At 31.9% G+C, this 143886-nt stretch overlaps 12 protein-coding genes across 23 annotated transcripts; 9 read left to right on the top strand and 3 right to left on the bottom strand.

Moving 5' to 3' along the window:
* The first annotated feature begins 982 nt into the window (after positions 1–982).
* LOC133693810 (uncharacterized) lies at positions 983–3263 on the top strand. 2 transcript variants are annotated; one of them, XM_062115139.1, is made up of 6 exons: positions 983–1138; positions 1228–1336; positions 1419–1567; positions 1668–1716; positions 1869–2011; positions 2957–3263. In XM_062115139.1, the coding sequence occupies exons 2-6, from the start codon at positions 1288–1290 to the stop codon at positions 3041–3043; spliced, it is 477 nt and encodes a 158-aa protein (XP_061971123.1). In that variant the 5' UTR covers positions 983–1138; positions 1228–1287; the 3' UTR covers positions 3044–3263. The 2 variants fall into 2 exon arrangements, with proteins under 2 accessions (XP_061971123.1, XP_061971130.1); XM_062115146.1 differs by having other exon boundaries at positions 985–1138; positions 1209–1336.
* Positions 3264–11348: 8085 nt separating this feature from the next.
* On the bottom strand, positions 11349–12215 carry LOC133689337 (agamous-like MADS-box protein AGL29). Its single transcript, XM_062109165.1, has one exon. It carries the CDS (start codon positions 12144–12146, stop codon positions 11538–11540), a length of 609 nt encoding a protein of 202 aa, XP_061965149.1. The 5' UTR covers positions 12147–12215; the 3' UTR covers positions 11349–11537.
* Positions 12216–23119: 10904 nt separating this feature from the next.
* LOC133697313 (inositol 3-kinase-like) lies at positions 23120–25967 on the top strand. Of its 2 annotated transcripts, XM_062119794.1 has the most exons (3): positions 23120–24418; positions 25195–25245; positions 25556–25692. In XM_062119794.1, exons 1-2 carry the CDS (start codon positions 23549–23551, stop codon positions 25240–25242), a joined length of 918 nt encoding a protein of 305 aa, XP_061975778.1. In that variant the 5' UTR covers positions 23120–23548; the 3' UTR covers positions 25243–25245; positions 25556–25692. The 2 variants fall into 2 exon arrangements, with proteins under 2 accessions (XP_061975778.1, XP_061975774.1); XM_062119790.1 differs by lacking the exon at positions 25195–25245 and having other exon boundaries at positions 23127–24418; positions 25556–25967.
* A 4356-nt stretch (positions 25968–30323) lies between these two features.
* On the top strand, positions 30324–33371 carry LOC133692110 (protein ELF4-LIKE 1-like). 6 transcript variants are annotated; one of them, XR_009841825.1, is made up of 3 exons: positions 30902–31041; positions 31391–31451; positions 32833–33371. XR_009841825.1 is itself a non-coding variant. In XM_062112818.1 (2 exons), exons 1-2 carry the CDS (start codon positions 30766–30768, stop codon positions 31445–31447), a joined length of 333 nt encoding a protein of 110 aa, XP_061968802.1. In that variant the 5' UTR covers positions 30324–30765; the 3' UTR covers positions 31448–32143. The 6 variants fall into 6 exon arrangements, 1 of the variants encoding a protein (XP_061968802.1); XR_009841823.1 differs by having other exon boundaries at positions 32781–33371; XR_009841806.1 differs by having other exon boundaries at positions 31766–33371.
* A 1631-nt stretch (positions 33372–35002) lies between these two features.
* LOC133698719 (peptidyl-prolyl cis-trans isomerase CYP20-1-like) lies at positions 35003–37484 on the bottom strand. The gene is made up of 7 exons (XM_062122126.1): positions 37291–37484; positions 36994–37072; positions 36336–36383; positions 36220–36243; positions 35646–35828; positions 35493–35568; positions 35003–35390 (listed from the first exon to the last, which is right to left on the bottom strand). Exons 1-7 carry the CDS (start codon positions 37363–37365, stop codon positions 35252–35254), a joined length of 624 nt encoding a protein of 207 aa, XP_061978110.1. The 5' UTR covers positions 37366–37484; the 3' UTR covers positions 35003–35251.
* Positions 37485–61731: 24247 nt separating this feature from the next.
* Positions 61732–65574, top strand: LOC133678604 (E3 ubiquitin-protein ligase APD2-like). Its single transcript, XM_062100983.1, has 10 exons — positions 61732–62290; positions 62465–62571; positions 62652–62777; positions 62900–62996; positions 63540–63614; positions 63705–63787; positions 64094–64240; positions 64600–64672; positions 64757–65093; positions 65307–65574. The coding sequence occupies exons 1-10, from the start codon at positions 61969–61971 to the stop codon at positions 65380–65382; spliced, it is 1443 nt and encodes a 480-aa protein (XP_061956967.1). The 5' UTR covers positions 61732–61968; the 3' UTR covers positions 65383–65574.
* Positions 65575–72923: 7349 nt separating this feature from the next.
* LOC133688787 (uncharacterized) lies at positions 72924–76081 on the top strand. Its single transcript, XM_062108402.1, has 6 exons — positions 72924–73302; positions 73401–73978; positions 74167–74356; positions 74459–74523; positions 74957–75167; positions 75621–76081. Exons 1-6 carry the CDS (start codon positions 73198–73200, stop codon positions 75948–75950), a joined length of 1479 nt encoding a protein of 492 aa, XP_061964386.1. The 5' UTR covers positions 72924–73197; the 3' UTR covers positions 75951–76081.
* A 6852-nt stretch (positions 76082–82933) lies between these two features.
* LOC133681176 (phosphoinositide phospholipase C 4-like) lies at positions 82934–87202 on the top strand. Of its 2 annotated transcripts, none has more exons than XM_062104338.1 (9): positions 82934–83490; positions 83812–84008; positions 84525–84660; positions 84760–85002; positions 85111–85319; positions 85459–85576; positions 86323–86475; positions 86549–86635; positions 86749–86911. In XM_062104338.1, the coding sequence occupies exons 1-9, from the start codon at positions 83173–83175 to the stop codon at positions 86770–86772; spliced, it is 1485 nt and encodes a 494-aa protein (XP_061960322.1). In that variant the 5' UTR covers positions 82934–83172; the 3' UTR covers positions 86773–86911. The 2 variants fall into 2 exon arrangements, with proteins under 2 accessions (XP_061960322.1, XP_061960321.1); XM_062104337.1 differs by having other exon boundaries at positions 82936–83490; positions 86736–87202.
* A 134-nt stretch (positions 87203–87336) lies between these two features.
* On the top strand, positions 87337–91315 carry LOC133681178 (phosphoinositide phospholipase C 3-like). 2 transcript variants are annotated; one of them, XM_062104340.1, is made up of 3 exons: positions 87337–89624; positions 90433–90543; positions 90647–91315. In XM_062104340.1, exons 1-3 carry the CDS (start codon positions 89553–89555, stop codon positions 90740–90742), a joined length of 279 nt encoding a protein of 92 aa, XP_061960324.1. In that variant the 5' UTR covers positions 87337–89552; the 3' UTR covers positions 90743–91315. The 2 variants fall into 2 exon arrangements, with proteins under 2 accessions (XP_061960324.1, XP_061960323.1); XM_062104339.1 differs by having other exon boundaries at positions 90403–90543.
* Positions 91316–94203: 2888 nt separating this feature from the next.
* Positions 94204–98334, top strand: LOC133691884 (phosphoinositide phospholipase C 2-like). 3 transcript variants are annotated; one of them, XM_062112519.1, is made up of 9 exons: positions 94204–94733; positions 94927–95123; positions 95769–95904; positions 95990–96223; positions 96319–96527; positions 96871–96988; positions 97202–97342; positions 97437–97523; positions 97627–98010. In XM_062112519.1, exons 1-9 carry the CDS (start codon positions 94425–94427, stop codon positions 97633–97635), a joined length of 1440 nt encoding a protein of 479 aa, XP_061968503.1. In that variant the 5' UTR covers positions 94204–94424; the 3' UTR covers positions 97636–98010. The 3 variants fall into 3 exon arrangements, with proteins under 3 accessions (XP_061968503.1, XP_061968496.1, XP_061968488.1); XM_062112512.1 differs by having other exon boundaries at positions 94205–94730; positions 97868–98334; XM_062112504.1 differs by having other exon boundaries at positions 94206–94733; positions 97868–98334.
* Positions 98335–101751: 3417 nt separating this feature from the next.
* LOC133678629 (putative serine/threonine-protein kinase-like protein CCR3) lies at positions 101752–104163 on the bottom strand. The gene has a single exon (XM_062101058.1). The coding sequence runs from the start codon at positions 104161–104163 to the stop codon at positions 101752–101754; it is 2412 nt and encodes an 803-aa protein (XP_061957042.1).
* A 21309-nt stretch (positions 104164–125472) lies between these two features.
* On the top strand, positions 125473–130458 carry LOC133705296 (protein SMAX1-LIKE 6-like). The gene is made up of 3 exons (XM_062130434.1): positions 125473–127257; positions 127970–128216; positions 128392–130458. Exons 1-3 carry the CDS (start codon positions 126041–126043, stop codon positions 130282–130284), a joined length of 3357 nt encoding a protein of 1118 aa, XP_061986418.1. The 5' UTR covers positions 125473–126040; the 3' UTR covers positions 130285–130458.
* Positions 130459–143886: the final 13428 nt, after the last annotated feature.

Below are 143886 nucleotides of genomic sequence, written 5' to 3'. Positions count from 1 at the left end.
ATAGAAAGTAAACTTAAAAAAATTATGAAACTCAACTCTCAATCAACCTAATATTGAAAAATAAAATTGAAAGAAGAATCAACTAAAAAAAACAAAAGTCTTCCCAGGTTTACCTGTCAAACTCGCAACTTGGATCATGTCACTAGAATAACTTAATAGAAATCAAATCAAAATAAATTATGAAATATAATTTCTAATTAACTCAATGCTAAATAATAAAATTAAAACACAAATTAATTAAAAAAAAAACATAAAAAATAACTCAAGTCAATTTGAGTTAACTTGTAGCTCAAGTAATGAGACATGGATAAACTTATAGAAAGTAAACCGAAAAACAATTATGAAGCTTAATCCAAAATCAATTAAATATTGAATGATAAAATCAAAAATAAAAATTCAACTAAAAAATAAAAAAATCAAGTTAACATATCAAACTCATAACTCATGATGAGGGAACAATGAATACATCTCCTCGTTTGGTTTTTGTTAAAAATATGATAAGACTAAAGTGTAAGATCAAAACTTAAAGTTTGATCATACAAATGTATTAGTTGAAACTTGATGGATGGATTTGAAGTTTTCCAAGTTTTTTTTTGAAAAAATAGCTTATTTTTTTTTTTCAATTTAGATCTTTATTAATTTAACAATAACCTAAAATTATATTTTGTAAAATTAAAGTTTAATTTAATGTTAAAATGTTTTATAACACATTGATTATACATGAACATGCGAATAAAAACAAATTCCAACACATGAAATCATGTAAATATAACTTATAAGGATAATATTAAAAAAAATTAAATAATGAAATTGAAAAAAATTCAAAGAATGTAAAAGGAAGTAAGTTGATATGAAAAGATTGAACCGTCTAATTATCTAATTCGATGTATAATATTACTTAGGGGAGACGAGGAGGAAAAAACATAAAATAGAAAAGGCCCAATCCGCTACTTTTATAAAAATTTAAAATAGAATCAATCCCCTGAGCATTTGAGGAAACCCGCAAAAGTCCACAAAGCCCATTATCACACACACACACACAAAAAAAATATTAAAAAATAAATAAAACTCAAGTCTGGACGCGTAACTGTCCCCGTTGCCGGAGCCAGAGATCAAGTCGTCTGCTCAAATTCTTGAGGTTAGTCTCTTTCTTTGATCTCTCTCTCTTTGTTTATCTCTGCTTGGCTATGGTTTTAACAACTATACAGCTCTCTCTCCCCTTTTCAGGATAGAAATTAAATAAAATCTGCGAAAACGTGAAAAAAATAACACAAAACCTAGAGAGAAATGGCTGAGAAATTGGCTCCAGAGAAGCGTCACAGCTTTGTCCACGACGGTCTCTAACCCTAATTCTCTCTCTCTCTCTCTAATTCAATTTGTTTTTATTGATATTTTTTCTGATATTTGTTTTTGTTTAGGTAAAACTATATTTGAGTGGGATCAAACCCTTGAAGAAGTAAATATTTACATAAATTTACCACCAAATGTTCACTCCAAGCAGTTTTACTGCAAGATTCAGTCCAAGCATGTTGAAGTTGGCATCAAAGGCAACCCTCCTTATCTCAACGTTAGTTTTCTCTCTTTTTTTTTGTTTCTTTTTTTAAAATTTTTATTCGAGAATATATAGTGTTTGTTTGATGTGCATAATAATTTCTTTGATTTTCCAGCATGACCTTACTTGCCCTGTCAAGACCGATTCTTCCTTCTGGACTCTAGGTACTTATTTTATCTCTTATTTCGTAGTTTGGTGTTGTTATTCGTAGATTTGTCGTAAAATTTGTTGGGAAATATAAATTTACAGTTGGTTCAACTTCTTATGCTCTGTGTTGCGTGTAAAATTGGTGTTTTTTTGTTTGGGGTTATGGAAGAGGATGATATAATGCACATAACACTACAAAAAAGGGACAAAGGCCAGACATGGGCTTCACCGATATTGGGTGAGGGTCAACTTGATGCTTATTCCTCTGATCTTGAGCAGAAGCGACTTATGCTTCAGAGATTTCAGGAAGAGGTGAATGACTACAACTCATCTAAGTATAATGGACATTTCAGTTTGAGTTAATTCAGTTAATTTGGTTGCTTTATCATTATTGTATTTGACTTTTTTATTGAGTATATCGTAACGGATTGCTAACTTTGTTTTCTGTCTTAAAAGTTTGTGCTATTTTTCTGTTTGATGTTAAGCTTTATCCTGTATTTGTGAACTGTGCCCAAGAGTCTTAATAGCAAAAACTCTTCATTAATCATTATTTAATTGTGTGTACTGTCAATGCCAGTCTTCCAAGCAGCAGCAGAATTTTATATGCGAAACTAATTTTTAGATTGTGGTGTGGTTTTGGCAAAGTAGTGTTTTAGGTGGTGTTTTCTATCATGCTGAAAGATAGATAGCGTTGCGCAGGGACTTGTAATTTACCACATGCATGCTAGGTAGATATGGATATGATTGTATCTGATCATGTGCATTGTTCAAAAGATGATTGATCACCTTTGGTTTTGTTGTATTCCAGTTATTTCAATGATGTTTATTTGATGGACCACCCATGTGTTAGGATAGCTATGATTTTCATCACTTTGGTAATCATGTCATGTATTTTTGTGTCTCCCTGTGTGAACATGATAAGATTGCAAATTTTTCTTTTGCTGTACGAGCTCCAACTATAAACTTGCTGTGCCCGTATTAAAAATGTGATTGACATCATTCTATTTGTTAATAACATTTTTCCTTTGGACCAATTTTGTTCTGTGAAATTCACCATATTTCCAGCAATGAATTTGCATTTTTGCAAATGCGACTGGAATATGCATGGAGCTATGTTATTTCCATGAACTTCAAAAAATAACAGCCTTATATAGAGATCTTTATCCATATATAAGATTTTTACTCTTTAAGAATCTGCCACAAGAATTTTTATTTTTTTTCCAACGTATTCTAATTGCTGAACATTTCTCCATGCAGAACCCTGGCTTTGACTTCTCACAGGCTCAATTCACAGGGAACTGCCCTGATCCAAGAACTTTTATGGGTGGTATCCGCAATGGTTGACAATACTGCTGTGCCTTTATTATCATACCATGAAATCCTGATAATCTTATGGTAAATGGTACTATGTATTGTGTTTCTTCCTTAAGTCCTGAGACTTAATTAGCTCACCAGTCTTGTAGCAATATTTGTAATAAGCATGTGAAGATGTGGTATCACTTTGTTTCTTCTTCTTCACGTTTCTTGATTGTGCAACTGTAAATCAAAGTCTTTTTTTTATTTATTTTTTGTCTCGATCTCTCTCCCAATGTGCTTTGTCGATCTAGTTGAAAACCCCTTCTCACTTATTTGGGCTAGAGAACCAAGTATACCTCTACCCAAATCAGTGTTTTGAAGTTATTAAGCAAAACTCAAGTCTGCCTTTCAGAGTTGAAGCAGCAGGAGTTGAAGCAGTAGGACTTGACAGCGGCTATGTTGCATAACATGTGGTGGGAAAGCATTAACTTTATCAAGAATGAAGATATACTAATATGCAAGTAAATCGGAAATTAGGTTGGCTTCTCTCTGAGCATGAAACAGAAGGAATTGGGCATTAAATTTGAGCTTTGATTAAAATCAGCGTTGTCAGGGCACTGGGAAAACACGTTTGAATCAGCTTAACCACAAACAAGGATGTCTTCATATTCACTGAGGTAAATTCTCTTATAAGAATTTTATGGAGCCAGTCTGATCGATCATGCAGAACACATTTCAATATATTTGGATAGCTTTGGATAAACAACGGAGATAAAGATGATGACATGTCTCATTTTATTCTCTTTTTATTTTACAAGTACAAAAATCTATTCAAAAATTGTTTTTTAAAAAATCTATTTTATATCTGTCTTTTCAATTAAATATTTTTTTATTTTTTTATTTGTCTCTTTTATCCTTAACACTAATTAAATGTAAATCTTACTGATGATGGATTGAAACTGTTGATGACCCATTTAAACACGCAGTGGATTGATACTGTTAGATTGCAAAATGGATTAGAAAACAGACAAATATGACACCGCGCATGAATTCGTTCCTCCAGTATGGTTTTGGCGCTGAAATCTTTGGCTCTCTACCATTTCCCACTAACTAAAAAGGCTACATTATACTATACTTCAGAAAACGTGAAAAAAACACTGAATATATTATAAAAATAAACTCATTATACTGTGTACTACATTATAGATATAAAATGTTTGTATTGTGAACAATACTGTGGTGTCATGAAAGTGTTGTCTCTACTGTTTTTTAGTTAAAAATGTTAACTGGATAGTCAGATCTAAATCGTTTTTAAAAGATGTTGGGTCTGGCTTAGCAGCTAGACTCAACGCTATTGGATCTAACTTTTAGCTAGATTCATCGATCTTGAATTTGGCTGGGCAGCCGAATCTAATAGCACTAATTCTGGCTGCCAATATCATTGGGACTGGAGTCAAACCTAATAGCATTTGGGTATGGTTTCGTGACCAAACCCAATAGCAAAAAATACTAATTTGAAGTAAAGAAAAAAATAAAATAAAAATTTAATTTTTTTTAAAAGCATTTTTGAAATATAAAAACAAACATATTTTAATAAGAAAATTCAATCCAAGTTGAAATGAAAAACATTATCATCACCTAACTTTTATACAAATTAAAAAAAATTGCATCAATTTTTTTTTTACAGTATCAAAAGAAATTCAAATGAAAAAAATTATTATCATCTAATTTTTATAAAAATTAAAAAAAAATTTCTTTTTACAGTATGAAAAGAAATTCAATAAGATTGAAAAAAATATATTGGATTTCTTGCCTGCCAATCTCAATGTTACTAGGTTTTATTTTTGCAGCTAGACTTGAGATTATTTTGGATTTGACTTGATCATTAGATTTAAGAACACTTAATATATTTTTTATATTTATTTTACATATAAAAAAAATTATTATTATTTTTTTTTATTATTATCGTGGGGTGTCCGGGCCAGTTTGCGCGCACCACGACTATTTCTCACGGCCCACTAAGCATCCTGCAAGCCCAGTGAGCAGGTAAGGCACCGCGGGGGTGACAGGCGTGCACATAGAGGATCGAACTCGGGACGGGGGCGGAAAAAATCACACGGTTGACCACTGAGCCAAACCCTCAAGTGCTAAAAAAAATTATTATTAATCCATTAGGAAGCGCCAGCCATTATGTTATTACCATTTAAAGAAAGAAGGTTAGACCAAAGGAATCCGATTCAAACGCATTTAGCGGTGACAAAGTTATGGTTCCGTACTTACAAAACTAGAACCATATTCCCGAGCTTATTATAGCCATCGTTAGTGGAGATGTATGTCTATGTAATCACGGTGAGTAATGGATGGTTTGCTTTAAGCATGTGATCCTGCTCGAGTGGAGGTTATTTCTGGTCCAAAATTTATCAAAAAGGCTGTGGGATTTTCTTCTCCTCGATTGCGGCCCCAAACCGTTGAGACTAGGCATACTGGAATAACGTAGTTGAAATGTAAATGTTTTGTACGTGGGATCTCTCTCTCTCTCTCGCTCTCTCTCTTGAATACTTGAAGAATGGTTGTGGGAGAATATTATCATCGGTGTAAATTACACAACCTTTCCTTGAGGTTTCGACTCGGGAGGTTTTGTCAACTTAAGAATATAATTATTTAGTGGTTTATGAGGTAATCAAGTGTTATTATAATTACTTATATTATTTATAGTAAAGGAAGGTGATCACTTGATGTAATGCTCTTGATACCTACATAAAAGTTCTTTATTGGTGGATCTAGAGACTTTTGAATGCTTAAGTTAGTATATTTATATAAAAAAAGTGTAATAATATTGTAAAAGAGCATTAAAATCAAAGAACAAGGTTATTTGTCTTGGTTTTGATGTGAACATATAAACCTTTTACCTGAATAATTTAAGGGATATTTATAGCCTATGAAGCTTGTTTTTTTGCTTGAGTAGATGGAATTAAGAGTTGTTTAGCCCTAGTAGCATTAATAAGGATAAATATCTCTTATACATATATTAATATGAGATAAATTTACTTGATATAAACATTAATGAATGACAAATACCCCTTACTATGTATTAATGGGGGCAAATGTTCGTGACATGAATATTAATGAGAGACAAATATTCATTACATATGTATTAATGAAAGGGAAAAGTGGTTGGGCTCAGGTCACAAAGTTAGGCCCAAAACGAGCTAGGACGCATGGTTAGCTCAAAAGCGTTTAACTATGTTCTTAGGCTTAAACACAAGACTAAAAGCCCACGGTATGCTGGGAGTATGCCTAGCGCTTGGGCTCAAACATGGCACCTAAGCCTACGAGGGCACTAAGCGTGGGCCTAACGCTACTGCTTCGGTGTAGTGCTGAAGCCTATAGGGTGCTGGGTGCAGGCTCCATATCAAAGCCCAAGGGGTGTTGGGTGTGGGCCTAGCACCTAGGCTCAGGATGCCTTAGCCCAAAAGGTAATGGTTGTTAGCCCAACGTCTAGGCTCGAACGTGTTGTCCAAGCCCACAAGGGTATTGGCTATATGCCTAATAATTGGGCCCACGACTATGGTTTGGGTCTAAACCATGTTTTCAAAGTCTATTATAGGCTTTGGCCAATTAAAAGCATTTTTTTTCTAAAAATACTAATAAATTTTTGGTCCAACAGTAGCCCCCTAGTCTTTGCGATATTTTTACCGAAAAGACTTAAAAATATATTTGTTTTCTTTAACGAGATCCTCATTTCTCTCTCTCTCTCTCTCTCTCTATATATATATATATATATATATATATATATATATATATATATATATATATATAAACAAGGGTATCTTAAGACCTTTCGCTAAAGTATTTACACATGAAGTAGCATCATAGGTGAAAAAATGCTCATCTTAGCTCGAAAAATACCTGGGGGGCATTTTATATGGTATTAATTGCATCATTGGGAATCTGTGAGGGTGATGACATGTGTTGTCAATCCGACGAAGGTTGGGGGAAACCTACCACTATATAAGAACTTTCTTTCATTCCATTTCATTTCTAATTCTAATTTTCATTATTTCTAAATTGTTTTGCTAAGGTATTCAGATAGGTGAAAAGTGTTCTTAGAGGAGAGTAATTGTGTGGAGCATGGTAGCTTGTCGCTAAGCTGAGTTTAAAGGGGCTTACCTTGAGGTAACATACTTATACTTAGCTTTTTCCTTAGAAATAGATTAGAGAAGAGGAAAACAAATAGCCTCCGGTAGTGATTTTACATTTAGACTAGGACCACCAGACACTAGTGGTTCTAGTAGAAGGTCAAGATCAATTAGGATCGGACCAAAGACTAAGGGGGCTAGTGCCTGTCCACTAGGAAATCTTAGATTACCTAGGGCTTCTGAGGACACCGATGAAAGTCCTTTAGCCACCGAACAAATAGCTAGGGCTAATCGCCAACAGGGAGAGGAGTATTTATCCATAATTCCTTATAGATCGGAGAGGACTAACAAGTAGTCTAGGGGTTCTTGCCATGGACTACATGAGATCATAATGCCTTGTACCATGTTTGAGCTAGGATATACCTTTTCTCTATAAGGATTTATAAGCGATGTGTTTTTTTCATTACAACATTTGTATTAACTAGTTATACCTAAATGGATAGGTCTTGCTTAAGGCTTTTGAGGAGAATTTTGTAATCATAAAGGTAGAGCCAACCGTGGGATTATTTAGGTATTGTTATACCTTAAATGATTACCCCTAAGGCAGCCATGATGTCCAATAGTTTTTTACTTGCATTGGCCGACCTAAAAGCCTTATGAAAAACATATTAGAAAGTAAGACCACCCACACAAAAGGGTGGCGTAGAAGATGGTTAATAATAAGGTGAAATAAAAAGGTTATTATAGGCCAAATAGATGAGCTATGATGCTGCTCCTATTTCTAGCAAACTTTTCAGCAGAAGTTAATGAAAGACCATGTCTTAGTAATTTTAAGAAAAAGGTATGTGTGAACATGGCCAGGTCTTCCATTCATTATAATATGAATTGAATGTTAAAAGGTAGAACACTAAGCAGGGTATGCATGACTTTATACTTTACAAAATTCAATATATTTATTATGTTTTAACTCTATTTCACTTTAGATCCATCATTAGAAGAGGAGTCTAAAGAGAAGGCTAGTGAAGGAAATGTTGAGACCGAGGGGGAAAAGCGTTGCAACTGGGAAAACATCTAGTTATTGATTTATATAGATGGAAAAGAGTCATTAAAATATAGACAACGTATTTGTCGATAAGCTCGTGTTTGAGCCTATTACTACGGGGGGAAATCGATCCTTGGTCTCTAAAGGAAGGAAAGAAAACCTCTCCCTAATATTTTAATTGAAGTTGCTAAAAAAGTTAATGCTAAAAAGAGAAAAGTATCCTCTGAACATGGGTCTTATGCTGCTGGTAGGGAAGCAACACCCACTCTTATGACCATGTCTATATCTACTACACCCTCACCAGTGGCCACAACCACCTGGTCTTCTACTGATTGGCCACATTTAGCTTTGTAGTTATTTCTCCATTACCCTTGCTTGAGGAGGAGAGGAACGCCTTGTGGTTTTTTTTATTGGGAAGAATGATATCTTCTTAAGATCTAACAGCCTGATAATTGTGGACATCATAAAGAGGTTACTAGATCTCCTTTCAAATGTCAACCAACAATCTAATCGAAGCTTTACTCTTCATCTTGGTTTTACTAGGTAGCTTCTAATCTATATAAGAATTTTTCCTAGTAGATATACATAGACTTTTTCTTTTTTAAAGACTAATATATTTGTTTTGTTTAGGGTTTCCTAATGAATGTTTGTTCTTGAAGGCGCTGAAATGCTAAAAGGAATCAAATGAGGACGACTTTGACTTGGCTAATAAGAGACCAGGAAGAGGTTCAAAGCCTTAGGGAGGCAAAGATATAATGAGAAGCTTAGTTAAAGGAGATTAGTGAGGCTTATGACCGTGTCTGTGATACCCAAGAAGCCTATAGGAAGTTAGTAGAGGATAAGGATCAACAAGCTTCTAAGATGGGCATTGCCTTAGAGAAATTTTGCTTGATAGAGGATGTTTCATCCTCCCTGATGTAATATTATGAGACTTTAAAGGCTAAAATGATAGTAACTTTGAAGGTTGAACCAACGGCAACCAAGGCTGAGGCAAGGGCCTTTCGAGAGAAGTATGCTCGTTTAAAGGTACTAGGGGACTCACCTGATGATTTCTTCACAGTGTTTGGATATATCTATTATAGATAAGGTATTTAAGGCTATATTTAACATTCATTTTTATCATCTGTCTATGGGGATAACAGTAGACTTATTAGTTGTATTTGACCCTTAGCGATAGCATAAGGCTTAAAAGCCCCACCAGAGAAATGTGTTGACCTTAGATTACACTAGCGAGTAGGAGGCATGAGGCCTTCATAGTGATAGCGTAAGGCTTGAAAGCCCAACAGAGAGTTATGTAGATTTGAGATTTCACTAATGATAGATAAGGAGAATGTATAATAAAGATACAATATACTTTATTTTTGGAAGGACTATATTCCAATCTACTATGATATATTTTGATATGATCTAAATGTCAAACATGAGAGAGATTCTTTCCTTTCATATTGTTTTGACTTCCTTGATCACTCAAAAAGGACCATCCTAGTTTGGGGTTAGTTTACCCTTGTTTTCTCTATTGTCTGCTACTTTTAACTTTATGAGTAAGTCTTCAAACTTAAAACTCATGTTTTATACTTTGGCATTATGCTATTGAATAGTTAGATGTTGATAGTTTATCTCCTCTCTAACACAGTTAATCGAGATTCTTCTAGTAGATCATGATTGGTTCTCAATCCTTTTTCATTGTGTATTGGGGAATAATAGGTGACCCTTGGGCTTAAACACCCAATTTCAACTAATATCATGGCCTGAATGCCATATTTGAGGAGAAACAAGGTTCCATGGTATAATTTTTTTGAGTTGTTCAATAAGCTTAAAAAATTTAATTAAGTGGTTCTGCCCACTATGACTTGGATTATTTCCTCTCTCTTTTTTCTATCGAGTATGACTATATTGGTGAGCTTGGCTTGACCATTGGTTTAGGGATACAACATTGAAGAAAGTCTATGATAAATATGGAGTCTATGACATTGCTTTTTTATTTTATAATTTGTTAAACTATGTCTCATTATCTATTATCATTACTTTGGAAAGACCAAATCAATATATGATGTTCTTTCAAATGGAAAAGATTACTTTATTAGCAGTTATATCTATTAAGAGCTCATCCTCCACCTATTTAGTGAAGTAATCAACCGTTATTAGGACAAACTATATGTTACCCATGGAAACATCCTCGGGTGGCTTGGGAGGCAAGAGCTCTAAAGCCTATATGGATGCCAGATATCACCTTATAGATTTCTTTTAGAACATATATGCTTAATTAAGGAGATAATCTTTTTAGGAAAGGATCTGGGCGGACCTTTGATATAGGATATCATTAACTAAACAATACTCATCTCCTCACCTAGTCAACTAAATAGACTCATTTATGTCAGAAGGTATCTCTCTAGTTACTAGGTTATTGGTGATATGTGTTCTCTAATCCTCACCAAAACTGATTGGAGCGGTCACCACTCTCTCTTCCCCCGAACATGGCTTCTTAAAAGTTTCAATCAACACATCTAGAGAGAGTTTTGTTGAGTTAGAGCTTACAAATTTAGATATAAGGTCTGCCCGATTGTTATCTCTATTAGTACACAGGTAATGGTGATTTCTTTGCCTTTATTTTTTTACAGAAATGAACTTGGACTTTCTAAAGATACTTAACATGATGAGTTCCCTAATCTCATATAGCCCTTAACATTCGCTAGCAACCAACTAGTAGTAGATATGAATATGGAGAGGATAAGAATTTAAAATCTTTGTAAGACTCAATCTTCCTAAAAGAGTTTCATATTCTTATACATTATTGGTGGTTGGAAACTCAAAACAAGCACCATATTCAAAATCTTGATGAATTTTGAAAAAAAAATATGAAAAGGATAATAAATTGAAAATGTTTAGTTTAATTTTGGAAGATTTTATATTTGAAGGATATTTTAATAAATTATGAGCAGTACTTTCATAACAATCTAACACTAAAATGAGCATTATCATCTTTTTATTGTCTAAAAATAGAGTGCAGTAAATCTTATAAAAAAATTTATACAATTTTGTTCCTTAACTTTTCAAATTTGAACATTATATATCAGATTTCATGGTTTTCTGTGAGAATTAAAAAAAAAAAGAATAGAACTATTAATAAAAGGTATCATACAATCCACCTATAATTAAAACGAACATATATAAGTTAATCGCAATTGAATCCCATGCATTAGGTAAACAAGGTAACAGTTGAAAGTGAATAAACAAAAGACATAGCAGATTCTAAATCTTTTGCAGACACAAACCCTATACAGGCCATGAACTGTCTTATTATCTATCGCTAATACATTTAGATTTCGTCTTGATGACGTTATTAATGAGAACTTACCCTACCTTAGTGATTCATATCAGGAAAACCAGGAGCATTTTGATCATTTACAATAGTAGATGCAAATGAATGGCCTATTTCTGGAGCCTGTGAAGAAGAAGCAACAGTACTGGTGTTCTCAGTGATTTTATTGCATAAGGTCATTTGTAACTCTTTGAACTTTTTTTCCAACTCAATCAGCTCCTGGATGTTAAGCTCGTCAACAGCAGTATCCCACCATCCTTTGCTATCCATTTCTGTGATCTTACTCTTTAATTTGAGACCCTTTTCCTTCTCCTCATCCAGTTGATGTTGCATATCGTTATGTTTTTGGGTTAGTTCTTCGATCCTCATCCTCCTGTGAGCCTCCACGAGATGATAAGTGCTATCCATGTCCAATGGATCTTCAAGGAAACGATTAATAACTGATTCAACCGAAGGATGGCCAAAAGAGAAGGGCTTACCTGCCGGTGAAAACACTGCGATTGCAATTTCTGCCCCAGTTAAAGTAGCCAGTTCGCTAGCCTTTTTGTAGATCCCAGATCTACGTTTTGAGAAGGTGATTAATCTATCATCTTGATTTTCTATTCTCTTCATTTCCACCTTTTGCCTTCCTTTTGTTTTCTTGGAAGCCATAACTAATTAAAACTAAGACACAATAATTTATAGATGAGTAATAGAACATCTATGATGGCACTCCTTGGTTTGAGATGTACATATAGGAAGATAAACTTCAATGAATTAAATGCTACAGGTAATTAAATTATCATTTTTAAGTTGTACATTTCCATTTTAAACTTGCATATGTGTATTTGTGATGCATTAGGTTCTGATGAAGTGAATACAGATAATAATCTAGTTATACCATATAATTAATTTAATAAAAAATCATAATTTCTTATCTAATATTTAAATTATGTTCTAATTTTACTTAGAAAAATCCTTCAAAATAGATCTACAAGATTTTGTTTTATTAATTTTTTATTTAATTTTGAGTTTTTAATGCTAATTTCAATTTTATGTGAGTAGATTTAAAAGATTTTATTGAAAGACTTTTCAATTTTTTATTTAAATTGAAAAGTCCTTCAATTTATTTTTGTTTTATAGTTTGAGAAAACTTTTTTAACCTTCATTCTACAAACATATATCTCTCCATATTAGAGGATAATATGGAGGGAGTGAACAGATAAAAAAAGAATATGGAAGATAGAACATCTATGATGGCACTCCTTGGTTTGAGATGTACATATATGAAGATAAACTTCAATGAATTAAATGCTACAGGTAATTAAATTATCATTTTTAAGTTGTACATTTCCATTTTAAACTTGCACTTGTGTATTTGTGATGCATTAGGTTCTGATGAAGTGAATACAGATAACAATCTAGTCATACTGTATAATTAATTTAATGAAAAGAATCATAATTTCTTATCTAATATTTAAATTATGTTCTAATTTTATTTTGAAAAATCCTGCAAAATAGATCTACAAGATTTTATTTTATTAATTTTTTATTTAATTTTGAGTTTTTAATGCTAATTGCAATTTTATATGAGTAGATTTAAAAGATTTTATTGAAAGATTTTTTAATTTTTTATTTAAATTGAAAAGTCCTTCAATTTAATTTTGTTTTATAGATTGAGAAACTTTTTTAACCTTTATTCTACAAACATATCTCTCTCCGCGGATAATATGAAAGGAGTGAATAGATAAAAAAGAATATGGAGTAGAATATATATATATATATATATATATATATATATATATATATATTCATTAGTTACATACAAAATTCTGTCCGAAAAACATAAATGTAACTTGCTAAGAAAATCTTGCATTCCTAATCTTTAACCACACAAAGATAGATTTTTAACTTTCATTCATATAGTTACGAATTCAAAGAGGGAGAGAGTATACTTTCTTCCTTTCCTTTCCCTTTTCATAATTCCTTCCCTTGCCCTTTCCTTAAAAAAATTCTCAAATACACCTTATAGTTTTTACTAATTAACATATACTAGAGGGGTTCATTGAAAAACCAAGCCTTTTTTTTTACTTTGGTATTTGAGGTTTTTTTATTTTTTTTCATTCTTTAATATTAGGTTTGTTGAGTATAAAGCTTCAGAATTTATTTTGATTTGTTTTATATGGAGTTATCTTGATCTCATAATCCAAATCTTGAATTTTACAAATTAGTCCTCTTAAATCAGGTTATTTTTTTAATTTTTTCAATTTCATATTTCAACATTGGTTTAATTATAAATCAAACTCTATAATTTTCTTTTAAATCACTTTCTATGAAGTTATCCTAATCTTCTAATTTAGGTTTGACAGGTTGACTAGGGTTATTTTTTTATCATTTTATTTTCAATTTAATCCTACAAAATTAGGTTGATTGAGAATTGAGATTTATAAAAAAAAAATTATTTGGTTTCTATATAGATATCACAACTTTATGACCTGGGTTGTGGGTTAGGTTGGTTGACTCAAGTTTTTTTTGTTATTTTTTTAGTTGAGTTTTTTTGAATTATATCATTTCACATTGAGTTGATTGGGAATTAGGTTTCATAATTTATTTTTATTTGTATTTTATAAGGCTATTTCGGTTATATGACTCGGGTCATGGGTTTGGTCGGTTGACTTGGTGGTTTTTATATCCTTTTTGTAATTAATTTTTTTTATTTCACCCTTCATCATTGGGTTGATTAGGAATTGAGTTTCATAATTTGTTTCTATTTGCTTTCTCTTAAGTTATCTTGGTATTTTAATCCATGTTTAGTAGGTTAACCCAAGTTTACTCGATTCTTTTTTTTAGATGAATTTTGTTTTAAATTTCATTTTATAATATTGGGTTAATTAAGTTGACTCGACTGAAGCTGATATAATATGTTTTCATTTCAATATTAAAAAAAATATCCTGATTTTTTTAAGTCAAATTGTTTTCATTTTCTTCTTATTTACTTGAGTCTTGTGATGTGTGGCATGCCAAGTTAGGTCATGTGAATTATAATTCTATGCGAAGGTTAATAAACCATTAATTATTAACAAATATGATTTTTAAGAACAATCATAAATATGAAATTTGTGTAGAATCAGAATTCAAAAAAACTTCTTTTCAAACAATTAAAAGAAGTAGTGAACCTCCAAACTTAATTCACTTAGATATTGATGATTTAAAGTTTGTGCAAACTAGAGGTAAAAATAAGTATTATAATTCTTTTATAGATTATTTCACAAGGTATTGTTATAGTTATTTTCTTGAAAGTAAAGATGAAGCTCTTAAAATGTTTAAACATTACAAGAATGAAGTTTAAAATTAAGTTAACAAAAGGATAGATGTAATAAAAATGATAGAAGTGAAAAATACAAAGCATCATTTGATGAGTTTTATTCCTAAAATGACATTATCCATCTAACTACTCCTCTTTTTTCACCATAAATGCTACAAATAATGAAATTATCATTTTTAAGTTGTACATTTCCATTTTAAACTTGCACTTGTGTATTTGTGATGCTTTAGGTTCTGATAAAGTGAATACAGATAACAGTCTAGTCATACCATATAATTAATTTAATGAAAAGGATCATAATTTCTTATCTAATATTTAAATCATATGTTCTAATTTTACTTTGAAATCTTCAAAATAGATCTACAAGATTTTTTTATTAATTTTTTATTTAATTTTGATGCTAATTAATACAGATTTTGTTTTTAATGCAAATTTCAATTTTATGTGAGTAGATTTAAAAGATTTTATTGGAGGACTTTTCAATTTATTCCTTTAATTTAATTTTGTTTTATGGATTGGGAAAACTATTTTAACCTCCGTTCTACAAAAATATATCTCTCCATATTAGGGGATAATATGGAGGGAGTGAATACATAAAAAGAATATGGAGTAGAATTTATGATTATATATATACTAATTAATTAGTTACTTACAAAAATCTATTCGAAGGACATAAATGTAACTTGCTAAGAAAATCTTGCATTCCCATTCTTTAACCAAATAAAGATAGATTTTTAACTTTCATTCATCTAGTTACGAATCCAAAGAGTAGGTTTAATTGTGAATCAAACTCTATAATTTTCTTTTAAATCACTTTCTATGAAGTTATCCTAATTTTCTAACTCAAGTTTGACAGGTTAACTCGGGTTGAGTAGGGTTATTTTTTTATCATTTTTTTTCAATTTAATCCTTAAAAATTAGGTTTATTGAGAATTGAGATTTATAATTTTTTTCTTATTTGCTTTCTATATGGTTATCACAGTTTTATAACCTGGGTTGTGGGTTAGGTTGGTTGACTCAGGTTTTTTTTGTCATTTTTTTAGTTGAGTTTTTTTTAATTATATCATTTCATATTGAGTTGATTGGGAATTAGGCTTCATAATTTATTTTGATTTGTATTCTATGAGGTTATTTCGGTCATATGACTCGGGGCATGGGTTTGGTCGGTTGACTTTGTGGTTTTTATATCCTTTTTGTAATTAATTTTTTTTATTTCACCCTTCATCATTGGGTTGATTGGGAATTGAGTTTCATAATTTGTTTCTATTTTCTTTCTCCTAGGTTATCTTGGTCTTTTAATCCATGTTTGGTAGGTTAACCCAAGTTTACTCGACTTTTTTTTTAGATGAATTTTGTTTTAAATTTCATCCTATAATATTGGGTTAATTAAGTTGACTCGAATTAAGCTGATATAATATATTTTCATTTCAATATTAAAAAAAATATCCTGATTTTTTTAAATCAAATTGTTTTCATTTTCTTCTTATTTGCTTGAGTCTTGTGATGTGTGGCATGCCAAGTTAAGTCATGTGAATTATAATTCTATGCGAAGGTTAATAAACCATTAATTATTAACAAATATGATTTTTAAAAACAATCATAAATGTGAAATTTGTGTAGAATCAAAATTCAAAAAACCTTCTTTTCAAACAATTGAAAGAAGTATTGAACCTCCAAACTGAATTCACTTTGATATTGATGATTTCAAGTTTGTGCAAACTAGAGGTAAAAATAAGTATTCTAGTTCTTTTATAGATGATTTCACAAGGTATTGTTATAGTTATTTGCTTGGAAGTAAAGATGAAGCTCTTAAAATGTTTAAATATTACAAGAATGAAGTTGAAAATTAAGTTAACAAAAGGATAAATGTAATAAAAATGATAGAGATGGAGAATATAAAGCACCATTTTGTGGGTTCTGTTCCTAAAATGGTATTATCCATCAAATTACTACTCTTTTTTCACCATAATAAAATAACATTGTGTAACGTAAGAACTGAACATTAAAAAAAATGATGAATGTTATATTGATAAGTTTAGGAGTATCTCAGAACTTGTGAGGAAAGACAATTCTAGCTGCTAATTATATACATAACAAAGTACCCGTAAAAAGTTAGAAAAAACACCATATGAATTATGAAAAGGTGGAAGAACATCCTACAAATACCTCAAAGTATGAAGGTGTATTGTAAAGATAGCAATAACTATTTCTAAAAAGATCAAGATAAGATCTAAAATTATGGATTGTGTATTTATTGGATATGTATATAATAATAGTGCATATTGATTTCTTATACACAAGTCAATTATTGAGGATATTCATCCTAATACTATTATGGAATCAAGAAATGTTATATTTTTTGAGGAGGTGTTTTCATGAAAAGAAGTATGAGAAAATCATTCACTAAGAAATAATTGAGGCTAGCTCAAGTAATCATAATTAATTAAAAGAAGATGAAGTTGATCTTAGAAGTAGTAAAAGGGAAAAAATGACCAAAATATTTGGTTCTAATTTTTTTAACATACATATTAGAAAATAAATCTTGAATCTACTCTAAGACAATATCTTGTCCAGAAGCTTTCTATTGAAATGAGGCAATCAATAATAAAATTGAATCCATTATGAATAATCATACATAATAACTAATGAATCTTCCTCCTAGAAGTAAACCAATAAGCCATAAGTGGATCTTCAAAAGAAAGATGAAAGCTAATAAGACTATTGATAAATATATAGCTATATTTGTTAAATGGTTTAGACAGCAAGAAGGTGTGGACTATTTTGATATATATATTCACCTATGTCAAGAATAACTTTCATATGGATGTTAGTAGTCATTGCAACTATTAATAAGCTTGAAATATATCAAATGGATGTGAAAATAGCTTTCTTAAATGGTGACCTTGATAATGAGGTTTATATGGAGCAACCCGATGGGTTTGTTTTTAATGGATATGAAAATAAAGTTTATATGCTTGTCAAATCATTATATGGTTTGAAATAAGCACCTAAACAATTACATAAGAAATTTGATAAGTTTATGTTGTCAAATGAGTTAAAAATCAAAAAAGCTAATTAACGTGTTTATATGAAAAAACACATATAAATGTTATATTATTGTATATCTTTATATGGATGATATGTTGATTTTAGACAGTAGTGATCACATGATCAAGTTTACTAAAAAAACATTAACTAACAAGTTTGACGTGACAGACTTGGGTGTTGCGAATGTCATACTAAAAATACAAATTTATAAGACATGTGATGGATTGGTAATGTCTTATTCTCATTATATTGAGAAAATTATCGACAAAGTTTCAAAAGGTGATAATAGTACTATCAAAAGACTAATTGATATAAGTGTGCATCTTTTCAAGAATGGAGGTAAATGAATAAACCAATATTCTTGAATAATTAGAAGCTTAATGTATGTTATAAACTGTACAAGGCCTGATATTGTTTACTTAGTTAATAGACTTAGTATATTTACAAGAAAAAAGATAATCAAATATTTAAGGTACACCGTGAACTATGTGATGCACTATAATGGTTACCTAGTGATACTAAAAGGGTATAATGATGCTAATTGGATATCCGACACTTAGGATTCAAAATCTACAAACAAACACTTAATAGAGCAGTTATGTCATGGAACTCCTCCAAACAAACATGTATCGTTAGATCTATGATGGAATCAGAGTTTATTGCTTTTGATAAAGTTAGAGAGAAAACCGAATGGATTTAGAATTTCTTAGAGGATATTCCATGTTGACCAAAAAAACCAGTGTTAGGTATTTAGGTCCATTTTGATAGTCAATTAGTGATTGGAAAGGCACAAAGTAGTATGTATAATGGTAAATTTAAATATATACATCATAGATATAATATCGTTAAACACTTACTCTTTAATGAAATTATTTCTATTAACTATGTAAAGTCAAAGGAAAATATTGTGGATCTGCTAACCAAAGGTTTGTTAAGATAACTTATGTATAATTCATTGAGGAGAATGAGTTTAAAGCCTTTAAAATGTGGTGTAATGATGGCAACCATACCTAGTTGATTAGAGATCCCAAAATCTAGGTTCAAATGGTAAATTAAGTAATATAACATTCTCAATAGGATTAGAAAATTATTTTTTTCTATTTATTCCTATGATGAAATAAGTGTTAACTGCAACATGATAAAATATGAGTTGAGCTCTTAATGATTTTCATATCTTGGTATATGAAATAGAGTATAGCATAATACTCTTAATAAAATATCACTTATATGAGTGAGAAATATGACATTTTCTTTGAGAATTTCAATAAAGATTGAATTCTATAAAGCACTCATGAATTCAAGAGTTATTTAAGGCCAAATAAACATAACAATGAAAACCAAAGGAGATCTCTAGGTAAAGAACATGTTAGTATTATTATCTTGGTTTCCATAAAAAGCTGAATTGTTCAAGACTTCATGTTCACTATTTAGCTGATTAAATCCGATAGTATTTCACTAAGAAAGGTTCAGAGCCAAATACTACATATCATAATGTGATAATCTACCAAATCAATATCTCTTAATAAATCTTCGAGTTGTTTTCAAACTAATGAGATAATTTCCATTCATACGAGGGATTGTTGGAAATTTATTTTAATAAAATAAATTATAGGTAAATGAGAAATTAAACTCATGAAACCTGTCGCACCCTCGCGAGCGGAGCGCGGCATCGCGGCGACCATCGATTGATTTCGGGATCTTTGTTTGTTTATTGTGGATAAAGGGAGTCGCCACCTAGTATTATGGTCACTAGGAAACCTAACTGGTCTTTCAGAGATTCTAAGGCAAGGGACTGGTTGCGTAAAGGGAAGGTATTAGCACCCCTAGTACGCCCTACCTAAGGTAAGCTGCTTGGTGTTAATTTGGTTTGTCTTATAATTGCTATGGTGTTGGTGTTTTCTAATCCCATCAATTTTCCTAGGTTTGATTCAAACTAAATTTATTAAGATAGAAATCCAAGGAGATTCCATGTGCTTTAAAAGCTCATTTTTCCCTTAGTATTTCATACTCTTACGGCTCGTAAACCGCGGAGTAAAAAAAAATTGAAATGTCCTCGATTACAATCAAGGCTTCTTTCAAGGATGTGTAATGACTTATTATTCCTAGAAAAATATTTTGGATATTAACCACTTTGGGTTTCTTTATCCAAACATTAACAGCGAATAATAACAAATTATTCCCAATAATATTTTGGATATTCATCCATTTGGGGTTTCTTTATCCAAACATTAACGGTGAATAATAACAAGTTATTCCCAATAATATTTTGGATATTCATCCCTTTGGGGTTTCTTTATCCAAACATTAACGGTGAATAATAACAAGTTATTCCCAATAATATTTTGGATATTCATCCCTTTGGGGTTTCTTTATCCAAATATTAACGGTGAATAATAGATTAATTCCCCCCAAAAATAAGATTTTTATATTTTTTGGAATATTGGCCAATACCCTTTGGAGTTTTACAAACATGTTGTAAAATCCAGAAATGCAAGAAAATAATTTTTTGTTGTGTTTAAGAAATCTATGCGAAAACACATTTTCGAAACTTCCAATATTTTTTATATAAAAAGAGCGTTCAAAACATGTTAGAGTATTGGCCGTATGCAACACACAAAAAAAACATTTTTTGTATTCGGTCCAAATCACAAGCATCGCAATTTAACGCAAACATTATGATAAAAAAAAATAGCAAGCCATCATATATATTATAAGATTTACAAAAAAACTTAAAACAACTCATAAAAACCCATTCAAAAGCCAACTAACTTAAAATGCTATAACTGGAAAATGAATACTTCTGTATGCGCAAAGGGGGCCAAGGTTCTGACACCAAAGTTTGAGCTAAAAAAAACTGATGCAGTACAGCCATACTAATTTCATGCGAAAGGAGAAGAACCTGGGCAGCATGCTCTATTCCCCGTATGTTAAAGACTAAGACTAAAGAAATAAATGGCAGCTACCTCGTTTTAAAGAAAACAGAAACAAGTTCTTGAAAAGAACGAACAACAAACCCCAAATATACATACGGCAAAGAAGAAAAAAACTGAGGCTCATACCTGCTGATATGGCCTGTTTTAAATGTAGAAGATGATGTGCAAGCTGATGGACAGAGCTTCTGCCTTCTCGCCTCAAGCATCCACTAGGCAGTAGCCTTCTGATTCTTTCTCTTCACTCTTCCAGGACCGCCACCTCCAAGTGGACTTATGAGAGAAAAATCAATGTGTTTCTGGGAGTCAAACCTGTTCATCTTGCGGAGAAAGGCTTCACCTTCGAAAATTCAGCGTTGGTTCTTCTCATCCAGGGTGAGAAACATTCTTGCAGCCTTACGGATGCGGCTCAGGGACGCCGTGTCCTCAAAAGAGCAGAGTGAGCGGAGACCAGCAGGGCAAAAGGTCTATGTTGATGAGAGGGAGAGGGGACAGTGTCCGGCCAGAGAGAGAGATCTCTGTTTTCTTTTTAAAATCAGGGGGTGGCTGCTTCGTTTTTTTAAAAAGATGAGAAGGGGGGAGGGCTACGGCTTCTTTGCTAGAGAGGATAGGTTTAGGTTTTTTCTTTGTGTTTTCTCTCTTTTCTGAAAAATTACCCCATTCTCAATATTTCCCCCCCCCCTCATTATTATGGCTGGAGGTTTATTTATATAGAAAATCTCTACACGTGCTATTCAAGGAAATATTACAATAATTATTGCAGAGATTGTTTTCTATAACCAGCACCAACAAATCCTATATATATGGTATTTTATATTGCAGTGATTATTTTCCATAACCAGCACGAATCAAATCATATATCTATGGTATGATTATTTTCCATAACCAAGCACGAATCAAATCATATATATATATATATATATGGTATTTTATATTGCAGTAATTATATATGATTCATAATTATCTCCTTGACATATTGCTTCCTTGATATTAGTCTTGATTCATTTATATAGAAAATCTCTACATGTGTGTTATTTAAGGAAATACTGCAATAATTATTGCAGAGATTGTCTTCTATAACCATCACCAACAAATCCCATATATATAGTATTTTATATTGCATTGATTATTTTCCATAACCAGCACGAATCAAATCATATATCTATGGTATTTTATATTGCAATAATTATATATTATTCAGTAATTATCTCCTTGACATATTGCTTCCTTGATATTAGCCTTGATGCTTTATGTTATCGCCACATGTAAACCCTTATTATTATTTTTTTATTTATTATTTTATTTGAAAATTTATCAAAATATGGGTCAAAAATTAGGTAGCAACAAAACCCTTAGGTTTTTTTTTCCTAAACCTGGGTTTTCCTAAATTAATTCTTGATTTATGGTGGTTAATCAAAGGTTGATAGTGGTGAGAGTTAATTTTTGAACATTTTAGCATTCAAAATTCACTATAAAAAAATAGGTGAAAGAAGAATTTCAAACTTGAATGTTTTATATTTTTTATATATTCTTACTCATCTCATATTTTAGTATTTTCTTCTCATTGTAAGTTTTGGTTTTCCTCTCAAATCTAGAGTTTAGGTTCATCTTATTAAGAGATATTTAAGTTTTATATTCATTGGTTCAAATACCTTGTTTAGAAGTGTATTTAAACTAAGATGGTGGTGTTGGAATATTGAAAGGCATATTGCAAACATCCGAAAAAAGTAGATTAAGGTTGAGAAAAAAATGATTTGATTTTTTATTTTTTAACCATTTTAGGAGTGTTTTGAGTTGATGGGTTGATTTATTGACATTATAAAGATGTTTAGTAGATGATTTTAGTTGAAAATAGATCTGATTTTCCAACCACCTCTTTAGTGTTGGAAACTAGGCAAATAGACATATGTTTATTAAATGCATATTTCTTTTAATAAAAAAAAAAAAAGAGATGGACAACATAAAAAACACCACATAAAAAAGGTTAGGTTCACAATTTTTATAGCATGTTTAACTAAGGTATCATTTATTTTTGGGATTGACCGTATTTTTCAAAACAATTGATTTTTTTTCTTCAAATTATTTTTTAATGTGTTTTTAAATTATTTTAATATACTAATATTACAAATATATTTTAAAAAATAATCATTATCATAATATTAAATACTCTATAATAATGCTCTAATAATGCTTATGCAGCAGTGCAAGCTGTGTTCTTGTATAAAAAAATAATGTTTTTTTTTCCACCTGGAAAAGGTAGTTGACACCACGCAGAGAAAAGAATCTTAAAGGACTGTTGATGTCTAACAAATCAAATTAACATTCAATGAAAGCACATGAATGTATATTTTGGTCGAAAACTATACCAGGATTGAGGATTCTCTAGTGTTATTAGACGACTGATCTGTGTGTATAATTACACCATCTACCCATCATCAATACCATTCAATGTTTTAGCTCTATAAGACAAGAGCAAAGATATAAAATTTGTTCCTCACCTCCCTCCAAAATAAGCATTTAACAGCACCAAAAATCTTCTCTCTCTCTCTCTCTGCGCCGTACGCCACACAGACTCTCTATGTCTGGCGCGCGTCCTCTTTCGTTCGAAAGATAACCCATTTTTGTACTTTCCCTTCGCACTCACAAACACAGACGGCCACACACTTCTCCTTCATTTCGCGTAAGCGTGTTTTTGTACCTGACCTTTCCAAGTTTAGCTCTCTCTCGCTCATGAACTGCAAACCTTCGACAATTACATCAACTTCTCGACAATGGTTACAACAGCGGAGTCAGCGGCCCACAAAAGCCAGCAGCAAAGCCGTGTTTTAATTGTGGGCAATTACTGCCACGATGTTTTGATCCAAAACAACGCCGTTAAAGCTGTATCGCTTGGTGGTGCAGCCTCTTTCATTTCCAATGTTTTCAATGGAGTGTCAGTTTCTTGTAATTTAGTATCGAAAGTTGGGGAAGATTTTAAATACCCAGTTAGTTATACCCCAATTGTAATTCCCACTTTGAAAACTACTGTTTTTCACTCTTATTTTGATCCGGGTCTTCATGGAAATGATCATCAAGATCGGATCTTAAAGCGTGTCTGTGCTTGTGACCCGATTAGGCCATCGGATCTTCCAGAAACGAGGTTCAAGTATGGAATGGCAGTTGGTGTTGGCGGGGAAATACTGCCCGAGACGCTTGAGAGAATGATTGAGATTTGTGATGTTGTATTTGCTGATATTCAAGCTTTAATCAGGGTATTTGATGGCGTTGATGGGACTGTTAAGCTTGTTAAATTAGAGGAGACAGGCTTTTATACGTTGTTACCCCGAATTGGGGTTTTAAAGGCGTCATCGGAGGAGGCGGTGTTTATGGATGTGGAAAAGGTGAGGAAGTGGTGTTGTGTCGTGGTGACTAACGGGAAACATGGCTGTAAAGTGTATTGGAAAGACGGGGAGTTGGGGATTTCGCCGTTTTTGGCAAATCAAGAGGATCCTACCGGTGCAGGGGATAGTTTCTTTGGTGGGTTTGTGGCGGGGTTGGTTCAAGGATTGGCTGTGCCTGATGCTGCTTTGTTGGGAAACTTGTTTGGCTCCCTTTCTGTTGAACAAGTTGGATTGCCTACGTTTGACACGAGATTGTTGCAGGTTTGTTTCCAAACTTTTTTACTGTTTTGTTGCTGAAGAGTTTGTTTTGATGATCAGTTACCGGTTGATGCATTTGCTTGATGTGAAAGTATCTTTTGATTGAAAGTTGGTGATATGGTTGTTCTGAGAAACAAAATTACGATTGAAAATCATAAATGAGTGGGATACGTTAATATTGAGCTGTTAAACATAATTTAGCATGTGAATTTTCGGACAGAGCTTTTACTGCTTGATACTGAAGAGGGATTTCTGTGAACATCTATCTTTCTGTTGAGAAATCATTGCCATAGAAATCTTCTGCTTTCAAAAGTTTTTAAAAGGAATCATTCTTATAGCTGGACACCAATTTCATATGTTTCGAAGGGCAGGCTGCAGACTTAAGTCATCACTTTTAGTGTCAAAAGATGGTAAATATGGAAAGGGATGGTAGGTTTTTAATTGGGTTTCAATAAATGATGCAATGAATGAACTTGCTTCATCTAGGGTAGATCATCAAGTTACTTTCTTAGAAGATAGTTACATTAGAGTGCTAGAGAATCAGACACTGATGATTCCAATAATTTGCCGGTAATAATTTAGTACCAGTCTCTAAAAGAAATTATCAATCTCATCAGGCATGTTACTGCAATATTCTTACACTTCATTCTCAGCTCGAGCATGAGAACTTGATTTAAGAGCGTTTCTTCTACTCTTTATATTATTCGTATTTTAAATGAAGGGTTGTTATAAATGAAATTTTATGATTATGACAGGCCTCTTCCAAATGTGAATGACAGGCATGGTTAGTTTCTAGGAATCTGCTCCTTTTGGACTTTTTTCGCTAGCAGGTAAGCTACTAGCTTCCTGAATAGGATGGACGTGTTGGATCCAAAACAACGGCAATTGAGTTTCTAAATTGTGGGAAGGCAAAGATTGTGCAGGGCATCTTAGGAATGCTTTGAATACTTCTTGGAATTCTAGAGTTGCATCTTTGTTTTGTAGTAGCGGTAGATATAGATTCCTCGTTAAAAATTTCCAATGCTACAAAATGAAGCATATGATATTTTCACCACTGTTTGCATATCTTGGATTTCTATCTGCAATAAGCTGAGAATGTTTTGTTGAGGGTATTTATTGCTTTCTGTTTTCTCTTTCTAGAGAGTGAAGGATGAGGTGCAGAGGAGGAAGATGCAGTGTCTGCTTCATGAAAGAAGTGATGATGAGCTGAAGTTCTTGAGGCCAATAGGACACGAACAGTTCCATACTTTCCTTGTTGCAGCGAAATTAAAAACCCCATGTTCCATTGAAGAACATCAATGGAATTCACCAAGTTCTACCATAGAAACGGAGCAGACTGCTGTTCCACATTGCACGAAGCAACCTAAATTATTAGCTAACCCTATGTATGAAGAACCAATCCAAAGAGTTGAATGAAAACCACCATGAAGTGGGCTTATCTAATAAATTGGCTAGCATGGAGATCTTTGTTGTGTTGCTCACTTGGCCCAGTGGTGGCAAATCAATTCCAATTAGTGCCCTTGAAATAATAAAATTTGCCCTTTCTATGCTATGTACGGTCATAATTGTCACGGATTCAATTTGCTAGAAGTACGAATTTGATCATTTGAATTTGGGTAAAGGAAAACAAAATACCTTCCGTAATTTTGTTAAAATCACACTCTGCATTATAATACATCTGTGTTTTGTACAAAATGTATGACAAATGTGCCTTTGGAAATTGCTTATCAAATAATAATAAATTAAGTTGAGATTATTTTAGTCCTCGTATAGTAATCATCAAGGATAGATGCGTCGCCGTATTAAGATCTATTTTCTCAACTGTAATATACAAATGGGTCAAATTGTTTCACAACAACTAGATGGACAAGCCCATGTCCATCCTTCCGTTTCATAATTTTCCACTAGTTATCCTCTCTTGTAAACATACTATATCACTTGAAGATGGACTTTCTTCAGTAATTTGATTTACATTTCAATGGACTTGCATCTTTAATATGCAAAAGAATCTGGCAACACCTTGGATTTGATAACATTTTTTTAGGAAGGAGAGACTTGCTTAGAAAGTTATTAGATTATGAATTCGATGCATTCTTTATAATAAAAATAACTTATAAATTCATATTTAACAGTCTTAAAAAACCTCTTAAAAAATCCAATAAAAAAAACATCTCTAGTAGCCCAAGCCTATATTGGGTGTGCTGCCTAACATACACATGGGCTCGAGATACTATGTCTCAGCTTAACATATTTAGATTCAGGTAACACACCTGGATTTATTTTTCATCTTTAATAAGTTCAAACACTTTGTCTGAACTCAATACTCCCTTGAACATTTTTCCACAATCTCACTCAGATCCCTTAATATCTTATATTGATCCAATACATTTTGAATAGAATACAATTCAAAATATTATAAGGGTGAACTAATAATTTAGCCCCTCCTCTCCCTAAAATATAAAATAAAAATAAGACTCATGGATTATAAAATACACCATAAATCATTCAATCTCAAGGTTAACAATCTCTTTATTCTTAATATTTTTAACATACATATTTTCAGAGTCTATATCTCTAAAATATCAATATATTTTATCTTTCTAAAAAGATATTTAAGCATATAAGAATTATTAAATCTACAAAAGAAAAGTTTTTGCAAATATTAACTATTAAGCATTGCCAACTACCAATTCTTGAACTTCTCATATCAAGTCATCAGATATCTTAACTAAAAAAAATAAATTAATTATTTGAATTAAAAAATAAACTGATTATCAAACCTCATTTTTAAATTGATTTGATATATAAGGCTCTCATCAATCCCCACTCTCACTTTTTTAACATTATTATTATTATTATAAAAACAATCGAGATTACAATAAGACATAATTTGTTTTGGGTTGTAACGTAAACAATGCATCATTAATCTCAAAGATTTTTCCAATCATTTTGATAACAAAAATTGCAGTCAACTATTTCAAACTTAATTTTCCTTTTAATCCTATATTCCAATTATTTTAGAATTAAAATGAGTTTTACTAATTGAAACTCAACATCATTGGAAGCAATTAACAAAAACTAAAGCTTGTGTTGTAATGATTATTTTTTCAAAATTTCAATTTAATCCTTGAATTTTTTTTCTTTGTACAATTAAGTTATTTTGAGCCAAAATTATCATCCAAATGCATGTTTTTTTAGGGAGGGTTGAATTGAAAGACAAAGGACTGAAATGAAAAAAATGGGTAATATAAATGGCACTTTCAAATTTGTTCGTGAAGTATATTTTAGTCCCTAAGATTTTTTTGCTATAATATGGCTAGTCCCTTTAACTTTTAAAAAATACATTTTAATACCAAACTTTATTTTTCAGTCCTTTTTTCATGGAAAAAAAAAAGAGGAGTTGTTGAATTCTAGTGAAGATAGAGAAACCTTTTCGTGGTGATATTCCGACCACCAAACAAGTTAGAACTGGTATCAATGGGTTACACTAGATGAGGAAAGTTTTATGGTGGTTGTTTTAAATTTCAATATAAGCTGAAAATTAGAACTAGATAAAGGATGCAATATTTTTTCCAATTTGATTTAGTGGTTTGAACCTTTTTTGGGTTTCATGAGTTTGTTTGTTGGTGTTCTGAGGGTGTTTGTAGGATGTTTTTATGATTGAAATGGGTTGAAAACAAGTTTATTTTAGTAAAAAACATGTAAGCCTAATTTTTTATCCACTGTTCTAAGCTAGTAAACAACATGTCGTTTGCCACAACATGTGGCGTGTCATCTACCTATTTTGTTTTTTAAAAAAATAGCAAACTCAGGTGCGCGTAACTATACTTCATGGTCCATGCACCTAGCTTTTTCTTTTTTGGTAATATTTTTTGGTATTGTTTTCAGTTATTACCTTTTTTATGTCTTTTTAAATATTTTTTAAGTTTGTTTTTTAATTAATACCACTCCTATGTAATTTGTTTTTAGCTTATTTAACCTTTTTAAATAATAATTATTTTTTAATTATATTAGGTGTCTTTACTTTTCAGTATAATTCATTGTAATTATTTTTATATATTTTATATATATTAAATTTATTTATATAAATTAAAATACTTATTTTTTATGATATTTTCAATATGTTCAACCTTACATGGTATTTGTTTTCTTTTTATTTTATTCAATAAACTCTATATGTCTGTCAATTTTTATTACAAATTAATTTTAATAAATAAATTTATTAAACACAACCGGATAAATGACTTTTGTTGTGCTATTAAATATCTTGAATTATATTTATTTTTTTATTTTTAAAATTTTATTTTTATTTATTATCAATCTTTTTTTCTATCTAATTATTTTGACCTCATGATTTATAACTCACGATAAATATGCAATATTGATATATCTCATGTCCATATTATATATTTCACGTGTTAACCTAACTTTGATCAGAACACTATTTTTTTTATTTTTTTTTGTTGTTATCTTATATTTTTTATTTTATTAAATTAATTAAAATTTAAATTATTCATTAAAATTTTCTTACTTTTTAAGAACATAATCATCTTTTTTTATATTTAAAAAAATTAATTTAAAAAGGATAGTACAGCTAATTTACCAAGGGAGCGTGCTGCCATACTATTCTCAAGTAATATCAGTGTGCAGGATGCGACCTAGCGCTATCCGCAGTAAAACAAGTGCATCTTTAAAATCCAGACATTAAATAAACAACAAGTGATAGAATGATAAATTAATTGGTGTGATTGACATGATTTAAGATTATTGAGATTAGGATAGATTAAGGCATAGTAGCGCACTCTCTGAATCGACAGGAACACTTTTAAGAAGCTGTTTTAATGCATCCAACTATTTTATCAATAACATGGATATGAAGTAATTTTAAAGCGGGTAGCTTAATTGGTTAGATCATGAGTTTACTTTTTAGAAATTATAAATTCAAGTTTTATAAATTTTAGGGCCATTAGAAACTTACATGGTCATTAATTTTAAGGTCTATGAAATTAATCAAAAAAAAATTATAACACATTGAATCATTGTTGAAAAGAATTGTTCTAATGGCAACCATCTCTTGAGAAGACATTCTAGAAAATTTATTGTAGTTTTTTTTAACACAATTAAAAAGAGAGAAAGAGGAGTACGTGAGTCCATCTGTTTAAAAATTTAAGTGTTTTGAAAGCATAATATTTATTAAATATTTTTTTAAAAAATATGATAATTATCTTATTGAATTTGAAAATAATAATATTTAATAAAATTTATACTATTTAAACATAGCAAGATAAATTTAAGGATAATATTATTTTTAAAAAATTAACGTGATCCTATAAATTTATCTTTGCTAATTATAAAAAAAATATTTATAACCCATCGTCACACTGTAATTTCACGCTGTTATTTTTTAAAGTCAACGTGTCCCTTAAGGTGAGTATCCTAATACAATTAGGAATATGTTTAGTAGTGTGGTAGTGGTTGCTTTTTAAATAATTTTTTGTATTGAAATGTATATCAATGATGTTTTTTTATTTTTTAAAAATTATTTTTTATATCAGCACATTAAAATGATCTAAAACATACAAACCATATTAAATTTTAATAAAAAAAATTAAATTTTTTAGGAACGCGCCAAAAGGTTTATATGGAGTTTTAAAAAAATCTAAATTATTTTTGTTTTAAATTAAATTTTTTAATATTTATAAATTATTTTTATATGTTAACATCAAAAATATTTTTTTAAAAAAATATTTTTTTAAAATATTATTAAATAATAAAAATAATATTAAAAAAAACCCGCCTGTTATTACTATTCCGATCACTGCCTTACACCGCTATCCACGAGAGATATTTATTTATTTATTTTATAACGAGAAGATATTTATTATTCTAACATAAGTAAAATCATGCATTCAGCCAACAAGACATCTCCTTTGAGATACTTAAGAATATCGAAGCTCGGCAGCAATAGCCGCGAGGCCCGCCACTTTTTCTGTTAAAGAATCATTCCACTTACCCAGCTACCATCACCACTCCTTTGACCGATCAATCAAAACTCACCAAATAGCACGAGCCAATAGTTTCCAAACACCCGATTGCGCTGTCAACTTCTCCAATCACAGCCAACGACCACAGACCGCCAAGTTAAGTCGGCTAGTCTTCGCCCCGGCCTGTTTCTCTCTTAACACAAGATATAAAAACAACCATACGACTTACGAGTTTGATTTTCACCATTTCTGCTAAAAAAAGGAACCTCAGTGACAAAATCGAGAGGGAGAGAGAGGCTAAACTCACATAAATGCATGACAAAGCTTGAATAATCATCACTGGTGGAGGAGGAACAAGTGCCTACCATGGACAACACCACCGGCATCGCCATAGCTTCACCAAAACCAAACAAAAAGCGAGTTAAAGATGGCGGAGGAGATGCAAAGAACGGCGAAGAGGAAGAGGAGTGTGACGTTGAGGCGTGGGATACACTGAGCAAGAGTTTCAAGCAGGTGCAGAGCGTACTGGATCACAACCGTGACTTGATTCAACAAGTGAACGCCAATCACCAGTCGAAGATTCCAGATAATCTTGTTAAAAACGTTTCATTAATTCGCGAGATTAATGGAAATATATCCAAGGTAATGTCGATTTACTCCGATTTATCAGTCAATTTCTCCAATATTGTTCAGGAACGGCGTCGTGTCAAGAATGGAGGAGAAAGCAATTTGGAGAACAATAGCAACGAGTCTTGAAATCAATCAGTTAAAGTAATCTCGATCATTTTTGCTTGATCATGCTTAGTCAGTCAATTAATAATAATCTCTGATTCTGTTTTGAGTGTCTGTCGCGTGTCTGTTTGTCTTGTTTTGAGTCGTCGTTTATAAGTTAGTCAGTCACCTGGTGGGTGATTGTGGTGGAGAGGGAGGTCTGGTGTTGATAATGATGGTTATGTATGCTTACACGGTGTTTGTTGTTATGTTTTATAAGGACGATGAATTGAAGGCTGGTTTTACTGCATTGTATCCCCGAACCCCGCAGACGTAATAAGGTATTTATGTTCTGTTTGCCTTTTATCTTTGCTTCCATGTTTTTTATTGATTCATTTGCTGTCGCGGATGGATGGGAGAAATTTTGCAATCAGGCAGCTAGGTCTGTGATTTTGCTCCTTAAAAAGTTCTTATTTATGATACTGGCTAGAGGGTACAAAATGAAGTCGTGAATCGATGCAGCATTTTGTTGAAGCTGATTGTGTCGGTTGTAGGTAGAATATAATTTTGTAGATGCGTTGATGAAGTCAAGTTTCATGTTTTTGAATTCTCAAATGATAACATGTACTGAATTTGGAACGTAGTGTCATTGTAGAGCTAGAATCTGGAAAACAGAGAGGAAGTGACATGTTGCGGCATATTTTACTACCATGTCACAATTCTGCAACCTCCCTGCTCTTTAGAATGGTCATGGAAAGTGATTGCTGCAGCTATTTGTGTGCTTGTTTGAGCATCTTAAACAGGCCCCCGACTGCAAAAGACTATTCAGGCCTAAACTTGGTAGGATCGAGGTGAACTGACAAATCTTTGACTCTGCTTTTGTTGGACAGTTGTTGCTGCAACCAGCACTGCTAGATATACTTTCTTTCCATATGATGACTTTGTGGATGATAATATGGATGTTGAACTTGGATTAGGGGAACCATCAAATTGTTAACTATGATTTAGATATTCATGCCAGTCTGTTGTATTAGGGCCTTTGCTTTTAGATTCTCAAAACCTTTTAGCCATCTTGACTGAAAAAAAGTACAGAATTTGTTGTGTGCATGGTTGGACTTTTGGCATGCCTTGGGAACGTGGATTGTTCTCACAGTATTGGCAGTCATTGTTAGAGGCTAGGTTTATGTTGTCTAACATATTTAAAAAACTGATTCGTGTTAAGGCTAATCAATCCGCGGTTCCAAGTTTTTTGAGTGTATATTATCTAGGTTAATAGGCAGGAGCCCAGGGGGAATCTGAAGACATCCTTCAATTAGGACATGATAAAACTAAGCCATCAAGTAATGTTTCTCAAGAAGTATGGAAAAATACGCAAAACACAAATTCTGATTCCCCAAAACCATATCCTTCGATTTGTGAGACTGCTGTCTTATGGTACAAGTTCTTAACAAACCTACTTTCCCTCTATCTAACAAATTCTCTGGCCATAGGATAGCTATGTTAGTACTCCAAAGAATGTCATTTTCCTTGTTGACATATATGGTGAGTTGTATATGTTATTTATGCATTTCGAATTCTGGAAATGGTTGATCTGTGGCAATAAATTCTAGATGAAATTTACTGTGGAAAGGGAAATGTATTTGTTGTTTTTTCTGTTGTTGGTGAAATAGACATGGTTGGAGGAGCAAGAGGAAGGAAATGTGAATTGTTGACATGATACAGGTCATCAACAACTGGTTCCACAGGCAGATAGAGATGACGTTTTCAAGGTAGCACTTGATGAAGATTGAGGGTTGAGGTTAAAGGGCCATAGTTCTCATATTTCTTTCATTAAAAAAGGAGGAGGTTAATTATTTGTTCATTCAGGTTGTGACAGAGATGAAAAAAATGATATGGTCGTTCTGGTACTGAGGTGATGGTAACGGATAAAGAATTTTTCATTCATCAAAGATCCTTTTCAAGCTTGCTATTACCTTGAGATATCTAGATTTGAGATGGGTTCTTTCAACTGATAAAGCTATAAAAGCCACAAAATCAGGCAAGTTCGTATGATAAATAAGACAGAAAAGGTCTGGTCCTTCAAACTATATCGTGTCTTTGCCCTGATCTCTAGTGCTTCTAGTTTCTTGGAACATTAATCTCTGCTATCAATGTAACATGAACCACTTTGAGCAGTTTTCGGAGCCTGTTAATACTGTGGAAACGATGAACTTTTTGCTGGTCACACCGCAGGCTAATATAATTCCCTCTTTGTTCTCTCAGTATTGTCTGAATCAGTAGTCAACTTATTCTTCTTTGTTAAATAATCCGTTCGCTCAGTTGTTTTTTATGCTAAAGAACTCTAGGAAGGTAAATCCGTATTAAGATGTGGATTAATGGCATGAATTTGGTTTAGTGGACAGTTCAACATGGGCAAAAGAAAGGAAGAGGAAATGGAGTTAACTTCTGACTGCCAAAAATATTAAAATTGTTAGCGGGGCAACTGTCTTGTGCGGCATTGATTTTTTCTGGTTAGGTTCAAACAGAGCTGCCCACATGGAAGATGCCAATCCCCTAATTTTATTTTATTTTGGTTCAAGCTATATTGGTTGGAAGTTGCAACGGTCCAAGTTCACGTACCTACTAGATTCTTGATCTGTATTAGGCTGTACGTGAGATCATTTTTTTTTTAACTTTTAAAATTTTTTTAAGATATTAGAAAATAAAAAATTCAAAACATACATAATATTAATACAATATTGAGATAATAGTGATATATTTAATGAAATATTTTTTTAAAAAAATATTGAGATAATGACATATTGGCTCAACTCGGGTTAGCTATGGTTAACTCATAAAATTCATGATATAGGATATAAGACTGATAATTTTATGGAATCTAAATTGAAACAAAATTCTGATCAACTAAACATTGAAAGCTAAAAAAAAAAATTCAATTATAAAAAGAGACAACAAAATTATATTTAAGCGAACAAAAACATCATGAAGTAAGCATAAAATGCTTATATGTAAACAATTGGTTTAATTTAATTGAAAACCAAAATTGTTTTTTAAAAAATAAATTTAACAAAGAACGACACATGAAAAGACTTGAGATAACCTATGTCATTTTTAAATTAGTGAATAATTCTACAAAAAAAATTAAAAATAACAGAGTTAAATTTTCAATTAAAATTAAATATTAAATGATAAAATTAAAAAAATATAAATTGAAAAAAAACAAATAAACTCAAATGAATATTTTAAATATAGATTAATCTTCTAAATTCACAACTTGTTAAATCAAATCATAAACTCTGAGCTCAATTAAGAAGTATCATTCAATGTCAAAGGATAAAATTTAAAAAAAAAATTAAAAAAAATTTCAAAGTAAAAAAAAAGGATAAAATCATAAATAAAATGAATTTTAAAAATAACCTCAAATATAATAGATAACAAGATAAAAGTTGACATATTAAATAATTAAAAAATAATAAAATTAAAACAAATTTTATTTATATAAAATAATTTAAATAAAAAAATATCTATTAAAATAAAACAAAATCCCAAAAACAAAAACAAATTAAAAGTTGTGCACGTCAATTAAGAAGAGAGAAATGTGACGATTTAGAAAACATCAAGGAACGATGTTTTTCACTTTCATAGATCATCACATGTGCCGCTTAAACACGAAAAGACGATTTATTTGCTTGCTGGCATATTTAACGCATGCACCAACAACTTTTCTTTGCTTTTTGGTGCGTTACACGGACTAAAATCATGTGCACGGTTTACGTTGCTGCAATTTGAATTTTAGATTTTTAAATCCTGCAAACAGGTTAATTACCTTTTACTTGAGTGATCTTCGCATAAATCTTTTTTCTGATTAGGTAAATAAATATATAAACTTAACTAACCAAAATCTTCTGCACTTGATGCATCAAAATAATTATGAGCCAAATAACAATCCATCACCGGTAATCTTTGATTGCATTTGGTACATTGTCGGCACCTGAAAGCATTTTATAGCGGCCATTTTAAACATATTTAACAGCTCCGTGCACACCGATTTCACCTTAAGCGGCCTTGTTTCTAGATGAGGTGAAAATAACTCCCACTATCACCAAATTATGCGGGTTCCCGGGGCAAGGGTGGTGAGCACTTATAGAGGGAGTTCGCCGCTGTCTGCAATCACGACCTTGCTCTTGGGGGTGCCATTTTGCCTGCCTTCAGCTTCCATCTTGTAAACCACGTCCATTCCAGACAAGACCTTACCAAACACGACATGTCTGCCATCCAACCTGTACACAGTTTGAATACTCAGTTTACAATTCAGTACCAGATTAGAGCAGCGTTGCAGGTGCATCTCATCAATTTTTTTTTAAAAAAAAACATGTAATTACCAGCTAGTTGTCACGGTTGTGATGAAGAATTGTGAACCATTTGTATCAGGACCAGCATTTGCCATTGATAAAGTCCCTGTACGCAAGTAGATCATGTTCATCATACTTGCAACCACGAGGTTGTTATTGAAAACTACAGAACATATCACCTACCAGGTCCAGTGTGCTTCAACTTGAAATTCTCATCAGCAAAGTTCTCCCCATAAATTGATTCCCCCCCTCTTCCATCACCAAGTGTAAAATCACCTCCTTGGATCATAAAGCTGGGAATAATCCTGTGGAATACATTCCCCTTGTAGTGAAGAGGTTTCCCATCCTTTCCAATACCCTTTTCCCCTGCAATAAAAAATAATCGTATGGTATGAAATCAGCTTTTACAAGTTCCTTGTATGTTGCCAAGATCATGGGGTCATTCTATGAAAAAGAAACCACAGCCAAATACATTATTCTATTTCTAAGAAACGGTCCAGCGACAAAAAAAAAGGCACTTTAATTGTTCTCTGTAGGGCTTTCAAGAATATTACAACTTTCCATGCCAGCAGTTAGATAGATATTCATGAACAATTAGACAATCAACACTCAGAGATGAAAATGGAAGAAATGTTATATGTTCAGTAAAAATACAAAGTCCAGTTACTTTTGAAACGGATTAATCATGATGAAGATAGGAAATGTTTAATCACTAGAAAAATGTAGATAAAAATAGATGATTAGTTTAGCAGCTTACCGGTGCACAGTGCCCGGAAATTTTCTGCAAATTGGAAATATTAACTACTTAATAACATTCTGAATCAAGTAAAAAAAACAAGCAAGAAACCAAACTCAACAGACGTAAAATTATACCTGCGGTTTTTGGAACTGTCTTGCCAAATAGTCCCATGGTAATGCGACCTATGAATAGATGTGTTATCTTTTAAAACAAATTTCAAGAACAAAAAAATGCAGAACATATAACTGAAAAACAACAGTTATTATAACTCTAATAATAAATATCGCCAACTATATTGTCCTTATCTCAGAGATATCAAACATCATCTTGAAAGCCAGAAACTCCATCAAGCATAAACAGAGAAACAGACCAGTTTTCTTTAAAGCACAGGCACCTAGCAACTTCATCACGGAATTTTTAGTAAAGTTACAAACAGAGTGCAGCTAATTTCAAACTGGAAGTGGATACGACAAAACTTGTAAAAGGAATAAATTATACAAACTAAACTTCAAGTTATTTTTCTAATTATATATACAAACTGAAGGCTCGGGATGGATTTAGGATTCTTTGTTCGATCCAGTTTTTTGGGGGAATTTTTCCATGCTGTAAAACCACCCATAAAACGACCACAACTTCAAATCACCGATGTAAAGATTTTCATTCAGCAAAATAACTATTATTACAACATACAATGTGAAATCATAGTTTTAAATTCACAAGAGAGAGAGAGAGATGAAACCGGCACGAAAAAAACCAATTGTATTTTCAATATAATTCACAAAAAAAACATACCAGCTGGTTTTCCATCAATCTCAACATCAAAGTAAACTTTATGGGTAATCTCCTTTAAATCTTCTTTCGATTTCTTCGCCTGAAAATAAAAGGCAACTCAGATTTTTAGCTTTATATCCACAATATTCCACCGATCGTTGCCAAAGATTCATTTGCCAATCAGCAACCAAAATTGAGAAATGCAATATCATAAAAAAAAAAATCTCTTAATTTTTTTACAGAATCAACGGAGCATCGTAGCTGACAGATCCAGATAAATTAATCAAACAACAATAAAATAGGTATAGATTAGAATACCTGGGTGACTGCTAGGGTTCCAAAAAGGACTAAAGTCCACAGCAGAGTAACAGCCAACAATCCCGATCTTGCCATCTCTGATTCTGAGGGGTTTTGCTGACGAGAAACTACACGGAGGATTTTTATTTTTTATAGTATACAGGAAGGAAGTAGCAGCTGGAATGATTGTCAAATGGGATTGTACCGCGTGGCTAGTCGGATATTTTCTTACAATTACAAATTACAAATAAAACTAAAAATCATTGGTGTTTTGATTAAGATTGTGCACAGTGTAACATACAGTAAAATAACTGATGTTTTTCTTAAAAACACTTAATAATTAAAAAAATATTTAGGATTAATTTTGTATTTTCATATATTTATTGCATTTTATAATTATTCTTATGTTCTTGAAAGAAAAAAAAACCACAACTAATGTTTGGCGGACTTTTTCAAAATTTGTTTTTTTATAATGTAATTATCTCATAGTTCTTGAGGTTTTTTTTTTTCCCTAAGATAAAGAGGTATTTTTGGTTTTTTGACCTTGTTTTTTTTTTTTTTGCAATTATTGTATGGGGTTAATGGTGTTATGGTCTTTTTATATATCATAAAAAAAATAATAATTAGCACGTGCCAATAGGTGGGAGGTGCTTACAGCCTTACGCCCTTTAACAAGGCGTGCGACGCCTCCTGGTGGTCGCTGGTTGCCTTCAAGGACGGCGTTCGAAGCGGCGCGTCACTCCTTATACGATGGGGTGACATGTATTAGCTGCAAGGGCACGATGGAGCTTCGATGATAATTTTTCTCCTCCTCTAATTTTCTCTCTCCTTCACCTCAAAAGATGTGTTGTCCTTGCAAAACTGCAAAACGGTCCTTAATGTTTTAATTATATTGAATTTAATTTAGTTCTTTTTTAATTTTATTCATTGATATTTGATTTTTTAATCAAATTTGATCCTCATTCTTTTGATTCCTATTTATTTTGCTTTTAATCTTTTTTCTGATTGGATTTTATTTTTTTGATTTCATCCCTAATCATTTGATTTTAATTCTTTTTTTTTTTTGTTGAATTTGATCATCATTTTTATCATTGCAATTCTTTGAGTTCTCTTTTCTTCTTGATTATTTTTTTGGCAATTTCATCCTTCATTGTTTAATTTCATTGAATTTTCATATCATATTTTGTGTTTTTTTATCATACTTTTAAAATCTAACTCGGGAATCAACCCTCGTCATGTCTCAGGTCATAGGTTGGGTTGAATGATGGGGGTTACCGGGGTCAATCAAAATTTTTTATTGTGCAGGAAGTAAAAATAACATTATTTTGATTAAAAAAATATAATGGTAAAAGAAAAATCAATGGGCGTTGATATGATTTTCCCCTAGCTAATCGCTTGATTTTTATTCAACTAAAAAGTAAAAATTGTATTATTTCGATAAAAAAAATGGAGAAAAAAAATTTAATTATGATCCTCTCTTTTTTATTGGTCTTTCTTTGTTTTGGATTCTTTTTTTTTCATATGTTTCCATTTGATTTTGTTTTGTTTATATATTAAATATGGTACTCATTCTCTTGATTGTTGTTTTTTTTTCCTTTTCTTTGTTTTTTTTCTTTTAATTTTGTCACTTAACATTTTATTTCACTTCCTTTTTTTTCTAGATTTAGTCCTTATTTTTTTAATTGCTCTTTTTTAATCCTTTTCTTAATTTTTTTTCTTTCAATTTTGTCCCTCGGTATTCTATTTCCTTTATTTTTTTAATCCAATCTTGGTTCTTTCTTTTTTATATCTTTTTCTTATTTTATGTATCGATTAAGTCCCTTATTATTTTCTTTCATTAGTTTTTATAATAGGTTTGGTCATCATTATTTTGATTACTATTTATTTTCTTCTTAATTTTTTGATGGTTAAGAAATTTGTCCAAGATTTTTTTTGGTATTCTATATAGTCATCTCAATTTCATGGTTAGAGTTGTTGATTTTGAAAATTAGCTTAATCTAACTTCGGTCCTTTTATTTTATTTTATCATTTCACATTAGGTTAATAGGCCTTGAAATTTTTTTTTTCCCTTTCCTTCATAGGCCTTGAACTTTTTATTTTTTTCCCTTTCCTTCTTATGAGGTTATTCTGGATCGCTGGTTAGTCAAGTTAACCCGAATTCACTTATATTATCACCGTTTAAATATCTTTTTTATGTTAGAAAAAAATGACTCGCCCCGCAGCATAGCGCAGGTAAAAAAATCTAGTTTAAAAGTTGTTCATCCTAGTTCAAAAAACTTGCAGCATTTAAGCTATTGTTTTATTATTTGTCCTTTGATACTGTGGGTTGAGCATACATTCATTAGTGTATTCATATGGGTTCAGTTCTCTCTTTAAAGGCTCTAGCAATGATTTTGTATTCATAGTGTTAGACTCTGCCTGAGGTGTCAACTGGTTAAAGGCTTGGTCAAATCTCACTTGAATAATTGAATTTGACTGAGTCACGGATGAACTTATTGGATTATGGGTTAAATCTTCGAGTTATCTCAACTTGACCGAGTCAAGTGTTAAAAAATAGTTTGAAAAGAAACCTGACCCGAGTTAGGCTTTGATCGAAAAATTACTGGATCAACTAGTCAAATTGAGTTGAGTTAAGTTTAATAATGTTTGTGTGTTTAATGACGCAAAAATTTCCAAGATTTAGGATATGTGAAGTAAAAAACACATTATTTTTTCTCATGTTTTAAATATGATCCATGTATTCTATTTAACAATCAACACCTAGACATAAATATATAATGAATAAAATAAATATCATGTTATCTATTTATAATGAAAATTTTGTTGATAGGATCAACAATTATTTCTTTTTTCTCTTCATTCAAGATTAATTACTACTATTTATCTCTCTTTTAAGTTGATATTTTTATAATAAATATCATGCTTCTTGTTGAAATAATTACATAAGAAATAAAAATAAAATCATAATACTTAATTTATTTTATTTTAACACAATCATTTATCAGTCATGTTGTCCCAATAGTCAACATTATGTATTTAAAATATATGATTATAAATAATTAGAAAAACATTGAACTAAAGTCTAACTAAGCTGAATATTCATGCCTTTTTAACTAATAATACTTATTTATGTGTCAAAATATTTGGTTAAGATTTTTATAAATAGAAAAAAAATCTTAAAAATAAAATGGGTCTAGCGAACATGTCAGACCCAATGAACTTGGACTTAGCAGTTAGCCAAATCCAAGATATTGTGGGTCTGACAAACAAGCCAAGTCCAAGGTAACGTGGGTCTCACAAACATGTTAGACCCAAATAACTTGAACTTGGGAGCTAATCAAACCCAAGATAGCATGAGTCTGACAAACATGTCAAGCCTAAAGAACTTGGACTTGGCAGCCAACCAAGCCCAAGGTAATGTTGGTCATGTAAACATGTCAGACCCAAAGCACTTGGAATTGACAGTCAGTCAAGCCCAAGGTACCGTAGATCTAGAAAACATGTCAGATCTAAAGAACTTGAGTTTGGCAATCAGCAAAGCCTAAGGTCGCATGAGTTTGAAAAACATTCAAGACCCCAGGAACTTGGGCTTGGCAATCAACCAAGCCCAAGATAATATGGGTCTGGCAAACATATCAGATCAAAATCATTTGAATTCAACCATTACCAAGTTCTAAAACTATATTTGATCCTAGATGATCCCTTAAAATAAAAATATTAAAGACAAGATAAACAATAATGCATTTCCATCTAGAATAATTATTCATTTTGATGTAATGATTTTCATATGCTCATAGGTTATACAAGGTCTCTTAAAAGACCTACCGTATTTATTGTCTCATTAACGATATGTAAGGGATATTTGTCTCTCATCAATGCCGTCGAAAGCAGAAGACTTTCTAGTCTTTTCCTTATCTGACAACGATAAGGTTCTAAGGTATAAATACTATCTGAACCATCCAGGTAAAGGTTCAGAACTTCTTATCTCTTAAGATAAACTTATATAGATTTTAAAGCATTAACTCACTTAAAACTCAATAATAAATATCTTTATTCCTTGAATTTAAGGCTCTTTTAAGTCATTTATTGCCTTAAGACATTGATTATATTTTCCATAAATATACTGACTTTATCATCGAAAGACTTTTAAATCCCCCCGATTGGAACTACTTTTGCTTGTACTCAAGTTTTTACCATAAGTCTGGAATTTCTTAGACTAAAAAAAAGAAATTCATCTACTTGAACAGATTGATTAACTATTATCTCAAACATTAAATAACCTATTATTTACATATATTGGATCTTGGGACATCATCATTGATGTTGTCTGTGAGAACTACTTATAAAAAGTCATAATAAGTTTATTGTTTTACTATTTTTTTTTTCTAATTATCATTATCAATGGCAAATAATCAGAACACTCATAGAAAAGGACAAGTTACTAAACTCCCTGCCACATCAAAAACTCCAACCCCTGCATAACCAATCCTTCAATAACTTATGGAACAAATACAACTCATCACTCAAACAGTGCTGGGAAATCAACAAGCAAGAGAAAATCCACCTCAGCAAGTTGTTGCATCTCTCCACTCACCTCCATAACAGCAGGCTTCACTTAGTGTTCGTAGGCAATTACAATATCAAGAAAAATATGGATAAAATGATCCATTATAGGGTTTTCAACCTTCGGGGTCATCGAGCCATTCCAAAAGGCATGCACGCCCTCATGACACTCAGGCGCAAAATGGTTTTTTAAGGTGTTTATTTCAGTAGCATGAAAAAAAAAATTGTTCGTCTATCGCCCCATCCTATACCAGAGACTTCAAGTTCCTCTAAACTCGATAGGCATAAAAGTGGCAAACATATGAAAAAAGGACTCATCTAGGAGGATGTCTACATTGTTCATCAAATCAGAGATTCTCTTATATCCAAACATGTGTTAAACACCTGCATACCCAGAGACTACATCACCACCAAAATGACCCTAGATAACTATGATGGCTTATAGATCTTAGGGAACATATACAGAATATATGCAACAATCTGGAGCTAGTCGTTCAGGACAGCCATGCCATGTACAAGATCCTCCATATGATCTATAAAGGTTTAATAAAAGTATAGTACAACAATCTGGAATCAGGTTTAGTCGCCAACTTCAGTGATCTCTGTGCCAAATTAGTGGCACATTTTAGTACAAATATTCCAGCCAAAAAGAGTTCAACTAAACTATTTAAGATTACCCAAATAGAGGATGGGTCTACAAAGGCATACCTCAAGAGATTTAATGAGAAAATGCTTTAGGTTAAAGACTTAATCAAACCAGTAGCTTCAGAAGCCCTTATCAGTAGGGTGAGGGAAAAAAAAACTTGTGGAGGTTGGTGTACACCCTACCGAATATAAGGTTACTAAAGTGTAGCAAACTATGAAAAGTCACATTCAAGTAGAGGAGGAAAGTACGTTGCGTCATGGTCCTCCCCATTTTAATAGGGATAAATAGCAAGAAAGGTCCCTCAAACGAGGTTGCTTGTCCAAGCGAGACTGCTCTCCCAAAAGAGACAACAATCCCAAAAGGAGTTAGAAGAAATCGCTCAGAGAATATCTGGGTTATCCTGAAGCACATGCTTCTCTATTGAACACTTTCTTTACCAAAGTTTTTGCAGCCATCCAAGGCAAAGAGTTTTTCTAATATCATTCACCCATGAAGTCTCCTCTTAGTACACACGCATCTAAAAAGTACTATATTTTTTCATAAAGACAAGGGACATGAAACTGAGGATTGTTATGTCTTGAAGAAGGAAATTGAAAGGTTAATAGCTAAGGGTTACCTTCGTTAGTTTCTAAAAAAGGATTTTCACCCTGAACAAAACATATAAGAACCTGGTCATCTGTTACAGCTTTACCTGAGATCAATGTAATCTTAAGGGGAACTTGTATAAAGGAGATTCTAACAATAGAAAAATAAAGTATGGAAACAAGTTCTCACCACAACTAGATTGATGGTTTAATAACACAAGCAAATAGTTTTTACTCCTGAAGATAGAAAAAGAGTGACTTTTCCACATGAGGATGCCCTTATCATTTTCATTGTTATCTTCAATCATAGAGTACATCGAGTACTAGTAAATGATGGCAGTGCAGTTAACATCCACTCTACAAAAGTTATAATCTAAATGGAAATCCCCTCTTCAAAACTAACACGGGTAAAAACTCCTCTCATTGGTATAAAGAGTTCAAGTGTGCCAATGAAAGGTGCCTTAAAGTTACTAATTGTAATGGGCACCCCTCTGAAATGTGTCTCACTTCAACAAAGCTTTATAGTGATTAAAATGGCATTGGCTTATAATTTCATTTTAGGAAGACCCCCTTTTATATCAAATCAATGTCGTCATTAGTACCCGATACTTGGCATTGAAGTTCCCAACTTAAAAACAAGTAGCCACATTATGGGGATATCAATAAACCTCAAGAAAATATGTCACTACTTGTTTGAAGGACAAGAAAATGCTGATATTGGACCAATAAGGGTCCTTGAATGAAAAGGTAAAAATCAGAACTAGGGTTGCTGAGAGATTGAAAGATATTTGTTTAGGAGGAGATGAAAAAATTGTTAATAAAGTGGGATCCACCTTAACACCTAAATAATAGAAACCATTGTTAGAGATTGTGTATATCCAAAAGTTAAATTTCATAATAGATGCCTCAAAGATGTCAGGCATCAATCCAAAGATAGCTACCCACCAGTAAGAGTGGACTCAACTGCACATCCGGTCTGTTAGAACAAGAAAAAATTTAGGAAAAAAAGATAGAAGACTATAACTCAAGAAATAGATAAACTTTTAGCCACTGGTTTTATCAGGGAAGTGTTGTACCCAATCGACCTAGTTTTAAAATATTTGGTTAAGATTTTTATAAATATAAAAAAAAATCTTGAAAAATAAAATGGGTTTGGCGAACATGCTAGACCCAAAGAACTTGGACTTCGCAGTAAGCCAAATCCAAGGAAGCATGGGTCTAGCAAACATGATAGGTCCAACTTAGGCTTAATAGCTAGTCAAGCCCAAAGTAGCGTGGGTCTGGCAAATATATTTAACCCAAAGCACTTGGGCTTGGCGGTAACCAAGCCTAAGCTAGCATGGGTCTGAAAAACATCTCAGACCCAACGAACTTGGGCTTGGAAGTTAGCCAAACCTAAGGTAACGTGGGTCTGGCAAACATGTCAAACTAAAAGTATTTGAATTCAACCATTATCAAGTTTTAAGGCTACATGTTTGATCCTAGATGATCCCTTAAAATAAATGTATGAAGGCATGATAAACTGCCATGCTTTTTCTTTTAGAATAATCATTCATATTGATACAATGATTTTCCTATACTCATATATGTATACAAGGTCTTTTAAAGGACCTGCCATACTTATCATCTCATTAATGACATGTAAGGGATATTTATTTTTCATTAATGCCACCCAAAGTAGAGGACTTTCTAGTCCTTTCTCTTTTTAAAAATGATAAGGTTTTGAGGGTATAAATACCCCTTGAACCATCCAGGTAAGGGGTTCAAAACTTTTTATCTCTTAAGGTAAACTCATACATATTTCAGAGCCCATTTAAAAATTAAGAACAATCTTTGTTCCTTGAATTTATTACTTCAAAACATTTATTGTTTTCCCCATAAATATACTGACTTTATTATTGAAGGGTTTTAAGTCCCCTCAATTGGAATTGTTTTTTCAGGTACTCAAGTTTTTACCATAAGCATGGAATTCCTTAGACTAAAAAAAAATCCAAATACTTGAACATATTGATTAACCACTATCTCAAATACTAAATAACTTATTATTTATATATCTTGGATTTTAGGACATCATCGCTTATCCATTTTTTAGAAAATGTTACAAGTTTAATTCCAAATATGTACCACATCCATCCTTATCATCTCCTAAGTATCATGAGTATCCCTAGCATAACCAAAATACAGTGAGCATGTATCCGTGTGATAGTCTCTAATATATATGACCATGTTCAACCAATTAGTCATTATATATGAAAATTTATTCTTTATTCTCATACATCCTTCTATCCTAATATATTCTCCATAGCTCACTGACACGACCAAAAGATTGATGTCTTCTCCCAAGTGTAGGAGTGTCAAAGTAATAAATAACCCGGCAAGACCGGGGTCGAACCACAGGGAGGTTAATTGTATAAATTATAGATAACAATAATACAAAAGTAACAATAACAACAACAATACCAACAACAATAATAATAATAATAGTGATAATAATAATAGTGAAGAAGAAGAGGAAGAAGTTGATGAGAACTTTTGAGATGGAAGATTAACGCAAGGATTAAACAATGATAACAACAAATGTCAAGGTTAGAGGATCCACTAATGGTATTTCAAACAAGTATAGTATAAACCCTTATTATTCAATTGGAAACCACACACAAGGAGGTTCCAATCAGATTATAAATTGTTAACATGATTACATTAGCTATCTTATTCGAATAATGCTAATACTTGTAAATGTTTTCAGGCATTCATGATTATAACTTATGTTAACAACAAATCAAGTTCCTTTCATAGCTCAGGTGTCGGTTATACCATACAGTATGGGCTATGAAAGTGCCAAGTATTTGTTGTACCAAGTGTTATACAACATAAATCTAGATTAACCATTTAACAAGCAAAGTATTATAAGTGAACAAGATAGCAAATATAAAGCATGTTAGTATCCAACATTAAGGTCCATGTTAAGTTTATATTATACTTATTCTTACACCATTAGTGTACCCTTTTCACCTTGACATAATTAAGTTAACTAAACATAATGAAAGAAAGAAACATAAATAAACAAGGAAAGGAAATGAAAAGCATAAGCAAGAGATTAATATAAGCAAAACTTAAGCATTACAAAATATAAAGAGAGAGCAAGAGCATGATCTTGATCTGAAAACCAAGATGCCTAAATACATGGCAAATGCCTCCTTTTATAGGCCAAAATTCGGAACTATTGATTTGTTGACTAATTGATGAGTGGGTGGCCACATCTTGACTTGGTGACAATTCTTATCTTCTTGTCTGCCAAAAACGTCATTGATGACGTCATAATTTGAACAAACTTGAATCATGAAAGTTCTAGGAAATTGTCTCATCTTTCCAGGGTAAAAATTTGAGATCATTTGGACTTCTAGAACTTGAGATATGGGCTGAACACTGAACAGTGTCTGGGCTGCAGGACAGATTCGGACTTCTTCTTTGTTGCTACAATTTGGACTTGAAAACGGCCTTGTTAAATCTTGGGCTCCACATGAAAGTTGTAGGCCTATGTCTTATCTTTCCATCCATATAAAATGGACCTAAATCCAACATCTATAGCTCCAGATATGACCCAATTACCGAACTGTGTTCCAATTTGGACTGCACCAGCATCTCTTTGGCCATCTTTTTGTCATTTCAATTTCAATACTTCAACTCATCAATCAATTCTTTCATTTATGTGATAGGCCTGCATTTAAGATGAACATTTACCATAAATTAAAGGTATCTTGTATAATTAGATATGTTATTATAAAACATGCTTTAGTTAAGGAGTTATTGATACTTCAAGTGCAAAATGATGATATAAAACCTTGATAAAAATGCACTTTTAAGTACTAATCACACCCCCCAACCAGCTTATTACTAGTCCCTAGTAATTAAAACGTTAAAATAGAAAAACAATTTGCAAATTCCACAAAGCAAGGCATTCATCATTCAATTTCCATTAATCTATCCAGATAAACAAACTCTCATTAAATTTTATATATCTACTCAATACCTCTTAAACAAAATATTAATAAACCTTCCTTGTTATGTGCTCAATGTATGAAACATAGATGATGGGGCTTTTGTTGGAAGAAAACAATATTTTGTTCTAATGTTTAAGGTTAACTTCCTTAGGTTGGGATTATTTTATTTTACTTTACTTTTTTTTTTAATATCTATACATATAACATAAAACACAATGCATCTTTAACCCATGTAACGAGCTTTCGGCTAATGACTCCCAGACCAGTTGATCTTAGGGCATTAGGTGTTGAGACACCCCTACGAGCTTAGTAACTCGGGTTGCAGATACTGATACGTAGATAGTGCAATGTTTGATTCCCTTAAGCTTTTCTCCTTAACCCATGTAACAAGCTTTGGGCCAATAGCTCCCAAGTCAGTTGACTTTAGGGTATTAGGTGTTAAAACACCCCTTCGGGCTTAATTGTTTAGGTTAGGGAGGCTACGAAACCAAACTTATCTACGTTTTTATTATCATCATTTTTTTTTATTTTTTTTTCTCTTTTTTATTTTTTTGCTTTTTATTTTTTTGTTTTTTGGAAATTATAGACTATCCCTATCCCTTAGTTGTTACCTTTAACAAAAGAACATAAATAATGTAATAATCCAATGTGCAACCCACAATCATATGTTAAAGTGTGTGTGTGAAAATAAAGGTTTAAGAATATTTGTTAAATGAGTATAGGAGCAAAACCAAGTGATAACAATGCGAGAGTTTGTAAACCTGAATATTTCAAGAAGTATTCTAATAGGCCTTGTTATGAATATTGCAAATAACCATTAGAAAATGTTTACTAAGATGCGTCTCAAGAGTCATTCCCCCTTACTCTGCCATCCTAGTAATAACAGTTTTGCCAAATGGTTTTTAAAACAAAAACAGTTAGTTGGTTTTTTTTTTTTTTTTTGAAATACTACTACCCTCTCCCCCCAACCAAAACGAGACATTGTCCTCAATGTCCTAAGGTAGAAAGATAGAGTATAGAAGACATCACCTAAAACAATGAACACTGACAAACCTGAAACACACTTAAACAAATATAACAAATAATAGAACAAAATACTATGTGAGAAATAAAACCAAAAGACACAAGGATTCACAAACGAAGGCTCAAATCCAATCTAAGCTTTTTACGGCTTTCTGTAGTTGACCAATTGATGCGACTCATGGAAGGATCAATTACAGGGGTGAAAGATTGTAGTTTGTCGATCAATTGTTCAGCAGTAGCAGCAGAGATTATGATTTGTCATGCCGAAGATGTTAGAAATTCCTGTTCCACAGCTTGATCAAGAAAAGACAACAAAGTATCATAAAAACCATTAACATTGAGCAAACCTATAGGTTTATGGTGAATGTGAAGTTGGGCCCAAGAGGAAATATGAAAGATCTCTTTCAATGTGCCCAGACCACCTGGTAAGGCAATGAAGGCATCAGCATGGTTAAACATTGTATTCATTCGATCAAACATTGTGGAGACCTGTAGTTCCTCTCCAATTGTTCTTCCAATGATGTCCTCTTTTGTTAAAGCTTCAGGGACGACCCCCAAAACTTGACTACCTCCTAAAAATGCAGCTATCGCCACACCCCCCATTAACCCAAGGCTGCCTCCCCCATACACTAAATGAATCTTTCTCTCAGCTAGGACCTGACCAAGATGATTTGCTGTTTCTAAAAATGCTATTTCCTTCCCAGGACTGGATCCACCGAAAACACAAATATTTTTTATGTGATAACTTGAGGAACCTGCCATTTCTACACGCTTCTATATCTGTCTAATGTAAAGGATGAGTAGAAATGAGGGGAAGGAAGAGAAGATTTTATAGATGAGAAATTGAAGATGCAATCATACCACCTATATGTAGGCCAGCTGGAGTCTCACACTCTCTCTCTCTCTTTATTTATTTATTTATTTATTTTGAAAAAGCATGTGTATGTACAAGTAGTTGTGATTGTGGCTCACATCTTCCCTTGGTTTTACGTCCAAGAACGGCTTAAACGCCCTCTATGGGTCGGGGATAGGCTTCCCATCCAGTTTTCTTAAAAACTGGCAAACAGGGTCTTTTTTAGTCAGATTCCCAAGACTAAGTCTATCATGTTCTTTATGAAAATGGGGTCATAAATCATGAATTGCACGATGCACATCTCCACTAGGATGCGTCTCAAGGGTCAACAAAAGATTATCTAAAGACCCCTTACTCAGGCCATCCTTAATGAATTGTATTTTATCTTCACGGTTTATAGATACCATTCCTAAAGAACGACATGTTGCATTACAAGTCCATCTGGCACATTTGTGACAGACTTTCAGTCGTTTTGCACGACGTTTCATTGCAAAAGTGCTTTTACCTGTTCCAGGCATGTGTGAAATGAAAGAATTGGAGGACTCACCTGATAATCGGACCTTTGCTTCAATCAGCCAACGAATATCTTCAGGAATTCCATGATCCATTAACAACTTCAATCTTGCACACCTAGCACAGTAAATTTTTGTAATCGCATTCTGAGGCAGAGCGGGAAAGTACTTTTTCAATTTTTCAAGAATGGTGTCCATTTTGAAATGAGAATTGGAGAAGAGATTCAAAGAAGAGAGAAAGAGTAAAGAATTGCACAAATATAGACAGATATCAGTTATTATGGGAAACTGAAAGAACCGACTTAAGTCACGGAGTACCGTTATCTGCCTTTTGACCGGGATGAGAGACTAGCAAAACAAGAGTCACACCAAAAGGAAACACAAAAACAATGTGAGAAAAACAAAATAATCAACCTTTATCTACAGGATCATTCAAACCAATGGATTCATTTTCACTAGGAAAATTATCAAAGTAAGTTTTCAAACGATGTCCATTTCTTTTAGAAACATTGTCATTCTTTGAATTCTCAATATCAAAGGCCCCATAAGGATACACATGTTTCTCAATAAATGGACCGCTCCATCTTGATCTTAACTTTCCAGGAAATAAATGGAGTCGAGAATTATAAAGCAAAACTTTTTGACCAGTATCAACTTTTTGACAATTTTCACAAGTTTTGCAGAATGCATGTGTGTCTTTGAACATGGTGGGCCAATAAAATCCATTTTGAAAGATTTTCGCAATGGTCTTTTTTGACGAGAAATGACTCCCACATGCTTCAGAATGATAAAATTTAATGACACTACTTACCTCATTGTCCGCAATGCATCTTTGAAATATTTGATCAGTACAATGTTTGAATAAGTTAGGGTCATCCCAATAAAATTGCTTCACTTCATTCAAAAACTTACCTTTGTCTTCGGTACTCCAATGAGTTGGCAAGTCTCCTGAGGCAAGGAAATTGATATTTTTAGCAAACCAAGGCATTGGACTAAGAGAAAGTAAGGATTTGTCAGGAAAGTAATCATCGGTTGGTGTGATGTCAGATATCGAATCTGTTGTCACTCTTGACAAAAGATTCGCATCAACATTTTTAATGCCTTTTTCATCCGTGATTTCTTCCTGAGAATAAGTTATTTGCAAATCTTCAAATTCATCAAACTCAGTATTACTCAAAGTAGATTCAAGTTGATCACAAACTAATTCTTCAATAAGATCTACTTCTTGTAAATCATTATCATCTCCAGGTTGCTTGCAAATGTTGAAAATATTCATCTCTAATGTCATGTTTTCAAAAGATAGCTTCATCAGTCCATTCCTACAATTAATCAATGCATTAGAAGTTGCAAGAAATGGACGCCCTAAAATAACAGGAAATGAATTGCATGCTTCAATAGGTTGTGTGTCCAAGACAATAAAATCCACATGATAAATGAACTTATCGACTTGTACTAACACATCTTCAACTATTCCTCTAGGCACTTTTACAGATCTATCGGCAAGTAAAAGAGTTACAGAAGTTGGTTTTAACTCACCTAGATTGAGACTTTGAAAAACTGAATATGGAAGTAAATTCACACTAGCTCCAAGATCAAGTAAGGCTCTTTCAATTTTATGTTCTCCAATAAAGCAAGAAATTGTAGGACAACCAGGGTCTTTATATTTCAATGCATTATTGTTCTGAAGAATGGCACTTACCTGTTCGGCTAAAAAGGCTTTCTTTTTCACATTCAGTTTTCTCTTCATAGTGCACAGATCTTTCAAAAATTTAGCATAAGAAGGAACCTGTTTAATAGCATCCAGCAAAGGTATATTGATCCTTACCTGTTTGAAAGTTTCAAAGATTTCAGAGTTGTGATTGACTTTCCTTTGTTTGGTCATGGCATGAGGAAATGGAAGTGCTGGCAGAGAATCAGTCTTTTCTTTGCAATGATCAGATTCAACCCCTTCCTTACCCTCAGAGATTGATTCATCATCATTCTCACAAGGTTCAAGAATGGATTTTTCAATAACCTTACCACTGCGAAGAGTGATGACAGATTTTACATGATCCATGTGTTGGCTTCCAGAACTACCTGCATTCAAATTGTATTGCCCCTTTGGATTTTGTTGTGGTTGAGATGGAAACTTACCTTTCTCTTGGAAACTGAGAGCAGATGTCAATTTTGCAAGAGTATCTTTAAAATCTGTCATGCTTTGAGCAAGTTGAGTGTTAATTGCCTCTTGCTTTTCCATAAATGCATGCAATGTTTCCTCAAGATTTCTTCTAGGAGGGGGAGCATAAGGAGGTGCATATCCATGAGAATTTTGGAAATTATGATGTGCTGGAAACGGTGGCTGTGAAGTTTGAGCATTATTGTTCTCACTCTTCCAACTGAAATTTGGATGATTTCTCCAACCAGGGTTATATGTTTGCGAATATGGGTTATGGTTGGGCCTTTGAAAACTGTTTAATGCATGGGCTTGTTCATGGAGACATTCTTTAAAAGAAGGCAAGGTTGGACAGTCATTGGTTGAATGCTCGTTGGTTTCACAGATTTGACATGCAATGTCTTGAACAGATTTTAATTGACCACTCTTTTTTAATTCTAGTGCCTCAACCTTTCTAGCTAAAGATGCAAACTTGGCTTGGAGGTCATGATCTTCCCTAAGGTTGTACATACCTCCACTAGATGTATGAGGTTGGGTTTTACTTGGTGCCTCATAAGTACCTGTGGTGTCCCAATTTTGTGCATTTTCAGCTAGCAAATCTAAGTAATCCATTGCTTCATTAGGGTCTTTATCCTCAAAAGTTCCATTGCACATCAATTCAACCATTTGCCTATCTCTAGGAGTTAACCCTTCATAAAAATGTGAAACTAATCTCCATGTTTCAAAACCATGATGGGGGCAAGTATTAAGTAAGTCTCGATACCTATCCCAACATTGATAAAATGTTTCTCCTGGTTTTTGAGAGAAAGTAATGATTTGTCTTTTGAAAGAGTTTGTTCTGTGGGATGGAAAAAACTTCTTTAAAAATTGTTGTTGCATTTCATCCCAAGCACGAATGGATCCAGGTCTCAAATTTTGTAGCCATGTTTTAGCTTTATCTTTTAATGAAAAAGGAAAAAGCTTTAATCTAATGGTGTTCATGCTACAATTTGAGTCATTATACGTGTTGCAAACCTCCTCAAATTCTCTTAAATGCAAGTATGGATTTTCTAAATCTAAGCCATGAAAAGATGGTAAAAGTTGAATAATGCATGTCTTAAAATTAAAATGAGATGCATCTGGTGGAAAAACTATGCATGAGGGTGCACTTGTTCTTGTGGGATTCATGTGGTCTCTAAGAGTTCTAACCCGAATATTCTCATTATTCTCATTATGAAGCGATTGGTTATCTTCTTCAGCCATATTTTCTGAAAATGATGAGGATACCCTACAAAGTCTACCACTTAATGTACGTGACCAGACTCTCATGCACGTGTAAGAAGAGAATAAAAGGAAGAAGAAAACAAAAGAAAGAGAAACAAAACAAAAGAAACAAAGTTAGATACAAGAAAAGAGAAAAGAGAAAATAAAATAAATACTATAATTTGTACAAGAATTTACCTCCCCGGCAACGGCGCCAAAAACTTGACACGACCAAAAGATTGATGTCTTCTCCCAAGTGTAGGAGTGTCAAAGTAATAAATAACCCGGCAAGACCGGGGTCGAACTACAGGGAGGTTAATTGTATAAATTATAGATAACAATAATACAAAAGTAACAATAACAACAACAATAGCAACAATAATAATAATAATAATAGTGATAATAATAATAGTGAAGAAGAAGAGGAAGAAGTTGATGAGAACTTTTGAGATAGAAGATTAACGCAAGGATTAAACAATGATAACAACAAATGTCAAGGTTAGAGGATCCACTAATGGTATTTCAAACAAGTATAGTATAAACCCTTATTATTCAATTGGAAACCACACACAAGGAGGTTCCAATCAGATTATAAATTGTTAACATGATTACATTAGCTATCTTATTCGAATAATGCTAATACTTGTAAATGTTTTCAGGCATTCATGATTATAACTTATGTTAACAATAAATCAAGTTCCTTTCATAGCTCAGGTGTCGGTTATACCATACAGTATGGGCTATGAAAGTGCCAAGTATTTGTTGTACCAAGTGTTATACAACATAAATCTAGATTAACCATTTAACAAGCAAAGTATTATAAGTGAACAAGATAGCAAATATAAAGCATGTTAGTATCCAACATTAAGGTCCATGTTAAGTTTATATTATACTTATTCTTACACCATTAGTGTACCCTTTTCACCTTGACATAATTAAGTTAACTAAACATAATGAAAGAAAGAAACATAAATAAACAAGGAAAGGAAATGAAAAGCATAAGCAAGAGATTAATATAAGCAAAACTTAAGCATTACAAAATATAAAGAGAGAGCAAGAGCATGATCTTGATCTGAAAACCAAGATGCCTAAATACATGGCAAATGCCTCCTTTTATAGGCCAAAATTCGGAACTATTGATTTGTTGACTAATTGATGAGTGGGTGGCCACATCTTGACTTGGTGACAATTCTTATCTTCTTGTCTGCCAAAAACGTCATTGATGACGTCATAATTTGAACAAACTTGAATCATGAAAGTTCTAGGAAATTGTCTCATCTTTCCAGGGTAAAAATTTGAGATCATTTGGACTTCTAGAACTTGAGATATGGGCTGAACACTGAACAGTGTCTGGGCTGCAGGACAGATTCGGACTTCTTCTTTGTTGCTACAATTTGGACTTGAAAACGGCCTTGTTAAATCTTGGACTCTACATGAAAGTTGTAGGCCTATGTCTTATCTTTCCATCCATATAAAATGAACCTAAATCCAACATCTATAGCTCCAGATATGACCCAATTACCGAACTGTGTTCCAATTTGGACTGCACCAGCATCTCTTTGGCCATCTTTTTGTCATTTCAATTTCAGTACTTCAACTCATCAATCAATTCTTTCATTTATGTGATAGGCCTGCATTTAAGATGAACATTTACCATAAATTAAAGGTATCTTGTATAATTAGATATGTTATTATAAAACATGCTTTAGTTAAGGAGTTATTGATACTTCAAGTGCAAAATGATGATATAAAACCTTGATAAAAATGCACTTTTAAGTACTAATCACTCACTTTATCACTTTTTACGGCAAAATATATCAAAAATATCCTTCAATACAAATTGTCTTAAAAATTAAATTTGCAAGTTAAAGAAAATTCCTTGAAATACAAAGTTGTGTCAAGACTCCAAAACAAGCTAAAAGCTTATAGGAAAAAAAAGTTATTGAATAAAGAAATTTACTAACAAAAACAAAACAATACATATTTTTTATCTTTTTTTTCATAAAAACAAATGAAGCTTGTTGGGAGGCGCACGTGAGGGCATCATTAGCCTCTTGAGAGGTGTTAGAGAAGGAAAGGGTTTTGAGTATAATCATAAAGTTATGATTATAAGGTTCAAGAGTCACCACCTAGTATCATGGTTACTAGAAAACCTATAGTATGCGATAGTCCGAGTAAAGGACTGGTTGTGTAAGGGGAATATGTATCACCCCCTATGCACCCTAGTAAGCTACATTGTTGTTTATTTGTTTTTCTAATTTAATTTATATTTGTTAGTCTTTTTCTAAGGTCTAAGGCAGATCTCCTTTTATAAGAGAGTCTCTGCCTTATTAGGATAAATTTTAACCACTCTAAAGTCTAAATTTTAGCATCGCGTTTATTTATTTATATTTTTTGTTTTTGTATCTTTAATATTTGATGATATGCTCTACTGTATAGTTTTACATCCCTAAATATTAAAGTTTACAGCTAAACCCTAACACTTTAGATATAAAGTGAACAAAATAATTAGTGAAGGGTTTTTGATATTTTGGTCAAACCCTAATGGATAGTCATAAACTGATTACGATATCTATTTTTGCATTTTTAAAACGTGAGAAAGATACAATTTTTAGGTTTTTTTTTATGAAGATATGCTAGGAAATCTTTTAGGATTCAGTCGTATGCACAAAAATAAAATATTTTTTTAAGAGGAAATTAATCTAGATTTTTTAAAAATTTTCAATTTTTTTTGAAAAGTTTCGGAGAAAACCAGGTATTATAATGTTGGATCTGTATTTTAAAGTATAAATATATAGCCCGATATTATACAAAATTATTGAAAAAATATGTGAGAAAATCACAAATATTTGGAAATGACCCTTGGAATTTTTTTATTTTTTTTATTATTAATTATAAATTGGGCTAGACCCGACCCAGCCATTCGACTGAGCCAAAACGGGTCCAGCCCGACTCAGTCAAGTTGGGTCGACTGGCAGCCCAATAGACCCTTTTTTTTGGTAGGTTAGGCCCAACCCAGTGACCATGTTAATTATAATTAACTTCTGTATGCAGAACGAATTCTCATTTTGCATGCAGTGATTGATTTTTATTGCAAGAAGGAGAAGAAAAGTTACTTGATGCAGGGGGGAGTAATTGGTTGGTCATGCAGAGAGGAATGTCGTGAGGTTAATGGTGGCACCACTACTGGGAGGAGTTGGCAGCTGGTGTTAGTTGTAGGAGGAGAAGAAGACTACGGTTGAGAGGAAGAAAGAGATTAGTTGTGGTGGTTTCTATCACCAATGGGGAGATGGGTAGGCGGATGAGGTTGGGCCACTGTTGGTCACGACATGGGTAAGGTTGGAGTGGCTGAGATCATGGTAGAGAGAGAGAAGGGGGGAGAGAGAGAAAGATGACAATAAAAAAAGAGAGAAAACTAGAGGAAAGGTCGGGTTTTTTTTTCAATTTTTGCCTCTGATTTCTTCCTCCCCAGGGCATGGAATCCATCCCTATTTATATAGAATGGAAGAAAGACATGTTGTCTTTTAGGATGCCAAATCTTAACCTTTGACTCAAACCAAAAGGATCCCAATCATTAGTTCAAAGTTGTCATCATGGTCTGAAAAAGTTATTACAGAAGGGCTAGTTGGATTGGCTACTTTGGGACGGCCTCGAGGCCGTTGTGGTGTCAATTGGCCAGAAAAGACCATACTAGCATGTAATCAGATGTTAGGCCATTGTTTGCGTGCAAATTTTTATCAAATTTGGTGGAGAGATGAAACATTAAATGTTTTGTAAAGAAGGCCACCCGTGCAACTTTCAATGATGAAGAAGATGAATAGATCCAGACAACACGTCATCTGGTTTGTCTTTTCTCTTTCTTTTTTTTAGGTGCAGGGAAAAAAAACGATGCCGTTTTGATCAAAACATGTCGTTTCATTTAAATGAAACGGTGTTGTTTTGGCTTTTAGGGTTTAATTTAGGGATTTGGACAAAGTTTAATTTGGTCCTCCAACTTTTAATTTCTTTCAATTGCACCCCTAATTGACTTTAAACTTTCCATTTTATGCAATTTTACCCCTGCCAAACTTCAATGCCAGCCCTAGATTTCAGCGCCTTTTTTATTTTGATCATTGGTCTTGGATTTATGCAATTTGATCCTCAATTAACCATTAAACTTTCAATTTTCTTCAATTTCACCTCGATCTCATTCAATTGAGTCCCCATAGTTCGACGCCTTTTGTAGAATGGTCTTTGACTGTAAATTTCTTCAATTTCTTAATTGACCCTAAAAATTTGATTTTCTTGCAATTTTACCTCTGATTTGAACCAATTAACTTGGTAAAAATTAAATTTGATCTCTTAAAATTTCAATCTTCTCATTTAAGCCTAAATTACGCTTCCAAACTTAATTTTTCACCAATTAAGCCCCTAATAAAATTAATTTGAGCCATTTAAAGTATAATTAAGTTCTTGCACCTAATTAAATTCTTTAATTGGATCTAACTTAATTCTTAAACATAATTAAATTCTCAATTTGGCCGATGATTAAATCAAATTAGCCATAGGCTTAATTTTTATGTAGATTCATCTAAAAATTATTTAATTTGACTTGGAATCCGCATTGTCTCTTCTGTTTTGGGTACAAAGGGGTACAATTAGACTCCTGATTCCATCCAAAATTGTAGCTTGATTTTTTCTAGATTTGAAATCCTCCTAGCTTGTTTTTGTCAAAATGTTAGTTTTCTTACTATTATTATTTTATTTTTAAAAGAAAAAGGTGAATTTAGAGAATAACTCGGGAATGGGTTATGACAAAACTATCTTTCGAAGAATATGATGGAATGTAAGCAAGGCAAAACTAAAAATCTAGCATTAAAAGTGTGGGGGGGGCCTCTTAATAATTTTTTTTATAAAGGTTAGATATATAAAATAATCTATGCGACAATTAAAATTTTCATAATAAAAAAATGATAACAAATCTATTAAAATACAAAAACATAAGGAGATTTTAATAATCCTAAACATTTATAGAAGTTATAATGAAAAATACTAAAAAGTATAATCAAAATATCCCTGTTATTTAATCTCTTATTTATGATTAATATTTTTAAATTATGCTCGACATTTTTAATCATACAAAACTCATCATATCAAAATTTCATGCAATCTTTATTTCAACTAATGTATAAATAATAACGATGAAGTCGTGGAAAAACTTCATAGAAAAATATTAACTTTCCCTGGTTAATAGGTTATGAGCCTAAGTTGTACCTGTAAAACAAGTCTCTAAAGGAACCAGAAACACTCCGATGCTTAAGTTAGTATTTAGGTTTTTTCTCAAGTAAAAACTCAAAAAGATGAAAATAAAAATGGTATTTTTTTGTGTAGAGAAGGAATGTGTATTCTCTATTTTGTTGAGAATATTCTCTGTGTCATGTTGTTTAGATGAATCATCCTCTCTTCTTTCTCAAAACTTGAGAATATATAGTCTTAGGAAATATCTGAAAAATATCTAGAGAAATACATGTAGAGAGTGTTATTCATGAATAATAAATCGAGGTGGGTTAAAAATAGCTCAGTTAGACCAAAGCTCAAGCTCAGACAAACCAGAGTTGGAGCTTGGACAAACCAGAGTTGGAGCTCGTTTAAGCCTTTACCTAACTAAGCTTTGTGGAGCTTGGATATGCCCCGTCCTAACCAAGCATCACAAACCTCAGTTAAGCCTAACCAAAAGAAGAGGGAGAAAAGGAGAAGAGAGAAAGAAAGGTAACTTAGTTGGATTGTGGCCCAACTAAGGCAAAAAAAACTTGGTTGAGCCATTTAACCAAGCTTCACATTTGAAGCTTGGTTAGGATGTCAATCAAGCTTCAACAAAAAAAAAAATTAATTGTATTGGATTATCATTTTCCCCTCAAATTCTTGTAAACATGTATGTTTGGAAGACTTTAATGAGCAAAAGAGGTGAGAAAATTCTTATAGTGTATGCTTGCATAAAAATATTACATGTATGGGCATGTCTTTGAATGTTTGCCTGTTTTTTGAATTTGTTGGAGATTTTTGTCAATGTTAAGGAGAAAGATCCATGATTGTTCACGAGGACCTGAAGATAGTTGGTCACGGGGACCTAAAGACAGTGGTCACTAAGACTTGAAGACAAGTTGGTTGCAAGGACCTGATGATATAATAGAGATTTCTCCCAAGTGAATTTCATCGAGACCCTTCGCATTAAAAGACATGAAGATGGTGGAGATATAATTTATAAGATTTATCTACTATAAGGTAGTACATCACGAGGATTGTTTCATGTTTGTTTGCATTGAATCTCCTTTTTTATAAATTCTTGAAGGTACTATTTGAAAATCAATCTTTCTATCTCTTTTATGAGTGCAGGTACTTTTTTGTGTCGTGCCCATGACCATGGTGAAAGAGACAGAACTTGTTAGGGTTTTTTGTGTTTGAATCATTTTTTATTAAATGTGGGTATTATAGGAAGTCTATTTTTTTTATGGAAGCCAATACATCAACATGTTTCATTGTGAGAGGTATGGTCATGAGCTTAGGGAATGTCAGACAATCACGAATGTACTTGGATGCTTTTTTTTATGCTTTTGTTAGAGATTAATGGCGTAGTGGAGACTCTTCTTATGTGTGGAAATGTGCGTGGCCATGTATGGTCATGCTAGCTTCCTCCACCCTAATGTAATTTTCCTTCAAGTGTTTGACACTAAGAAGATTTTTATTAGGGGGTGTGTATAACCTTTCCCATAAAAAAATAGTTATGGACTCTATTGATTAGGGCTTCAATGGTGATGGGTTCAAGCAAATCCTCCGTTCTTAGAATTTTCTCGTTGAATATATGAAGATATTCTCGTGTTTTCATCATCTCATTGTGTGATGTCAAAAAGCTCTGTAATGCTTTTTTTTACAAGAATACTGGTGCTAAAGTGAAATAGAAGCTTCACACAAAGATCATAAAGACCTAGGATGGAGAGAGGTTTAAGGCTATGATACTACACTTTAGCAGATCCATAAAAATCATAGGGAAAATCTTGCACATGGCATCACTCTTTGTTATCACTAGATCTAAGATGTTTCTGATATTTGTATGTGCTCTCCAGGGTATGTAAGGTCATTATAGTTGTCTAAGTTAGCTTTAACAATGACATAATTCTTGGTGAGGGAAGTGTGTAACTATCTATGACAAAATAAAGAGTCTTCCGCTTAGTGAAAATGGTATGCAAGAGTTGGGATTGGTGTTGTCTCATGCACATCATGCCTAGGTTTTTTAGGACGAGGAGCATGTGAAAGAGAAGACCAAGAGTTAGAATAAGGTTTATAGATATAATCATGTTTGTGGCTTGGATTGTTTTAAGAGTGTTGACTCATTTGGGAAGTTAGAGTATGGTGTCTACATGGCATGTTGTTTTGTGCAATTTCCTCATGAAGTTAGGGTTGTCTTTGTGTATCTAGTGTTGTGGGTTGATTTTTCTATTGGTTGTACTGAAAAGAACGAAGTTGTTCCTGTATAGCCAAAACAACGCTATTAAGTATTTGCACTTGTTGGGAGAGTTGTTTAATACCTAGGGGAACTAGAGTCCTTATGAGGAGATTAGTTACTCTCTCATGTACTAGAGTCTCATCAACCATGGTTTGTAAAAGTTGAAAAGGAATGAACAAAATTTTTGTTCAGGTCCCACAAATGATGCCATTGATGAAGTCATAGAAAAACTTCTTAGAGAAATACTGACTTTTCTTGGTTGATGGGTTCTAGGCCTAGGTTGTATCTGTAAAACAAGTCTCTTGGGAACAAAGGATACTTAAATGGTTAAGTTAGTATTAAAGCTTTTTCTCAAGTAAAAGTTCAAGAAGATGAAAATAGTGTTTTTTATGTAGAGAATGGATGTGTATTCTCTGTTTTGTTAAAAATGTTCTTTACGTTGTTTTGTTTAGATGAATCATCCTCTCTTCTTTCTCAAAACTTGAGAATATATAATTTTGAAAAATATTCGTAGAAATATATGTAAAAAGTACAATTCATGAATAATAAACTGACGTGAGATAAAAATAAATCGGTCAAATCAAAACTTGAGCTTGGTTAGGCCTTGGCGTAACTAAACTTCACGGAGCTCGGTTGTGCCTCGACCTAGTCCAGCTTCATGGAGCTTAATTGAACCTAACCAAAACAAAAAAAAAAGAGTAATGAGAGAAAAAAAAGGGTAGCTTGATTTGGCCATGACCCAACCAAGTTTCAACAAACAATTTCTTTTTAAAAAAATCTTATTATCAAATAATCTTTATATTTTTTGACAACACGAAGTTAATTTTCTAACCCACAGGTTAAAAACCTTAATATTTTATTAATATTCATAAGTACATAGGTTATATAATTAATGATTGTATTTGAAGAATTTCAAAAATTAAAAACATTATTAGTACCTATTTTAAAATATTTTCCTCTTCAAAATTCATCATTTACAAGTTTAATAAATGCATTAATCAAATAAATTGTGGTATATAATTTTTTTAATTAAAAATATATCAAAATAATTTTTTTATATGAGTAAATTATTAAGAATATTTAAAAAAATTAATTTAATATTTTTTAAAAAAAAAACTTTCAAAACCATTTTGAAAATCGAGATTGAAACGTGTTACCAAACGAATATATATGACTTAACTACCGGTCGCTGTTTGAGTTGGTGGGCGCACTTCGGGAGACGAAAGCAACTGTTTTCATACAAGAACAGAACTAAATTTGCAAACCAACTACAGGAGTTGCCTAAACAAAGAAAAAGAGGGACACAAAGTTACCTTTATTACGTGATATTTGCTGATGTTGACAGCCGGGCGGGGAATTCAACAAACTGTCAATGGCGACAGGACATAACTATTAACTACCATTCTCGAGGAGAAGAAGAGAAGGCTGCTAGGTGAGACTGTCCGAAGTGCGTTCTCCCAATCCCACAACCGCCGTCACGTCACCAAAGCATCTGCCGACCTTCCTATTTCCCACTCCAGTTACAGAAGAAACAGAGTAGAATTATCTATTTGCTTGTTCATTTTCTTTTTGGGAATTCTCTATAGTATGCTGTTATATGCTTTCACGTTTTGAGCGCTTGTAAATTAATTTGTCACGGATCAATGGAAGAACCACAACGTAACGAACAGCATCAACTTGTACCTGCAACGTCTTCTTTTGCATCAACTTACGTTGATGGTCCCTCTACATCATCAGTTTCTGCTTCTCATCTCGTCGTCGAAGAAAATCAACAAGAGAATGACGAGTCAGTAAACATCGAGGGTAACTCTGCTGGTCATCACCACGACCAAGAACAGGAAAGAGAGCACCCTTCTTCTGCTGTGTCTTATCGTTTAAATACATCCATGTCCAACGCAGCAGCTAATCAGATGAGAGATGATGTTTGGTCATGCCTAGCTGTTCTCATTGCTTTCTGGTTCTTTGGTTCGTTTCTTCTCCTTCTAAATTGCTTTTCCATTTTTTTACTTTAATCTAAATTGTTAAATATCTGTTAATGATTAATTTTAAGCAAGGATTTAATTTAATTAATGTGAATTGCTTTGATAAGTACTGTTGTCGACTCTCTGTGATTATGCTATATTGTTTCATCATCGGCAGCTTCCTTGACCATCATTCTTGGATACTATGGATCTGTGAGCTTGGAATTGGGGCCGAATTGCTCACGCCTTGTACAACCTAACCCATTATTTGTTCAGTCTCTTAAAGTAATTTTTTTTGGGGGTTTTTGTTTGATTTTACTGCTGCTATTATTGGTAGTGCCAATCTCATTTGATTTGTTGAACAGGCAGGGGAGTTAGGTAAGCCAAAACCTGGACCGATATTATATGGATTTTACAAGCCTCCGCCTTTGGATGTTGAAATCACCTGGACGCAACAACATGATGCAGTTGTACCAAAGGATTTTCACAAGGCAAATCTTTCCCTCTTTTTATAAACCTTCCTTGTGAATTATTCATGTACCTTGCTTTCATGTGCTAACTATTTACAACTATGTTAAACTATACTCCACTGACTATGAACTGTTATCAGCAGGAGTGGGCGCTCTTTCTGAACAAAGGGTCTAAAGTGGACATCTCTTACAGTATTAAATCCCTTGGCGCCTCTCCTTTGTCCCTTGTGATTGCCCAAGGTCTTTTTCCTGCTGCTTATAGCCAGAGAATTTGATGGTCAATACATTTTTTCTCTCTTCTTTAAAATGAAAGAAGAGATTCTTTGTTCGTGGTTTCCTGTTATATTATGAGTAGCAAATTCTATTGGAGTTTGTAAACTCTTCAATTGTGTCTGGAAGACCAGGAACCATCCTGTTGGAATAGCTTATTGTTTGCTTTGGTTTACTATGGACCATCACAGCACATTTATATCTGATACTTATGGGAGCAGGTGTATCACTGTCTCCCCTACTCTTCACACTGCATTTGCCTTAATCACAGGCATCGGAATCTCTTCAAATCTTTTCTTTTTCCAGTATCATATAAGCTTCTATCATGCCAATAACTGTTCCTGTTCTATTGTCGTCTTGCTTAGAGTCGCAGGCCTATCATCAACATTTTTGTGTACTGCTATAATCAAGCGTAGTTTTTCAATAAATTTATATGCACAACTAAACATTGAAAACTTATGTCTTTAGTTCATTTATCTATTTGTTTCCTTTTCTTGTTGTCTAAACCTACAGGTACAGAAAGCCTTATTGAGTGGATAGATGATCCATCATACCCTAACACAACTTTGTCTTGGAATATCATAAATGGTAGTATTAATTAATACTTGAAGTTGTCTCTCTTCTAGAAAAAAATTTCTTTCCATGGAATAGGTGGTTCTGATATTGTCATCTTTACAGGAAGTGGTAACATCCAACAGGAAATTCCAACATCATCTTCTTATTATATTGCTGTGGGAAATTTTAACTCAGAGGAAGTGAAGGTCTGGTACATTTTTAAGATCTAAAGATCATGATGGACTAATTATGCAAGTCCTTTTTGTTCAAAGTAGATTTGCGTGTATCGATTTTTGAGCTTGTCAAATCGGCTGTGAGAGTGAAGTTTTTTTTTTTTTTTTTTTTGGCGGCATCTGGCATTTTCCTAATAATCAATGTGTCATTCTCTTCTTTTGTTTTTTTGCCTCACGTAACACTACTTCGTATAAACATGTCCGCCAAATTATTATTTTTTAGAACAATATAAACAACAACATTAGATGATTTATATCCATTGGTTCGGCATTACACAGGTGGAGCTGAAGTTCATTGTGAAATCTTTAATCTATGACATAAATCAGGCATATTACAGTTGCCCCCTCAGTAATCATTTATGCAGTTTACAGCTGTTTCTCTTAGGGACAACTACTGCTGTCCTTACGTCTCCGGGCCCTGCTGAGGTACAAGGCTAACATACTGTTTCTTCCTTTTCCTCTTGTGCTTCTCATATTCTTATGTAATCAGATTGGTTTGTTAAGCTAAATATTATATTATCAGAACATCCCCTATAGATCTTAGAAGGAGTATGGATATCTGCAGTTTTGCCTGCCTTTCTAGCATTCGAAGGGAACAGTGTGATCAATAGATCACTGAACCTGAACTATTGTCTTTAATGCTTCCATAAGTGATCTGTAATTGTATTCATTATGTATGTTCCATATATAGACACTACTTCTTCCATTGCTCCATCCCCATATAGCAATACATGGATTATAATGTTTGTTTTCCATCCATGAATAACAAATTACTGTTCTTTCAGGGTGCTTCAGATGAAGACTGGTATGTCAAATTGTCTTATGGGCCAAGATGGATCGTATATATTATTGGATCAGGTTATTTTAATGGCCATGCATATCATTTCTATTCAACTGAAAAGAAAATCCCCATCTTTACATCAGCTGGCACTCCACACGCAGGTGTGATGACTGTCCTACTCTTGCTAGCCTTGAGATTGTGTACTATGTTCCGACCTCCCGGCAGAGATGGATATCAAGCAGGAGAAATAGAATCTGAACGAACTCCGTTGCTTTCTCAAAAAGACGATGACAGCTCAAGCTGGGGTTCATCTTATGATTCCAATTTACATGAAGAGGAGGATCTGGAAAAGTGGCTTGCGGTAAATTGTATAGAAGGAAAATCAGTGGCAGAAGGGGAAAATCTGCGCCGTCTTTGTGTCATTTGCTTCGATGCCCCGAGGGACTGCTTCTTTCTTCCATGTGGCCACTGTGCTGCTTGTTTTACCTGTGGAACAAGGTACTTATAAACTGCCTTAGCTGTTGGTGATAGGAAACAGGAATAGATGGGTTTCATTTAAATTTCACTGCCATGACTTCAAACATTCCTGTACTGACCCATCAAAGGATAAGGGAAAGAGGAAAAATCTGAAGTATTTTTACTGCACATATTTGAATGCAATTTCTTTGGAATTAGAGGAATATGATACGGAGTACATTTTTTACACTGCAGGATAGCTGAAGAGGTTGGCGCTTGCCCCATATGTCGTAGGAGCCTGAAGAAAGTGAGGAAGATATTTACAGTTTGAGCAGTATGAGCATTACCTGCAGACTCTCTCTGTCAACGTAAACCTTTTCTACGATCCACTGAATACATTTTTTTTCTGTTTCGTGGATTCAATTCATACAGCTTTTGTAAAAAGAGATGGTTCCATGTAGGATTGTGTAAGAAAATTGCTGGAACTAATGATGATTTGACAATCAGATTAGCTCGTGCTGAAGAGTCGTGCATTGATCATCAGACATTATGCGACCTTTCCAATTAACGTACATTCCCCATGCATTAAAAATTAAATCAAGCGGTCTCTTATAGAACTGAATCGCTGGAACTTTCTGGCCAAATGTAAACTCAATCCAACGATCAGATAAAAGATTAAAGGGTTCTTATCAGATTATGTGTTCTTCTTTTCTTCTTATTTGTGATTATATTTGCTTTGAGATTTCTTTTTTCTTTTTATCAGCAGCATTGATGGAACTTCGTGGGCTATTTGAAACTTGACTAAGAATTTCGCACATTTGTATATAGTTGAGATTAAAATTATGTAAATTACAATATTAGCATTCTCCATAAGGAATTATCAAAATGGATGAGGTTACATCAATTTTCCTAATGTTAACGCCAGCCGGTAACGATGGATAACGAATAAATTAAATAGTTAGAAAAATACTATTCACTTCAAATACTAATTAGAAAAATAGAAAAACTATACACTTCAAATAGAAAAAACTAGAAAAAAATAATAAAAAAAGGAAAAAAATAGAAAAAAAAAACATAAACCCTAAGTTAAAAAAATTAAGAATTAAAAATAACTACAAAACATATTTATTTTCTCAAAAAAAACTTTCGCGCATCAGATACGACACAACCGATAACAAAATATAATTAAGTATGTTATAAGTCAAAACTCTCAACAATTAAGAACTAGGTAGAAAGAGACTCTCATAATACTTAGTTTTTATTCATTTAAGTCTCACTTGTCAAAAGACTATTATAACTTTTTATATAGAAAAACCTAATAACACAAAATAGAAAAAGAAATAGAAAAAAATAAAACTTTCAAATAGAGAAAAATATTTATCTCCCCCCCCCCCAAAAAAAAAAAAAATTAGTGGTAAGGATGTTCAAAAAAATTAGTTCATTTATAATATTTGCATTATTTAACTTGATTTAATCCGTCAAAGTCAAATTATGTGGATAGTAATGATAATGGATCAAAAACTTAATAAATAGATATCACAGATTGGGTGATGAGTCAATATTTTTGAAACTTGGTCAACTTGACCCAACATGTATACCTTTTACTTAATTTTTTTTTATATTTGATAGTTTATAGAATAAGCATTTATTTTTATTTTATTTTATTTTATTTGAAAATCTTTCAGCTTCAAAGTTCTTATTAGTAGGTTTCTTATTAGATTACTTTAAAGTAACAAAAAAAAAGTTTATCTTTTTTCTAGAGGGGAGGGAGAAGGTAATTATAATTTAATGGTGGTGCAAGGTATGAAAATTAGATATAATATTAAAGGTGTCATGACACCTATAGTCCATGTTGTATGTCCATCTCTAAATACAGACATATAAAGATGAGTAATATAAACCTAACCCATGTATATTTATAATATCCATAAAAACAAATCTAACCTAACTTGATATATCCAACCAACTAGGGTACCTTTTACTTATTTTTCTTTTTATATTTGATAGTTTATGGAATAAACATTTATTTTTATTTTATTTTATTTTATTTGAAAATCTTTCAGCTTCAAAGTTCTTATTAGTAGGTTTCTTATTAGATTACTTTAAAGTAACAAAAAAAAAGTTTATCTTTTTTCTAGAGGGGAGGGAGAAGGTAATTATAATTTAATGGTGGTGCAAGGTATGAAAATTAGATATAATATTAAAGGTGTCATGACACCTATAGTCTATGTTGTATGTCCATCTCTAAATACAGACATATGAAGATGAGTAATATAAACCTAACCCATGTATATTTGTAATATTCATAAAAACAAATCTAGCCTAACTTGATATATCCAACCAACTAGGGTCCAAAAAATACAATTGGATCGGGTTTACAATTTGAAAAACATCAAAAGTTAGGTTGGATGTAATTATAAGTTTAAACTTGTCTCAACTATATCCAAGAACACTCATATTGAGTTGAATGATAATATTAAGATTCGTCATAAGTTAAAATTCTCAAATACCAAAAACATCACCAAAAACATCATAATTACGAAGAGACTCCTAAACTACTTAATTTTTATTTATCCACATCTCAATTGTCAAAAAGTTATTACAATTCTTTGTGTATACTAGCTAGCTCATTGGCCCGCACTACACAACAATTTCAAGAAAAAAAAATTAAGCGCAAATAAAAAATGTCTAGGCATTGGTAACGTGTATCCTAAAAAAAAGTTTTAACCATGAATTGAACCATATTTTTATCTAATATTGAGATAGAAAAACATATGAACTATTTAGGTTAACTTATGAAATTTACCGGGATAATCTTGGAAAAAAAATTTATAAAGCTCAATTCTAAATTAATTCAATGTTAAAGGACAAAATCAGTAAGAACAAAATTTCATAAAAAAAAAACTTATGTGAACTCAAGTCAACTAAGCAAATTCTCAACGCAAATCATGCTAGTCATCAGACTTAATAAATTTTTTATCCTAGATATTATTTTTTATTTAATTATATGACAATAAAATGCATGATAATTTTTTTGTATGAAGCGTTTTTTAAAGTTAAAAAAAAACATGACAGGTACGTGGGGACTAAACAATAAAAGTAGATTATTGATAACAATTGGTGAAATTATATTTTTTTTAGAATTGAATTAAATAAAAAAAATTATTGATAATCAATGATGAAATTGTATTTTTATTTAAATTGAGAGATATAAAAAAAGCATTAAGCTAAAAAAAAAGCAAATAATAGGTTAGATATTGTAAATTAACTTGTCAAACCTATGATCCGGCTTATAAACTTAATTGGATTCAATGATTCTTTTTATTTTTTGTTAATCAAAATATAAAAAAATAAAAAATAAAAAGAGCTAAAATATTTGAGCCTAATATCCCAACATACCTGGGCATTAAAAAAACAATCCAGCATATTTGGGCATTAAAACAACAGCTAAGACATGAGGGCTTTCCAGCCCACTATCCTTGGGTTGTCTAAAATAATTTTAATTTCTCGGTTACCCACCCTATTTTAAAAAAAAGTGTACATCCAATTTTTCAGACTTTTCATGTAATGAAATCATTTTATTGCCTCCTAGCTCGCACCAAGGACTTTCTTATATATATATATATATATATATATATATATATATATATATAAGAAAGTCCTTGGTGCGAGCTAGGAGGCAATAAAATGATTTCACTTCACATAATGTTTTCCTTCTTGTGCTGGATTAATGTTACTACGTCGTTTTAGCTTTTAAAAAACCTGTGTCCGCACAGAATCTCGGTACTCTCTTTACCCTCCCTCCTGTGTGTTAAAATTGTAAGGTCAGAGGAGTTGAGCGTCCTGGATGTTTTACACTTGTTAGGGATGGGAAGATAAACATGCAAACAAGAGGATTGCATTTATTTTTTCCAATGCATTCCACGTTTAGGTGGAAATGGTTCAGCCAATTCTTGAATCAAGAATGCACAGCGCACAGCTAAGGCTACTTTCTCCAGAATCTGGCAACCAAAGTTCACCAGAAAAACAGTGCCTTGATTTTTTAAAAAAAAAAAAACCTTTTTTTAACTTTTTTTTTTTACCCAAAACACCTAGAAAACACTATAAACACCTTGATAAAACTATATGTGACCTCAAAAAAAATCTAAAAAACAACTCAAAAAATCAAAATCAACCTGAACCTAAAATAATCTCGTAGTTTGATCTTTCTCCTCTGGCAAGAAAAAGAAGAAAAAAACACTTAGGTGAAAGTCTACTCAAGAAATTAGACCTAAATATCAAATTCAACCATTTTTGAAGTCGAAATCGTCATCAATGAACTTTTTCTCTCTCTACATTAGAATCGAGCGATTATCTCTCTCTCATCTAACAAAAAAATGAGTGAAAAATAAGGGAAATAAACTTTGATATCAATTTTGAATTTCTAACAACTTAAAGGACCAATCACATGTAAATAAAAAATGATAGGGGACCAAAATAGGTTTTTTACATGAAATTCAAAATCACCACCTATTTTGCCAACTCTTTTCACTTTGGTTCTTTTTCTTTCAATCCAATACTCTCTTCAAAATAACAATATGCAATTGAATGTTAATTTAAACTTAAAAGAGCTCACTTGTGCAAAAACAATTAACGATCAAACTAAAAATTTAGATTAAAAAATTATATTATTCCAAGCCATAGTGATCTGTGAAAGAGTTAATAGTGCATCTTCATCTGTATAAACACCACTCCGTTTAGTTTGTGTGTGTGTGTGTGTGTGTGTGTGTAATCCTAATAATATTGACTAGAGAAATAGAAAAATAGGAAAACTACTCCTTTCAAATAAGAAAACTGGAATAAAAATTATTAAATTGAAAAAATATAACTAAAAAAATATTTATTTTTTCAAAAAAGTCTTGATCAAATATAGTTATGAAAATTAAAAAATATATCTCTAAGCTTTCAAGTATAGATAGAAGCTACATAAAGATTTATAGAATGTTAAAATATTTTTCCCTTAGGGGACTAGAATTGCATGTGTGGTATAACTCCAACTAGTTATCCAACTCGTGCTTTATTGTAGGTTGAATATTTTTTTTATTATAAAAAAAATTAAATATACAAGCTTTTCTAACGTGGTTTTTATATAAAAAATCTCAAGTGTAAATCAAAACTTTGTACGCAAATCTAATTAAATAAATCAAGAATCATCTAAGTCTATAGATGAAAAAAATTAACCACTAATGATAACTAAAAAAAATTAAAAAATAGATGTAGATCAAGATATTTGATCTTATAACACGAGTAATTTACCGGTCATGTTTAATGAATTTTTTTTATTAAAATTAATATTTTATTCAATCAAGTGATGATAAAATACACAAGCACATGAAATTTATTGAAAATAACTAAAAGAAAAAAATATATTATATGAGGTTGTACATATTAGAAATATTATCCAAAAATAAAATATTTTTTATTGTTAAAAATAAATCTCACCTATATAAAACATAAAAAAATATACAAATCAGAATAATATCTATAAAAATTAAATATATACAAAATAATTAACAATTATTATTTAAAAAATGTTAAACTATCAAAATAAAAAATCAAATAGAGTGGTATTAATTGAAACAAATATTAAAAAAAAAGATATATTTTTTGTTAAGAAAAAAATGCAAATAAAAAAAATAAAAAAAAAGTCAGGCGTTCTTGCCAGGCTAAAGTAGCTAACCCATTCAAAAAGGGCCCACATGCGGGCCTTCAATGTCAGCCCCATGCATGGACCCTTATTTTTAAGAAAAGCTAATGTTGTCCAACCTATATTTTTTGAAAAAAAAAAAAGATAAGCCAAATAACACATCATTTGTATTTGTCTTGATTCTAACCAGTATTGTGACCTAAAATTTAGACCTTCTAGTTTTTTGACCTAAAAATCCAATTCTCAACTCTTTTTTTATCCAAAATATCTGGAAAACACCATAGATATCTTGATAAACCAAATAATAGCCTTAAGAAACGAAAAAACGCATAAAAACTCAAAATCAACCCGAAATAAATAATTTTGTCAAGCTCAAATATGTCTTTAAGCAATTTTATAGTGAAAAAACACTTAAGTGGAACTCTCATTACCAAATAAAACTCATTGAGATCAAGATTAACTATATTGGTGGTTAGAATCGATGTCAACAATGATTTTCTCTCTATATCGCTGGAATGCGAGGACTCTCTCTCTTGTATCAAACTTGGGGCCTAAAAATAATAAAAATGAATTTGTGGAGTAAAATTGATTTTTTATCTGAAATTTTGGAAATTGAAAGGACCTAATATTTATAATTGAAAAAGTTCGGGCTCCATAATGAATATTTTCCCAAATTTTAAAAAACCACTCATTTCCTCTACAATTTTCACCTTGGTCTCTTGCCTTTTAATCTCACCATTCCCTAATAAAATGAACCAAAATTGGCCACCAATCTGAACCTATAAGGGCGAAAAAAAAGTCTTGGGATGAAAAAAAAATCACTGTGAAAATCCACAATGAATTGTGATATAGTAGTATGGAAAAAGTAATTTTCTCATGCTTTTTAGTGATTTGTACTAAATTGACAGCCCACACTATCTCGTGGGTTGGATCAAAATTTTTAAAAATATATAAAAATATATATTTAAGTGTTGCTGTTATTTTTCTAGTAGAAAAAAATTATACCATGTAAGAGTTGATTCAATGTGACTCAAAGGCAACCCGCACCACTGATAAAAACGTATTTTAACTAAAAAATTCAAATGTTATTTTTTAAAAAATATTGAAATAACAACATATTAAATCAACCCATGTCAACTCGAGTTAACCTTCAAATTTACGACCTGAGTCATAAGATAATGATAACCTCATATAAAACAAATAAAAAAAATTATGAAGCCAAATTCTCAATCAACACAATATTAACTAATGAGATTGATAAAAAAAAAGTTAATTAAAAAATAGATAAAAAACTACATGAGTTAATCTATCAAACATATGATCTAGTTCATAAGATCAAGATAACTCATAAAAAGTAAATAAAAAAATTTATAAAGTTTAATCTATAATGAACTTAATATTGAATGATGAAAAAAAAAAAAAAAAAAGACACGGAAAACAACCCAAGTCAAATATGGTTAACCCGTCAAATTCATGATTCAAGTCATGAGACTAGGATAATCTTATAGAAAATAAATCAAAAAAATTAACCAAGTAAACATAAGTTAACATGTCAAACTCGTGACCCGGGTCATGAGACTAGGATAATCCTGTAGAAAACAAATTAAAATAAATTATAAAACTTGATTCTTAATCAACCGATTATTGAATGATGAAATTAAAAAAAAATCAATCTAAAAACATGATATAATAAAACGATATGATTCTACCCAGGTTAATTTATAAAACTCGTGATCAAGTTCATGAAACCGGGATAATCTCGTAGAAAGCAAATTAAAACAAATTATAAAGTCTTATACTTAATAAATTAAATGTTCAATAATAAAATTAAAAAAAGTTAAAAAATAAAAAAATAAATTTAGTCAATTGGGTTAATCAGCTAGACACAAGTTATAAGACTAAAATAATTATATAGAAAACAAATCAAAACAAATCACAAAAGCTTAATATTTAATAAATCAAATATTAAATGATAAGATTAAAACATATATAAAAATAAAAAAAATTAACCTCCCAATCCTATCCTATTTTAAAATGAAATATTAATATAATATATAATATTACATGCCTACCAAAAATAACCTTCATATTCATTTCTGCTTTGCTTTACTGGCAGTGATTGGTTGCTTGGCCCATCTCTCGTCACATCGCAATCTTCCTCTGTTTACAAGCCGCGTGATCTCTATTCTCTAGCCACGAACCACTCGAGAGAAAAAGCGGGACGAGAAAATAACCACGTCAGCCGTTAGCATTACCATTATCAGGGTTTGTTTCAAAACATAGAAAGAAGGAAGGAAAACTCCAAATCAAAGGGGAGAGAGATAGAGAGACAGACGACGGACAAGACACAAAAAGCGGAGTGCCCGCAAATGCAATGATGGAAGCAAGCAAGCAATCATCAAAAAACAACAGCAGGTCCGCTACTACTGCAACAAATTCAAATTCAAATATTTTTCAGTAATGGCTGCTCCTCTTTCAAGAAACAAGGCTCCAGCTCGCTTATCTTCCTCTCCCCTCCTTTGGATCATTGCCTTGGCCTCCCTCACCGTTTTTTTTCTTTACAAGGTAACATGGAAGAGATTAACAGAACCATTCAAATTCTGAGCTTGATCATAATTTTGTCTTTGAATATTATTTATTTTTGTTCATTGGCATCCAAACAGGTAGATAATTTGGCATTGCAAACAAAAACGGTAGCGGGTCACAACCTACCACCGACACCATGGCATTTGTTTCCTCCCAAAAACTTCGACGATCAATCCCGTCATGCTCGAGCTTACCAAATTCTACATTGTTCATACCTAACATGCCCGTATTCCAACACTACCGTTTCGAAAGGTCACGGATTCAACTCCCCCTCATCGAGCCCCAAATGCCCTAGATTTTTCATGTTTATCCACCATGATCTGGAGCCATGGGCCCAATCACGGATAACCGTGGATCACATAATGGGGGCCAAAAATTATGCGTCCTTTCGTGTTGTCATTTATAAGGGGAGATTGTATTTGGATCCTTATTATGCGTGTGTTCAAAGCCGAATGATGTTTACAATATGGGGATTTTTGCAATTGTTAAAAAGGTATCCTGGGATGGTACCTGATGTCGATATTATGTTTGATTGCATGGATAAGCCTAGTATTAACAAAACTGAACATAATTCCTTCCCTTTGCCGCTCTTTCGGTATTGCACTACCAAGGATCACTTTGATATTCCATTTCCTGATTGGTCTTTCTGGGGTTGGTAAGTTTCTTTATCAATTTAAGCTATCTTTTGGTGCTTCTTGGTGTTCTTTTATAAATTTGGGCAATCGTTTCCACATGAATAGAGTGGGTGCTATTTGTTTAATTTGATTTTAGTTGTTCCTTCTTTTTTTTTCTTTTTTTTAATTATGTAGTTTGATATCTGAATTATAAATGACTCTGGTACAGGCCAGAGGTAAATATAAGACCGTGGGATGAGGAGTTTCGAGACATTAAACGAGGTTCCCAAGCTCGAAGTTGGCCAAAGAAATGGCCTCGAGCTTACTGGAAAGGGAATCCAGATGTTGGTTCTCCTATTCGTACTTCGCTGCTGGAATGTAATCACACTAAGAAGTGGGGGGCGCAAATTATGCGTCAGGTCTTATTTGACTTATAGGCTGAAGTTGTTTTCTTATGGATGTAAATGTGTACTTCCAAAAAAGAATTATGTCTTTGATGTTGTTTCTTTGTTGGATCCCAGGATTGGGAAGAAGAAGCAAAAGGTGGTTATGTGAGCTCGAAACTATCACATCAGTGTGATTATCGGTGAGTAAAAGAAATATTCTTTATCTGCTAGATGCTGTGATGTATAATTTTGTGTAAGCATGATCTATATAAATGCTTAAAGAGCATTTTGGATACACACGCATAAACTAGACTGCAGTTTCAAATGATTACCCTTGAATGCACCTTGTCCATGTTAACTATGTCGTCTGTCCATTTGTAAAATTGCTTTTCTTTTAAAATGGAATAGGATTGGTCATACCGACTCAATCAGGCCTGCAAATCCTTAAGTTGTAAATAAGCTTAAATGCCCTCTGTTGGCGCTCAACAGGAGTTGCATTGCGTAGCTTTTAAGGTGTAGTACTACTTCTGAGTTTTATGTACTATACAGACCTCTTTTCTTTTCACTAGGTAACTGCACTCATCTTACAGCTGATCATCTGTTGTGTTTTTCCACTTCATCCTCTCTATTCAGGTACAAAATCTATGCCGAAGGCTTTGCGTGGTCTGTGAGCTTGAAATATATTATATCCTGCGGTTCTCTTGCACTGATAATTTTCCCACAGTATGAAGATTTCTTCAGTCGTGGCCTCATTCCTGAGAAAAACTATTGGCCTGTCTCTTCTGATGGGTTATGCCAGTCCATAAAGTTTGCTGTTGACTGGGGTAATACAAACCCCACAGAGGTATAGTTCAACTTCGACTTACCTTTCACGTTTTTCCTGTCATTCAACAAACTTTCTCACTAAAGATCAGTACTGTCATATTCAAGTTTAATTACCACATTTTGCATTCTGATTTTGATCTCATCTGGAATGATCAGGTTTCCAGGTTAACTGATTGCATTAATAGTGGAAGTAGTGATGATAATAGTTGTTAGTTGGCCACTACTGGGATCTGCTCTTTGGTTATTTAATTTAATGGTATAACCGTGGTCTATAACTACAATGCTGGGACAAGAAGTAGTTGGTTGTCTTGTTTCAGTGCACCAAAGACGATAATATAGAAATGTAGATCCATATTTGTCATTGTTTTGCTGCCAAAAACACAAACGTTGCTCTTCATGTTTTTGCATGAACAATAACATTTTCCTAGTTAATTTAAGAATAAATCACAACTTTTTTCAATAACACTGACAGGCACAGAAAATAGGGAAAGCAGGACAGGATCTTATGGAAAGCTTGAGTATGGATCGAGTTTATGATTACATGTTCCACCTCATATCGGAGTACTCCAAGCTGCAGGACTTCAAGCCTGTCCCGCCATCTTCCGCACTTGAAGTGTGTGTGGATTCCCTGACTTGCTTTGCTGATGAGAAACAAAAGCGGTTCTTTGAAAGAGCTACTGCCTTCCCTTCACCAAGCCCCCCATGCACTCTTCAACCTGCCAATAGTGATTTCATCAAGAGTTGGATGCAACAGAAACAGAGAACAATCACAAATGTGAGAGAAATGGAGTTAAAAGCTTGAAGAGAGAAGACAATTAAGGACAGGATTACACCATCAAGCTTGTAAACTAGAACCATTTTTTGCAGGTTTAGAATTGCTTATAGTTTGTGTTTTGTTTCCATATGAAATCAAGAGTTACCACTTTCGCTTCAGCACTATTAACCCGCTGGAATCCAAGTTTTCCTTAATGAACTTAAAAGTTCATAAGAACTCATGACTATGTGTCAACAGCAGAGGTTCAGATGCTACATCGTCAACAGAACATGAGACGTAGTAGCCTCTCAGCCGATAAGTCGGAATATTTCTTTTGCTGATCTTCACAAATCTTCGGCAAATGTTTGAAAGCTTGCGTATGGGCTTGGAAAACAATTCTATTCCTCTCTATTGGGTTTATTGGGCTTGGGTAAAACATCACTGGGCCGGGGTATCTAGTTGTGTTGAGCTATATGGGCCTAAAAATAAGTTCGATCTGAGACTGGGTTGAATCTCCTGGGCCCGGATGTGATCTATGTTTCGTAGTCCTAGTGTCTTGGACGAATTTATATGGCGTCCCAAAGAGAAGCGACAAATGTCCATGCAATTATAAATAAAAACTCAAACTGGTAGGTGGGCTAAACCAACTTTAGTTAACTGTCTTGATTGTTATATATTCTCGGCATATTATAAATAAAGATTCGATCGTCCTCGGCATTGGAAGAACCGAGACAGAGATGCAAGTCTGTCGTTGTCCAGCAATTCGTTTTCATTTGACTATTATTTCTCTAGCTAGCTAGCAAACCGCGGAGGTGCTGCGTGTATTATCAGAGGTGTGGTGTCATGGGGGATTCTTTCTACATTTACCTGTTGGGCAGCCAGCTGGCAGGCAGTGCTCATTCCAACCAGGCAATGCCAATCAGGTAATATTTTCTTACGAATATTAGGTGATTTTTTTATTTATTATTTTTTTGAGACCGAGGTGAGGATTAGGCTACTCGTCCAATCTGGCAACGCCACTAAGATTTGGAGAGCGTTTCGCAACTCTGCTGGCAACTTGCTTGTCAAAATTTTATTTTATTTTATTTTATTTTAATATATTTAAAAATATATTTTTTAGCACATAACTGCTAATATAATGTAAAATACTACCATCTCTGCTAGGCAAGGTTTATTCACAATTATTAGTATTATTATTTAGGATAATTAGGTGTGATCATGAGCAGGTGAATTGAGGCAATTCATTAGTCTGAAACTGCTAAACTTCACACGTCAGATTCTAATGTGTCGGCAAGTGGAAGAGTCTATAGTTGTTATACAGTTAAAATACACTGTTATTTTTAAAGTATTTTTTATTTTAAAATATATTAAAATAATATATTTTAAATTTTTAAATTTTTTTTTTAATATTAGTATATTAAAATAATTTAAAAATACTAAAAAATAATTAATTTAAAATAAATAAATAAATTATTTTTTTAAAATACTTTTAAAACATAAAAATATTTTTTTTTTACATTTGAATGGCTAGAAAATCACGGTAAATAACTAAATATATAAATTTTCAAAGGTCACGTGCGTGTGACCCTCCTGCCACGAGAAGAAAGTGCCCTCCACCATGGAGCTATTTAAATAATAATAAAAAAAACAGAAGAAGCATGGAAACAATTAATATCACGGAAATTAATGTGTTTATGGCACATGTTAAAATCCTTACAGAAATCACAATACTGCTACTTTAAAATACCAAGGATATATTTGTTTCTTGAAGTTTTTGAAAAACTATTTTTTAATTTTTTTATGTTTATTTATCATTAAAAAAATTGGTTAATAGAAAACACTTTTTAGTTAAAGAAAAATTTAACTTATTTTCTAAAAAAGTGTTTCCCTAAAAAATTTAGATGAAAAACATTTTGTAAAAGTTATGAAAAATTTAGAAATATCATATTATTTGCTGATTGTATCAAATTTGATTCTCAATTGATTTAGGAATTTTCCACCTAAACGCCCTGAAAAGCAGTGGCTCAGTTGCAGCACACCAACTAAGATTTTTGATTGCTATATATATATATATATATATATATATATATATATTAAAAATCTTTATTGAATATTTATTTTTCAATTTCATCTCTCAGAATTTAATTTTTATATTAATTTAGGTTTTTATTTTTATAATTGTTATTTGTTTCCTTTATCATTTTTTTATTGAAATATTTTATGTATCAAATTTGGTCCTCATTCTTTTGATTGTTACTTATTTTATTTAAAATAATTTATGAAGTGTTAATTATTATTATTTTAATTTCTTCGTCTTTTATTTTTTTATTTTTTAGATTTGATCTCTATTATTTTGATTATTATTTATTTTATTTGAGATAATTTATGAAATTATATTTTTTTAATTTCATTCTCATTCAACTTTTTAATTTGTAAAATTTGTTCCTTATTGTTTTAATAAACTTGAGAAAAATAAAACATCAATAAGTTATTTTCCAGCTTATTTTTCATGACATAACTAAACATTGAAAAGTATTTTTCAATTTATTTTTCATTACACTATCAAATATCAAAAAATAATTTACTTTTCAGAAATTTACTTTCTTATAATTTATTTTTTAAAAAAATATTACTTTTTAATAAACAAGCTGGTCTAAAGGGGACAGTTTTAGGAATTTGATGAAGGCAAGCGGGACCACCACGTGTTTTCCACCGCAAGACTACAAAAGGCACGTGTCTTTATTTGAGAGAATCGAAGGATGTTATGCTCACACTCCGCGTATTATTATAAATAAAACTAAAAAGACGGGGAATTCCCTTTTTTTACCCGTTAAAAGAAAAAACCTTTTGCTTCGAGGATAATAGCATGATTGTCTTTTCATCAATGAAGGTATTTTGATATTTTAAATTGATATGGGGTATGATGGATATTTGCTTTTAAAATTACACTGTAAATTATTATAAATATTCTTAAGATTAATATATTGTTTGGTGCGATAGATTTATTTTTTTTACTTCTACAATGCACAATAAAATTATCAATTTAGTCTCATAAAAAAAAAACAAAACTTTGACCTAGAGAAAGAGGTGTTTGCTTCTTATCCTTTATATTTGCATAATAAAAATATTTTATTGTTCTTTGGATTAGTTTTTTATGTTTTAAATGTAAAGGTATTTTTGTTATTGTACTATTGAGTTTTTTGTTGTTATTGGGTAAAATAAAGGCTAGTTTTGTCCCTTAATCAATTAAAGTGATTTAAAAAAAAACATTGGCACAATTTGAGCATACATTTGCACATTAACCGCTCTATGGTCTTTGAACAGAGCTTACAGTTGATTTTAGCAACTAAAAATATTATTTTAGGATATCATTAGATTTGTCTCGATGTCTCCTTCTTTATCAAGGTGGCGTATATAGAAAATGGAGCTTTAATTTGGCTTCGATAAACATTTCTTTCTTTCGCCCTGCAATTTTTTAAGTCAGCCCTTTAGGTTCTTTTTATTTTTGATTTTGTCCCTGATCTTTTGGTTGATATTTTTTTTATTTCAAATAGCTTATGAAAATTGAAATTTGCTTCAATTTCATTCTCATTTGATTTTTGTTTACTTCTCTTTGTTTTTTATTTAATCCTTGATTTTTTGGTTAAGATTTCTTTTATTTGAAATAACTTATAAAAATTGAAATATGTTTCAATTTCGTCCTCATTTGATTTTTAAAATTTGTTTTTATTTAGTCCATGTTATTTTAATTGTTATTTATGGCATCTAATATAGTTTTTATAGTGTAATGTTTTTTGCGATTTCACCCTCAATTATTTTTTTTCCTATCAGATTTTGTCTTTATTTTTTTTATTGTTTTTCTTTTGCTTTGCTAAATTTTTTAGTTTGTTTTTTTATTTACATTCAATTACATCCTTCAACATTGAGTTGATTTGGATTTAAGCTTTTTGATTAACTCCATTTTGAAATTTTACAGATTTCAATTTGAAAAATGAACCCAGCTTAAAGATGTTTGTTGGGGGTTACCCTTTTTTTTTCCATTCTTTTAAGCTATTTTTTTTAGATTTTGTCCTTTAATTTTTATTTTATCAAAGATTAAGCTCATTGTTTTTTATATGCTTTTTACATAACTTTTTTTAGGGTTGGGTTATGGGGTCTTTTATATTTTATCCCCTTTTAGATATATTTTTTCAAAATATTTTTTTTTAATTAAATATAATTAATTGATTGAATATAGATGGATATTCACTTCATTGTGTTTTGTTTAGTTTGCTTTTATAGGGCATTACTCAAGGGAACCATGCAACGTCTTTCAATGTCGTTTTGCATCATTTTACAGTTGAGTTTAAACCAACTCAACAAGCTTTTTTGGTTGTGGACGATATCCATAGTAGAGTGACGATGGATCTCGAACGATATTTTCTTTCTTCTCTTTATAGATATGATATCGACAATTCATTATTTATTTATTTATTATTGACAAGTTTTTTTTTATTGTTCATTTTCTGCTGTTGCCTTTGATTTTAATAAGATTATTAATTAACTGATCTTGTTAGATATAGTTAGGTTAATGATCTGAATATCAAGTACTTCTTACTTCTTTCAAAACACAATCACCTCGCGGTGTAGTGTGGGCTCCTAGTCTCCCTACTATATTTACTAGGTGGTTTTGAAATTATAATATTGATTGTTTTTAAAGTGTTTTTTACTTGAAAATAAAATAAAAAAATATTTATATATTTTTTAAAATTTATTTTTAACATCAGTACATCAAAACTATAAAATATCATTAACTTGAAGTAAAAAATAAAATTTAAGAATCTCCAAAAATGCCTTTTGCATCCAAAAAACAAACACAATGAGCCCAACTCATCACCAGACTAAAAAGTGAACACATATTTCACATATCAATACGTGTTGTTGATTCAAGTTAATTAAGATAATATTATTATAATTTATTTTTTTAAAATAAAATTAAATTGAGTTTAAATTATATTATTTAGATTTAAAAGGGTCAATTTTTATTTAGTTTTTTTGTAATCTAACTTAGCCAATCTCTAAGGTGACCTCTCAAGCTAGATGACATTTTGCAGAATTTAAATGAAAGGTCTTTATCAATGGCACAAGAGAAATGGCGTGATACGTGATCCCATTAGCTGAATCATATACGTTGGAAGACGTTAATATCTGTCAGCGCGCGTGTAGTTGTTTTTTAAAATATTTTTGATATTAAAATAATATTTTTTTATTTTTTAAAATTAATATATCAAAACAAAGACGGTTACACCGCGTTTCTGAACCGTGCAAGTTACATAAATATCAAAAACCTTGGTGTTGTCGTTATTCATTACAGTGCTCAACATCATAGTTCATATCAATTATCTCGTTCTCGACTAGATTCAGGGGACAGCGGGCCCTGCCATGATATGACATACTATAAGCCTACCAGGGGAAAAAGAAGAGAGAGGCACACCTTTACCAAAGAAAAGCTTGCATATTATATACGGATCAAGATTGAGTGGCCTTAAATCTAAATTTTTTTTTTATATATATATATATATAAAAAAAATTAAATTCAAGATTCTTGCGTTGCCAAACACGGTACAATTGATAGGCAGATAATTCCAAATCACAAGGTCTTACAGCCAAGTATAAACGCATTGATTGAGCATATCAAAACTAATCGTGTCCTTGGATTCATCGGCTCTTATCTCGATGCACAACACTATTTCCTGACTACTCGCCCGTCCTTCTTTGATTATTTTCCTTCAGACAAAAAAAGGCACCACTCCACTTGACAAATTACATTACTGTAAATAATTCGTAGTGTGTCATTCCTGATGTAATAACCATTGGAAATTTATATAATTATTAAATTTAGAACTTGTGAGATTAATTAAAATATACACAAATTAATTTAAATATTTATATTAAACTAAAAAATAAAAAATAAAAAATAATGTACGTAACTATATAGTAGATGGAAGTGGTAAGATCTTGGACTAAATTTTTTTCTAAAGTGTCATATTTGAGTTACGTGGTTGTTGATAGATAGCTACTGGAGGGTTATATGATCATTAATTTCAAAGCCCGTGGAATTAATTGAGATATACACAAGCTGACCTGGATATCCACATTAATTAAAAAAAAAGTACGTTTAACCATCTAGTAAGTAGTCTAATAATAAGAGACTAGGACTAAGAAGTTTGCTTCTCATATAGTCTCAGGTTTGAATCATGTAATTAATAATACGATGACTACTGGAGACTTACATGGTGGTTAGCTTCAGGGCTCATGAGATTAGTCAAAGGACGTGCAAACTGACCCGGACACCCATGTTAATAAAAAAATTAGTATGCATTTTATGCCGTGGTATATTATATTCTTAAGAGTTTTTTAAAATATATTAAAATTAATTTTTTAAAATTTTTAACATTAATAAATTAAAACCATTAAAAAAATAATTTAATATTTTTATGTGAGACGTGCTTGAAAGTAGAGACCATTATATTTCTAAATATTATCCATTAGTACGTGTTTGATAAATTTTTGTAGCTATAATTTTAAAAAGTTGGTCTAGTAAAAGATATAAATTAAAATTTTATTAATTATAATTTTGTTAAAAAATTAATGGAATCATACAAAACTGTAATATATATATTAATTAACCAAATATTTTTAAAAATATACACTTCCAACTAAACTCTTACTACTTTGTATTATTGAGTTATATTTATTTTCAAATAAATAAACTCAAAACATCTTTTTTACTTTAATTAATATTAGTTAAGATTGGCTTTCATTTATAAAATAAGATATTTTTCAAAATTTCTACTTCAAAATCTTAAAATGATAATACAGAAAACGAAACGATTTAGAAACTCCATTAAAAATTCATTCGACATCACCTATAAGAAAATAATTCTTGATTTTAAGTTATTTTCTTTTAGGTAACGTATAATAAGAAAAAGTATTTAATAAAAATACTAAAACAAAAGGCGGGAAGGTAAAGCGTTGAGCAGAAGCCGAGAGATTAATAATGGAGAGGGAAGAGAAGTCGTCCTAATCTGCCTATAAATCAAGCTCAAAGTAACCTGTCAAAAAATAATATAAATGAAAGCCACCAAGAAGTCGCATAGTTTGAGAGTTCTTGTACTCCCAAATCTACAGAGACATAAATTCTGTCATGTCCTTGATCATATTTCTTGAATCCAAACAACAACAAAACACAACTCAACTCAACTCAAATCCTTTTTGGTGATCCGAGACCATGGCTGGGAGTTATAGAATGTGTGTGTGTTTCACTAGGAAGTTCAAAGTCACAGAGGCTGGCCCGCCTCCCGATGTCAATGAAGCTTTCTTCAACTACACCGATGGCGGCACCCACATGTCGGCGGAGCAGCTGCGGCGGTTCTTGGTGGAAGTTCAGGGAGATGGTGGCGTGTCCATTGCTGACGCCGAGAAGATAGTGGACCAGGTTTTGCAAAAGATGCATCATATTGCGAAGTTTACTAGGCGTACCCTCACTCTTGATGATTTTCACCATTATTTGTTCTCTGCTGATCTCAACCCCCCTATAGGAGATCAGGTAATTGGGTTTTTCTTTTCTGTCTTTCTTTTTTCCCCATTTTGTTTGTTTGCCTTATCAAATTTTGGAAGAAAGGAGTAATTCCAGCAATGCCCAGAAGCAAATCTCACCATCAGTGTAAAACCATAGTCTTTTTAGATTCAAGTCAGGCATTGCATTTCTTATCAAAGTAAATTTTATTTTTTAATGTATAAAGTGGCTTCAATGATCAAGAAACTAGGTTGTCATTAGATAATGGGATAAAAAGTCAATTCTGCAAAGCTTTCATACTATTTGAAAGAGTCATTGGTGTTTTGATACTCATCTGTGCTTTCCTTTCAGGTTCATCAGGATATGACAAAACCATTATCCCATTATTTCATATATACTGGCCACAATTCCTACCTAACAGGAAACCAACTCAGTAGTGATTGCAGTGATGTCCCAATCATAAAGGCATTAAAGAGAGGTGTAAGAGTGATAGAGCTTGACATATGGCCAAATTCCACTAAAGATAATGTTGATGTTCTACATGGAAGGTGTGTTAATTCGGTCTTTCTTTTGCTGAGTTTTTTAGATTGTAGCACTTAGGTTCAGTGCCTAATGCATTTTAGATGGATTCTTAAATTGCTAAATTCTGGAGTTGGCAATAAATTACGTGAGGCATCATATAGGTTAAAAAAAAGAAAAAAAAAAGGGAAAACAAAGTTGTGGGTGAACACAGTTTTTCTTCTGATTGGATATGCCCTTAACTGCACCTTACAATACTATGCTTGGTTGAATTCGGCTACAGGTTATGCTTTTAACACAGATATTAGACTGATGTTATCGTGATATTGATCATTCCATTAGATGTTCTCTAGATATCTTATGATTAGTGAACAATATGGGTGGTTATAGTTGATTCTCTGATCTTGGAGATTCCTCAAATTTGTAGATGTTTAAAGCCCTTTTAAGATCAATATTCTTCCATTATTGGTCTTTTGATGACCCCAGCTATCCTTCTCTTTCTTGGACTTTTGCTGATTCATAGATGCACGCGCACGTAAATGCAGGACCCTGACTGCTCCGGTGGAACTCATTAGATGTTTAAAATCCATAAAAGAATATGCCTTCTCATCCTCCCCATATCCAGTCATAATAACTCTTGAAGACCACCTCACCCCAGATCTTCAAGTCAAAGTAGCTCAGGTGGTATTTCCTTTTCCTGTTGCGGTGGATTGATTTGAGCCTACATTGTTTTCCCTTGGAACTGTAAATGTATTGACTGCCAAAGAATTGTGTGTTCAGATGATCAACGAAACATTTGGAGACATGCTGTACAGTCCTGAATGTGAATGTTTAGAGGAGTTTCCTTCTCCAGAAGAGTTGAAGTATCGGATAATTATTTCAACAAAACCTCCTAAGGAGTATCTTAAAGCTGAAAGTGGCAAGGACAAGGGGATTAAGTCTCGAAAGGATAAGGATTCTGATGACGATACATGGGGGAAGGAGCCATTGGATCTTGTATCTGATCAAGAAGATGGTGATGTGGTATGTTAAGGAATGAAACTTTCCGCTTTCCACTCCCAACTACATGTTAGATGAATAGCTAGTTTCCGAGGTGATAATTTCTGTTCATGTTGCCTTGTTTGCTTGCAGAGCGATACTTTTACAAGTGAAGATAGTGACGGTGAGTCACAACAGCCAGAGGTATCAGCGTACAAGCGTCTAATTGCCATTCATGCTGGGAAACCCAAGGGTGGATTAAAAGAGGCACTAAAGGTAGATCCCAATAAAGTTAGACGCCTAAGTTTGAGTGAGCAAGCTCTTGAAAAGGCCAGTGAAAATCATGGAACGGATGTTATTAGGTAATTGTTGATATCCAGCTTCTGGTGCAAGACGTTTCATGTAGAAATATATATTCTGAGCTTGCTTGTGTTTTCCTATTATTATAATTGGTTTGCTATTCCACCAACTAAGCCTGGGGCTTGCAATCTCTCTGCACAGGTTTACCCAGAAAAATGTCTTACGGGTGTATCCTAAAGGTACTCGTTTTAATTCTTCCAACTACAAGCCACTAATTGGTTGGACACATGGAGCTCAAATGGTTGCATTCAATATGCAGGTATGATTCAGTGTTCTTTCTCCTGGTTGAGAAGCTGAAACATTATTTAGTGATCTGTAGATCATGTTAATCTTCACTCATTGCCACTGTACTCCTCTAGATCCCTTTCTTGAAATGGTTATAAATGATTCAGCTGGATTATGGTTTTGTGACATTCAGCTTGAACCTGAAGTCTTTAATAGCATTTCAATAGCAATACTTCAGATTTTTTTACTGTACTAAGGTCATTGACATTGAGTTATCAAGCATTCCATTGTGAGAGGGGGAAGACCCATTAATTATCTTGATCATTTAAGTTCGTTGGCATTGTTTCCTTTCTCAAGTTTGATTAAAAGTTAAAATGCTCTTTTTGGCTGTAAGAGTTAAGCCAATGCATCAACTAAAGCAAACAGAAAAAATAATTAAGTTGCTTGAGTACCAAATTTGCTCTTGTAATTGACACTATGATGGACAGAGATAGACAGGAAAGGGAAAAATGAATAGGATGCAATTGTCAGTCTTTTGTTATTCAGTTAGTTACTATTAAGCTAGTTACAACCTAGTCAAATAGAAGAAGAGGCTGAAAATGGAAAAAGAAAAGGGATAAATGGTTTAGAATTTGTAGTGTCCTTAGATGCGACTTTTTATTTAACTTTGACAGTGTTCTTTTCTTATTTTCCTACGATAGTTGAATTTCAAGAACTATGAGCTATAGTTTTTCATGACTTTCTAGTTCTGAGGCTCAATATTGTCTCTCCTACATTCAGGGTTATGGTAGATATCTTTGGCTGATGAATGGGATGTTTAGGTCAAATGGGGGATGTGGTTTTGTGAAGAAACCGGATTTCTTGATGAAAGGGGGTCCGCATGGTGAAGTTTTTAATCCTAAAACCAAATTCCCAGTAAAGAAAAGTTTAAAGGTGAGTGCACCTACCACCTTCCTCTACTCTTTCTTTCCTGGAGGCTCTAAAAGCGTGCAATGTGATTTGACAGGTGAAAGTATACATGGGTGATGGATGGCACTTGGATTTCAAACCGACTCATTTTGACTCATATTCCCCGCCAGATTTCTATACCAGGGTAAGTTAGACATGCATTTGTTCTGTAAAGCGGATTTTACCGGAGCAATGAAGTTCATTTCCCCATCAATGCATGAATTTACAGCTAAATCGTGTTTCAGGTCGGCATTGCAGGAGTACCAGGTGATGCTATCATGAAGAAAACAAAAATAAAAGAGGACAACTGGACACCTGTTTGGGATGAGGAATTTACATTTCAGTTGACTGTTCCTGAACTAGCTTTACTACGAGTTGAAGTTCACGAGTATGACATGTCTGAGAAGGATGATTTTGCTGGACAGACTTGTTTGCCTGTCTCTGAACTGAGACCAGGAATCCGTGCAGTACCCCTTTTTGATCGCAAGGGAGAGAAATTAAATTCATCGAGGCTTCTCATGCGCTTTGAGTTTGTCCAGGATTGACTTCATCAAGTTTTCATTCCACGTATATATTGCAGTTGAGTTCTTTCATCCACGGTTTTGCATTCATGCTATTGCTATGTATGTATTCTTCAAAACTGTTCTGAACTAATCATGATCTGTATTTTCTTCCTTTTAATGACTAAGATTTATGCACTTGTTTATCACAAGAGGTGGTTTTCCTTGACAGGTAATTCTAAGGTCTTTTACACGCATAAAAAAAAAAAAAAACTGTTTCCTGTTGTTTCCTTGGAATTTTCTTTATATTCGCATGGAAGTTTTCTGGTAATTTTTATGCACATTCACATAAGACAACAATAGTTACTCTCTAAGCATACAGTCTAAGCGCTATGTTACAGTCATGATGATTTCTGCAAGACATTCTGAATTTCTACAAGATTTAAGTTCCTTGCTTGCATGAGCTCTCTGCCCTACTTATAATAGGGGAATGGACCACATGTATGAGGCCTTAATATATTTTTTTTAAATATAATAGGGGAATGGACCGCTATGTTACAGTCATTCATGCTATTGCTACGGCTTTCTACAAGTAAGCCGGGGATGGTTTCAAAAGTTTTTTTTTTTTAAATTACAATTTTTTTCTTTAAATTAATATATTTTTGTATTTTTAAATCATTTTGATATGTTAACATAAAAAATAATTTTTAAAAAATAAAAAAATATTTTAATATATTCCAAGTGAAAAGCAATCACAATTATATTTTCAAGTATTCTTTGCGTTTGTTCTTAACTGTTTTTATGTTTGCGGTGCAACAACAGTAAAGTATTTGATAACAAATTAAATTGTATTTTGTATTGCGTGGTCCATTAAAAAATTGAATTTGAAATAATTTTTACATGTTTTTTTAATCGAGTTTTGTATTTATACATGTTTTTTATTATGTAAATCTCAATTATAATTTTTATCAAATTTAAATCCAACTCATCACGTCTAACCATATTTTTAAAAAACTTATATTTCTTGAACCACCATCACAAAAACTGCATTTGATTGCACCAAGTGCTTGAGCTGTAACTTCATTTAGACAGGGTAGTGGTTACTGGCGTAGAAAGCTCTTCAAATATATCGTTGGGAATAAAACAAGTGATTGCAAGTTTGGCAGCTACGGTGCTCGGTTAATACCTCATGATCTAATGTGAGAATCATAATTAAAAAAATATTTAAAATTTTAATATATGAGAAATTAAAAACTATTCAAATAGATTTAGGCTATATAAATTATAAATAGTAAAATTTAAAAAATCATTTTATAAAATCTTTTATTTTACGTTAAAAAAATATTATCTTTTCATTTTAAGTTAAAGTAAATATAATTTTTTTATGAACATAATATATATATATATATATATATATATATATATAACCAACAAAAAAAAAATTGTAAATTTACGCGTATAAGATTTGGCCAAGAGAAAAACATCTAATTACCCCCTCTCCCACGTGCTTATCTTATATGTTCAATAGTAATATGCTTTTGACCTTTAAAATGAAATTTGTTATGGGGAGCACCTACTAAAAACAAAAAAAATATGTGAGGCCAGGTGTAATCACCTGAGATAATTTGTTCCACCTCTTACCAAATAGGTTTTTGAAAATTAATTTTTTTGTTTATTAAAAAAAAGAGCTGGGTTGCAACGGGATGCTTAAAAATTTCGTTATGATTATAATTATTTTTTAAAGTATTTTTTATTTAAAAATATATTAAAATAATATTTTTTTACTTTTAAAAAATTATTTTTGAAATCAGTTTATTAAAATAATCTAAAAATATCTAAAAATATTAATTTAAAATAAAAAATAAATAAAAATTTAAATTTTCTAAAAACACTTTTAAAACACAAAAATAAATAAAAACCAACTACAACCCCAGTTTTGTTTTTTCTTAAGATCTGGTCAAGGTTTCGGGTTTGAAGTCAATCTATCAGGCTGGGCTCGGTCCGGTATCTATGGTGAGAAATATTACTCTCTATCTTTCGACTTACTGAGTATTAGAAAATCTCAAATTCATTCCGGCGAGGTGAGGGAAGTAAATCTGTCCAGGAGAAAGTACAAATCCATTATAAAAGCAGTCTCGCTCTTGATATGACAGATAGCTTAAGTTAGAATAATATGATTGTAAATCTAAAATGAAACAAAAAAAAAAAAACGTAGTAGCAAATCAGTTCTAAAAGCTGAATGACAACCTAAATTATAACTTAATAACTCAGTATTCCCTTTACTGACGAGGATATTAGGAAGTAGGATCATAGATTTCTCAAACGAAGTCTTGTGTTGTTAAGTCAGGGACAACATGAAGTCTAGAATGTCTCAACACCTCGGATTTTCTGCTTCTTCACGAAGCAGGACATGCTTGTCTAAATTTGTTTTGGTACCGAGTATAAGCTCCAGTATTATTTAACTTGCCATCTTAATTATCAGATCTCAAAATCAAGTCTAATGATTTCTCCTCCAGGTTTACCCGGCATAATTTGTTGAGGGTATACCCTAAAAGTACCTGGATGACTTCATCTAATTACGATCCTTCTGTTGGATGGATGCACGGAGCTCAAATGGCTGCATTTAATATGCAGGTTTGTCTCCTTCTTATGCTGACAGAATGAGTGCTGATACTTTTATTCTCTATTTATGTCACCGATCGCTCTCTATAGGACATAAGACCGAACAAGACACTCTCCGATGAACTACTTTACTCGACAGAACTTGATTTCCGAAGTTATTTAAGTTGCAAAACTGTTGTTCCAACAGACAGTACAAATGTGCATCTAACAAAGCAGGTCTCAATCCAACATCAGGATCTTGTGATGTGCTTAAGCATGCAAGAAAAGTAGTTTATGGCTTTCCTGTTCTTGTGTTGGCTCAAAGCATTTTCTTCACCAAAAGGGAATAGGAATACAAGTCCATGACAAAAAAAAATAAAAAAAATAACCCACCTATCATTGTTGAGGTAAACCGAGTCCCATATCGAAATCGCTAGTTCAGTATACGTGGAAAAGTCGTATCACTATAATTCAAGTCTAGGTAACTTCTTCCAAGAAGAGAACAATGATTATCTAGCCACAAAACTGATAAAAAACAAACCAGAATTGTATGCGACTGCAGATCCAACAACACTATCATCAAACTGTCTTTAAGCTAAATTAGGTGTTTGAATTTCTTAGCAGCTCCAGTTATATTGCATGCTTTCTTCTGATAACATTCCATTTTCATGTTTGACCAACTAACTTAAGCAGGAAGAGAATTTCGAACTGTTTGAGCTCCATTTCAATTGCTTGTTGGTGCAGAACGTCAATTTTCTGTGTTGTGGCCTTGTGGGTTTCCTTGACCCTTTCCTCTTTATATCCTTGTCAGGGCAATGACAAGCACATTTGGATTATGCAGGGAATGTTTAGAGCCAACGGTGGCCGTGGTTGTGTGAAAAAACCTGGTTTTTCATTGAGTGAACCTGATTCTGATCCTAGTGTGCAATTGACTGTAGAAAAGATTTTGAAGGTGCGTGGACAAAATTAAGTAGTAACTATAGTTGTTTTAAATTTCCACTTCTCATCTCTCCAATACTGAAACATCTGAATCGGATTTACCTTTTTATTTTCAGGTGAAAATCTACTTTGGGGCAGGGTGGCATTTGGATTTTCGCTGCACACATTTTGATCTGTATTCTCCACCTGACTTCTTCGTAAGAGTAAGATGATCTATGTAAATATGTGTCATCAGTATATGTGCCTGTTGGAATTTCAAGTCACAAATTTTGGAGCTGCTTTTCTCCTTCGGAGTTCTGAACTTGCTGTAAACTTTGACACGCCAGAAGTTTTTCCAGATTTTTTATGCTCATCTTGACACAAGCATCATGCACTCCGCATTACTCATTTGGCAGAATTATCATCTAGATTTCCCTCATTTGGAACATAACCGTGGGAAAAATGTTACTAATGATAACCAGCAAATGGATTCACAGATTGGAATCAGGCTCCCAGCTGATAGAGCTAAGGATACAACGTACGTAACTAAAAACAGCTGGCTACCGGAATGGAATTAGAAATTGAAGTTCAAACTGAATGTTCCTCAAATGGCTTTGCTTAGGATTGCAGTCCTCGAGCAAGACAGATATGGGAATGAAGGTTTTGGAGGCCAAACATGTTTGCCTATATCTGCCACTACCTTATTCCTGAATTCATGACCGGCACGGCACATAAACAATGTCCCTTTCTAGGTTTTTTACCTATGCCGATCCAAACATACAAACAAACCTTTTCTTCTAACTCAATCATAGTTCTACACCACATTTGCTATCATAATTAATTCCATAATATCTATTAACATCTTAATACAAACCTTAATACAAATTGAATAATTATAAAGCACTAACTAGACATAATAGAAATAGTATGAATTAACCATCTAGGTGGTGGTCTAGTGGTAAGAGCTTGGGACTAAGGGGTTTGCTCCCTCTTAGGTCTCAGGTTCAAACCCTATGGCTGCTCATATGATGGCCACTGGAGGCTTACATGGTCGTTAACTTCAGGGCCCGTGGGATTAGTCGAGGTGCGCGCAAGCTGGCCCGGACACCCACGATAATCAAAAAAAAAAAAAAAAGAAATAGTATGAATTACAATAAAAAAAAATAGGTTCTAAAAGTCCAACAAAAACGACGTGCCAACAAAGCTATAAACCTGAAAGAAGACAAATAATAAAAGGGGATAAATAATAAAAGGGTGAGTTCAATAACTCAATGAATAAATAACTAACGTTCAATATACACATGCGAGGTAATACAACAATTTTTCATCCCAAAAATAGACCTTGCACGACAGTCTAGTCCCGCTAGACTTGACCTTTTCCTCATCGATTCACTCGTGTTTACCTAACAACTAAGTGTTTCTTTCACTAAGAGATTTTCCACACTCTCTCCCATTACATAGGCAAACAGAATACACAAGAGACGATGCATAGAACCAAACACACAAGTTATTATAGGAAAACACTCCCAACCATTATTAGTCTCGTCAACAAAGGATATACATAAGTCCATTAGTGTGTGTGCTATGCACAAGTGTTATGCTCATGAGAGTTTCACAAGCAAGTCATGACGAGAAATATCATAAGGTAAAGCTGGTTAGAAAATCAAAATACAGTGAGCAAGCCATTTCAAACTGTAGGATGATCAGTCACCATATGATGATGACTCCTTTAACCAGCTAAGGTTTAGAATTACAATTTGCACAAAGATTAACACTACCTTGTTAGCATGAGTATTCTGACTAACATACCTCAGGGTCATAATAAAACAAAACCGAATCATTTCTTAAATGCTCAACTCATACAATTAATACAATTAATCAAATAAGAAGCTATCAATTCAAATGTACATAATATATCATATCAAGAAATCAATTTTAATAAGTGATCATGCTTTATTATAAGCAAGAAATAATGAACAATATATAATTTACCAAAAAGCGTGGTCCATTCCATATTAACAATTCAAATATCTATACTACTCCTCTTGCATATGGATTCTTATCCACCCACTTGACTTAAAAGCTGAAGAAACACAAAAGTAAATATTGAAGGAATCTTACTAATGCCCAGCATGTAGAGTATCAGGAGTATCTAAATACAAAAATGACATACTAAAAAACAACTCAAAGCATAAAAAATAAGAGATTACAACTCTAATATTTGAGATCAAAACGTAATTATAAAAGCAAAATGAATCTATCCATTCAATCCTAAACACTTGCCCAATTGACCGGATCTAAAACAACCGTTCATTCTTCACTGCTAGGTCAACTGGTCAACCAAAACTTACCAACTGGTTGACCAAAACCATACAGGTCAACCAGTCGTCAAAATTGATAAACTGGTTGATCAGTTGATTGGGATTCCAGATTCTCGATCCACTAGTCTCCTCTAAAATGATAGATCTCAATTTTTCTAACCTAAACCTCAAAAAACCATAACAATTTAATTGACCTATCAAAATTTAATCAATTCATCAATTACACTAAAAACATAAACTTCAAAACCCTAAAAACCTTAACAATTTTAAAATCAAAGCTAAATACAACAATTATACTTAACCAAAGTGTAATGCTAACCTTAAAGGCTTATCTCTTCTAATTTCCTTCTCTTCCTTTATCTTCCCATCTCCTTTCTTTTGCTTCTTTTCCTCTCTTAGTTTTCCCTCTTGATTTTTTCATCCCTTTCCTTTTCTTTTCTTTTCTTTTCTTTTTATCTCTTTCTTTTTATATTTATTAACTCTGTGTAATTACTTGAATACCTCTCATTTATTTATACCTAATATCTACTCCTCCAAGAGAATTGATGCTTTTTCCTACTAAAACCTCTCTTTTTATTTCAAAATATTACAACATTATATTTGAGAACTGGGATACGAGATGTTCCATTGTATGATCGGAGAGAAATATAAGAATACAAAGCTTCTTATGAAATTTAACCTTTTAGACTCCAAATAATGTTCGAGTGACAAAAATCATGAGATTGTTTGTCTCTGTTTTTTTTTTTTTGATAATTATCGAGAGTATATTGAAAAGGTTGTAAAGCCAACAGCCAAAGCAAAATACAAAGATAAGACAAAAAAAAAGAAAAAGAAAAAGAAAAAGAAAAACATGCATAGCTCTCAAATTCGGTAAAGGAGTTAACCGGGAAAAGGGCATGGATCATTGGGTCATCCCAGAGGTTACCAAGTCAAGTTAATTTTGATCAATTATTTTTATTAAAATGATAATGTTTTGTTTTTAAAAAATATGCCATGTTTACCTTGTTGAATTTAAATCAAATTTGACTAAATTAACTGAATTATTAAAAATCTAATCGAGTGAATAGAGTATAACCGGGTAAATGTCTCCCGTGGAGTAGAATGCTGAAAGTAGGGGGAGGGGATATATAAACGAGGCAGGATAATTGCTGAAGAGTGCCACTCACAACTTGAGTGCCAAGCAGTTTGCGCGTGTAAATGGACAAAATTCTCATCCCAAATATGTAGACTTCCACGAAAGAAGAATGGGAGGTAGGTATCCAATTCTCTGCCCCACGACTCTTTTCTTTTATCAATTATTCTTGCTTTACAGTTCAAACCGATGACAAGCAATCTCTTTCCTTTATTTCAAGAAAATTCTCGCTAGTCTTAGAAAAGCTACGACTATGTGCTTCACACCGCTAGTTTTTATCGGAAACAAAAATACAAACACTACCCTGAGACAGATTCTCACTTTGCTGGGACGCTATTCTTGAGAATGTGCTGCCATGTGAAGACATTCTCCTCTTTCTCCATATTAACTTCTTAATCAGAAAATATACATTCACTCATAAACAACAACAACCCAAGGATTTCATCTCTTTCTCTGCAACAAATGTCTAGGCAGTCTTTCAAAGTCTGCTTCTGTTTCAGGAGAATATTCAAACTCAGGGTGCTTGAGCCTCCTGAAGACGTCAAGATCCTTTTTGACCAATACTCGCAGAATGGAACCATGTCTCTTGATAATCTACGTGGTTTCTTGGTTGAGTTTCAAGGAGAGTACAATGCCACCAGGGATGATGCTCAGGCTATCTTCAATAGTCTGAAGCATCTCAACATCTTCTCAAGAAGGGGCCTCCATCTTGAAGCCTTCTTCCGATATCTTCTTGGAGACCTTAACGGACCTCTCTCTCCATCTAGGGTGGTAATCTTGTTTTCTTTTTTCTGACAGTCAACTAAATCTTATATTTCTTCACCAGCCTTTTTTCTTTTTCAGCTTCAGAATCATACTAAACATCTTCCACATACATGACCATCTGTGATATCTCAAAATCATTTAATCCTGATAATCAAATGAAAAGTCTTGACTGTAATAGCTTGAATGTATTTGAATCCAGGTGCATCATGACATGACTCAACCACTGGCTCATTATTTCCTGTACACTGGCCATAACTCCTACTTGACTGGAAATCAACTAAGCAGTGATAGCAGTGTTGAACCTATTATAAAGGCTTTGAGGAGAGGTGTCAGGGTAATTGAACTAGATTTGTGGCCACGTTCCAAGAAAGACGAGGTGGAGGTTCGCCATGGAGGGTATGGGGTTTATTTTCACTTATTTCAAATTCTGACGTTGTGTTGTAATGTTGCTTATGCTCGCCTAATTTATGATGTTCATTGAAATTGTAAATGGAGAAATATTAGATATTTCTTGTAGTCTAGCTTGTGTTATGCATGTGAATTAAACACTATTCATTTTTGGAATCATAAATTGTGCATGTGAATCGTAAACTGCTTTCCTTCTCTCTGTATTTTATCCACTAGCTGGGGGTTTACATTTTTTTGCTGGGCTTTGGTTTCTCATGATGAAATCAGTAACATTTCATCCATTCTAAAATAACACAATATGGGCTTTTTATCAGAAACAGCCCCAGATTGAATCATATTCTTTATTGTTGCTTTTGCAACCTAAAACCTTGGGCATTGGATCATTCTTGCTTCATTTTCTCTTCACAGACATCCTACTCCACCGAGTATTTTTTTTCAATAGAAATAGAGATGCTGGTGTTGGTTTTTACAAAGCAACAAAGTGGACAGAGATTTTGGTCCCCCAACTTTCGTTGAATCTTGGTTAAGATCCTATAGTCCTATAGTCTATTTCAGCTCCAAGAGTTTCATAGCCTGACAACATAAATAGTTCCTCAAACAACCGATTTTTTTTTTTGTTTTTTCGGTTTGTAGGACACTCACTAATCCAGTGGACCTCCTCAAATGCTTGAATGCCATCAAGGACAACGCTTTTCAGGCATCTGAATATCCAGTTGTGATAACTTTTGAAGACCACCTACCTGCAAATCTTCAGGGTCAGGTTGCAGAGGTGAGAGTGAACTTATGTCCTGGATTTTTATGATGAACATGGTTTTGAGTGTACTCTTGTGTGACCAAAATCTGTTTATCTGTAGATGGTCACTAAAACATTTGGAGAGATGCTGTACCGTCCCGAGACAGATCAATTACGGGAATTTCCATCACCAGAGTCATTGAAGAAAAAGGTTATGATTTCAACTAAACCACCAAAAGAGTATCTTGAAACTCCAAGCAGTAAGTCTGCCAAAAGGTCAAAAATATCATCAAAGAAAGAACAATGGAATAATGGTGAGACAGCTTCCAAAAGTGATAACGAAACTTGTGATAAGGTGAATCCGGAATTTACTCATTCTGGTCTAATTTTGAATGCTTCAAGAATTAACCTTTTTTTTTTAATTACGTATTCATGTATTTCACTGAGCAGGATGAGGAAGACGAGGGAGAAAGTCTTCAAGAAGAAGATGAGGACATGACAGTTCCTGAATACAGGCATTTAATTTCCATTAACGCAGGTAAGCCGAAAGGTGCATTACAAAACTGGCTCAGCATAGATGAGAAAAAAGTAAGACGTCTAAGCCTGAGTGAACAAGAACTTGAAAATGCTACGAGAAGACATGGAGCTGACATTATCAGGTAAATAACATCATATTCAAAATAAATTATAAAAGCAAGCCTTTTATGTGTTTTGGTCTGCAAATGCTTATACGGGGCCCCAAGAAGAAAATCATTGGCTTCGGCAACCATTTTGGTTCATCAACAAGGGTTTTATGCTTCCTTTATACACGAAGCTATGCTGTTAAGTCAGGGACAACATTGTAGTCCAGAATTTCTTGACATCTCGGATCTTCCTCTCATTCATGAGACAGGACATGCCTGTCTAAATTAGTTTTAGTACTTGTAACAACCTCCGATGTCATTTACTTCCCCATCATAACTATCAGGTCTAATTATCAAGTCCAATGATTTCTTCATCTAGGTTCACACAGCGTAATTTGCTGAGAGTGTACCCCAAAGGTACACGCATTACTTCTTCTAATTACAATCCTTTTGTTGGGTGGGCGCATGGAGCTCAAATGGTTGCATTTAATATGCAGGTCAGTCTCCTTCAGAAGTCTGAATGAGTACTAAATTAGTACTTGACAGTTATCTAAAGATTGTTCATGTTCATATATTCCGATGCAACATGGCTGTAGACTTATACCTCAGAAAAACAATTAAATATGCCTTCTGTCCACCTTTTTTTTCTCCAGTAATTTTCTTTCACTATATTGTGGATTTCCTGACTTCTTCTCTTCTTTCCTTGACAGGGCTATGGGAAGCACCTGTGGGTTATGCAAGGGATGTTTAAAGCCAATGGAGGCTGTGGTTATGTAAAAAAACCTGATTTTTTATTGAGTAACGAGGTTTTCGATCCTAGTGTGCGATTACCGGTTAAGAAAATTCTGAAGGTAGGCGGACATAGGTGGGAGCTGTAAATGTTCTAAATTTCCACTTCTCATCTCTTTGATATTGAACAATCTGGATTTACCTTTTTCTTTACAGGTGACAATTTACATGGGGGAAGGTTGGGATTTGGATTTTCGGCGCACGCATTTTGATATGTATTCTCCACCAGACTTCTTTGTAAAAGTAAGACGACTTATGGCTCTCTGTTTATTGCAGGTTTAATCAAAGCAAGTAAAAATATATGCTTTATTGTGAAGAGAAAAATAATCAAAACGTGTGTTTGCAGGAATTTTAAGTCGCAAGTTTTCTGGCTGTTTTACTGACAGCATAGTAAACTTGCGCTAACCTTGGAGAGGCCAAATAAGTTCTTTCAACTTTCAAGTGTTTTCTACTAATCTTAATTTGCACAGCAGTCACACTGCTCCTTGCCCTGATGCTGCTCTCTATTTCTCTCCGAAATGAGTCTACCTTCATGAATCTGAACAAGGACTAAAATGTTTTGTGGGGACTGATTAATTGATTTGCAGGTTGGAATTGCGGGAGTCCCTGCGGATAAAGCTGTGTATAAAACAAAACCAATTGAAGATGACTGGCAACCAGTGTGGAATGAGAAATTTGAGTTCAAACTTACTGTTCCTGAATTGGCTGTGCTTAGAATTACAGTCCTCGAGTACGACACGTCTGGACAGCATGACTTTGGAGGCCAGACATGCTTACCTATATCAGAGCTGAGAACTGGGATTCGAGCAATTCCATTACATGATCGTAGAGGAGATAAGTACAAGAACGCAAAACTTCTCGTGCAATTTGAACTTAATTGATCATACAGCATGCACCAGTACACCAATCAGATTTTACAATGCTGTTGACATGTATTGTTTACCTATCATTTTATTGCAGATTCTACTCCTATTATGTATTGCAAAGTTTTTACTGGAAAACATTGCAAACTCTGATATTAAGAAAACACATCTGATTTTATGTGAAAGCAAAATCATGAATGTCAGCATGTTTTTGGCTTGGAGGAGGTTGGTAAACTGTAGCATAGATTCATATAAGCAGTCTGATGATCAAAATCTTGAGGTGATAAGCCTCAGCTGGTGTACATATTCAGTTGTAGCCGTGTCGGATTACAGATTTGTTAATAGGGTAAACAAAACCAAAAGCAAAAAGAATTTCCTACCACAATGATTCTGTTGCGCATAAACGAGTCTGAAGAATTCACACCACAACTATCAGTCACCTGATGCATAGTTTTGAGAAATTAAAGCTGCCATATTTTTAAAGGAAATTGAAGATATCTGTGCTGAGTTCATACAGATAATATTCTGATATTCGTGTTCTGAGTTTTCTAAAGATTCAAAGAAAATTGGAAGCACATTTGGATTGGTCACGGAAACTAAATAATTAGCTTAAAATCTCTGATTGAGACACAACTACTGAGTACTGAGCACCTAACGCAGATTCATGACACGATTTATCAACAAATCATAATAGATTATTACTTGTTTAATGTTAAATTCAATCCACAGATATATGTGATTAAACAGCTCATCCTACATTAAAAACCCAACTGTTGATTGAATTAATCTAAAGAATTTTATATTTTGTTAGCTTCTATTTAAATATTTTTCTTGAAGCAAACCAAACCACATGCTTTACTCTGAAAGCAAGGACTAATGCTAAAATCCCACTTTCACCATATCATTTAGACTTTCATATTGCTATCAAAAATGGATCAGCTAGCCTGTGATTGATCGTATGATATGAATTCAAGGAAAAGGGAAAAGAACTCTATGAATCTTATATTCTTAGCACATTAGACTTAAGCCCAAACTTAAATTCAGATCCAACCCAAACTAGCCTAGGTACCAAACTTAAATTCAAACTCAACCTAAACTAACCTAGATATTTAAAAAGAAGGTTACTAAAGAAATTGCTTTTCCACTTCTCCTCTTTCTCTTTCTTACCATAACTTTCTCCCAAAATACCAAGAATTTTAGTTTTAAACTTAAGTTTTGGTTTAAAAAATATTGAAGAAACAAGTATCTCCCTCTACTGTTATTTTCAATTAAGACATTGAATATGAAAGGATTAAAGGAGAGTTTAAGGTTTTTATTTTAATTTGATGATGAAATGATTTAAAGGATTGAATTGATGTTTTAGAGTGTTAGTTGGCCTTAAATAAACTGATTTAATGTTTGGAATTATGGGTTGTTGAAGAACAGATTGTGTTATTGTGAAATCTGTAAATTTAAAGACTAATAGATCAGGATTCTAGAATCCCGATCGACTAATTGGCTGAATCGGTTGACTAGTTGCTCTAAATCAACCGACCAATTGGTTTGTGCTGTCGGTTGGTCTAAACCAGCCGACCAATTGGCATGTGATAGTAGTCAATTGGTTGACCTAGCAATAGAGTTTTATCGGGTTTGTTAGGTTCAATCAGTTAAGGTTATGTTCAGGATCGATCGGGTAAAACAGTTTGGCTTTATATTTAAAGTTTGGTCTCTAAGCTTAGAGTTTTTAATCTTTTATAATACTTTGCTTCAAGTTGTTTTTTTCTGTATCCGTTATAGATTGTGCTGACGTTCCTCCTAACAATTATCAGTAGTCTACGGTTCTGCATCCGTTTATCTTTTGCTTTTATTTTTCGGGTGAGTGAGATAATTTTTAATATGCATGCAATATAAATAATATATGTATGTTGATTATATAATGAGTATAACTGATTAATTCGTGAATATTTATATATATTGCTTTATTATCCGAGTATTCATCTATTCTTGAATTTACACTTGTATTATATTGAATTAAATTCTATTTGATATGATATTCATTTGCTTTGATAATTATATGAATATCTAATATGTCTTGATATAAGACTTGTCAGTAACTTCATACTAACAAAGCATAATTAATCTATGTGCATATAGTATTCTGTATACCTAGGTAAAGAAAGAGCCATCAGCATGTGGCGACTAATCCTTCCACAGTGGTCACTTTCGGGTGTCATCTGATCATCTTCAGGTGTCATCTAATCTCTGACGTGTATCCCACTACTTTATGTTAATATACTTAGCATATATATTTATATCAAGAATCGACTTACAAACTATTAATATCTAAGATGTATGTTAAATTATTAATATTTTTTTAATATTATTTCAGATTCTTAGTTTCTGTTAGCAGGTGAACTTTGTTGAGTATTTCTGCTTTTTAAGTTTTAGTTGGTATGCCTTATCTATTCAAGGAGGCTTTTTTATAGTTTTTTTTTTTTATGTTTTAAACGCTCTACTATTATATTATTTTAATTCAGTTTGGATTTTGACAATGTTACAAGTATTATGAATTATTTGTTGTGCTTTATCCGATGATGAGAATTTTTAAAGTGTTATTTAATTTTATTTGTTTTGAAAAATATTGAAACACTGTGAAATCTTTATATAATTTATTTTATGATATATATGTTGTGAGACTTAGTATAAGTGAAGTGTCTATACTACACTGCTCATGTATTGCATGGACCCGGGATATATGTGATTAAACAGCTCATCCTACATTAAAAACCCAACTGTTGATTGAATTAATCTAAATAATTTTATAAGATATGGACACAGGGAAAAGGACACCATTTTTATAAACTTCATTGCTGATTACATCCTAAACCACACAACAGGGGTAAGCCTCTCCTCTCTCAAGTTCTTACCTTGCTTATCCTAAAAAGGACTGGAATTCTATTTCTGGTCGCTTATAATACATTCAGTAATTTTATCAACTATAAATTAACAAGCTGGTAGCCTGGCAGACACCCAAAACTTGCATTTCTTGCTAAATGATTTCAGTTCCTTGCCAGACTTTTTTTTTTTTGGCAGAAATTTCTTTGGCTGTGATGGACCCCACGTGTCTCTTCCATCTTTTAGAAAATTAGAATCCTCCATAAAAATGTGTGAAGACCAAGATATCTTGACCAGTTGTGCTAATAAAGGTCACAGCAGAGGTTGATCTATTGAAAATCAGCCACTACTTGCTCCCATGTGATTCAGATCCCACTACCTGTGTGGAATCATTTTTGCTTGGAATCTCCACTAAAGCCCCCCCATGTCTCCCAGACCAACTAACTTTTGTTGACTAATTAAAGTCCTGATTGCTTTATAGTGTAACGAGAAAAACCAAGTGAAGTGATAGCAAAAGAAACCTCAAGATTTAAGCCAGAAGAAAAGGAACAAAACAACTACCAGGAAAATGCCTTCCATGTTAGTGATGACTAACTTTAGTAGTTTTGTGGCACTTGGGGAAAGAATAAAACTTTGGAGGGTATTATGTCCACCAGATAGGGAAGTGGATATCGAAGTTTGAAAGGAACTCGACAAAAATTGCTTGGATTTTCTTTTGGCATGGATACTTCAATTCAATCTGAAGGAATGGAGAATGTGGTCGAACAGCAACTAGTGCGGACCTCTTCACAGAGAGCCAATGCTCTTTCCAAATTAGCAACTATGTCAATAATATTAGGCCTCTCCTTTCCCTCCAAATTTACAGAATGCATTGCAGTATAGGCCATAAGCTCCACTGCTTCAGTCTCTTGCATCTCCGGTAGCCCCACCCTTTTATCCAGCACATTCTGCAGCATCCCTTTTGCTATCAATGGTGTTGCGTACTCTACAACTCCCATTGGGACCACACCGTCTTCATCATTCTTGAACACAGCCCTCTTTCCTGTCAGAAGTTCTAATAATACCACTCCTAAACCATAAACATCACTTTTTGCTGTTAACACATTCAATACATAATACTCAGGATCAATATATCCTACTGTCCCAGCTGCCCTGGTTGACAAGAATTCTTGATCAAATTCTGGCTCCATTAGTGATAATCCAAAATCAGATACTTTAGCTGTCCAATTTGCATCAAGCAGAATATTGGAGGACTTGATGTCTCTATGAATAATAGGTGGCACTGCATAGTTGTGCAGATACTCAATTCCTCTAGCCGCGTCTAATGCAATCTTGATCCTCATTTTCCAAGAATTCAAAATGCTGCTACTCTTTTCAGTATTTTCCTTGCTATGCAAATGATCATGGAGAGACCTGTTGCTCATGTACTCATAGACCAAAAGCCTTTCATCATTTTCTTCACAGAAACCTATAAGCCCCAGTAGATGCTTATGGTGAAGCCGAGATAAAAGTGCTAGTTCGGAATCAAATGCAATTTCTTTCTCCTGGAGTTTCCTCATCTTCATACCAGTTTCTCCTCTTTTAATGGCCACTTCACGACCATCAGGAAGTTCGCCTTTGTAAACAGTGCCAAAGCTCCCTGAACCAATCTTGTTTTCCAATGAGAAATTGTTAGTAGCAGTAAGAAGCTCTGATAGGGAAAAATTCTGTGTCCTTTCTGTACGCCTGGAAGATGACCCGTTTCTCTGCTGTCCTAACCTTCGTGAGCCATAACTCCTAATGGAAAATAATCTTAAAGGTGGGGCAGTAGAATCGCTGTTCACTGAAGCACCAATATTCAAATTTACATCAGTAGTTGACGGTTGGACAGTATTGCTATATCTTTTATGTAAAAATATGCTTAAGAAATAAACAATAGTGCCAATCCCTGCTAAAGCACCAACAGAACCGACGATCAGAAAAACCAAAGAAATCTTGTTTCTTGACTTCACTTGAAGGACTGGTTGCAGTTCTTCGGATGGAGGTGGTGTTATCGGTGGCAATGGCAATGCAAGTGGGCGTTCAATCTGGCATGATTTGCAGATACTCCCAGAGCCACCGCATAAAGTCTCAGAATTTGGATACATACCACAAGTGCTGCATGAAGACTGAACACAGGAACCTGGAATTATTGTTCCTAATGGAAGATCATCTCCATGACTAAGAGCATTAGACCATCCCATTCCCCAACAAATCATCGATAAATTCCTTGTTGTAAGCCCACATATGAAATTCAAACCAGCAACAATCAAATCTAGTGAATCATTTTCTGATATGTAACTATCCAGTTGAAATTTATTAGCTTCTCCCCAACATTGTACTAATCCATTTCTTTGCTCAATAGAACAAGTAAAATTTGCTCCTAGTGCAAGTGCTGAAAATTCAAAAGTTGAATTAAAAGGAGCATCCAATTGTCTCGAACCATTGCTCCCTTTACAGACCAAAACTCCACTCCTAGCCAATCCACAAGCATGAGACTCTCCAGCAACCAAGTTTAACATAGTCAAATTGCCAAACTGTCTCTCAATCTCAGTTCCCACATCACTATTACCCCAACAATGAACTCTACTATTATTCATCAAAATCCCACAGGTAAAGCCACTACCAGATGTGATTGTACTAAATTTTAAAGCCACCCCAGGTGATGGAAAAGAAGACTTACCTCTCCCAACTCCTCTCCAGCACTTAACCATGCCAGAGTTGACCTCTCTAGCACAAACCTGAACATCTCCAACTGTTAGATCAGTCAATCTGACAGTGTTGCTGTAGTATATACGCTTTGGTTGCAAGCTTGAAAAATGAGATATAGCAGCGGTCTCCCAACATAGAATAGCCAGGCCTCCAGACCTGAGGCCACACAAGAAGTTCAGGCCTCCAGAAATAGCTTCAAAAGAAATATTCGGTTGCAAGGCAATGGCTTGACCATTTTGGTAGCACTGAACTCGTTGGGTTGGTTCCCCAGCGACGATACCACAGGCAGTAGGAGTACTATACGTGATGGCAATGGTGGAGGCAGTGCCAAGACTTTTGACCACAACAACATGGAGCAATGAGGGGGTGATAGCCACGAAAAGGATTGTGGGGAGATAGGAAAGCTTGACTGTCATTTGAAAGCTGGAGGTTGAATAAGAGTAGAGGCCCCTGGTTTTTCCTCTTCATTGGGAGAGAGAGACACAGAAAAAGAAAGAAAGCTGAGAGCACGATATGGGAATAATACGAGAGTGGCATGTGGTCCCTTAAAATTGGTATACTTGATGGTATTGTTGGAAGGTATTCTAATGGTCGTTTCTTAAAAAGCTTTACACGTTCTCTTCTTATATGCATAGAAGGGTGGTGGCTGGCTAACCAGCCTGTATGTCTTCCTCCTCTCAGTATACATAAAACCGACCCAAGATGAAAATGAACTCCTGGCATCAATCTTGAAATAGCCATCATTTAGTACTTGGGTTTGAAAGGCAACATGTATGCCAAATGTGTCGAACAATTCTTCCATGTACAGTATTCAGTTTCTTGAAACAATTGTGTACTTCCTTGCTCATTGCAGATTTTAGCTGATATATTGGCTCGCATGTGCATGAACTAGCCAGGTGGTCAAGTGCCTGTCAGGTCACCGGATTTCTAAGCCTTTTATCTTTAGAATTTGCTGTGAGCTTGGCAGGATTCTTGTAAGTGTTTCTTGAAACAATTGAGTGCTTCCTTGCAAATTGTAAATTTTAACTGAGATTGTATCGAAGCATTAGTGTCTCCCAATTCCATTGAGAAGGGTACCAGCGAGGTGAAGTGCTGCTAGGCAGCCCAGGAATTACATCTCTAATGGCATTGCTGTGATCTTGTCGGGATAATCCTAAGCATTCCTTCGTGACTTTGAAATAGAAAAATGAGACTAAATTTTACGACAACGTGAGTCCCACTCAAATGAAAAACAAGTTACAATGACCACAACATTGTTAAGAGGGAAGCAGTTTTAATTATTGGATGATTTATTTATTTTTATTTTTTCAAAAAAATAAAGAGAGAGACAGCCTCTTGACATTCAATCTCGGCTTTTACATAGCGGCAAACTTTTTCAAAAGTTACTACACAAAATTAATCAAAATCTGAGTAATTTAGTAAATTAAAATAATTTTATGAAATAAACCTTACTCGGTACATAGTGATCAATAAAAAAATAAATTTTAAAAATATTATTTTAATAAAATAAAAGTTTTTTTAAAAAAGTTTATTGATTAATAGTTGAGAATGGATTCGAATAGAACATGTCATCAAATAAAAAATATATATTTTTAAATAAAAAATAACTATAGTAATAAAACAAACACAATATTATTTTATTAAAAAATAAATTCATATATATACACACACACTAATATTGCAATCATGATATTTTTTCTTATGGATGTCATAAACGTATTTAAATATGAAGTTAAAATTAATGAAGGCAGCGTAGATGTTCCTCATTTGTCTATTTAATTTGTTTTTAGTCAAAGATCGATCACGATAGACAATCTCTGTTTATATGCTCGTCAATAAATTAATATCCAAATTTCAAAATCTTACCAATTGGCTCAATTGATCTTAGTTAAATCAGATACTACGAGATTTAATTAAATCACTTAATAATACAATAGGTAAGTTAATGGATTGGAGAAAATAATAATTAAACTATAGGGTTAGCATATTTTATTTAAAGTGTTTTGATTGAAAGTAATGAGAAGATAATAAAAGTATAGATCTTATAGGTGTTTGAGAGTATAGTAGCAGTTATTTTTTAAAGTGTTTTTTATTTGAAAATATATTAAAATAATTTTTTTTTCTTTTTAAAAATTATTTTTGACAAAATGATATAAAAATATACATAAAAAATAATTTTAAAAAATATAATTTTTTTAAAGATATTATTTGGAATGCAATTTTAAACTACCTCTTGGAATGGAATAATGAAAAGGTTAAAATAACAAGTCATGTGTAATGGTAGTGGGTATAATAAATATATTTTAAAGTGTGAAAATCACTATTTTTAAGGTATTCATAATATGTTCATAGAGAATCTTATACAATTCTTTACTTCATAAAGTGAGACTGAATTTGAATTTAAAAGTATATAATAATATGATAGCGGTTATTTTATAAATTGTTTTTTTAGAATACATCAAAATAATATATTTTTTATTTTTTAATATTATTTTTGATATTATCACATTCAAACGATTCAAAAATATAAAACAAAATTAATATTAAGCAAAATTAAAATTTAATTTTTTGAGAAATGTCATTTCAAGCGCAGCATTGTAACTTATTGATGACACTTCATATATGATATTTTATAAGAAGTTATTCTATTATTCTATTTTCATATAAGGATCCAAAACTCACCTCTTGGAAGAGAATTTATGCTAGTGCTATATTAAATGAATGTTTAAAATTTTGGTAGCTTTTGCTTTTGAATGTTTTTTTAGAAGTATGTTTTGCTTTAAAAAATATGAAGTTTTTTTTATGACAAAAATTATTTTTAAAAATTACTTTACATTATAATATCAAACACACATTAAGATAATGTTTATTTATTAGAAAGTAATTTTTATTTTGAAAAGTAATTTTCATAGAAAGTAAATTCTTGAAAAGTGGATTATTTTTTTATGTCTGGTAGCATCATGTAAAATAAGTTAAAAAATATTTTTCAATGTTTGACCATGTTATGAAAAATAAGCTGGAAAATAACTTATTAATATTTTATTTTTTAAATTTATTTAAAAAAATAAGAATCAAATCTAACATATAAAAAAAATTAAAGGATGATGAAATTAAGAAAAAAATTCAATTTCATAAATTATTTTAAATAAAACAAATAGCAATTAAATGAATAAATATCAAACCTAACAGATAAAAGCATAGTTTTGAAATCCGGCCCGGCCTGGTGGTCGACCCGGGACCCGGCTGACCCGGGGCTAGAACCGGGTCGGGTTGAAGAAAAAATAAGGAAAGAAAAAATCCATTGTGACTCGACTGACCCGGCAAGACCCGGTCAAAAACCCGGTTGCAATCCGTTGACTTTTATTTTTTTTACTAAAAAGACGTCGTTCTAATTTGAAAAAAAAAAGAATTAACCCGGTGACTTGGTTAAAATCTGAACCTGAGCCTTGGACCAGGCTGGGTCTAAAAATTATGGATAAAAGAATTGAAAGAGTATAAAATCGAGAAAAAAAATATTGTTTAATAAATTATTTTAAATAAAATAAATAACAATAAAAAAATAAATACTAAATCTGATAGATAAAAATTTTCAATTACAAAAAAGATAAATAAAAATCAAAATAATAAGTATTAAAGTAGATATAAACTCAAATTAAGTCAAATTCTAAATAATAAAATTGAAAAAAAATATTCAAAACAAAATATATAAAAATAAAAAAATTACTACTAGATTTGATATAATTAATAAACAACAAATATTTTTGAATGTTTTTTATAACTCTCTAAAAAGCATTTTCCACCTTTTTCTTAAAAGAAAAAAATTTCTTAAAACCAAATTTTTTTTAACCAAAAAATACTTTCTATTAACCAATTTTTTTAATACTAATAATACACCCAAAAAGAGAAGAAGAAAAGAGCAGTGTATAAATAAGATACCTCTCTCTTTAAAGTAAAAGCAATTTTAACAAAATGACAATAGTATCCCCACGAAACACCGACCTATTTTCCTCTCGGACACTCGAGCTTAGAAAAGGCAACGGTGTCCCATCAAGATCCAAAGCGTGGCATCTTATCGTCAACCACAGCCATGGCTTCTACTTCCATGGCTTATGTGAATTATTGCCTCTCCCATCTATGGAAGAGGACGACGGCAACCCTCCCCCCGGATCACATCAAAATATTTGAAGCAATATATTCTGATTGACACGTCAAGATTGGGTCACACTAGCTACTAGATTCCGGAAAAAGGATCAAATTGATAAAAAAAATAAAAATAAAAAATAAAAACAAGAATAAACGGCCTGCTGCACAGGTAAATTTTACAACTATATAGTTTGCCAAATTATTTTTTTACATTAATGTAGGCTAAGGCTATTAAGACTTTGTCAAGGATAAGCATTCATTGTGACTTTGCAATGCCCCACACGGCAACGAAACGCATTTTACTTTTTGTCAATGTCTTACCACTCCTTTTATATATAATAATGTATACTTATTATTTACTCGCAATAGGCTACAAGTACAAGTTGACTCGTATTAAAAATATTTTAAATATAAAAAAATTAAATTATATAAAAATTGATTTAATATGACCTAGTCAATTTGATAAATGAAAAAAAACATGTAAAATTTAAGATGATATATATATATATTTTAAATATTAAAACAATAATATATTAAATCAACTCGGGTTAACATGTAAAATTTACAACTTGAATTATGAGAATGTAACAATCTTATAGAAAATAAATCAAAAAATATTTTGAAACTCAATTCGCAATTCTCAATTAACTCAAAAAATGACCCGAGCAGCCTAATTTAACATGTCAAACTTGAGTTGTAAGACCAGAATAACCCAATAAAAAAACAAAATAAATTTTATTTATCAATTAATTCAGTGTTAAAAAAAATTTAAAAAAATATTAATTTTAAAAAATTTAAAAAAACTCAAACCAACTGCTAGATTAACCCACCGAAATTACGAATCAAAGAAAAGGAAAAGTAAAGAAAGAAAAGTATTGTTCGACTTTATGACAGCAGAAAGTGATTTTCCTCGTCAATCAGTTTCTGTTAAATAAGAATTTCCAACTTTTTGAAATGGCCTAACGTGGAAAATGGGAATCCAGTTGGACTCGTGTGAAACAAGCTAGACGACAACATCCCCAGTTAGCTTTGGTCTGGGCTTAAAAAGGAGAAGACGGCAAATCTAGGAACGAGCAATTAGTGGAAAAGGAGGCAAGAAAAAAGACGCTACTCCCACCACCACCACCACTACTACTAGGACTAGGCCCTAGCTAGTATTCCAAGCTAAGCAAAACCCACTTTACAGAGAAAGCGAGGGCTAATTACTTTCTGCTTCCTTTATTATCTCACTGCTTCGAACAATGAAATTGGTCCCTGCATTCCACGCGCCACTCCTGCCAATCTGAGAGATGCAGGGGATGGGTAGATAAACATTTAGGGTACTGGAATGGTAATCACTAATCAAGGGCAAGTTTCCCAGGGATTAAGATTTAAATCTGTATCATATCATGCAATTCGTATAAACCTCTTGATTATTATTAATGTCACACTCGATATCATGATAAAATTATAAAAAAAAATCCTCACTTAGTTTATGATAACTAGAAATTTTAATTGATTTTTTTAAAAAAATTATATAATAAATTAATTATACTAAAAGAAAAAATATATCATCTTAAAAAATCTTATCTATTTTTTAGATTTGTAACAATATATCTATTAAATCTTTTGTAATCGTCTACCTAAACGCATATGGGTTGTCATAAAAGTAATTCGGGATCATGACTTGGTCTGAAGCCCAAAACTCGCTTCTTGAATTGTGAGCATTAGACGTGTGAGGAAGGTGTATATTGAACTGGGTTTCTAAACCTATTTTCTTGTATATCTCAAATTAGAACCTGACACCATCACTCATTTTTAATGGGTTTTTTTGGGTCACATTGACCCGATCCAAATCAACTCGCGATATGTTACAAAAGAAATAAACAATTACTTTTTAGAATTTTTTTTATTAAAGATTAAAAATAAACAATTATAAGCACGAACACACAAACACGAAATCAAAAACTCTTTCAATTAATATTTGAACAACCTTATAGGTAACATGGGTATAAGATGTTGCTTTAATCTACTTTGTAAAGTGATCAATCACCACCAAAATGAATCGATGACCATTACTTGCTTTCAGATTTATTAGGTCAATCACATCCATTCTCCATATCATGAATGAACAGGGTGATGATATGCTATGAAGAGGAACTTGTGATGCATTCAATTTATCATAAAAAATATAACATTTGTGACATCTTCTCATATATTTAATACAATATTTTTTCCATTATGGTCTAGAAGTACTCACTTCTGTGTATTTTTCATGCCATCATGTGTCTGTTGGCATGGGTAGCACAAATTTCTTCATACACTTCCTTCATAGTTGTTTTGGTTTCTTTTTTATTTAAACATATGAGTTGAGTCGCATCAAAACCTCTCCTGTAAAACACTTTTTCATCCATAAAAATAGTTTGTAACCAGCCTTCTTGGTGTATTCTTATCTAATTTGTTTTCACCAAATGGATATTCTTTGGTTTTAATGAATTACCTGATATCATGGAATCATGGATTTTCATCTATTTCCTCTTTGACTAAGAAACAATAAGCAGGGATATTTTTTTATTTTGATGCACACAACCTATACTTTTTCATTATAGGTGATTTGGATCATCAATTTCAAGGTAGCTAGTGCATCTACATACTGATTCTTAACTCTACTTATGTAAGTAAACTCAATTTTTTTTCAAATTGATTTGCTAGATTAAAAAGGTTTTTTATATGATTTTGACTTCTCATCTTTTGTTTGTCATTCTCCCTTTACTTGGCAAATTATCAATAAGGAATCCATAAACACATCTAGCTTTTCAACTTTTCTTTCCAAAGCTTTCGAGTCCATAGATACATGCTTCATATTCTATTATGTTATTGGTGCATTCAAACTATAATATGATGGTTACCAAATATTGTTCTTTTGATGGTGAAATGAGAATTTCCCCCAAGCCATTACTCGACACATTCACTATTTTGTTAAAGTACAAGGTCCATCTATCCCTATCTTTATCCTCTTCTTCAATAACGACAATGTTTTCATCTAGAAACTTGAATTGTAGAGGCTCATAATCATTAATTATATTGCCCGTCAAATGATCAACTATAATGCTTCATTTTATTGACTTTCTAGTTATGTAAACAATATAATATTCTGCTAACAAGATTTTTCATTGTGCGTTCCTGATTGACAAATAGGGCTTTTTGAAGATATACTTAATTGGATACATTTTAGATATCAACCAAGTGATGTAATATAACATGTGATGTCTAAGTCTTTAATCACCTCATACTAGGACACATCAAATATTCTATAGAAAGGTGTATCTGGATTCACATTCGGTGGACTTCTTGCTTAAAAAATAAAAAGCTTGTTCTTTCCTTCTTGAATCATTATGTTGACCTAGAACACAACCTATAATGGTCTCCTTTACTGTCAAATATAAAATCAATGGTCTTCTTCTTATATGTGGAATCAAGAGTGGTGGATTCTATAGATATTGTTTTATTTTTTCAAAAGCCATCTAACAATCCTCATTCCATACTTCTGGATTTTTCTTACAAAGTAGCTAAAAAACCAACTCATATGTAGTTGTCAGTTGAGAAATGAATCAGGTAATGTAATTCAAACGCCTTAAGAAACTTTAATTTGTTTTTGTTTTGAGATCAAGCATTTCTTGTATAACTTTGACTTTATCAAGATCTACTTCAATGCCCTTATCACTCACCACAAATCCCAAAATTTTTTTCAGATTTCACCTTAAAAGTGTAATGTATTGGATTCAATTTGAGCCTATGTTTCGTTGATCTTTCAAAGAGCTTTCTTAGTATTTGGATGTGGTTTTCTTCTGTTTTTGATTTAGCAATCATATCATATACATATACTTCAATCTCTTTGTGCATTATATCATGAAATAATATCACAATAACTTGTTGATATGTTCCTCCTACATTCTTTAACTTAAAGGGCATAACCTTGTAACATTAAATACCCTAATGAATGATAAATGTGGTCCCGTCCTTATCTTCTTTCACCATTTTAATTTGGTTGTACCTCAAAAACTCGTACATGAAAGAACATGTAGAGTTTTTGGCAGCGTTGTCCACAAGTATATTGATATGTGGTAACAGAAAATCATTTTTTTGGCTTGCTCCATTCAAGTCCCTAAAATCCACATATACCTTAACCTTTTCACCTTTATTTGGAATTACAACAATGTTTGACACCCATAAGGGGTATTCAACTACTTCTAAAAATCCAGCTTCATATTGTTTATGCACCTTTTTTTTTTACTTTTATCATAATTTCTAATTTCATTCTTCTTAATTCTTGCTTTATTGGCTTGCAATTCAAAATGAATGGAAGCCTATGTATCATGATATCAATATCCAACCCTGGCATGTCTAAATAGGACCATGTGAATATATTGGCATATTTCTTTAATAAAGAAATCAGAAGAATTCTTTCATCCTTAGAGATGGAGGTTCCAATTTTCAGTTACTTCTCATCTTTCTTTGGTGCCCACATTTACTGATTCCAATTCCTCTTAATTTGAATGTGTAGGTTGTTTAGATGATTCAACTAGCTTAGCAAATTCATTTACCTCATTATCTCCTATTCTTCCTTGTCCATTGTAATTAAATTTTCATTGAAATTAAGCTAATTAATGTCAAATTGATTGTTTTGTATTTCAGGATGATGATTATTTTTTATATTTATGCAAGGCAGAGGTGCAAATAAAAAGAAAGATACAAAAAAAATAGAAGAATGTGAAGCAAAGAAAATGACTTGTATACCATCTTACTAACATTAAACAAACAAACGAGTTCAAAACAAACTTTCCCATTAATATACGCTAAAATTATTGAAAATAGAGGGAAATGAGAATTACTTAATCTTAAAAACAATTGGAATTTCTTTGGTAAGCCAATTAACGAGATTTTTTTATCTCCCCATGTTTTCTTACTAGTTACTTGGAGTCAATGTCTCCATCCAATATGCCCATAGTCAACTGGAAAAGCTAGAGTTTTGGTTAGTTCAGGAACATTATATTTTCTGAATTAACTTCCTCTGATGTATTCATCGTCATACTATGAAACAACTAGTTTAGACCCCAATCTGGTTCCAATGAATTGATGACATAAGGAGTTTGGGGAAGGTATTATGAATATACAGAATATCCATTTTCTCTTCATTAGGCTCTCTCCATTCCATTCGGGCCATTCTCTTTTCTCTTTCCAACATCATTGCCATCTAATAATCCTTTCAACTAAGTTTAAAGCCTTAGTCAAATTGTTGATCCCTATAGTTTATTAGATCTTGTTGCCTATTCTCTGAAATTAGTAGCAAATCATGACTAATCAAGAACTTCACAACCATTTTAACAGAACTAGATAGTTTTGTGCTTTTTTTCTCTGTATATTTAGGAATTAAACTGATTTTCATAATCTCAAAAGCATGTAGATTTGCATCCTTTATATTCTCTTATTCCTCATAAGGTATTGTCTCATTTTTCATCATCGTCAAGGCTTTTTCTATCTTTACAATGACTAATCCTCTATCAGCAATGTATTTGAGCATCTGATGTAGTGAGAAGGCTACGACTCCTTTAGAGTGAATTAAGGGTCTTGCAAGAGCATGCTATAAATGAGTTGAATATCTAGAACTTGTGAAGTGACTTGGAACTGATGTGTCCTAATCTTTAAAATGATATTAATATCACCGATAATTTATCTTGATGTCCCATTATAAGCTTAAGCCATTATTTTGTTTGAATGCATATAGGACATATCTACTGTTAAATGTTTAAGTATGTATTTTGGAAGGACATTAAGGGTGGAGGCATTATCAACCAGAACTTTAGCAATCATATGATCTTTACATTTAACTGTGATATGCAAAGGTTTGTTATACCTATTTTTTTCTGGACCTAACTCATTTTCTATAAAATACAGGGAATTTTTAGCTTGGATCCTTCCCACCAAATGTTTAATAGATTCAAAAGTGATCTGTTAAGGAACATGATATTCATTGAGTACTTTCTACAGTGTCTTATGATGAGGTTCTAAAATCAAGATCAAAGACAATAATAAAATTTTAGTCGATGTTTTCTTTAATTGATCAACCATGTTGTACTTATTATGCTTCATGAGTTTTAGGAATTTTACAACTTCATTACCATCTACTTGCTTCTTAACTTTTTGCATTTCCAGCTCATATAGGGAATAACATCTCCCACTGCAGGATAAACCATCCACTTCTTTCATTTTAGATATTACAACTTGCATAATTACAAAAGTATTTCTTATATAAGAGTTAGTCCTATAATTATAAGTTTGTTTTTAGTGATTATTTGAAGTTACCACAACAGTAGATTTTTCCATGATTAATCTAAGTGGTCCATTATTACTAAATTGGTACTTGAATATTGTCGAATCATTCTCTCCCACCATTCACATACCAACATCTTGCTTAACTTTATATTTTTTAAATTTAAGCACGTTGAGTGTTAGCATGATCTCGACTTCCTAGTGTAATTCTTCACAATTGTCTATATCATACCCCTAACTTTGTTGGAACTTACAAAAATACTATGTATACAGTTTTGGCTAAGTTGTCATTGAGTTATTGATATAATCATTACTCTTCATCATATCAAATAAAACTATTACCTTTAAGGTTGATGGCTTCACCATCAATTCTTCAAATGTCATCATATTCACATTTACATCATTCTTACCCAAATCATTAGAGAGAGGATTAATGTTTATATTAGGAGCACTTGCATTATTTACAAAAGCTATCCAACTATGTTTGATTAGAAAGCAAACTATTACCTTCAAGGTTGGTGGCTTCACCATCAATTCTTCAAATGTCATCATATTCACATTTACATCATTCTTACCCAAGTGATTAGAGAGAGGATTAATGTTTATATTAGGAGTATTTGCATCATTTACAAAAGCTATCCAACTATGTTTGATTAGAAAGCAAACATGTCGTTTAAAAGCAAAACATGTTTCAATATTATGACCAATTACCCTCGAATGATAATCATATTTTTCATCAGGTCTATACCAATAAAGGTAAGGTTGTTAAACTGGATCATAAGGAATAAGAGCAATTTTTCCTATTTTAAGCATGTATTGGTATAGTTCTTTAAAAGATATAGGAAAAGGGAGGTAATTGTTCTTGATTGGTTCGTTGTTGAAATAATGGTTGAGTATTTTTATAGTAAAGATGTTGTTGGTATTGGCTAAAAGATGGTGTATATTATGATTGGGTATTTTGAGGATTGCTTGAAGATTGATACAGGGAAGTATTGTGGTGTTTGGGAAAACATTCTGATTATGGTGTTTGAATTACTTGAAGGGGTATAAGCTTGACAAGGTTGAAGGTATGATGAATTGGCCATGTCATCTTGGGTAAATAGGGGTGATACGGTTTCTTAAGATGATTGTTGTAATTTTCTTAGTGATCCTACACTTGATGCATATTTGCTTATTTTTCTTATTAAAGTTTCTTTTTTTAGCTAAACTTAATTGTCTCACTGATTATGCTTGCCTTGATAGCTTGTTCAACTTATTTTGCTGCTAGCATAATTTTGATAAAACTAGTAGAACCATTTCCCAATAGATACTTATAATATGAACTCTTGAAGGTGTTGATAAAAATAGAAACTAACTCTTTTTTAAAAAAAAATATATTGAGAATACTATTTTATTGACTCTTTATTTCTTTTCTTCATGGATTGTAAACTTGTTCTGTCAAGTACTACTTCTATATTGAATTTGTATTAGTGCATAAATACATTTGATTTTAGTTCTATCTAAATCCATATACCTGGTAAGTGCATCACCACTCAGACTTTTATGGAAACAATGAATGAACTTCTCATTTTTAATTACTCTAACCATTTTACTATAATATATCTTCATATGAGTTCTTGGGCATTCAATTCCAGTATACTCAGTGAGTTTTGGCATCTTGAATTTCTTCAGGGATGCAACATTTGGTACTGAATACATGTTAGACGTTTTTACATAATCATACTAATTTAAGCCCTTAATAACTTTTAAACACTTTTCAATTGCCATTAACTTACCAATCTCTAATTCTTCAACATTCTCCAGGGTTAGCATTGTCTTTGTCTGTGGTAGCACCAAAACTGGATTTGAAACCTTTGGAAATTGAGCCTCATATGTTAAACCATAGGACCTATGATCAAAGGCTTCATCATTAATTGTGACTTCTTGTCATATGCTAATCCATTGCATCTATTAGATTAACCTCATATTTATTTCCATTTTTAGGAATACATTTTCCGCTTCCAAACTAATCAAACTGACTACAGAAGGAAATAATATCAACCAAAAGACAGGCACAATAACCTGATTTTGTTTAAACTATTACTTGAGTCTTATATTTTCTAGTTAACAATATTTTTCCAAGTTTTCCAAGGTCATCCCTTAACACCAATATTTTCTCCAATTTTAAATATATATTTAGCATTTACAAGTTTTGTAAGCTATCGTGCAATCTCATCATGCTAGTTATGAGAATAAATTGTATATATAGATGTGGGTATATTTAATAGTTGCTGATATTCTTTAATGGTTGGCACTATGTCCACTTCTCTAAAAGAAAAAAAAACCAATAAGAAGGGTCTCAAAAGTGTATGAGAGCTTTTATAGCTATTTTTTTGAAAGGTATATTCAATATCGTAGCCTAATTTTCATATCTCTCAATAAAAGTATGTCGATCTTGATTACTTAACTTTTTCAAACACTGAAGGAGCCTATCAATTTCATTGACAAAACAAGTTATATTCTTCAAATCAGAGAGCTTGGTATCAAGTTTTTAGCTCAGACAATCCCTTTTTATTTGATGCAAGGTTTCAGACTCTTGTTGAAATTATTATGGGGTATATGTTATCATCTTGTCATCCATTTCCTTTTGAAAATTTCATAATTTTGAGTTAAGATTTCATTTTTGCAAGGTTTGTCCATTGTGATATTATTACATGCACGAGTAAGTTTACTATCTAATTGGTCTTAAAATGATTTCTTGTTGCTCGGTTAACAGGCCTTGATAGGATTAACTGAGGCCTATAATACAAAAAAGAATTGATCAGGGCAAAGCCATTAGTTTACTAATCTCGACAAAGTAGACTCTCTATGAGAGTCTGGTTATTTCATGAGTGTTGTCCAGGTTAATGATCATTGTACTAATTCTCTAATCTTAGCCTTAAACAATGTGTGCAAAATAAAAGTGTTGTGTAATGTGTGCACAAGCATAAGTCCATATCCACTACAAATTAATTAAAATAAGATAAAATAAAAACATGCATACAAAGAACAAGGGAATATAAAAAAAACTAAGGCAAAATTTTAAGCACAAAAAAATAAACAAATAAAATTAGGCAAGATACATGCACCAATAAATTAAACACGTGAAGCTTAACTCTAATAGTCAAGATCATCCCTATTGGAGTCGTTATTCTATCGCACGCGACATCACAATAAAATTATAAAAAAATAGAAAAGGAGTCGTTACTTAGTTTATGACAACTAAAAACCTTAACTAGTTTTCAGAGATTCTTACATAAGAAATTGATTATACTAAATGGAAAAACACATCACCTTAAAATATTTTACCCAAAGTAAAACACTTTTATGTTTTAAAATTGTGATAGTATATTTATTGAACATTTCTTAATTGTCTACCTAAACTCACATGAGCTATCATGAAAATGATTTAGGACTAGGGTCTAGTCTGAAGGTCCAAATCTCACTTCTTGGATCATGAGCATTGGACCTGTAAAGATGATGAATATTGAACTGGAATTTTTAGCGTGTTTCCTTTTATGTCTAAAATTAGATTCTAAAGCCATCACTCACTCTTAATAGATTTTTTGGGGTTATATTGACCTACTACTCCAAATCAACTCTCGATATGTTACAAAATAAAATGTTATGAAACTTAAAAATAATTCTAGCATGTATTATCATCAAAATAAATAAAAACATTAATAATAATAGTAGTAGTAGTAGTAGGACATAAAATACAAGGACAAGCTACATATTTCTTTGTTTTTTATTTTAATTTTTAAAAAATATTATCACCTTAAAGGTGATTCCAATGGTAGGATAATGGGTCACTATTTGATAGGAAAAAGTAAGTTGAAAAGATATTATCAAGCATCCATCAACTCACGAATTCAGATTTGCTTTCAAAAAAAAAATTATTTTTATTTTTTTCTTTAATTAAGAATTAGAAATAAACAATTACATGCACAAACACCAAATCAAAAACTCCCTTTTTACAAAAGCTTTCCTACCATTTTTATTTAAGAATCAAACACAAATAAAAAGAACATATTCATAAAAAAGTGGCAGTTCATGAATCTAACCATATATGTCAAAACATTATTAAAACATTACAATTAATTTGTGATTCCCTCATGCATACCAATCAATCAACCTGTGTGTGCACTAATCCACTCATAAAGCACATGCTTAAACAAGCCCATTTATAAAACAAAATGAGGTTAAAATCAGATTATGAGAATCAGCACGTATAATATGGTTTATTTTTAAGTAAATCAGGGAGACAAATTTAACCTTGATGCGTCCGAATTAATTCGAGCATTACTTTAGTCATTGATTTTGCTTTTTGGCATGGCACATGTCCTGTAAATATAAGCACAATAAAGCTAAAGTGGATTAGGACCACAAGGACCTTACGCCTGTAAGAGGGGAGCATGTGTGGGAATTGAGTGATTATATGAGTTGACTCGGTTGCTTTGCACGTATAAATAAATAAAAAGAGGTGCTTCACCTACCTTTGGCCAACTTGAGAAGAAAAACGAAAGGGAAGAGAGAAAAGGATGCGAATTTTCTGGTACAAGTCAAATTTCATGGGGTTTAATTTTCATTTCTCATTGCGTGAGAGTGAATTTAGTTTCACTATCATGGAGTTTAGTGATACATTGAGTTTTAACCTTTTTTTTTAATTAAAATTTAATTATTTTTTTGCTTTAAATTAAATTTTTAATGTTCGTAGATTGTTTTGATGTGTTAATATTAAAAATTAATTTAAAAAAAATATATTATTTTAATACATTTTTAAATAAAAAATATTTTAAAAAATAATTTATATGACAACACCACCTTAATTTACTCCTATTCATTTATATTTTGATATTGCAAACTTTAAAAGAAACCATGTGAATTGTGATCCAAAATATGAAAATAATAGCTCTTTTTCAAAAAAAAAAAATAAGAAGAAGAAAAGAATAATAGCTTCCTATATAAATATCTAAAGCCGTGCCCATTTTCTAACATATGAAAATAAGATTTTTTTTTTGAAATTTTTTATAAGGATATTTAAAAATAGGGTAATGGTTGTTTTTTAAAGTGTTTTTTATTTAAAAATATATTAAAATAATATTTTTTATTTTTAAAAAATTAGTTTATATTAATAATTTAAAAATATATAAAAAAATAAATTTTAACCGACATCATACAAAACACAATATGGAACAGAGGGCTACATGGAAAAGAAGAACACAGATACAAATGTACAAGATAAATTAAATGAAAAGTATTCTTATTTGGTAGAAAACAAGGAAACGGGGCCCAGACGAAAACAAAAGCAAGCATTATTTCATGACAAAAAGACTTCCAAACAGGCTCCCAACGGACGTAAGATACATGGAGTCCTTGGAAATCCAAAAACTGCAGGTCCATTTTTATCTTATTTCATGAATATTTTCCTCTTGAATGTGGACAAATTAACCAAAAACACAAGCATGTCAAATCAATTTCCTTTTTTTCCACATCCTCTCTCCTCTTCGTTTTTTTTTTAAAGAATTTGATGAATAGAAAAATATTTACTGAGGGACGTGGTTGCACTGTAAATGGATACATATGGGAACGCGGTTCAATCTGTATTTTTAAAAAATTTGAATTTTTTTTAAATATAATATGGTTTGTACTTTTTAGATTGTTTTGATATGCTGATATCAAAAATAATTTTTAAAAAATAAAAAATATATTATTGGCATGTATTTTGACACGAAAAATTATTTGAAAAGCACTCGCAATCACATTGCCAAACAAGCTTAACTATATTTATTGTGATCACCAAGTTGAAAAGCAGAGAGATGATGGTGGTTATGATTCCGTATTGGCAGTAATTGAACGGTGTTTTTAAAATTTTTAAAATTTTATTTTGTTTTAAATTAATGTTTTATATTATTAAATTATTTTGAAATGCTAATATTAAAAATAAATTTTAAAAAATAAAAAATAATTTGAAAAACAATTTACACCACAATCATAAATACAGCTTTAATCTTCAATGTCATTCATGTAAATTTTCTAGTATCAAAATATGCACGTAACTCTATAAAAGAGGTGGATGAAAGAAAAAAACTCTGAAAGATTATACCTTAAAGATATTGTAAAATACAAAAAACAGTTGCCCAATGAACGGTAGTAGGAGAAGCAACAAATTGACTAACAACATGAATATCATATACAATATCTAAACGAGTAAAAGTGACATATACCAAACTCCCAATGATAATATGGTATAAAGTAGGATCTAACAAAGGTAAATCATCAGAAAAAGAATACTTTGTATTAACCTCAATGGGAGTATCTATAGTCTTATTATCAGTAAGTCTAACCCACTCAAGAATATCTGCAACATATTTTAACTGAAAAAGAAGATAACCTCTAGGTGAGTAGGCTACCTCAATACTTAAGAAATATTGTAGATAACCCAAACCCTTTATTTCAAACTATATAGCCAACTTTGTCTTCAAAAATAAAATACTATTAATGACATCACTGGTAATGATCATGTCATCAATATATAAAGACAGAATAATACGATCTATATTAGTGTATTTAACAAAAAGAGAAGAATTATAACTACTAGAAATAAATCCAAGAAAAGATATTATAACAAAAAATTTCTCAAATCAAGCACGGGGTGTTTATTTGAGACCATATAACGCTTTCTTGAACTTGCAAACATACCTAGAGTCATGTGAAACACCAAGATGGGGTGTCATATAAAATTCTTCTTGAAGATCTCCATTCAAGAATGCATTTTTAACATCAACTTAAGAGATATGTCACAGAAGAATCGAAACTACTACAATAAGAGTATGAATTATAGTTATTTTTGCAATAATAGCAAATGTCTCATCATAATTTATACCATACTATTGAGAGTATCCTTTTGCAATCAACCTAACTTTATATCACTTAATAGATTTTTCAGAATTAGTCTGATCTTATACACTCAACAATACTCTTACTAGGAGGTAGAGGAACCAAATATCGAGTATCTATCTGTCTTATGCAAAATAGAAAGTTCTTCATTCATAGCTCGCTGTCAAAGAGGAATAAGAATTGCATTTTTAGAGGAAGAAGACTTTAAGAGACAATGAATAAAAACTAAAAAGGAAGTAAAAGATGAAGAATAACAAGAATAGACAAGATCTGGTAACTTTATGGACTTACAAATACATATGGATTGATATAGAGGTGGATCCAAAATCTCAAAAAGAGCTTGGGAGACTATAGAAAAAAAAAAGGGAGCTTCGAGTGTACTAGGAGAGTAAAGTGTCAAAACATGCAGAATGATTAGTACGAATTGGTCAAACATGAGAAGAGATATTTGAAGTACTAGGAACCTGAGATGATAAATTATCAGAATCCTCAGAAAAAAGATCTATACAAATAAAATTAAATCTAGTCAAGCTATGAATAGTGGATGAAATAGAAAAGAAATGTATATGCTTGAAAAAGACAACATGACGAGACACATTAAGTTTCTGAGTTATTGGGTCAAAACAACGATACCTCATTTTACCTTTACCGTAACTAAGAAAGACACAAATAACATATCTAAAAGACAATTTACGGTGTTTTACATGAGGATGAAGAATAAAACAAGTACAACTAAAAACTCTAAAGAGGGAATAATTGGGGGCATACCCATATAACTTTTTGAAATGAGAAAAATAACCTTTGCAGGTGATCTTAAACCTTATTTGTTATCTCATACTTCATCAATTGTGTACCTATGAAATGCTCAATAGAATTACTAATCCAAGTAATAATATTTGCATTGTTTGCTTCCCAGACATCTATTAAAGCAGTATAACCCTCATCAGTATTCCTAAGTTTCATAAGAGTTCCACTAACATATCCCCACATTTTTTTACCTTTAAAAAAATTTCTTATCACATTACTCAAATACAAATAATTCTTTCGATCCAACCTCACACTCACAAACTGAAGCGGATCATCTATTTCAGTAGTCATAGTCAACAAAAAAAGAAAACCAGAATGTAAAATAAAGGAAAGAAATGAAATACCAAATTGCAGAAACTGAACAAATATCTTCTCGAAGTTGGATCTATGAAAGTTGTGTTTGAGATTAAGCTTTGTTCCATGAAACCATACTTTAATACCATGTTAAACAATCCAAATAAATGAAGAGAAATATAAAAATAAGAGAGGAGGAGGCTAGGGTTTCATTGATACTGCATAATGAAATCACAATAATCTAAAAAAAATAGATTTAACTTAAATACAAAGAGATTATATATAGATTGAAACGAGAAGAAACTAAAAATATTATTCTACTCTTAATAAATAAAACAAATAACCCTATATTTCTTAATAATAGATAGATGTCATACTTGACTATTTAATGTGATAAACAAAACTTGATTATCATCAACTCTTACTATTTACACCCTCTTATCAATTCCATTGAATTTTACGTTCGAAGTAGCTAGTAAGTTTTTTCAAGAAAGAAAAAGGAGGTGTCTTTCTTTCTGGGGTTAAATTGAATTGGAACATGTTAGCGCCTACAACATATCACTGCAAATGGTTATGACAACTGGTTTAAGGAGATGTAGAAGGAGATTAGTTTCTTCTATTTTCAAGAACAGGGAGTTCTTAATTGCTTATAAAGGCAACAAGGTTAATTATTAGTAAAATGTTAATATTATTATATTGAAAATAATTATTACTATGTTAATTAATATTGGTATTATTTTTTAAAAATTAGATTTATCACTAATATATGTGATTTATATTTATGTTGTTTTCTTTTATATTTATATTTTATAGGAATCCGAGTAAAACAATAGATATTTTAGATCTCATTAGCTTTGATAATATTTACTTATTAAATAATTGGATTTGTAAAAAACCTAACATTCTTGACGAAGAGGATTTAAGATAGGAGATTATTAACTTGGTGGAAGTTATTGTCTATTGGAATGTTTATTTGATAACTTTTTCTATATATGTACCGCCACAAGATTAATATTATTATTTCTACATTAATGATAAAGTTGATGTTTGATTTATATTTTTTTTATTGAAATCTTTTATTTTATTAATATTTTGGTTTTTTATTTGCATTAAATTGCTTTAAGTTAAAGTTATTTTTAGTTTTCATCCTTGACTATTTATAAATGTTTTAAATCTCAAGATTATATTTATATGCTTGATATTGTGTTTATATTACATGATTTAAAATTAATTTATCATTATATTTGAATTGAAATTATGTATATTAAATTTATATATACACACACACTAATGAGATCCAAATATTAAAATACTCCAAAACTAAAATTCCTACGTAGAACGAAATTAATAACTTTAGTGCCATCTTCAACATTATTAATATATAAATTAATAACCTTAGTGTCGTCTTCAACATTATTACCTTATAATCTCTTTATCAAACATCCTTTGTAGTTTCCAAAACTCCTGTTATTATATGACACACTGCTTCTAGTTTAGCAAATTAAATATTAAAACCTCGTTTGTTTATTGAAAAATAGTTTTTTTTATAAAATAAATTTCAAGAAAGTAAATTATTTTTCGATGTTTGATAGTATAATGAAAAATAAGTTGGAAAAAACTTTTTAGTGTTTGGTTATGTCATGAAAAATGAACTGGAAAATAACTTATTAGTGTTTTATTTTTTTCAAGTTTATTAAAATAATGAGGAACAAATCTTACAAATTAAAAGGCTGAATGAAAATGAAATTGAAAAAAATATAATTTTATAAATTATCTTAAATAAAATAAATAATAATCAAAATAATAGATATCGAATCTAAAAAATGAAAAAATTAAAGATTAAGAAATTAAAATAATAATAATTAACATTTTATAAATTATTTCAAATAAAATAAGTAACAATAAAAAGAATGAGGACCAAATTTGATAGATAAAAACTTTCAATTAAAAAATGATAAGGGAAAAGCAAATAATAATTATAAAAATGAGGACCAGAGTTAATATAAAAAATAAATTCTAAGGGATGAAATTGAAAAAATAATATTCAAAACAAAATATATATAGCAATCAAAAGTTTGAGGATCAAATTTGATATAATCAGCAAATAATATGATATTTTTAAATTTTTCACAACTTCCGGAAAGTGTTTTTCACTCAAAATAAAAGAAAAACACTTTCCTGGAAACCAAACTAAATTTTACTTTAATTGGAAAGTATTTTCTGTTGACCTGAAAGTTTTTCTTTGTTGACTAACTTTTTTAGTGGCAAACAAATATAAGAAAGTTTAGAAAATGAATTGAAAACTAAGTAAAATTTTATTTTAACTAGAAAGTATTTGTTGTTGTTTAACTTTTTTTAATAATAAATAAATATAAAAAAAATTAAAAATAACTTTTAAAAAACAAAGGAACCTAAAAGAATTTTTAATATCTTGGATTGGTCGAGGCCACTTCGAATACAGACAAGGCTAACGCTATAAATGAATGGAACAACGCCGAACTTTGATGTATTCAAGTTTGGCTTGCGTCATATCATAATTTTAATAAAACTCAAATATGGTTTGTATTCATGTCGACTCTAAAATACGAGGCTCGAGCTCGACTCTTCTAAATATTGCTAGGAATGGGCTCGGCTCGAGCTTGTCTTGAATTAATCTTGTTTAAATTACTTAATAAGCATGTGGATGAGATAAGTTTAAACTGTCACATGTAAAAATTTAATATAATTGTCATCAAAAAAGGGATTTATAAACATAATGTATTTCATGAGTTTTTGAACAAAATATATTTATATATTTTTTTAAGATAAATATCTCATAAATATCTAAGTTACAATAAGATATTTAATATAAATATCTTAGATGTTTATAGAAATACAAATTATGTATAAAATACCATATAATTCCAATTAAATCTAATAAAAATTAATATTATTGTGTTTTTTTTCCCCGAGTATTGTCACTAAACTAATAAATTATTTACAAGTTTTTAAACAAACTAGTCGACTCATGAAAGAACCGAGATTAGCGAGGTCCCGGCTTGGCTGTTCTATGACAAGCTTAAAAGATGACTAAGAAACGGTTCGGCTCATTTACAGCCTTGTACAAAGGTGAAGCTCTGTTTGACCTGGTTAATGGCTGATGAGATAACTTCACCCACTTAATGATTTTTTTGTTGTTTTGCATCCTTTCTTGTCCAAAAGAAGACGGAGGGAAAGAAATGAGTGGAAGCGCAAGCCTGGGTTGTCCTAATTGTAAAAGATTGTAAAACCAAATCTATAACCTTATCAGATACAATCTTCACTTATTCTCCTCAATTCAACATCAAAAAAGCCAAGACAGGGACTCATGTTCCTGTCCTCTCTTTGCCCCTTGTTGCCCCTTGTGCTTCAGTGGACGCAGCATCCCTCTCTATCTCTATCTCTATCTCTCCCAGGTGTAGCCAAAATTCACTTACTGCAAAGGAAAGGAAAGGAAAGGGGGGAAGAAAAGGTGCGAGGGATAAATCCCAGAGGAGAAGAGAATCTATAATAAATATGCTGAAATGCTGAAGCTCGACCAGCCACGCGTTCTCTCCTTTTCTTTTGTTCCATTGCTCAACCAACCTGACCCACAATCACTCAAGACCAGCTCCGCCTCCTCCCCTCTCTCTGCCCACTCTCTTCTTCCTCATTAAATTATTCATAAAGGGAGCTGTTGAAGTAAACACCCTTTCCTATTTTTTATTACCACCTTAAAAAACAAGACAAAATCCCAAGCACTTGTCTTCCTTAAATACATACTGTGCGCGCGCGCGCGCGTGAATTCCTACTTGCTCGCCGGCTATGCCGACGCCGGTAAGCGTAGCGAGGCAATGCTTGACAGATGAGGCAGCCCGTGCTTTGGACGAAGCTGTTGCGGTGGCGCGTCGAAGAAACCACTGCCAAACAACCTCTCTCCACGCCGTCTCCGCTCTACTAGCTCTCCCGGCCTCAACTCTCCGGGACGCCTGCTCACGTGCCACCACAAGCGCGTTCTCTTCACGCCGCCAGTTTCGCGCTCTGGACCTCTCTGTTGGCGTCTCTCTAGACCGGTTACCATCTTCGAGGACTCTTGATGAGGATCCACCGATATCGAATTCCCTGATGGCAGCGATCAAACGGTCGCAGGCGAATCAACGGAGACACCCTGATAATTTCCATTTGCACCAAATACACTGTAACCAGCAAGCGGCGTCGGTTTTGAAAGTTGAGATGAAACATTTCATTTTATCGATTTTGGATGATCCGATTGTGAGTCGGGTATTTGGGGAAGCCGGGTTTAGGAGTTATGATATAAAGATAGCAATAGTTCACCCGCCGGTTAGTCAAAGTTCGAAATACTCGCCGGTCGGGTGCGCCCCAATATTTCTATGTAACTTGCCGGGCTCGAATATTACTGGTCCGGGGCGACCACCCGGATTTAGTTTTCCTTTTAGCAGTGGGCTCGATGATGATGATGATGATGTTGGCGATGATGATGTTTGCAGGAGAATTGGTGAGGCTTTAGTGAGGAGAGATGGGAAAGGAAGAAACTTGTTACTTGTTGGGGTTTATGCAAGTAAGGCTTTAAAGGGTTTTGTTGATAGTGTAAATAAAGAAAACAAAGGAGGTGTTTTGCCTAGTGAGATTAGTGGGGTGAGTGTTATTAGCATTGAAGATGAGATTATTCATTTTGTTAGTGAGCTAGGGGGCGACAAAGAGAAGATGGGATTGAAGTTTGAGGAGTTGGGTCAGGAATTGGAGCAGTATTCAGGTCCTGGAATTGTTGTGAATTTCGGAGATATGAAGGTTTTGGTTGGTGAATATGTGTGTGGTGATGCTGTGAGTTATTTGGTTTCGAAATTGACGAGTTTATTGGAGGGTTTTAGGGGAAAAATTTGGTTGGTGGGAACAGCAGATAGTTATGACACATATTTAAAGTCTGTAGGGAAGTTTTCGAGTGTGGAAAAGGATTGGGATCTTAGGGTTCTGCCTATTGCTTCTTATAAGAGTCCTGTTGGTGATTTTAGTTCGAAATCGAGGTGAGCGGTTTATACTGTGAATTTATTGGGTCAAAAGCTGAAAATAACCTCTATTATGCTTTCATTGGATATTTCTTAAAATTTGGATGCAAGAATTTATATGCAGGGTGGTGGAGTTTAAGTTTGATTTTTGCATTTCTGATTGTAGCATACAGTAAGAGGAAGATGGGAGAAAGATATGGCCCTAAAAGATTGGCCTGAATTTGAAAAAAAATTTTACTTATAATTGCTTCTATGAACCAGAGATTGCTGCTGTTTTATTTGGACTAGTGTATTTGCTTTCTTATTTGTCATCTTGGATTCTTGTTTATATTAGTAGATGCATTTCCTAAGCTTTCACTTAACATAAATTTTTTCCTAGGTTTCTTGTTTGTGTGCCAAGTATTGTCTTGTTAAAATGACACTTATTCTTGTTGCCTTAGCATTAATTCACTGTATTAAATTTTGCACTCAAGTGTCGTGTTTTGGATAAGTTTTAATTATCCATGAAGTGAAATTTAGTGTCATGCTGATCTGCTTCTCCCCTTGCCACCCCTGTGGCTATATCTCGTATTTTTATCATTTTGTTGAAAATGAAATGATGCGCCATGTTAATGGCTACTGCTATTCCAAAATCAAATTGCAAGTATGTGTGCTGCACGCACGTACAATTTAGCTTCTGACCAAAATTTACCCATTGAATCTCACAGTTACCTGCTCATGACACTTACAGCTTGTTGGGTTCTTTTGTTCCATTTGGTGGGTTCTTTTCTACACCATCTGATTTCAAAAAACCAACGAACAGCATAAATCAGTCGATTATATGCTGTCACCTTTGCAATGCAAAGTATGAGAAAGATGTTGCTGCTATTCTGAAGACGGGGTCAACAACGTCAGTTGCTGATCAGAGCTCAGAGAAGTTACCTTCTTTGCTACAGATGGCTGAACTTGACACGGGAAAGGCAGTGGATGCAGTCAAGGTGTGTTACTCTGTGGTTGCAAATCTTTGACTTAGCTCACCATGCACTCACATAACTATGCGGTTCTTGTATGAAAGGTTCACAAAGATTAATCTGCCCATTATTTTTATTTTCTGTTTTGCCATTGGTATTGGTGGCCATATTTATGGATGTGTGCGCTTCATCTTCAGTGCAGACCAGAGATGATGATACAGCATTGAATGCTAAAATTTTGGGGCTGCGAAATAAATGGAATGATATCTGTCAACGTCTCCATCATGCACAGCCATTCTTCAAATTTGATGTTTCCCAGGCCACATCCCAGGTCTCCATTGCTGAGGGCTTTCAATGTGTAGCAGATGGGAAGAAGAGCAGAAGCAATAGCAGCAGCAGAGATTCCTCACTAAATGAGAGTCAATGTGTGAATCTAAATCTTGGTGTTTGTTTGAACAAGCAAAAGATCTTTCCAGCAAAACATTGTGTAGATTCTGAAACCGAGGATGTTAATCATGGATCTAAGCAACTGGAAGAAGTTCCAATACTTAAGCAAAAAGAGAAAGAGAGCCCTTGGTTTACCCCTTGCCCCCTTTCTAATGTGAGTCTGCCCACTGACCGGACATCATCTTCATCTGTCACTTCTGTAACCACACATTTGGGGTTGGGAACACTTTATGCTACTAGCGCTCAGGAGCGTAATATTACAAAATTACGTGACCCTACGGAGCATCTTCAGCACTTCTCAGGTTCTGCTTCTGTGGAGTTTGATGACAATACTTCACTTCAGATTGCAAAATCTTCTTCCTTCTCTAGCCCTTTTTCAGGAGGGAAATTCAATTTAAGAGATTTCAAATCAGTGATGAGAGCTATTTCTGAAAAAGTTGGCTGGCAGGATAGAGCCACGTATGCTATTGGCGAAGCTGTATCCCGCTGCAAAGCAGGACATGGAAGACACCATGGTTCAAATTCCAAAGGAGATATTTCATTTATTCTCCTTGGACCTGACAGAATTGGAAAGAAAAAAATTGCTTCAGCACTTGCTGAGGTAATGTTCGGCAGTACCCAAAGCTTCATCTCTCTGGATCTGGGATCCCATGATAAGGTAAGCTCATCAAACTCCATATTTGACAGCCAAGAATTACAATACGATGATGAATTAGGGAGGTCGATGACTTTTGTTGATCGTATCGCTTCAAAGTTGAGCAAGAAACCCCATTCGTTAATCTTTCTTGAAAACATAGACAAGGCTGATCCTTTGGTCCAGCATAGCTTGTCCTACGCTTTGAGGACTGGTAAATTCCCAGATTCACATGGAAGAGAAGTTAGCACCAACAATACCATTTTTGTGGCAACATCAACAATTATAGTGGGTAATACGAACTTCCAGTCAGAAAACAAATCCATTAGGTTTTCCGAGGAAATGATACTTGGAGCTAAAAGCTGGCAAATGCAAATATTAGTGGAACATGCTGCGGAAGCTACCAGTAAAAGGAGTGAAATGAAGGTGAGGATTTCAAGAGAAATAACCTCTGCGGTCTCATATGGGAATAAAAGAAAATTAGATGCAACCAGTGACTTAATGGAGCAGGAAAGTAGCTGTGAGTCTAGCAAACAGGCCCATAAGGCATTGCGATCCTATCTGGATTTGAATCTTCCTGTAGAGGACACAGGAGAGTGTGCCAATTACGGTGACACTGACAGTGACTCCATTTCTGAAAGCTCGCAAGCTTGGTTGGAAGATTTTTCTGATCAAGTGGATGAAAAGGTGGTATTCAAGACATTTGATTTTGATTCTCTCGCTGAAAAGATAGTGAAGGAAATCAGCAAACAATTTCAGATGGCATTCGGATATGAGATATTGTTGGAGATTGATGATGAAGTCATGGTACAAATACTTGCAGCTGCTTGGTTGTCTGAGAAGGAGAGAGCAATGGAGGACTGGATTGAAGAGGTGGTTGGGAGAGGGTTCAGAAAAGCCAAGCTGAAGTCCCAATTTAGTGCTCAGTGTGTTGTAAAGCTAGTTACTTGTAAAGGCCTTTTGCTGAAAGAGCAAGCTCCTGGAATACGCCTGCCTTCAAGAATTAATCTGTGAGCTGATTTTCGCCCATCAATGTTTCTTGTAATTACATGTATAGTAGCGCATAGGCTATAGCTCTAGTTTCTGAAAAGCCTTTTTGGTCAATCGATCCCATGATTTTTTTTTTGTGCATTGTGCGACTTTTTAGATAATATAAAGAAAAATAGCGGTTACTTTTCGTTCTAAAAATTGTGCATGTTGGATGCCTCTGAGCAGTTGGCCTGCGCTTGCCAAAGCAATTTTATCTTTCAACCATACCATACTTGCAGTGCACATGAGCTTCTTTCTTCGGAATATTGTGCGCACTGGACTGTTTTACTGGACTAGGTGGTAGACTGGTAGTTCTTCAGGCCGCCGGGAAGTGACTCCATCGTTAGTATACATATAAATTACGGTGGAAAGGTTCACGCCGGCAACACTATTCCATGTGCAATTGATAGATGCCGTGATAACAGTCGTGGAGAAGGGTTGATCTGCTTCTGGTTTGCCCAGCAAAAGCAAAGGCAAATATGGACGCAGATCCAGAACTTTCTGACTCTGTGCCTCCCCATCTGTTAGGCCCAACCAAGTTATATTGTTGGTAAAGAAATATTTCTTCGAGCACATGAATCAATAAATCTCTCTTCTTATATCACTAAAATGTTTCATATTTTTTGGAAAATATTTTTATCATTAAAAAAAGAAAATAAAAAGCGAAGCAAGGAAGATTTGTAAATGTAGCGCCATGGTGTAATGACTATGCAACGATAATTACATAAAAAAATGATACAATAATGATTTTTCTTAGCCAAAATACGAGAAACAATGCTTCTTTTTTCTTTTTTCTTTTTTTGTGTGTGTTGAAGGAGATGGATCTCGCAGGCAAAGTTAATTCCAGATGGGCAACTCGATTTGTTTAGATCGAGCACTAGATTATGGTAGCAGTATGAGAGTGTAGTAGTTTTTTTCCTCATTGCCTCTTGTAGGATACAAAGCAGGAAGATTTGCCCTCATGTAAAGACTGCAGGCTTGCAGTGGAGTAGATACAGACTCACCAATTACGTGCAGATGGCCTCTGTAAAAACAAAGACAAGCAGGGACGCTGCCCAAAACAACATCTGCAGAATGAAGCCCGTCAGTTCCGATATCCATTTCTAGACTAAAAAAGGTCCTGCCTCCTGCCTCCTGCTGCTCCTCTTAGGATTGGGAAGTTGGTATTGATTTGGGATTTTACATGCATCTCGATATCCTGAACGCCATTGCTTTGTCTACATGTTTCTTTTTTCCATTCCTGGATTTTCTGTGATGCTCCTAATATTCAGTTCTGGGTTCTCAATGGTCACCTCTTCCGTAGTTCTTGAGCATTTATCTGTGCAGTGCCCATTATCTTTTTCATCATTCAATTATTAATGTTGATGTGTGCACCTTGACGTATTTTCCACTTGTTAATGCCTATAAGAACATAAATAAACAAGAAGAAAAAATGAATTAGAAATTATTAGTTATTTCATAGGAAGATCTACCATAATAACCATTCATGGATCGTATATGAATGAAATGATTCTCTTATATTCTAATTTTTCCTTCAAAAAATGTTCTTGAAAAATTTTTTTGTTTTCAATTGTTTTTTTATATATATAATTTTAGATTTTCAAACTTTCTTGTGTTTGTTTGTTATTAGTAAAGTTGATTAACGAAAAATATTTCTCGGTCAAATAAAAATTTAAAGGGCGTTTGTTTTCCCGAAAAGTGATTTTCTAGAAATCACTTTCCGAATTTTCCTGTGTTCATTTGTCATTAGAATCAATAGAAAACACTTTCCTGTCAAAGAAAATTTTGGCTTGATTTCCAGAAAAGTATTTTCTTTTATTTTGAGCGGAAAACACTTTTCAGAAGTTGTAAAAAATTTAGAAGTATTATATTATTTGCTGATTATATCAAATTTGATCCTCAAACTATTGATTGATATATATTTTGTTTGAATTTTTTTTTTATTTTATCCCTTAAAATTTAGTTTAATTTAATTTTTATATTAACTTTGGTCCTTATTTTTATGATTGTTATTTGATTTTTTCTTATTGTTTTTTTAATTGAAATTTTTTATCTATCAAATTTAGTTCTCATTCTTTTGATTGTTACTTATTTTATTTGAAATAATTTATTAAATTTTAATTATTATTATTTTAATTTCATCATCTTTCAATTTTTTTAATTTGTTAGATTTTTTATCTCCATTATTTTGATTATTATTTATTTTATTTCAGATAATTTATGAAATTAGATTTTTTTTTTCAATTTCATTCTCATTCAACTTTTTAATTTGTAAAATTTATTTCTCATTATTTTAATTAACTTGAAAAAAAAATAAAACATTAATAAGCCATTTTTCAGCTCATTTTCCATAACATAATTAAATACTCGAAAGTGTTTTCCAACTTATTTTCCATGACACTACCAAACATAAAAAAAAAAAAACACTTTTCAAAAAGGAACTACTTTTAAACAAACAAACGGAGTTTGGTTTCATGAAAGTATTTTTCTTTTATTTTAGGTGGAAAATACTTTTTCAGAAATTATGAAAAAATTAGAAATGTCATATTATTTACTGATTATATCAAATTTGATCCTCAAACTTTTGATTGTTATATATATTTTGTTTTAAATATTTTGTTTTTTTAATTTTATTCTTTAAATTTTAATTTTTATATTAACTTTGGTCCTTATTTTTATTAACTTTTTATTATTATTTATTTTATTTGAAATAATTTATGAAATTATATTTTTTAAAATTTTATTCTAATTTAACTTTTTAATTTGTAAGATTTTTTCTTTATTATTTTAGTAAACTTAAAAAAATTAATAAGTTATTTTTCAACTTATTTTCTATGATATAACTAAACACTGGAAAGTGTTTTCCAACTTATTATTTTTTATAACACTACCAAATATCATAAAATAATTTACTTTTTCAGAATTTACTTTACAAGAAAATTACTTTTCAAAAAAAATACTTTTCAATAAATAAATGAGGCATTAATATATTAATATCAAAAAATATATTTTAAACAATGACAAAATAATAATTTTTAAATATATTTAAAAAAAAACAATTATGCAACCATTTCCACGTTATCTATCATGGAGTGGGAATTACACGTCCAGGTGGATCCATCAACTTTAATAATTGATTGGACAAGTATCAGTTGAGGGTGTGCGTAATAATTTCTCCCATTTTCAATCTGGAGCAACTTAATTGTTGAGCGGGAACTACACTTCCTGCATTCTATAATCTTACGTAGAGTGACGCTAACATATGCGTGGTTATCTGTTTTGAAGTGTGGTTATAGTTATGTTTTAAAATGTATTTTATTTAAAAATATATTAAAATAATATATTTTTTATTTTTTAATAATTATTTTTGATATCAGCACATTAATATAATCTAAAAACATTTAAAAAATATTGATTTGAAGCAAAAAAAATAAAAATAAATAATTTTTTTCAAAAACGCTTTTTAAATAAAAAAACAAACAGGGCTGTCAATTTCTCGCAATGGTTCAATTATGGTTTGTTTGGGATTGTGATAGCGGTTATGGTTCAAAGTGCTTTTCACTTAGAAATATATCAAAATGCTAATTTTTTTTTATTTTAAAAAATTATTTTTGAAATCAGCACATTAAAACAATTTGAAAACATAAAAAAAAATAGCAAAAAATATAAAAATTTAGCAAACATGCTCAATGCATCATTGAATTTTATATTTTATATTTTAAATGATTTTAAAAAAATTATTTAAATATTAATATTAAATTTAAAAATATATATTATTTTAATATATTTCTAAATAAAAAAAATCAGTTTAAAAGGCAATATTTATCATTGCCTCAAACATCTCCTAAAAAAAACTAATCACTATAACGTCATTATTGTTCATCATCTTACAAATCACTGTGTATTAGAGCGGTGATTTTAAAAATTTTAATTTAGTTTTTAAATTTTTATTTTGCTTACTTTAGTTGCTTTGAGCCTTAATTAGCACCTAAATATATACTTTTATAAGGGATGACTAAATAAAAATACTGAGATTTAAAGTTAAAAAAACAAGTAAAATAGGTGATGACTTTAAAATTTGTCTAAAAAATTCATTTTAGCAACCCATCTTTTTTATATGTTACCTAAGTGGTCCCTTTAATTTTTAAATATTTAATTTTGATGCCAAACTTTATTTTTTTTATTTTCAGTTATTTTTTATGGGAGAAGAGAGAGGGATTTGCTGGATTCTAGTGTAGATAGATAAATTTATCGTTGGCGACAATTCTGACAACCAAGACAGTTGATTTTTGTGTCAAATTATACCATATGATGAGAGGAGTTCAAACTAGGTGTTTTTCACCTTGAAAATGCCTAAAAATCATATTTGAGTTGGGAAAATTTTTATTTTTATTTTGAGGTGTTTTTTTTTTTGTATTTTTAGAAGTCATTGATTGGTTTAACAATGTTACTAGGACTTGCTGGATTCCAGTGTAGATAGATAAATTTGTCATTGCAACAATTTTGACAACCAAAACAATTGATTTTTGTGTCAAATTGTTTCATATTATGAGAGGAGTTCAAACTAGATGTTTTTCACCTTGAAAATGCCTAAAAATCATATTTGAGTTGGGAACTTTTATTATTATTTTGAGGTGTTTTTTTTTTGTATTTTTAGAAGTCATTGATTGGTTTAACAAGGTTACTAGGACATGTTTTAGGTATTTTGGGTTAGAAATGTTTTGGTATTGGTTTTTGAGTGGAAAAACATGAATCTTATTTCCAAGCTACCATAATGACCAGAATCCAGATAAACAAAATAACACGTTGTGTATTTTATTTCAAAGAAACTGGCGCCACATTAACTTAAAAAAAAAATAAAGGCCCGTGTGCATGGGCCTAACCTTGCAGGCCCGCACATCCAGGCCATTTCTTGATGGGTCAGGCATTCGACCTTGACTAGCAGCGCCTGACCTCGTTCTTTTTTTTTTTAATTTTGATTTTTATTAATTAAAATCATTTTTGTCTTTTTTAATATTTTTTAAGTTTATATTTTAATTAATACCCCTTTTCTACGATTTTTTTTATTTAGACTTTTTTAAATAACAATTATTTTTTAATTATATTGGGTGTGCTTAATTTTTAAAGAGGTTGATATGATTCATCTGTAATTTCTGTTATAGTTTATATAGATTAAATTTATTTTTATAAATATATAATTTTTATTTTGTTATAATATTTTAATATGTACAGTTTTACATAGTGTTTTTTTCTTTTATTTTATTCAATGAATTTTGTATGTGTGATGATTTCTATTACAAATTGATTTTAATAGACAAATTCATTAAACACAACCAGATAAATGACCCTTGTTACGATATTAAATATTTTGATCTATATTAGTCTTTTAATTTTTCCAGTTTTATTTTTATTTATCGTCAATTTTTTTCTATCGAATTATTCTAACCTCATGACCCAAGACACATGATAGATATATAATCTAAACATATATCATGTCCAGGTTATGAATTTCACGTGTTAGCCTAACTTTGTTAATGGCAATTTTTATTTGATTTGTTTGTTGTTGTTACCTTATTTTTTTGTATTATTAAATTTTTTTTATTTTAAAAAAAACATAATCGTCTCATAAAAATTTTAACCTGACCCGTAGCATTACATGGGCCACTAATCTAGATAAAAGAAACTAAAAGAAGTAGATTACTATAGCATTTTTTATTGTTGTTCTAGAATCGATGACACTGTGTATTGGAATATTAAAATAAAAATTAGGTTCTTATAAACATAACATTGTTGGCCTTGAAAGCAGAGGTATAATAGTATTTTTATAGTTATTTGCATAATAAAATGGCCGATATGATTTTAAAGATAAAAAAAATCATACACTAGAAAACAAGGATATTTTTTATTTTTTTCCTTTCAAATGCACAGTCAAATAACCTAAAATGTGCTTGAATTAAACTTGTCTTTGCCTTGGGGGTTTTAATGTCCTTACCATTTTGCTTTTTTTTTTTTGTGTGATTATCAAGTCTAATAAAGGCAATTTAGTATTTAGACATATATAAAATATTAATTAATTAAAAAAATCATTTGCATATGACATTGACGCAAATGAGCGTGAATGTTGTTGTGATCTTTGTGCGACGACCAACATCTAGCTTCTACAACAAGGTTTTATTCATCACGGGTTCACCTCCATTAATAGGCAGCATGTGTACCGTAAAATGTAGGGTTTTGCTTCACTAGCCGTTTCTATTTTTTCTTTCCTCTTTTTTTCTTGATTTCAGAGTCTTTCCCTGCGTATTTCAAAACAGCTCTTTAATTTTTTTTCTTTTACATTTAATTCATGTTATTTTTATTGTTATTTTTTTATTTTAAATAATTTTAGATTTGAAATTTTTTTTCAATTTAACCCTCATTTGATTTTTTTTGCATTTCAAATTTAATCATCATTCTTTTATTGACAAGTTTTTTTATGTCATTCTCTTAATTAGATTATCTTTTCAACTACATTTCTCAATATTTTATATCATTTTCTTAATTGAATTATCTTTTTAATTGCATCTCTTAATATTTTAGTTCATTTTACTTTTTGTCAGATCTAGTCCTTATTTTTTTAATTGCTATCTTGTTTTGTTTTTAATTAATTCTATTTTATTGGAACTTTCTTTTCGATTTCATCTCTCAACATTTTGTTTATTGAGATTTTGTTAACCTTTTGGTCACGGGTTTGAAAGATTGGATCGGGTTTGCTTACATCTTTTTTTTTACAATTTTTTTTATTTCATCAGTCTATGGAGTTATTCCTATTTCATATGTCAAGTCACGAGTTTTGTATGTTAACCCGGTTTGACCCGATCCAATATTGTTTTTTTTTAATTTGTTTTTTTGTTGTTGTTGTTGTTGTCTATTTATACAACATATTATCAAATTAATTTAGGTTTAACCAAATTATCGGGTTTTTTTAATTTAAAAATAAACACTATTATCTCCTAAATATTTTTTTTACAACGCTAAAAAAAAGTCTGGTTCCATCCGCGGATCACCAATAAGTGTATACTACTAAGAAAGGACATAGACATGTTTATATGTTAATATCTTGTGAGGTATGTTTTATTTATAAGATTAATTTGTCACTGCTGCTTCTCCTTTTCATCTAGTTTTGCAATTTGTGCTAGCTCATGATGAGCTCGAAAGTCGGTTAAAATAATCGGCACAGCAATTCAAAAGCATTCTCATGGTTTGATGGTTTTGTTCGTTTTGTTGAATCATATGATGTGCTTCATTGTAGTTGGTTCATCTGTTAAACATATGAGAAACTTCTTTAGTATACTCTTTTGGATTGCCGTCCGGCCCACTGAGTCGACTAGATTAATTAAGGGTTGGATTTTTTTTATACGAGTCAACTGAGTTTTGAGTTTTGAGTAGATTCGTTGGTCCTCAATAATCTTGCTCATAATTGCTGACTAAAAAGTTCTGGTACAATTATTTAATTAGGATTTTAATTCTATAAACTTTCATAAAAAAAAGCCTCCAAGAACATGTCTGGGAATATGATATGAATTACGTTTCTAAATAAATTTTTTTTCGTTAAAATTTAATATGATTTGTATGTTTTGGATCGTTTTGATATGCTGATGTTAAAAATAATTTTTAAAAAATAAAAAAACATCATTGACATGCATTTCAGCACAAAAAATTATTTAAAAAACAACCGCTACCACATTGTCAAACTCCTATTAATGTTTAAATCTGACTATAATTGTTCTAGTTGATAATTGCCATCTATCATCATCACAAGGATTATAGGGTTGATATTGCACACATACGCATCCCACACATTATGAATTAACACTAATTAAATAAAAACTCAAGTAGTGCATGATTAAATTTCTAGTTTTATTCGGATTTTTTATATATAAAAAATAACACATTGATAAAATTTTGAATAAAAAAACACATATTTAAAAAATAAAACAGTTCAACATAACCACAATGATTCTAAATATTGATTTTGTAATAACTGTTATTGGAATTGATAGTTATTTACTCATAAATCAAATATGCATGCTTTATGCAAATTATTTAACATGTAAAGAAATTAGCATAAAAAATTATGAAGACTTAATGACCAGTATATGATATTCAAAATCTAATGATAAATAAATAAAAGGCGAGATAAGATAATATTGTACGAGAGAGAAATGAAAGAGAATAAAAGAAAAAAAAATGAGTCAACATGAATATATTGAGACTCTATTTTTTACACACCGTTATTATTAGAAAGATTTCAACAAGATAATTATAACCACACCATAAAAAATCACCAAATGAGATCTTAATTGGTTAGTGGCTTTATTTTGAGTTAATTTTGAGTTTTTGGTTAATCCCAAACAAAACCACTAACCAATTAGAACATCATTTGGTGGTCTTTCATGATATGACTAGAATTGTCTCGTCAAAATTTTTTTAATAATATCTCGAATGTGTAAAAAACGAATTCATGATATGTCCCTGATTACCCCTCCTTTCTTTGCCTTTTTTTCTTCTCTCGTTTTTCTTTCATACTATATCAATTTATCTCTCTTATTTTTTAATCATTATATCTTAAATCTCATATTTTAATCACCAGATCTTTATAGAATTTTATGTTGACTTCTTTATATGTTAATTAATTTTACTTTTGATTTATTGAATAAAAAACCGCTATTCTCAATAATAATCGTTACAAAACTAATATTCATAATCGTGGTTATGTTGAAAGTATATTGTTTTCCAAATAATTTTTTCACAAGTGTTATTTTCTCATTATTTTTATGAGACTATGTTAAAATAATAAAAATAAATTGTTTAGGATTGCTTGTATTTGATAATTTATCAAGAATCATTCATGCTTTAACCACAATAAAAAGGTGTTTAAAATAGTAGTGGTGATTATTTTTTTGAAGTGTTTTTTATTTAAAAATATATTAAAATAATTTTTTTTATTTTTAATATCATTACATCAAAATAATTTTAAAATAAAAAAATAATTTAAGATAAAAAAAAAACTCAAAATTTTTACAAATTTTGAGTAGTGGTGATTATTTTAATTTAATCACCACTACTAAATTGTTTAGGATTGCTTGTATTTGATAATTTATCAAGAACCATTCATGCTTTAACCACAATAAAAAGGTGTTTAAAATAGTAGTGGTGATTATTTTTTTGAAGTGTTTTTTATTTAAAAATATATTAAAATAATTTTTTTTATTTTTAATATCATTACATCAAAATAATTTTAAAATAAAAAAATAATTTAAGATAAAAAAAAACTCAAAATTTTTAAAAATTGCGATTGAAATGCTCCTGGAATAAGGATGTTGTGACACATTTTCCTCTCAAAGAGAGTTCACATTTCAGCACTCTCCATCATCGTGCTGTGGAAGTTCTGCCTGTGCTTATTTCCTATGGGACCCTGGGTTTTGTCCGAAACATGGTTCTTCGTGTTTTCCGTCCACTGTACCGAAGAAAAGTCCGAGGCGGCTGACTAAAAAACAGAGGTAGGTAGTGGTGAGACTGCTGTCGGGATGCAGAACAGCAAGTTAAAAATTGCTGCGTGGCAAGCCAACTGATGAACCTTCTCTCTCTCTCTCTTTACTTTTCAGATGAGAGCCAAAGACTACTGTAGTTGATGATCCAAGAAGTGATGTCGTATTTAAATCAAAGTCCACATTTTGGAAGTCTTCAAGTGGATCATTTCTGTGTTTTTTTCTTATTGGTTTTTACGGCCCCACTAGATACCATGCTCGGTATGATTCTAGATATATAGTTTTTTATTTTTGTATTTTAAAAATATATTTTTTTTATTTTTACTTGAAATTATTTTTATATGTATTCTTTATTATTTTAATATGCTAATATTAAAAATTAATTTTTTAAAAATAAAATATTATTTCATTGTATTTCTAAATAAAAAATACATTAAAAAATAATCATTATTACAGTACCAAAATGTTGTTATTATTATTATCCCATATCACACGGGTCCACGACATTATTATTGAGCATAAACTTTAATTTTATTAAAATAATATAAAAATATCCATGAAATTTTATTTAATAATTTACACTGATTGATTGAGATATTTATTTAATATAATATCACCATTCGGTTAATCAAGTTGCTAGGAGTTAAAATCTTGCTATTCTTGTTTTTTTTTTTTTTGTAATTTTATCATTTTTTACTGGATAATCTATCTTGCTTAACTATTCTTCTCTGTGACAAAAACTTTATTTTCTTAGTATTTCTAACAAATTCTTAAAAAGTAAATTATAATTTAATTCCTGGGTTGATTGTTCAGTTTCTTGCTTCCGGAAAAATATAAATTTTAACTCAGCATTGTTGTGGCGCATTAACAATACTGTAAGATTGACCTGAAGGGCTGATATGAGAAGATGATATTATTTGGATTTCATGACTTGTATTCATGTTATTTTGACGTGTTTTTTTACGTTAAAAAATTAAAATGTAAATCAAAAAATTTATACAAATATTTAATTAAATAAATTGATAATTATTTATGTAAATAAATAAATAAAATCATTAACAATAACTAAAATAAAAATTAAAAAAATTAAGAGATAAATAAAAAATTAAGATATTTAACCGCACAAAATGATATATTTAACAAGTAGTATTTACTAAACTTGTTTATTTAAATTATTAAAAAATAATAGAAATACAAACACAAAATAAACTAATTGAATAAACTTATGCCCTAAAAAAATGCATGCAAGGCTGAATATATCATGAATATCATTTAAAGATATATATTTTTTATTTTAAAAACAAAGTTCATTTGTATAAAACAAAAAAATATATAGATAAATTAGATCATATATTCAAAAATCAAATACAAACAAAACAACTTTGAAAAAACTTTTATTCAAAAAAAGGTTTGCAAAACTTGTAATTTAAGTCATGGGACTGAAATAAACTTATATAAAAGAAATTAAAGATAATTGCAAAAACAATCTTTAAAAAAAATTAATGTAGAATGATAATATCATAAAAATATAAGCAAAAATAGAAAAAATATGAACCACATTAACTTTCCAAACAAATGACCCAGGTTATTAAATTGAAAACACTTCAAATAAAAAAAACTGTGAAGCCTAATCCCTAACAAATCAAATATCAGAGAATGAAACTGGAAAAAAAATCAATCAAACAAAAAGATCTAAAAAAATTGTAATTAAAAGAACGAGGGTGAGAATAAAAATGAAAAAATTAGAGTGCAAACAAAATTTTTTAACTAGAGGGTGAAATTTAAATGGAAAACATTTTTAACTGAAAGAAAAACAAATCAAGAGAATGAAGGTCAAATTGAAAAAAATAAAACAATGTAAATTTTGATTGAATTATAAATTTGAAAACCAATAAAACTTCAATGAAAAAGCTAAGGGAAAAAAATTAAAAATTAAAAGAATAAGGGTTAAAATAAAAAAAATATATAAGAAACTATAATTGAAGGACTAAATTGAAAACAAATTAAACTTTTATAAAATGGATAAGAACAAAAATGAGAAATTAAAAGATTGAAGGCTGAAATTTAAATATAAAAAACAAAGAGAATAACCATGTATTTTCCCTAGCAAGAGAGAGAAAAGAAAGGATAGAACGACCATCAACAACAAATTACTTATCATTCATCGTCATGTACAACACTAGAAAGAAGGATGCGGTGCCACTTCTAAAAACACGGTAGAAGTATAGGTTTGACAACTAGATGAAGTCTTACGTTCTAGCATGTAATGAGTAGACGCCAAGCCGCCAACAACTTCTTAAAATTAAAAAAATCAATGTAAAAAATACCATAACATCTTTCATTACCCTGTAAATTATAAATTAACTCGCGTGAAATGATAAAAACACCCTTAAATACATCCTTAATTTTTGTCTTTTCTAAAAGCAAATACATATTTTAATAGTAGGGCGAGAAAGGGAAAAACTAATAAAATTCTTGGTTAACAACTCTATATTTTTTTAAGGGTAAATAAGTTTTTTAATTTTCTAAAAGTTTATGGAAAGATAAAAAAACTCTTAGTCAACAGTTCTGAATATCATTGACCTTGTTTTTACCATATAAATTTTGTTTTAAAAAAACTAACATACTTCAATAATTTGTCAATGAACAATAAGCCGCTGAAAAAATCTCAACTACCCCCACTATCATGGCTTTTATTTTCTCCACCAAATGACAAAATAATAATTTTACTGAATTCAGAATAAATTGTATCCAGCAATATAATGAAAAAACCCACATCGCTGTATTTCTTGTTAATGATTAAGAATATTGAAAGTGCAATATATTCTTTTTTTGTTAAAAGAAAAGTCTACAATGTGTCATCATGAAGAGTAAAAATGTCTTGAGAGGTTTCCCTCCTTCGAGCAGCTGGCATGGAAAAGAAAAGAGATATCGTCTTTAAAAATAGATATTATAAAATATCTATATCTTTAATTGTAATCCAAAAAAATAGCAAGGCCTATCAGGTACGATTCTTTTAAAAAAATATCAGTGGCTGATGCAAATAGATATTATACAATTTCTTTTTTTTTAAAAAAAATTATTATTATTTTGTTTTGGATCGTTTTAATATGCCGATTTCAAAAATAATTTTTAAAAAATAAAAAAATATCATTTTTATATATTTTAACACGAAAAATACTTTAAAAAATATCCACAATCACACTATCAAACAGAAATACAACAAGAAAGGTATTTACCCTAGCTAAATTAAGCACTAATAATTTGAAGGTATTAATGTTAGGTCTTTTTCCTTTTCTTTTTCTTTTCTTTATCAACCATGTTTAAGCACTCCAGGTTTTTTTTTCCTCACTGGTCAGCCCTGCAGCAGTGTTGTGCTGTGATCTTGAAAAAACACTAAAATTTTTTTTTAATTAAAAATATTTTAAAATAATATATATATATATATATTAAAAATTTATTTTTAATATTAACATGATACATACAAACAAGATATATATAGATAGAATCTTGAGGGTATAATTTAGTTAGTCAGACTTTAGATTTGCTCCCTAGATATTACTAGTTCGAGTCTCACAAATCTTATGATCATTGGAGGCTTACGTTGTTGTTAACTCTAGAGCTTGACCGGCTTGTGAGATTAGTTAAGGTGCACACAAATTAACTTGAATATATATGTTAATAAAAAATAAAAAATAAAAAAGAAGATATATAAGGATAGGGTGATGAATAAATAAATGTTGTGATTATTTTCCACATCATGAATGCAAGTTTTTTTCCCGTTCAACCAAGGAAAACGACATGGAATGCTTGTTCTGACCTGCTCGGGTTACTTTCACGGGTGTCCCGAATACCATATCTTCCATGTCGTTTAGGTTCGTGTGGGGCCACGTCTTGAAGATGCCATGGACTTTTCATCAGGCTGGACATGCTCAATCAATCTTAGTAGAATCAAATTAGGAATTTATTGTCCGCCATTTCAAGCCGTCCCTTTTCTCTCTCTCTTTCGGCTGCACAAATCGAAGCCGCTCCAATATCTGAACATTCATCGATGAAAAAG

The sequence above is a fragment of the Populus nigra genome, chromosome 1 (assembly GCF_951802175.1).
Source record: "Populus nigra chromosome 1, ddPopNigr1.1, whole genome shotgun sequence".
In the NCBI taxonomy this organism is placed as follows: Eukaryota; Viridiplantae; Streptophyta; class Magnoliopsida; order Malpighiales; family Salicaceae; genus Populus; species Populus nigra.
This window is presented reverse-complemented; position numbering and strand designations above follow the sequence as displayed.

What these genes read in the sequence shown, in the direction of transcription:
- LOC133705296 (XM_062130434.1), top strand. Translation starts at nt 126,041, where the DNA reads ATGCCGACGCCGGTAAGCGTAGCGAGGCAATGCTTGACAGATGAGGCA. An exon ending in GATTTTAGTTCGAAATCGAG is followed by an intron (nt 127,258 to 127,969) that starts GTGAGCGGTTTA and finishes TGACACTTACAG; the next exon opens with CTTGTTGGGTTCTTTTGTTC. An exon ending in AGGCAGTGGATGCAGTCAAG is followed by an intron (nt 128,217 to 128,391) that starts GTGTGTTACTCT and finishes TCTTCAGTGCAG; the next exon opens with ACCAGAGATGATGATACAGC.
- LOC133678604 (XM_062100983.1), top strand. Translation starts at nt 61,969, where the DNA reads ATGGAAGAACCACAACGTAACGAACAGCATCAACTTGTACCTGCAACG. An exon ending in CATTGCTTTCTGGTTCTTTG is followed by an intron (nt 62,291 to 62,464) that starts GTTCGTTTCTTC and finishes CATCATCGGCAG; the next exon opens with CTTCCTTGACCATCATTCTT. An exon ending in TATTTGTTCAGTCTCTTAAA is followed by an intron (nt 62,572 to 62,651) that starts GTAATTTTTTTT and finishes TTTGTTGAACAG; the next exon opens with GCAGGGGAGTTAGGTAAGCC.
- LOC133692110 (XM_062112818.1), top strand. Translation starts at nt 30,766, where the DNA reads ATGGACAACACCACCGGCATCGCCATAGCTTCACCAAAACCAAACAAA. An exon ending in TTAATGGAAATATATCCAAG is followed by an intron (nt 31,042 to 31,390) that starts GTAATGTCGATT and finishes ATGTTTTATAAG; the next exon opens with GACGATGAATTGAAGGCTGG.
- LOC133698719 (XM_062122126.1), bottom strand. Translation starts at nt 37,365, where the DNA reads ATGGCAAGATCGGGATTGTTGGCTGTTACTCTGCTGTGGACTTTAGTC. An exon ending in GACAGTTCCAAAAACCGCAG is followed by an intron (nt 36,244 to 36,335) that starts GTATAATTTTAC and finishes TCCAATTTGCAG; the next exon opens with AAAATTTCCGGGCACTGTGC. An exon ending in GTTGAAGCACACTGGACCTG is followed by an intron (nt 35,569 to 35,645) that starts GTAGGTGATATG and finishes ACTTGCGTACAG; the next exon opens with GGACTTTATCAATGGCAAAT.
- LOC133678629 (XM_062101058.1), bottom strand. Translation starts at nt 104,163, where the DNA reads ATGACAGTCAAGCTTTCCTATCTCCCCACAATCCTTTTCGTGGCTATC.
- LOC133697313 (XM_062119790.1), top strand. Translation starts at nt 23,549, where the DNA reads ATGGTTACAACAGCGGAGTCAGCGGCCCACAAAAGCCAGCAGCAAAGC. An exon ending in TTGACACGAGATTGTTGCAG is followed by an intron (nt 24,419 to 25,555) that starts GTTTGTTTCCAA and finishes TTCTCTTTCTAG; the next exon opens with AGAGTGAAGGATGAGGTGCA.
- LOC133693810 (XM_062115139.1), top strand. Translation starts at nt 1,288, where the DNA reads ATGGCTGAGAAATTGGCTCCAGAGAAGCGTCACAGCTTTGTCCACGAC. An exon ending in GCAACCCTCCTTATCTCAAC is followed by an intron (nt 1,568 to 1,667) that starts GTTAGTTTTCTC and finishes TTGATTTTCCAG; the next exon opens with CATGACCTTACTTGCCCTGT. An exon ending in TTCAGAGATTTCAGGAAGAG is followed by an intron (nt 2,012 to 2,956) that starts GTGAATGACTAC and finishes TTCTCCATGCAG; the next exon opens with AACCCTGGCTTTGACTTCTC.
- LOC133681178 (XM_062104339.1), top strand. Translation starts at nt 89,553, where the DNA reads ATGACTTCATCTAATTACGATCCTTCTGTTGGATGGATGCACGGAGCT. An exon ending in TGGCTGCATTTAATATGCAG is followed by an intron (nt 89,625 to 90,402) that starts GTTTGTCTCCTT and finishes TATCCTTGTCAG; the next exon opens with GGCAATGACAAGCACATTTG. An exon ending in CTGTAGAAAAGATTTTGAAG is followed by an intron (nt 90,544 to 90,646) that starts GTGCGTGGACAA and finishes TTTTATTTTCAG; the next exon opens with GTGAAAATCTACTTTGGGGC.
- LOC133681176 (XM_062104337.1), top strand. Translation starts at nt 83,173, where the DNA reads ATGGCTGGGAGTTATAGAATGTGTGTGTGTTTCACTAGGAAGTTCAAA. An exon ending in ACCCCCCTATAGGAGATCAG is followed by an intron (nt 83,491 to 83,811) that starts GTAATTGGGTTT and finishes CTTTCCTTTCAG; the next exon opens with GTTCATCAGGATATGACAAA. An exon ending in CGCCAGATTTCTATACCAGG is followed by an intron (nt 86,636 to 86,735) that starts GTAAGTTAGACA and finishes ATCGTGTTTCAG; the next exon opens with GTCGGCATTGCAGGAGTACC.
- LOC133691884 (XM_062112504.1), top strand. Translation starts at nt 94,425, where the DNA reads ATGTCTAGGCAGTCTTTCAAAGTCTGCTTCTGTTTCAGGAGAATATTC. An exon ending in TTCAGGGTCAGGTTGCAGAG is followed by an intron (nt 95,905 to 95,989) that starts GTGAGAGTGAAC and finishes GTTTATCTGTAG; the next exon opens with ATGGTCACTAAAACATTTGG. An exon ending in CATGGAGCTGACATTATCAG is followed by an intron (nt 96,528 to 96,870) that starts GTAAATAACATC and finishes TTCTTCATCTAG; the next exon opens with GTTCACACAGCGTAATTTGC.
- LOC133688787 (XM_062108402.1), top strand. Translation starts at nt 73,198, where the DNA reads ATGGCTGCTCCTCTTTCAAGAAACAAGGCTCCAGCTCGCTTATCTTCC. An exon ending in CCGTTTTTTTTCTTTACAAG is followed by an intron (nt 73,303 to 73,400) that starts GTAACATGGAAG and finishes GCATCCAAACAG; the next exon opens with GTAGATAATTTGGCATTGCA. An exon ending in GATTGGTCTTTCTGGGGTTG is followed by an intron (nt 73,979 to 74,166) that starts GTAAGTTTCTTT and finishes ACTCTGGTACAG; the next exon opens with GCCAGAGGTAAATATAAGAC.
- LOC133689337 (XM_062109165.1), bottom strand. Translation starts at nt 12,146, where the DNA reads ATGGCTTCCAAGAAAACAAAAGGAAGGCAAAAGGTGGAAATGAAGAGA.